Source organism: Lutra lutra, chromosome 3 (assembly GCF_902655055.1).
Source record: "Lutra lutra chromosome 3, mLutLut1.2, whole genome shotgun sequence".
Classification (NCBI taxonomy): Eukaryota; Metazoa; Chordata; class Mammalia; order Carnivora; family Mustelidae; genus Lutra; species Lutra lutra.
The window spans coordinates 99,785,105-99,929,283 of NC_062280.1; the positions used below are offsets into that span (position 1 = coordinate 99,785,105).

At 37.9% G+C, this 144,179-nt stretch overlaps 1 protein-coding gene and 1 long non-coding RNA gene across 2 annotated transcripts; one reads left to right on the forward strand and one right to left on the reverse strand.

The window, feature by feature from the left end:
- Nucleotides 1-1,731: 1,731 nt before the first annotated feature.
- On the reverse strand, nucleotides 1,732-59,299 carry LOC125095959 (uncharacterized). Its single transcript, XR_007126017.1, has 3 exons — nucleotides 58,987-59,299; nucleotides 18,054-18,143; nucleotides 1,732-1,819 (listed from the first exon to the last, which is right to left on the reverse strand). It is a non-coding gene; the product is annotated as an uncharacterized LOC125095959 (long non-coding RNA).
- Nucleotides 59,300-59,407: 108 nt separating this feature from the next.
- ACTR3 (actin related protein 3) lies at nucleotides 59,408-119,166 on the forward strand. Its single transcript, XM_047722535.1, has 12 exons — nucleotides 59,408-59,738; nucleotides 84,861-84,916; nucleotides 87,979-88,103; nucleotides 90,599-90,709; nucleotides 93,669-93,764; nucleotides 95,453-95,560; nucleotides 101,450-101,593; nucleotides 103,466-103,639; nucleotides 112,540-112,632; nucleotides 112,834-112,959; nucleotides 116,898-116,981; nucleotides 118,272-119,166. The coding sequence occupies exons 1-12, from the start codon at nucleotides 59,695-59,697 to the stop codon at nucleotides 118,365-118,367; spliced, it is 1,257 nt and encodes a 418-aa protein (XP_047578491.1). The 5' UTR covers nucleotides 59,408-59,694; the 3' UTR covers nucleotides 118,368-119,166.
- Nucleotides 119,167-144,179: the final 25,013 nt, after the last annotated feature.

Below are 144,179 nucleotides of genomic sequence, written 5' to 3' on the forward strand. Positions count from 1 at the left end.
GTGCATTACATATATTTCTCCATTTAACAGTTCAAAGAGTCCTTCTTAGCACCTGCAACTAACAGAGAGGAACCTAAGGCCACAGAAGTTCAGTTACTAACTTCAAGTTCCACGGCTGATACATTTTAGAGTTAGGATTCAGGTTCAAGACTTCTGAATCCAGAGCCCTCCCTTCAACAGAGAAGTTGAAGGAGAACAGCCTTCTCCTCAGGATAATTTCTTCTCCCATGGAAGGATAATTCAAACCATCAGCCCTTCCTGCTTGATACAAGTGGCTTTTTCTAGGGTTTTTGGGATGAAGCCTGACATCAACAGTCCCTGAAAGAATACCAGCAGGGGAACTAAAAGAAGGATAGGCAGGTATTTTGCTCTGTCTACATCTCCAAGAAGATAAAATTGCTTAGGGGAGGTGTGGGAAGAATGTATAATAGTTCCTAACAACACATACTTACTTAGTATGGTCACCAGGAACAAAGATGGCTCTTGGTATCCATGCTTTGTCTTAAGAAGGCTTGTTTGACTTGATTTTCCTTGCAGCAAAGCTGCTCTGGGGAAAGGAACTTGTGCCAGAACTGCTTTACTAGATCTGACACTCTCTGAGAATCCCTACCTCTTCACTGTTGTTGCCTCATCCTCATATCAGCATCTAGGGTGTGCTGCGAGTGAATTGTAGAAGGGTGTTACTGGGTGTGTTGTAACCATCCACCAGTGTCTGTTTGGCTGGGTCATTCACAGGGGAGGACAATAACTGGATGCAGCCCCTGTACCTCTGTAAACATAGGGCTGGAATGACTCCCTAACTCTTTCTGAGAGTCATGGAGAGGGTCTGGGTTATGATGTGGAAAGAGGACAGGACAATTAGGACCACAAAATCATCACCAGCAAAACCTTGTTGACTTTTGGTATAGAAAGAAAACTTAAATTCAAAATTTAAATTCAAAATTCAAAATGAACTCTATTTTGAGACTATACTCTTGCAAGAGTCCCCACACTTTAGAGTGTTTTTGTTTTCCAACATTTTAAATCTCTATTTAAGAAATGATTATATTATAAAATACTTTATTTTTTCTTTTGATGTAAAGTTCTATGACTTTATTTAACACATGCACAGATTTGTCCAACTACCACCATTATTCAAATAAAGAATAATTCATCATACCCTATAACTCCACCCTATTGTTCCTTTACACTTATTCATGCCTCGCCCTTGAAAACCACTGATCTGTTCTTCTTCCCTACAGTGGTATTTTTGAGAATGTCATATAAATGGAATCTTACAGCATGTAACCTCATGAGACTGGCTTCTTTCAATTAGAAGCATGTCTTTATGACTCATTCAAGTTTTTTATGCATCAATACTTCCTTTTTTTTTTTTAATTGCTGAGTAGTATTCCATGGCATGGATGTGTCACCATCACTGACTTCTTGAAAATATATTTATTTTTTAATTGAGGTTTAATTCACATACCAATAAATTAGCCACTTTAAGTTTTGCAAAAAAGAAGAAATGGGCTGTATGATAATCTTCACCCCATACAAAGATAACATTTAATCTGGAAACAGATTTTTGAACATGCCATGTTTGTCTGACTTTCTCTGGTTTCCTGCTTCATTGTTCCTGTGCCTTTGGGGGGGGAAAGAACACTATTTCTATATTTGGAGTATTGTTCAGCATAAGATCCTTCTCCATCTGCTTGCACTCATGTTATTAACAAATGTTCACTCCTTTCAGCTGATTTCAGATTGGCTCTCCAACACTCCAAATTGTCCTTTCTCTTTGATTTTTTGGATGGGTAATGCCTGAATATTGCACAAAACACTAAAAACAGAAAATGGCATACGAACATCAATAAGTCTACCTCATTCTCTGTCTCTGAACAACTGCAGAGCTTTTCTATGCATTTATAAATATATGCATGTATAAATATATTTAAAATCTGTATATAAACACATATAGAAATATACAAATATATGTATTATTTACAGAGAATTATTATACACAGAGAATATAAACAGAAGCACATAAAATCAATGCACATACGCACATAAACACATATATTTTTCCCACATGCAGGGGGCAGATTCTGCCCAATTTTCTAAACTTTATTCTCTCAATTGCCCTTCTCTTGAACTCCTTTCCAAAAAGTACATTTAGAACAGTCTATTATGTTCATTTTACTCTGTGGTATGAATATATCATAATTCGTGTAAGGATTCCATTACTGATAGGCATGTATGCTCTTTTCAAACTCTCCAGTTGTAATGAATACCTACAATGAATATATCATTTAATTTTAATCCTTTCACACATATGAAACCATCTATGTAGGATAATTATTTAAAAATGGAATTTCTGGGTCAAAGGGTAGATGTGTTTCTGCATTTGAAGAGTATTGCCAAATTATCCTTCAGAAAAGTCATATTTATTTACATACTATTAGCAATGGATCACAGTGTTTTTACATCACCTGTACTTACTAACTAATTATTTTAACTAATTTCAGACTAATGTATATTTGATTATCAATATCAGAAAATTAACATTAGTAGTTCTTGATCTTTCTTTGTTTTCATGACATTAACACTTTTGAGGATCTGAGCCACGTATTTTGAAGAATGTCCTTCAGAATGTCATTGGGATTATCTTTCCTTTAAAACAAAGAAATAATTGCAAATAATTTGGGGCAAATAACAAGAAAAACTTTACAGGTATAAAAAAATAAGCAAAATAACATTTAAAAACATAGTAAGAATACCTACCATTTTTTTTCTTTTTGACTACTCACTATATTTTGAACAATTACTACATGCCACATATTGAGTTAGGCACTTTGCCTAGTGATGATACCTAATATTTATTGGATGCCAAATTTGTGTCAGGCAAAACACTAATTGCCTTATATGCATTATCTCATCTATTCCTGAAAATAATCCTTCCAAAAATAACATAATCCTCCCTGGATTGTATTAGTCTTCATACCACACAGTCATAAAATATAATTTGTAATTTTTTTAAGGGGCCCATGAGGACCAAAGAACCTTAGACCTCTGAAAGTCATAAAGTGGTCCTTGCTATAATCATCCCCACTTAACAGATGAAAATGAGGCTCAATAAGGTTATGAAATGAAACTTGCCACACAACCAGGAAGTGGCCAAGGTAATTTTTGGATATAAATCTCTGTGCAATTCCACCAATGATCCTTTTAACTGCCACATCATAAACTATATAACATTGCATGGCAGAAGCTCCTCCAAAGTTAGGAAAACAAGTTTGTTATACATTAACCAATTTAAAAATATTTCAAGGAAATATTAAATGCCTAAATGCAGGGGTAGATCCAGATTATGTGGGACCCAAGGTTTTTACAACTTGGAGAATCTTCTTTGAGAGAAAAATACAAAAAATACAAAAAAATACAAAATACAAAATTTTAATAAAAATCAGTTGCACAGTCTTGGAAGGGGTTGTCCAAGGAGAACGCCTTCAAATACAGCTTTAATTAGCTTCACGGTAAATCACCTCACCCAAATGCCGTTGGGCCTAAAGAAGGCCAGAGAAAGAAGGAATCTGTGTAAGGCAGGTATATCAGCAGAGGTCTGAAGGTGGCAATGGGTCTTTGAGGAATGGCTCCCATCTGGCCACCCTGTGTGAAATGCCTGGGGGGCAAGTATGAGAATAATCTGTTCAGGGCGGGGTGGAGAAGTTCACCTGACTGAAACCCACTGCTATACGTTTCAGCACTTTCAGGGAGAGAGCAAGCAAGCGGGGATTTGCTGATGAAAGTTGTGCTTCTTTTAAATACTAGGGTGGAAAGGCCACTGGGGATCTTTGTGTGCCTCTGGGTCTTACATCATTACCTAATGAAAGGTAACACCAGGATGAGGAATCTGGATGCATGGGCAGGATTCTCAGGAGGAGTGGAAAGAGGCAAAGAGATCTAACTGAAGGGTTAATCTGGCTGTGTTTTAGTGACCACCTGATAAATTATGGTTGGTAAGGAGGAGGCAAGAGTAAAAAAAGAGAGAGAAAAGGAAAGAGTCAGATCAATCAATCAAGTCAATATGAAGAATAAAGGTGAACAAGAGTCAGCAATGATTTTTATAATCTGAGCTTGGGTAGTTGAAGGAATAGTTAGTTGTAGGATTCTCAGAAATTTAGAGCTTGGTTAGATTGGGCTCTAGAAAAGTTAAATACTATAACAATAACAACAACAATTGCAAATAACTGGGAGATATCTTCCACCAGAAGAAGCTGAGCCCTTGGGACTGGAAGGCATCCGGAGCACAGCTTGACCGGGCACTGCAGGCATTATTAACTTGTGCAGTGTTTTCCTTACACCAGCTCCCCTTCTGATCAGCACATTCTTTCTCAATTATGTTAATAGTTGAAGAACCTTGCAGCCAGGTCTCCCTCTTACTGCTGACTAGGAAGCAGTTTGCCTTTAACATGGCTGTTGTTAAACACGGCTAGGGGATTCCTTGTCATTTAACTCTGTCTCGCCGCCTCTGGAGGTGACTGGTCAAGAAGACTAATCACAACCAAAATAGAAAGAGAATGGATTTCGGGGAGAATTACAGTTATAAAAAATGAAAATGATACGGAATTAGTGAGAGGGTGGAGTCTTCCAGTGATTCCGAAAATACTTAGCGCATACCTATTACATGTCAGGCTCTGCGCTTGGACCATAGGTCATGACTATGGAAGAGATGCGGGCCCTACCTCCAAAGATGTTTGACTTTTTAAGGATGGGTGTTTCAAGTGAGCGGGTAGGGCAGAGGATTAAGAACAGCAGATTCGGGGCGCCTGGGTGGCTCAGTGGGTTAAGCCACTGCCTTCGGCTCAGGTCATGATCTCAGGGTCCTGGATCGAGTCCTGCATTGGGCTCTCTGCTCAGCGGGGAGCCTGCTTCCCTCTCTCTCTCTCTCTCTGCCTGCCTCTCTGTCTACTTGTGATCTCTCTCTGTCAAATAAATAAATAAAATCTTTAAAAAAAAAAAAAAAGAACAGCAGATTCTGGGGTCGCGAGAGCAGGATGATGAAGTTAGCTTTAGCCATGTTAAATTTGGTATTCTCAAAATGTAAAGTGGAAATGACCTGTATACAACTATAAACACGGGAATGGAGTTCAGGAGAGGAGACAGGGCAAGGGATATAAATTCTAGAGTATACCAACCAGCAAAAAGTTAGTGCTTGCGGCAGGCATGGGGCATGAGAGTGTTGTTGTCAGGTATGTCTATCACATTTGTTTGGTTGATTGTATTATCTACACAATAAAGAGACATCTCTATCCATAGGACTATTTCGACTGCATGGAATCTATTTTTGAAAGAAGTTTGTTAAAAATCTCTTATCGTGATTGCGGATTTATCAGATTCACCCATTGGCTACATGGACAATAGTCTATAAGTAACACGAACAGAACTAGTTAGAAGGCTGGTTCTGGTGAGAAAAGGTGGTAATCTGGCCTAAGATAGTAATAAGGTAGAGAGAAAGGAAAAGAGATAAATTAATGAAGAACCTTCAGTTTCTGGCTTGGGTAACTAGACGGATGGAAGTACCATTCACATACATGGATACACATGTATCCATACATGCAGGCCATTGGCCAGCATTTTTCTTTTAGCAAATTACAGAACTCTCCAGACTCAGTTATCATATTTTAAAATTGGGTATTTTGCCTCTCCTCCGTGGCTCAGTCGGTGAAGTCTCTGCCTTCAGCTCTGGTCATGATCTCAGGGTCCTGGAATCCAGCCCTGCGTTGGGCTCCCTGTTTGCTGAGGAGAGGGCTTCTCCCTCTCCCTCTGCAGCTCCCCCTGCTTGTGCGCTCTATTACCCTCTCTCCCAAATAAATAAAATATTTTTAATTGGTTTAATAATAATAGATTGTATTTCCTCGGGCTATTATGATGGTAAAAAGAGCATATGCAAAGTACTTAGCACAGTATCTAAATAACTGGTCAATGAAAGCTTTTATTATCACCAGCTGAGTTATGGTTAAAAAAGGAAAGGTTTAGGTTTGAAGTGGGAAATCAAGATTTCCTATTAAGGCTCAAGTCCTTTGTTTGAGTTGTTACATAAGTTATCTTGCAATAGAGAGGGTCAGAGTGTTCTTGACAAATACTGCTCAGGAATGAAAGAGGATGGAAGTAAAAGGAGAAAAAAAAAAAAAGACCTCTGGAAGGTCAAAGGCAGCTTTCCAGAGGTGGCAAAATCAAGGGAAGATTTTCCTAAGGTGGGGAGAGTGGATCATGGTTTCAGCTAGGGAATAAGGAAGCATTTCCAAGGGAGAAGGAGTAACTGTCTACATGTACCTTCTTGTTTATTTTTATTGTACAGTGTTACAGTATGTTGTTGTCTGACTTGACTCTGCGTAAGGAAGCCAGCCATCCCCCAAAGGCTGCTGAAGAGCAGACGTCTGGGAAAAATGACTACAATTAACAGAGCAACATTTACTTACGGAATGACATTAACTGACCTTGTGTGTGATTTATCATATGATTAGTAAGCAGATTACTCTAGTGACAGGTTGTGAGGAAGGCTGTGTTAACCTTTTGATGCAGCAGGGTAAAGTGATTAACCTGACAAAGATTCATGAGCACATATGTTTCCAGCTTTGAGCTAATGTGTGGAATGAAACCTAAAATTATAACTTTCATAGTACGCGCTGTCTTGGCAGATTTTAGTGGGAGATTATGCATGACTACACCTCTCGTACAAGTTAGCACAAGCTTAGGAATTTTTTTATTAAGGTGATTATGCAATATGCATTTTAGCAGGGGCATACAAATGCATGAAAAGAATATTCCCAGGCATATTAATCTTGATTTATAATTATGTGTCCCCCTTCACTGGGTTAGTGAATTACTTTTTCTCTTCTGTTTTGTTAAGGAGGAGAGCATTGCTTTAAGCTTATTGTAATTGGAGCCATCTTTCAGAAACCAGTGTTTGATCTATCACAAATAAATTATAAGTTAGATTCAATTATGAAGCCGTTAACATACTTCACATGACTAGAAAATGAAAAGCAAGCTCTACAGGAAGACAGGAGATTTAACTTGCATCTTGACTTGCTCCCCTATCTAAAACCCCACTAACACAACCAGTGAAGGGATATTTTAAGACTTACGTTCAATGCATGGAGAGAACTGGAGAAGAGATCATTTTGGAAGCCGGAAGCAGATGAATACAGAGTGATAGAATAAACAGCTGAGAAACTGAATCTAGTCACTCAACAGAGAAAACTAACAACTAATCTGATTGACAGACTATCCGAAGACCTAGAAACTAATGGCAGCAGGTCCTTGTGGATGTGAGGGTAAAAGTATGGCCTTAATAAGGAGGATGGTTACAAAGTGTGCTTTACAAGGGATTGGATCCCTAGATGTCAATGATCTGTGCAGCATCCCAGAAACTGCCCCTCGCTCTCTGGCAAAGAGTGATGGTTTGTTTTCAGAAAGAAGGAAAGTAGGTGGTTCGAGTGGAAGAATACCAGTGCATACAGTTGAGGGTGAGAGCTGGACTAACGATAGGGGATGAAGGGAATGTATGCAGATTAGCTTCAGAGGCAGAACAGGTCACATCTGTCTTTCTCTGCCCTGAGCCCAACACATGGGAAGCTAGACTTTCACCCTTCTGGCAGGACATTGAAAAAGCCTTCTCCAGGAAATACAGCTAGCCCATGAGGAGAGACATGACATTGGAAAGATACTGACATTGGAAGTTTCTTCATTCAGGAAACCCACCCTGATGCTCCTACAGTAAATCTCACACCCGACCAGGCCCCCTCTCATATATTCAAGCTTCCAGCCGGTGTTATAGAATCTCAGTCTTCAATATCATCAGGTACAAAAACTGTGAGAGGTCCAAGAAAAGCCTTTAACCTAGGAGCTAGAAGATAAAATAGAGATAGAAAAGGGTTTTTGAAAAAAAATCAAATAAATGTCAAAAACCTCACAAAGAAAAGCTACCATAACTCTGAAACAAGAATGGATTTCTACCCCAATATAAACAAATAGGTAAATAAATAGAATGTTCCAAAAACATAAGGAAGGCCTTAGAAATTAACTATAAGAGGAGAAATGAAAATTTTCAATAGAAATATTGGAATGTAAAGCTGAGGAATTTTACCAAAAAAAAAAAAAAAAAAAAAAAAGAAAGAAAGAAAAGGAAAGGAAAGAAACAGAAAATGGAAAATAGGAGATAAAAACTAGGACAATTAGGAACTTGATGAAGGAATATTGGCATTTTTTTAAAAAGACCAGAAAGAGAGAACGGAGAGGAGATAGTTAATGATCTGAGTTTCTAGACTGAAACATTCACCAAGAACAGAGCAGTCTAGTGCAATGTTTTCAAATACTGAAGGTGAGGAGAAAATCCTGCACTATTATAAAGAGGAAAGAAAATGTCTAGATCATATACATAAGATCAGGAATTAGTAAGAATAAAAATGTTTCTAAAAACTTAGGTAAAGGCTATTGTTCTGTAGTCAAGGTAACAAGTACCCATTAAAACTGTTTTTAAACTCATTTAATTGATCGAAGTCCCCTCTCTCTAGTAAATATGCCTTTGTCAGTCAAAGAATCAGATGAATCCTTCACTTTTGACCTTTGACCACTCAGGGATGGATTTGTTCCAACAAACACACCCAAGGAAGTATGAGAATCTCTACGTATGATAGCAACCCACTGAAGCTTTCAAAGTCCACCAGTCCCTGAACTCCATGCTTCCCCCAAACCCTAGACAAGCTGGGCAGTCTGCTCTGCTTAGAGAGACTGTGCTAGCTACAGTAGCTCTTTCTTCCCATAGCAAGCAGTAACCTCAGCCGTGTCTTTTTATTTCAGATATTGAGTCTCATCAGCCTTTGACATAGTTTGAATTTTAACTTCTGAACGGGAGCACTGAAAGCTACAAAGAGGGGTGCCTGGGTGGCTCAGTCAGTTTGGTTCGGTTCAGGACATGGTCTTGTAGTCATGGGATTGAGCCCCACATTGGGCTCTGGGCTCATCGCAGAGTCTGCTTCAAATTCTCTCTCCCTCTGTCCCTTCCCAACTCATGTTCTCTTTCTCTCAAATAAATAAATAATCTTTAAAAAGAAGAAGAAGAGGAAGAGGAAGAAGGAGAGCTACAAAGCAATGAATAATGGTTTTGAAAATTCTAAGGAAAATAACAACCTAGAATGGTATACCCAAACTATCATTTAAATGCAAGAATTTTTAAAAGGGCATGCAAGAGGGCGCCTGGGTGGCTCAGTGGGTTAAGCCGCTGCCTTCGGCTCAGGTCATGATCTCAGGGTCCTGGGATCGAGTCCCACATCGGGTTCTCTGCTCAGCCGAGATCCTGCTTCCCTCTCTCTCTCTCTGCCTGCCTCTCCATCTACTTGTGATCTCTCTCTGTCAAATAAATAAATAAATAATCTTTAAAAAAATTAAAAAAAAAATAAAAGGGCATGCAAGATCTTTTCTAAACTTATTTTATTAAATTCAGTTAGTTAACATATAGTGTATCATTAGTTTCAGATGTAGAGTTCAGTTATTCATTCATTGCCCATAACACCCAGTGCTCACTACATCATGTGCCCTCCTTAATGTCCATCACCCAGTAACCCCATTTCCCTAACCCCCCTCCATCAACCTCAGTTTGTTTCCTATAGTTAAGAATCTCTTAATAGTTTGTCTCCCTCTCAGATTTCGTCTTATTTTACTTTTCCCTCCCTTCCCCTATCATCCTGTTTTGTTTCTTAAATTCTACATATGAGTGAAACGATCTGATAATTGTCTTTCTCTGACTGACTTATTTCGCTCAGCATAATGCCCTCCAGTTCCATCCATGTCAATATAAATGGTAAGATTTCATCCTTTTTGATGGCTGAGTCATATTCCATTACATGTACACACACATCTTTATCCATTCATCTGTTGTAGATATCTGGGCTCTTTCCATAGTTTGGCTCTTAAGGACATTGCTGCCATAAACGTTGGGGTGCAGGTGGCCCTTCATATTACTACATTTGTATCCTTTGGGTAAATACCTATAGTATTTAGTAGTAGTGCAATTGCTGGGTTGTAGGGTAACTTTGTTTTCAACTTTTTGAGGAATCTCCATATTGTTTTCCAGAGTGGCTGCACCAGCTTGCATTCCCACCAAAAGTATAGGAGGGTTTCCCTTTCTCTGCAACCTCACCAACATTTGTCATTTCCTGACTTGTTAATTTTAGCCATTCTGACTAGTGGGAGTTGGTATTTCACTGTGTTTTTTATTTGTATTTCCCTGATTCCGTGTGGTGTTAAGCATTTTTTCATGTGTCTGTTGGCCATTTGTATGTCCTCTTTGGAGAAATGTCTGTTCATGTCTTCTGCCCATTTCTTGACTGGATTTTTTTGTTTTTTGGGTGTTGAGTTTGGTAAGTTCTTCCTGGATCTCGAATATTAGCTCTTTTTCTCATAAGACATTTGCAAATACCTTCTCCCATTCTGTTGGTTGTCTTTTGGTATTGATGACTATTTTCTTTGCTGTGCAAAAGCTTTTTATCTTGAGGAGTTTCCAATAGCTCATTTTTGCTTTTAATTCCCTTGCCTCTGGAGACATGTCTAGCAAGAAGTTGCACCTCCAAGGCTGAAGAGGTTGCTGCCTGTGTTCTCCTCCAGGATTTTGATGGACTCCCCTCACATTAGGTCTTTCATCCATTTTGAATTTATTTTTATGTATAGTGTAAGAAAATGGTCCAGTTTCATTCTTCTACATGTGGCTGTCCAATTTTCCCAACACCATTTATTGAAGAGACTATCTTTTCTCCATTTGGACATTCTTTCCTGTTTTGTCAAAGATTAGTTGACCATAGAGTTGGGGTCCATTTCTGGATTCTCTTTTTTGTTGCATTGATCTACATGTCTGTTTTTTTGTGCTGGTACCATACTGTCTTGATTTTAGCTTTGTAATAGAGCTTGAAGTCTGTAATTGTGATGCCACCAGATTTGGTTTTCTTTTTCAGTATTTCTGTGGCTATTCGAGGTCTTTTCTGGTTCCATACAAATTTTAGGATTATTTGTTCCAGCTCTGTGAAAAATGTCAATGATATTTTGACTGAGATTGCATTGAAGGTGTAGATTGCTCTGGATAGCAAAGACATTTTAACAATATTTGTTTTTCCAATCCATGAGCATGGAATGTTTTTCCATTTCTTTGTGTCTTCTATTTAAGGTGTAGATTGCTCTGGATAGCAACGACATTTTAAAAATATTTGTTTTTCCAATCCATGAGCATAAATTGTTTTTCCATTTCTTTGTGTCTTCCTCAATGTCTTTCATAAGGGTTCTATAGTACTCGGTATACAGGTATTTTACCTCTTTGGTTAGGTCTATTCCTAGGTTTCTTATGACTTTTGGTGCAATTGTAAATGGAATCAATTCCTTAATTCCTCTTTCTTCTGTCTTGTTTTAGTGTATAGAATGCAACTAACTTCTGTGCATTGATTTTATATCCTGCCACGTTGCTGAATTCTTGTATGAGATCTATCAATTTTTTTACTGGAGTCTTGGTTTTCAACATAACATATCATGTCATCTACAAAGAATGAAAGTTTGACTTCTTTGTTGTCAATTTGGATGCCTTTTATATCTTTTTGTTCTCTGATTGCTGAAGGTAGGACTTCTAGCAATACGTTGAACAACAGTAGTGAGTGTGTACATTCCTGTTGTGTCCCTGACCTTAGGGGAAAAGCTCTCAGTTTTTCCCCATTGAGAATGGTATTTGCTGTGGGCTTTTTGTAGCTGGCTTTTATGATATTGTGGTATGTCCTCTCTATCCCTATACTGTGGAGAGTTTTAATGAAGAAAGGATGCTGTATTTTGTTAAATGCTTTTTCTGCATCATTTGAGAGGAACATATTGTTCTTGTCTTTTCTTTTATTGATGAAATATATCACGTTGATTGATTTGCAAATATTGAACACCCTTTCAGCCCAGGAATAAGTCCCACTTGATCATGGTGAATAATGTGGTGAATAATCCTTTCAATGTACTGTTGGATCCTATTGGCTACTATCTTGGTGAGAATTTTAGCATCAATGTTTATCAGATATTAGTCTGTAATTGGTCTGTAATTGTTAGCAATTTTGGTAGGTTGTTTGTCAAGTTTTGAGATCAAGGTAATGCTGGCCTCATAGAACAAGTTTGGAAGTTTTCCTTCCCTTTCTATTTTTTGAAACAGCTTTAGAAGAATAGGTATTAATTCTTTAAATATTTGGTAGAATTCCGCTGGGAAGCCATCAGGCTCTGGACTCTTGTTTGTTGGGAGGTTTTTGATTACTGCTTCAGTTTCCTTGCTGTAAATTATGGGACTGTTCAGGTTTTCTGTTTCTTCCTGTTTCAGTTTTGGTAGTTTATATGTTTCTAGGAATGCATCCATTTCTTCCAGATTGCCTAATTTGTTGGCATATGGTGGCTCATAATATGTTCTTATAATTGTTTGCATTTCTTTGGTGTTGGTTGTGATCTCTCCTCTTTCATTCATTATTTTATTTATTTGGGTCCTTTCTCTTTTCTTCACTATAAGTCTGGCTAGGAGTTTATCAACCATATTAATTCTTTCAAAAAACAGCTCCTAGTCTCATTCCAACTGTTCCTTTGGTTTCTATTCCACTGATTTCTGCTCTAATCTTTATTATTTCTAATCTTTATTTATTTCTCTTCTCCCACAGAGTTTAGGCTTTATTTGCTGTTCTTTTCCCTGACCCTTTAGGTGTAAGGTTAGTTTGTGTATTTGAGACTTTTCTTGTTTCTTCACAAAGGTCTGTATTGCTATAAACCATTCTCTTAAGACTGCCTTTGTTGCATCCCAAAGGTTCTGAATTGTTGGGTTTTCATTTTCATTTGCTTCCATGAATTTTAAAAAATTCTTCTTTAATTTCCTGGTTGACTGGTTCATTCTTTAGTAGGATGCTCTTTAACCCCAAGTATTTGAGTTCATTCTAAATTTTCTCTTGGAATTGAGTTCAAGTTTCAAACCACTGTGGTCTAAGAATATAAAGGGAATAATCCCAATTTTGGGGGACTGGTTAAGACCTGATTTGTGACGTAATATGTGATCTATTCTGGAGAATGTTCCATGTGCACTTGAGAAGAATGTGTATTCTGTTGCTCTGAATATATCTGTGAGGTCCATCTGGCCCAGTGTATCATTCAAAGTCCTTGTTTCCTGGTTGATCTTCTGCTTGGATGATCTGTCTATTGCAGTGACGGGGATGTTAAAGTCTCCTACTATTATTGTATTATTACCAATGTGTTTTTTTAAATTTTGCTCTTAATTGGTTTATATAATTGCTTGCAAGTTAGAGGCATAAATATTTAGAATTATTAGATCTTCTTGTTGCATAGACAAGTATGATATAGTGTCCCTCTTCATCTCTCATCACAATCTTTGGTTTAAAATCTAATTTGTCTGTTATAAGGATTGCTACCCTAGCTGCTCTTTGATGTCCATTAGCATGATAAATGGTTTTCTGCCCCCTCACTTTCACCTGGAGATGTTTTTGGGTCTAAAATGAGTCTTGGGATGCCTGGGTGGCTCAGTGGGTTAAGCCTCTGCCTTCAGCTCAGGTCACGATCTCAGGGTCCTGGGATTGAGTCTTGCATCGGGCTCTCTGTTCAGCAGGGAGCCTGCTTCCCCCGTTCTCTCTCTCTCTGCCTTCCTCTCTGCCTACTTGTGGTCTCTCTCTGTCAAATGAATAAATAAAAATCTTTAAAAAAATTAATTTAAAAATTTTTTTAAAAATAAAATAAAACACATCTCTTGGGGCACCTGGGTGGCTCAGTGGGTTAAAACCTCTGCCTTCAGCTCAGGTCATGATCTCAGGGTCCTGGGATCGAGCCCCGCATCAGGCTCTCTGCTCAGCAGGGAGTCTGCTTCCCTCGCTCTCTCTGCCTGCCTCTCTGCCTACTTGCAATCTGTCAAATAAATAAATAAATAAAATCTTTTTAAAAAATATAAATAAAATAAAATGAGTCTCTTGTAGACCACATATCAATGGGTCTTGCTTTTTTATCCAATCTGATACCCTGTATCTTTTGTTTGGAGCATTTAAATCATTATATTCAGAATAACTATTGAAATATGTGACTTTAGTGCCACTGTATAACCTCTAAAGTCACTGTTTCTGTAGACTGTCTCTGTTCCTTTCTTGTCTGTTACTTTTGGGTTCTCTCTTTGCTTAAACAATATTCCTTAATATTTCTTGTAGCATTGGTTTAGTGATCACAAATTCTTTTAGTTTCTGTTTGTCCTGGAAGCTCTTTATCTCTCCTTCCATTCTGAATGACAGCCTTGCTGAATATAGTACTTTTGGCTGCATATTTTTCTCATTTAGCCCCTTGAATATATCATGCTAGTCCTTTCAGGCTTGCCAGGTCTCTGTGGATAGGTCTGCTGCCAGCCTTATGTCTCCACACTTGTAGGTTCAAGTTCTCCTATCTCAAGCTACTTTCAGAATTTTCTCTTTATCTCTAAAATTTTCAAACTTCATTGTTATATATCAGAGTGTTGATCTATTTTTATTGATTTTGAGGGGGGTTCTCTGTGTCTCCTGGGCTTGAATGCTTGTTTCCTTTTCCAGATTAGGGAAGTTCTCAGCTACAGTTTGTTCAAATACACCTTCTGTTTCTTTCTCTCTCTCTTTCCCCATTTTCCAGGACCTCTATTACTCTAGTATTATTGCCCTGTAATGGTATCACTGATTTCTTAAAGCCTCTCCTAATGATCCAGTAGTTGTTTTTCTCTTTTTCTCAGCTTCCTTACTTTCCATCATTTTGTCTTCTATATCACAATCTCTTCTTCCTCATTTGCCCTAGCAGTTACAGCCTCCATTTTTTACTGCATCTCAGTAATAACATTTTTATTTTCAGTCTGATTAGATTTTAATCATTTTTATTTCCACACTAATGGATTCTCTAGTGTCTTTTATTTTTTTTTCCAATCCCAGCTACTATCTTTATAGTTGTTTTGAATTCTAGTTCCAACATTTTACTTATATCCATATTGATTATATCTATGGCAGAGTGTATTTCCTCTGGTTATTTCTTTTGTTATGAATTTCTCCTTCTAGTCATTTTGTCCAGAAAAGAAAGGAGGAAAGAAAGAGAAAGAAAAAAAAAAAAAGGTGGGGGTGGGGGAAGGCAGCAAAACCAGCAGTAATAATATCAACATCAACAACAAAAACTTCAGCAAGTGTTTCTGGTATATACTGTGTGTACTTTGTTGTTGTGTTTTGGCTGCTCTTTCCCACTGTTTCTTTCTTCTACAGAGTTCCTCCTTGCTTGTAGTGGGAAGTGTTTGTTCCTTTAAGTAGGTATGCTTTTATTTATTTGTGAAGTTAAGCCAGAAGCTGATGTTTTAGAGCTTTCTTTAACCAGTAGACTTGGTATATGCTGGGGTTTGTGTTGGTCTTTGAGGGAGAGGCCTGCTGTGCTGGCTCAAACACTAACTTGAAGGGCATGCAAGATCTTAAGCAATTTACTTCTCATATACCCATTCTGTGGAACTCACTGGAAGAAACCAACTAAGAGGAAGATATGGGTTACTGGAAATAGGAAATCCAGTTTGGAGGGGTGGTGGAGTAAAAGACAATGATGAAGATGGTGAAGAGTCCAGGATGTTAGTTATACCCCCAAGAAAACCAGTCCACACTGCAGATTGTACCAGTTATCTAGTATTTCATAACCAATCAACCCAACATGCAGTGGCTTAAAACAACCATCTTTAACTCACATTTTACTGGAAAGTTCATCTTACTGATCTTAGCTAGGCTGACTTATGCATTTGTGGTTAGTTGGCAGTTCAGCTAGAATTGATTGGTTCCAGATGGCTGCACTCGCATGTCTGACAGCTGACTGAGTAGTGGCTAGGGCCATGAGGGTGGATTGCCTATGTTTCTTTCTTTATCCAGCAGGTGAATCTTGCTCTTCACATGGCAGTAGGGTTCTAAAAGCCCAAAGCACAAGGACTTTTCAAACCTCTATTATGTCACATTTGTTAACATTTCATTGGCCCAAACAAATCTCATTGGCCCAAACAAATCTCAAAGTGGAAATTGTACTCAAAGTATACAGCAAGGGAGCAGGGATATATAAGAAAGGGAATCTTTGTTGGCCTTTTTTTTTTTTAGCAATCTTCCACTGAGCTTATCAAAAGATTCCAGGAGAAAATTCTTTAAGAAGACAAAATTGGCAAAATATTCTCAGTGTGTCTGAACATGTTGAGAGAAGATTAAGACAATTGTTAAAGAGTTTGATGTTCAACTTATGAGAAAGAAAACTAAGCAAAAGTGAAAAATGGGTAATTAGTAACTCTGAGGATAACAGAACATTGTTCAGCAAATAAAAATAACCATAGTTTATAACAAACTTATTGGTAATTAGTGTTTACTTAGTCACATGACAGTCAGCACTGAATATTGAACTAACCAAAATTATAGTTTGACCATATTAGGAGAAAAAAATGGGGTGTAAAAAGTGGGTACATAATAGGGCAGGAAAGATAAAAGAATGGAGTTCTACTCTCTGGTCCTCTTCCTGAAGGAAAATCAAGACATTATATTTAAAACTAGAAAGTCCAGAAATAACAATGCAAGAATGCTACCTAGAGAAATGGGTACTAATACCAAAACAATTAGGTAAAAGATGAGAAGCTGTTGTGTTTCACAATCAGCCATACAGAAATATTTGTATTCAACATTATGTGCATGTTAACTTAAATACAAATAAAAGAGAGACAGAAAATAAAGTGATTAATGTCTTTCATACCGACTGATATGTAATAGTCTCTCATATCAAGCAACAAAAGGCAAGATGCAGAAGAGCTTGTATATTAAACAATTATTTATGTTTTAAAAATGGAGTGGCAGGGTACCTGAGTGGCTCAGTTGGTTAATGGACTGCCTTCAGCTCAGGTCATGATCCTGGAGTCCCGGGATTGAGTCCCCCGATGGTCTCCCTGCTCAGCAGGGAGTCTGCTCCTTCCTCTGACCCTCCCTGTTCTCGTGCTCTCACTCTCTCTCTCTCTCATTTTTTTTTCTCTCTCTCTCAAATAAATAAATAAAAATCTTTTAAAAAATGGAGTGGCAGATACAAATATTTATTTTTGTGTGCCTAGAATAATTCATCAGCAAGCTCTGTTGAGTCTACCTTTAAAATAAATCCCAATTCCAGCCATATCTCTCCCGCATCACTCTCATCCTACAGAAAGCCATCATCTCATGCCTCTGCTAGGTTAGCAGCTTCTCATTGCTTGACTGGCCTCCCTGCTTCCTTCCTTAAGTCTTGTCTCCATAGAGCAGCCCAAGGAATCCAGTTAAAAGAAAAATTAAATCACATCATCCCCCTGTTCAAAACTTTTATTTTTTCAATCAACCAAATAAAACCAGACTCCTCACCAGAGTTCTACAGCCTGACATGATCTGGTTCTGACCTCATGCTTTTCTCGTTCTACTTCATTCTTACACCACTGTCTTTGTAACTCATAGCCCCTCTGCCCTAGAGTGCTTTTCTCAGACACAGTGAGGCTGACCTCTCAATCAGATCTGTGTTCAAATGTCATCTCCCCAGAGAGACCTTTCCTAGTTCCTCTCTCTGCACCCTCCCTCCTTACATACAACTTACCTATCATTGTCTATCACCCCACCCTCATTTATTTTTCTTCATAGCACTTAGCACCACTTGACATTTAATTATATATTTAATATTTAGTTGTTTATTAGCTGTCTCCCCCAACAGAATGTAATTAGTGTCCCATGAGGAACAATAAAATCTAAAGTCCCATGATGGAAGCCATATTTGTCTGTTTTGTTTATTGCATTTATCCCCAAGCACCTAAAACAGGGTCTAGTGCATAGGAGCTATTAATACATTTCTTTTGAATAAATTAATAAACAAAAATACACACATACAGACACAAACACACATACACACACACAAAAAAAAAACCCCTCCAACTATTTAAAGTAGTTGCTTGGGGGAAGGAAATTGGGAACTTGGGTGTCAGGCATGAGAATGCAAGAGAAACTTACTTTTCACTTCTCTATGTCCCATGACCTTCAAACTCCTCCAGCCGCTGGAGTCCTGGCAGTGGTCTCCACGTTACCACATGCCACAGCATACTAGGGTAAAACCGGGAAAGGTGAGAACATTTATTTAGATTTACTTTTTTCCTAAAAGAAAGAAGACATTATTCACATTGAATTCATAGATTTTTGAGTACATGTAAATAATTTATAAATTACATTCTGAATTGCATGTTCAATTTTTTTTTTAAACTGACAAGGATATAAAATCAATCGAGTTTAGGTCTGTAAATTCGGTCACAAACTGGCATGTTTGATTTATCTCACACTGTTTTAAAATTGTTTGAATCAACATTTAAGTCCAAAAATTTCACCTAAGATTCCAGATAACTGGGGTTTTTTGAAACACCAGGATTGCTGTCGATACCAGTCCTGTAATTCCTACAGCCATGTGAGCACAGCCCAATTCAGAAGGTATGTAGTTCTGTGCACTATGGTTTTCCCCAATGGCTTTCTGTGGGTTCTCCTGTTCAGCTCACCTCACTTCCTACAGGCATTTCAGTTTATGACCCTTTTCTGACTGTTTCTCAACCTTAGCCAAATAATTTGTACCTCATAGCTCAAAGGAGCTCAAAGGATTGAGTTCAGAACTATCCCTATCTCTGCACTGCATTTACTCATTCAGTCCTGTTGAGCAAGAGTAATAGCAGACAGAGCAGATGTTGAGACAACCATGATTAACTGGAGAGTGTGAATCATAGTCCCTCAGTTGTACCCTGGCTGAGAGCAGCCAGAGAACCACTGATCTGCAATGCTGTGCCTTGATATCCTAATTATATGTAGTCCTTCTTTGTTATATTTGCATCTATAGCCTCATAGAAACTTCTCGTAAGGAGTGCTTTGTGTATAGCATTTCTGAGCTCCTTAGAGTATGGAGTATTGAGAACATTTAATAGAGACTTGGTTACATGAGTAACATAAAAAAGCATGGATACACCTCAAACTAATATCCTATTGTATGTTAATGATATTTCAATTAAAAAAATGCTTACTGCCAGCACTTATAACTTATGTCACCATTGTTTGCATAAATATAAGGAGATAGTAAAAGACACGCATGGACTCACACACACACACACGTATACTCATTTAGTAAAAGCAAGAAGAATATCTTGGTCATTTTTCTTTCCCTGTCTGCCTAGGGAAATGGCTTCACTATAAAACAGGTGCATTCTAATAACTGGATGAGTGGATGAATAAATGAGTGAATAAAGTCCACGATGTCCACCTGGATAATAATCGTTAAGTACAATTTATCAAGCATTATCTGTGGACTGGCTACTGAGCTAAGTCTGTAATGTCATTTTCTCATTTAATACTCTGAATAATTACATATGGGCAGTATTTTTTTTTCTTTTATTATTACAAACAAGGAAATAAGACTTAGAAAAGTGAAATAAGTAATCCACAGCCACACAACTACTAAATGGCAGACCCAGGATTCAAACCCAGGACTTCCCAAAGCTAGCAGTCCTTACTAAGAAAAACCAAAAACCAACCAAACAAACAAAAAAACCCTCTGGATGAGAAGATGTTGAAATTTCTCCAATATTCACATCCAGTGACATAGTTGTCACAAAAAAATAAGCTATAAAATCAGTATATTCTGCAAGAACAGAACAGAAGTTAAGACTGTCTTTAGCCAAATTAATAGGGTGGAAAAATGAGGGCATTCAGAATAAAACCGAGGATGAATTTAAGTATATGACCAATAGAAGTTACAACATCCACATTTTAAAAACCTGACTGGAAGTTAGAGATGACCTTGAAAATAATAGACAGTTGGAAATTACCCGTTATAAAAAGGGGAAGTTGCCCCTTGGGCACAACTTCTATTTATTGTAGATAAAAAGTAGTGACCAGACAAATTAAAAAAAAAAAATTACAAGATTAAAACTCCAGTTTCTTAATAGATTTTTTTTTTTAAGATTTTATTTATATATTTGACAGACAGAGATCACAAGTAGATGGAGAGGCAGGCAGAGAGAGAGAGGGAAGCAGGCTCCCTGCTGAGCAGAGAGCCCGATGTGGGACTCGATCCCAGGACCCTGAGATCATGACCTGAGCCGAAGGCAGCGGCTTAACCCACTGAGCCACCCAGGCGCCCTAAAACTCCAGTTTCATTCATCCAACAGGAGCACTTCCTCCATGACTAAGGGACTGTTGGGCAAAAGAGATTAAACAGGTTGATGGCTTAGGCTCCACTCCCAAGGAATTCATCATCCCCTAGAAGAGTTGAGAGGTTTACACTAGAAAAGAGACCACTAGGTGAAGTGAGACCAAACCTGATGGTCCTGCCAGGCAAGCAAAGAATTTTGGACTAATGGCTGTCAAATGGAGAACTTTCGAGGGCAGCAAAAGGTTAAGAGAAGTTGGTTCAACGGTTAAGCTCTGCCTTTAGGTCATGATCTTAGGGTCCTGGGATTGATGCCCACATCAGGCTACCTGCTCCCTGGGGAGTCTGCTTCTCCCTCTCTCTGCCTGCCACTTCCCCTGCTTGTAGTCTCTCTCTCTCTCTCTCTCAAATAAATAAATAAAATCTTAAAAAAAAAAAGAGAGAGAGAGAGACCACTCTCAGCCCAGGCTGCATACAATAGCACACACCACTAAGAGAGAGATGCTGTAACTGGAGTACTTCTCAAGATAAAAGACTTAAATAAATTAATCAGAATTGTTCTGAACATGATAAGGGGCTCAGATGGCAGAGGGTGAGGCAACTGTTGAATAAAAAGAAATATACATATTTCTCCAGTAGAAGAGCTTGAAGCAATTTGTTTAATGAAAAGGAAAATACGCTAATTAGATGGAAAGCTGAGGGTCTGGTGTGTGTGTGGTGTGTGTGTGTGTGTGTGTGTGTGTGTGTGTGTGTGTGTTTGTGCGCACATGCAGGACTGTGAGTAAAAGATCCAAGAAGAACCCCTAAGCTGGCTGACAGACCATTTATGGGGTAATGGGAGGGAGACTTTTACTTTTACAATCTTTCTATTTCTTTCCTTATTTGAACAAATAATACATAAATTTGTCTTCCTTTCCAAAATTACAAAAGTTATAGGTCAAAATAAATTCCCCTCTGGCCACATCTCAACTGTACCACATCCAAATCTCCACATCTCCTCAAATGATTTTTTTTCTGAAATGGGAAGTAAGGCACATGTCGTATTTGAGCACGAGTCCAAAAAAAAGAGGGGTTTGGGGTTGCTTGCTGTAATAACACCAACTCCCCTTTAGTAGGCAGGTGCTGTGCTACTGTCTACATATAAATAATAAGCTCATTCAGCAAATGTTTTTTTGTGTGTGCCAAGAGCTAGGAATACATCAGTGACCTCAAAGAGTTCAGAACCACCACCAAGCTTGGCCTATTTTTCTCCACGTACTGATAAGATAAGACTCAGAGAGATGCAGCAACTCCCCCAAGGTTACCCAGAGAGAAGTGGCAGTGCTGGGATTCAAACCTGGGCTGTGTGTCTTCAAAGACTGGCATTCCTTCCTCCTCTACGCCCCAGTTGTTTTCAAACCATTCCTTTTAAAAGAAGAAGTCTTTTTCTATGCAAATAAAATTATCCCCTCACAGCTCAATGCAGAAGAAAAAAAGTTAAAGTAGAAGCACTTTGGTTTCCTTCCATTCAGTGGTCCACTTGTAAAAATAAGTGTGTTCTCAGCAAGAGGACCCGATGGAATTGTTAAGGACTAATAACTCACAGGGCCAAGCCTACTGCTGTGAAAGAGCTTCAGGGACAACTAGCAAATGTTAATGTTGATGGCAATCATCAGGGCTGGCAAATTACAAACCTGAAGATGGTTGAGAATGGCGGCTTCCTGTCTCTCGCCTACCGCATGGTACCCTCCACTGTTGATCCTAAACTCACCGGGACTCTGAGATCTTGTTAAAAGTTCCCCTTGGTGACTGATGACCAGCTGGACTTGAGGAACAATTCTGGCACAACTCTGTTCTGTGCAGTGATTGCTCTGTACCACCCAATCTTCCACCTGTGGTCCCGAACTGGAAATATTTGACTAGGCCTGTACAATAGAGCCACTGGGTGGGATGCCCAGCATTTGTGGATTTTCATTCTGAAATGCCTTGTTTCCCTTCTTCTACTTTGATTTTTCATTGCTACCTACCCTTCATTATGTGCTGCATAAGCCTTTCTACAATATTGTAGGTTTGGTAGTCCTTGCTTGGTCTAATATTTGCTCTCTAGTGACTGCTTCAATTTCTCATTCTTTTTTTTTTTTTTTTTTAATTTCTCATTCTTGTTGGTGAGTTAAAATGCTCTTCCAGTTAGTACCAAGCTCATTTGATACAGCACCTAGGCTTCTCTTTCTGATGCTGTGTCCTAGCAAAATCCCATATCCCATTTCTGCCTGCCTCTGCCTTATCAATGCCCCCCAGGTCATTCCCAGCTTCATGGATTGGACCCAGGACACCATTCCTTATTGCAGTGATCAGTTTTACCATTTCCCCTCTGAACAATCATCCAATGTCTGCTTATTTCTTTTTTTTTCTTTAAGATTTTATTTATTTATTTGAAAGAGAGAGAGACAGTGAGAGAGAGCAAAAAGCACGGAAGAGAGAGAGGGAGAAGCAGGCTTCCGGCCAAGCAGGGAGCCCGATGCAGGACTCAATCCCAGGACCCTGGGATCATGACCTGAGCCGAAGACAGAGGCTTAACCCACTGAGCCACCCAGGCGCCCAGTCTGCTTATTTCTACTCATGGAAAGTTCCCTTCCTAAGGAAAGAGCCTGCCTTTTGTTGGAGTGTAACAACGGCTTTTTTTTTTTTATTGACTTTTTTTTTAAAGATATTATTTATTTATTTGACAGAGAGAGATAACAAGTAGGCAGAAAGATAGGCAGAGAGAGGCAGAGAGGGGAAGCAGACTCCCTGCTGAGCAGAGAGCCTGATGTGGGGTTCGGTCCCAGGACCCTGAGATCATGACCCTATTCGAAGGCAGCGGCTTAAACTGCTGAGCCACCCAGGCGCCCCGTAAAAATGGCTTTTAAAAAGATTCCTCTAAATCTTCAGCTAAAACTAGCTATTCTATAGTTTCTGCCTATTTGTTCTCCCCTCCAGAATAATTTTTCTCAGTGTAGTCCCCAGACCCAACTGGTAACTTGTTAGGAACTCAAATCCTCAGGCCCCTCTACTGACCTGCTAAGCAGAAACTCTGTGGAGGGGGCCCAGCAATCTGTGTTTTACTAAGCCTTCAGGTAATTCTGATGTACTCAAATTTGAGAACCACTGCATTAGAAAAAAAGACTCTTGGACCAACTTTCCTGGACACATTTAGCCTGAATTAGAGTTTTTAGTTGCATTGATACTGCAACATATTGGTCCAAGTCCCAGAAGACACTTGACTTTCTCTAATATGGGTTATCTCTTAGGTGAAGGGCATATCATTTGTTGTATCTTTTTTTGAGGGGGTGGAAACAAATCTTTTACTTTAAAAAAATTTTTTTAACTGTGCCTAGGGATAAAGTGTTCTTTAGGCTAAGTTTGATAACCACTGGTCAGTTATAGAAAACAATCAATATGTTGCTAACACAAACACAGAACATTAGTTCTTGATACTTTGTGTGTCCTGTCAATATTTAACTGACAGATGGTTTTGAAAACAAATGAGAGACGTGATGGTAAGTTTTGGCCAACATCAAGCTTGGTTAATCAAAAAGACTTTATGAGGGACATGTGAATGATGTTGGCCGTGAACAGAACAAAGGCCATTTTACAGGGAGAAGTAGGGGTAAGGACAATGTTACAGGCAGAAGTTGAACTAATAAAAGTGGTCTCATACGTGGGTTTAGAACAGTGGCTTGGGAATCTAAATGCCTGGAATTTTACTACAGTTCTGCCACCCACAAGCTGTGTGACTATGCTTTGCACCTGTTATCTGGGGTGTCACAGTGGTACCTCCACGTGGTGGGCAGCATTCTAAGACAGCCTCAAGATTTCTGCCCCATGCTCATGCTGTGCATGCCCCTCCCCCACAAGTATTGGGTAGCACCAGTGAATATGATGAAATACCACTTCTGAGAGTAGGTTATTAATCAGTTGTCTTAGAGTTAATCAAAGAAAGATAATCTTAGGTGAGCCTGACCTAATCAGATAAGCTTTTTAGAAGAAGGTAAAGCCTCAGAGAGACTCTCCCACTGCCATGGAAGAAATTGAGCAACCCATGGGAAGAGAAGCCACAAGGCAAGAATCTGAAGGTGACCACTTGGAGCTGAAAGTGGTCCCCTGCTTGGAGCTAACAAGAAAACCAGGACCCTTGTCATCTTCCTGCAAGGAGTGAACTTTGCTAAAAGCCAGTGAACTTGGAAAAGGACCAGAGCCCCAGATGAGATCACAGCCTCAGCGGCCACCTTGTTTTAACCTGTGAGACCCTCAACAGAGGACCCAGCTAACTTGTACCTGGACTCCTGACCCACAGAAACTGTGAGAGTATAAATTATACTCATTTAAGCCACTAAATTTGGGATGATTTGTTAAAAAATATCAGCAATAGAAAACTAATATACTATCTCAGGGGGTTGTAATGAAAAGATGCTTCTAAAATATTTACCATAGTGCTTAACATTTAGTAAATGCTTAATAAACTTAAAAACATTACAAATGATTTTGAATGACCACATTTAAGAAAGAAAGGACACAAGGGGCAAGGGTTCTGTAGGGAAAGAAGCTACATGTTGCTTGGGGCAGGGGGCCATGGTTAGTGATGCATATGTGGCCTGATGGGAGAAGACCGCAAGTCCTCTGGTCTTTGGGAGCCATTGGGGAAAACTGGAGAGATGTATCAAGGCCTGGTGGGAGGGAAAGTGAGGCACCAGTAGAACAAGACTCCACGAGATAGAAACTGAGGGTCTCTGCAAGGCCACACTCATTGGGCCCTCTAGAAAAATGAAATCTTATACATGGGTCATTGTTCCAACTGTGCACCATCAGTGAAGGGATTCTTGACCACCTGAGCATTGAGACAGTGTTTCTTTCTCAAACCTACACTGGGTGCTGTTCCCTTAGCAATGCTTTCTCCCTGCTTCTCCAACAAAAGCCTGACTTGCTACTTGGGCATGTCTTTTGTTCCATACTCACCTTGCCGATCAAACAGACCCCCATCACCCACCCTAGGACCACAGTCTTATTAGGTCTTATCAAGGACCTTGCCCTGGACTGACCCCATCCGAACCTTTCCAGTAATCTCAGTTGTTTTTGACCCCTATAGAATCAGCCTCAACCATGTTCCTTATCTGCCTTGTTCATACCTGATGGGGTTCTGACTAACTTGGGCCAAAAGGGCCCTTTTTCTTTTTCTTTTTTTCTTTTTCTTTTTTAAAGATTTTATTTATTTATTTGACAGACAGAGATCACAAGTAGGCAGAGAGGCAGGCAGAGAGAGAGGAAGAAGCAGGCTCCCTGCAGAGCAGAGAGCCCGATGCGGGACTCGATCCCAGGACCCTGAGATCACGACCTGAGCCGAAGGCAGCGGCTTAACCCACTGAGCCACCCAGGCACCCCAAAAGGGCCCTTTTTCAAGGAAAACATATTTTCAGTTGACTGAAAACAAGTAATTAATGACAAGTGTTAAGGTGGTTCGAATTTAGAAGAATCTAAAGTAGGAGAACATTGACTAAAATTGTCAAAATTGGGGCGCCTGGGTGGCTCAGTGGGTTAAGCCGCTGCCTTCGGCTCAGGTCATGATCTCGGAGTCCTGGGATCGAGTCCCGCATCGGGCTCTCTGCTCAGCAGGGAGCCTGCTTCCTCCTGCCTCTCTGCCTGCTTGTGATCTCTCTCTGTCAAATTAAAAAAAAAAAAAAATCTTAAAAAAAATAAATAAAAATAAAATTGTCAAAATTACTGAGAACAAAAGACATGCAAAGTACTGGCCCTGATATGGTGATTCAGAGAGTGAGAGGTATCATTTGCCCTATTTGGGAAATTAAACAGAAGAAATTATCAACACAAATCATACATAATAACTTAATATGGCAAAACAAGAGATGTTACAATAGAGCTCATTACTGATTACCAGATATATGGTAGGGATAATAACTCCCACACATGTTCTAGAAGGACCGTGTCACTGTGGGCTTTTGGGATCAGAAGACAGAATGGAGGAGGAGAAAAATGTCAGTCTGTATTTTAAAGAATAGTCAGCGTTAAGGGCTGAATTATGGCCTCCCTCCATCAAATGCATATGTTGAAGTGCTAACCCTCCAGTACCTCAGAATATCATAGTATTTGAAGACAGGGTCTTTAAAAGGATAATTTTCAGGGGTGCGTGGGTGACTCAATGGATTAAGCCTCTGCCTTTGGCTCCTGTCATGATCTCAGGGTCCTGGAATCAAGCCTCGCATCGGGGTCTCTGTTCAGCAGGGAGCCTCCTTCCCCCGCCCCCTCTGCCTGCCTCTATTCCTATTTGTGACCTGTGTCTATCAAATAAATAAGTAAAATCTTTTAAAAAAGTACTTTTCAAATGAGGTTGTTAGGATGGGCCATAATCCAATATAACTGTTGTCCTATTAGAAAAGAAAAAAAGGAAATTAAGACATAGACACAGAGGGAAGCCCATGTGAGGACACGGGGAGAGAGAGGTCATCTGCAAGACAAGGAGAGGTCTTAGAAGAAACCAATCTTATTAGTAGACTTCCAACCTCCAGAAATATGAGAAAATAAATTTCTGTTGTTCAACTCACCCAGTCATGGTACTTTATTACAGAAGCCCTGGAAAATTAATGCAGGCAATGTCTGGTATCACTTGCCCTTTGAATGGCAAGGAATTAAATGATTCCATTAGAGAAATAGGAGATAAAGGGGCAATAGAAGTGCGTAGATAAAAACAAGATGAATTTCAGGAAATGGTGGAGATAAAATTAAATGAATAAACAAAAGTGGACAGTGATTGCCAACATGAACCTTGTTGAGGAAATTATAGCAAGATTATGTACAGAGATAAGCAGAGATACCTTTGTTTTGAGTCAATGGAGGAGAAAACTTCATGAACTCAATGACAGAGGCAGGAAGAAGTGGGAGAAAAGGGGTTCCAGAGAAATCCATAGAGGTAAAGCCCAAAGGAGATGAGAAGCACCATGGAGGGAGCCTGAGCTATTGAAGACAGAAGGATAGAAGGAGAAGTAGTAACGTGAGTCCTGAAACTAAAGGAAGTAAAAAATTAAGAATCTAAGGAAGTAAAAGGAGTTCAAAGTAAGCCTAGAGGAGCTAAAAATAAACCATACACATATGGGCCAAGCATTATATAAACCAGAAACAGGTCATTGAGATAGCATTAGATCCCTCAAATTTAGAGTTACTGTCTATGGAGGTCAGAGAGGAAAGAAGCAGAGAATAATTTTATTTTTTTTTTAAGATTTATTTGTTTATTTTGAGAGAGAATGTGTGAGAGAAAGAGAGAATGTGAGTACATGGAAGGCAGAGGCAGAGAATCCCAAGCAGACTCCATGCTCAGCACAGAGTCCAATGTGGGGTTTGATCCCTGGACCCTGAGATCATGACCTGAGCTGAAATCAAAAGTCAGCCATTTAACCGAGCCACCCAGGTGTACCCAGGGAATAATTTTAAAATAGGAAACAAGATAATATAGGAAGAAAAACAGGGTTTGTGCATGTAGTTTTTAATCCTTGACTGGATCCTCTGAGCCAAAAACTTCCCCATTTTACACCAAGTTGGAAACCAGCCTAAATAATAAAATAACTAACGGTGAAGGGAAATTACTTACTTCCTTCAGATAGAAGGAAGAAGACTGATAGATTCCTTTATGGCTATGTTGAAAAGATTAGATATAATGTACTCAAATATAGCTATGGGCCGACAAGTCACCACCCAGCCTCTTGGGGGAACCACAAAGCCTGTGACTTCTACTAAAAGGTTAGGCTTGTTCCATACCACATGACCAATCTAACTCCCGCCTAACCTCTCAAGCCCCTGTTCTCCCACCTCAGTGTTAGCCCCCAAACAATTTTTAGACGTGTTTAAGGGCTATGAGATGGTTTGGCATAGAATATCTGTGCAGGGCACTGGCTCAGTTGGTTAAACGTCAGCCTTTGTGTCAGGTCATGATCCTGGAGTCCTGCAATCGAATCCCGCATCAGGGTCCCAGCTCCATGGGGAGTCTGCTTCTCCCTCTGACCTTCTCCCCTCTCATACTCTCTCTTTCTAATAAAAAAATAAAATCTTAAAAAAAAAAATCAGTGCAAGAGGGATATCATCAGGTCAAGCAGACTCTATCTCCCAGAAATGTGACATGGAACTGACAAATTGTGAATAAGTCGAAGCTTTGCATTATTAGAGAAGGTGAGCAAGCCCTTATGAACAAGCAGAACCTCTGGTAAGCTGAAATCAAAAGGTATTCACAGGGGAGTTGAGAAATTGATGAGAAGGAGTAGAAACGGAGCGGCGCAGATGGAGGGCTGCTGAGTCACAGTGGTTATGGGATCCCTAAGCTCCCCAAGATGACTCAGGTCAGTGACTCTTCCAGGGATGCCTCTAGTGGCCTGGATGACTGCCAATATCCATAGGGCCTAACCTCCCCTGAGTCCCCAGGAGGTTCTTAGAGCCCTTCATTCCATGAATATCCTCAAGATACCCGTGCTTCTATCACCCAAATGAACCACTGGTTTTTGTAGTGTAAGGATATTGACGACGATCTCAATAAAAATATTGGCTAACACTTATTTAACACATGTCATGTGAAAAGCACTGGCTGTTAAACTTTATATATTCAGCCTATTTAATTTTCTCAGCAAACTATGGAGCACTGTTATTATTTCACCAATTTATAGATGGAGAAATCTAACTTAGAGAGCTTACCTCACTTGCCCAAGGTCACACAGTGATTCTGAGACAAAGCTGATTCTGAATCCAGATCTCTACAACTTCAGGACCCAAATATATAACTATATTTAACTATTGTCAAGTGACTTTCTTTAGTGTCATTTTGGAACTACAGAGTGGGAGTCAACTAATCCAAGTGATAAAATTTAAAATGTAGGGATCAAAACTAAAAGGGATAATACTCATCATGAATGTCATGAGCTATAAATAGTCATGCATTCTTGCTGAAATTTCATAAAAGAGAAGTTCTGGAAAGTTCCCCAAAAGCAATAAATGGTTAAGGAAAATTAATTACTAACTTCGGATGCATAATACATGCTAGATGTATTATTTTATTTCAATATATGTTTAAGGAAAATATGTATTTTTTTCTAGTTTAATTATGACCTGATTTCCCTAAACTAGTTTTCTTCACAAAGCCTTAAGCTCCTTAACAATGAATTCTCTACAAAGAGGTTTTTAGAAACGAAATTAGGATATAGAAGAGATACTACTTTGCATTAAAAAAAAAAGGAAATGAAACTGTAGAATTTGAAAATTTTATATGCAAGAAAAAGAGGCTGTGAAATATAAAGTACAAGACTAACTTCTTTAATAATGCTGAAATAATAACTAGGATGTATTTCGCAAAAATTGGGAAACTTAGCAGAGGTATAAGGAGGCTGTATCTATTTGAGAACAAATAATAATATTGAATATGCATTAACTGCATGAGGGCATAGGGTTTTTTGTTTGTTTGTTTGTTTCCCTGCTGGCTTCTCAGACGCTACCACAACTTGTAGCATATGGTTTGTGCTCAGAAACATGTGTTAAATAAATGGATAAATGACTCAAGCTCCAGACACAGAGTGCTCTCTGAACTCTCTCTCTAAATGATACATGCATTTGAGCAAGTCATTTAGCATCTTTGGGTGCAGTACTTATTTGTTTACTTACTTATTTACTTATTCATGTGATTTTGGGGGGCTTCTTTATTATTTTAAAAGATATTGTAAGAAGATAAGATTTTTTTCTACTGAATTTCAAAATTAACAGCATGCTACTTGTTTAAGAATAGGCAGGAAATCAATAGAATGGGCTAGAAAATTTAGAGACAGACTTGTGTGTGTGTATCTCAATTTGGTCTCTGTAAGCCTTTAGAATTCCACAAAGGGGGCATACAAATTCAGTATATAAAGTTAAATGAATTGGTTTGGGATACCTGATTATTGTTCAGGACAGAGATTATGTTCATTTCCTCTCATATCATATGCTTAATTCCAGATAGCTTAAGGACCTACATTTTTTTAATAAAAAAATTATAAAACTACTAAAAACAAAATTCACAGAAATGTTTTTATAACCTTAAGGTAGTAAAGTCATTTTTTTGGAGTAACATTAAACATGTAACTACGAAGAAAACCAGGTAAAATGAGAACAATTATATATTTTATAATTTATATTTAAAAGCACTATAAACAAAATTGGGAAGCAAATGTCAATCTAGGAAATCACAGTTATAACACGAAAATAAAGAATCCTTCTCCATGATAGAGATCAAATGCGATAAATCAATAGGAATTATAAATAATGTATAATACGGTAGGAGAACAGGAAAAGGGAATAAGGAGGAAATTCAGAGAAGAAATTATATAAATGGGTAACACACATCAGAAAATCTACTGACCGTAAATATATACATGGCCAATAAACATGAAAATTCACTAATCATTAGCATAAGTTGGTACAACCTTTGGAGGCTATATTGACAATATGTTTCAATAAAATTGACCTAGCTAAACATGAAGGTGTAGGGCAAGAGAGTGTTGGTTTTGAAGTGAGACAGAACCGGGTCTGACACTTACCTCTGCAATTTACCAGCTGTACGACCTTGAGCAATTGCTTAAGTCACAGAGCCTGCATTTAAAACAAGAGGGTGGGGGCACCTGGGTGGCCTAATCAGTTAAGTCTCTGCCTTTGGCTCAGGTTATGATCCCAGGGTTCAGGGATCGAGTCCCACATCAGGCTTTTGCTCAGCAGGAAGCCTGCTGCTCTGCTTGCTTGTTCTCTCTCTCTCTCTGAGAAATAAATAAATAAAATCTTTAAAAAAAAATAAAGAAAAAGAAAAGGAGAGGGTAACAGTGCTTCTTCAGCTTGAGGGAATATTGAGAAAATGCAGGTACAGAACCTGGCAGTTGGAAGGGGCTCAGTAAATACATTTCTCCTCCTCTTATTCTTCTTGTTCTCCTCCTCCCCCCACCCCCCCCACCCCGCCCCTTCTCCAGATTGCCTGCCAGCTTTGATTGGACTGAGGAATGATTCAAGGCAGGAAAGTCTATGTCCTCCTACTCCGAGTCACCGTTTGGTTAAAGCATCTGTATGTATTTCAGGGAGAGCGCTCAAGAAAAGCAGCAAAGCAACGTGGTATAGTGAATGAAGAAAACAGAGCAAAAGAAGCAAATTACAAGTAAAGATTTGGTAGCATCGAGGTGACAGAAAGAAAAAGAAATAGTCAAACAAGAATAAGAGTAACACCAAATCCCAAGCTATGAAGAAAATAGGTTAAAATTCAAATAAATACGCACATAAGAAGGCATTGGAAAATAAAAAGTGTCATGGAATTGGGAGGAAAAGTTAGATACATGGAGATGATACTACACACTGATGTTAATGATGTTACTTTAAAATACATCCAGAATTATAAAGGTGATATCACATTACTAAAGCTTAAGGGAAGTGAAAGAAAAAATACTCCCTGAATATTACATGACTATCATTTTAGTTTTTTCCCTGATAGTATTTTTTCATAGGCATATTTTTTGAGATATATTTCACGTATCATAAAATTAACTCCTATAACATGTGCAGCTCAGTCCTTTAAGTATATTTGCAAAGACGTGCAGCCATCATCACTCTCTAAGTCTAAAATATTTTCGTCACCCCACCCTCCTCCAAAGCTCATTAGCGGTTACTCTCTTATCCCCATGCCTCCCTCTCAGAGCTCCACTTTCTACCTCTCCCTGTTTGTCATAGGCATGTTTTAAGCAATTTGAATTGGAGGAGACTTCCTTGTTTCACTTAATAGTCTATCAGAAACAAACTTTCCTTAAGTGGATAAATAGTTTTAAAATTTTTATATAAAGAAACCATTGCTAAAATGTTTGCAGAGGGTACAAATTAAAAGAAAAAAGAAACAGAGAAAAATGAAGGATCATCCTAGGATACCAATTAATGGGTGAAGATGTAAATAATTTATCAGCAAGCAGGCAACATAGCTTAAGAAGTAAATACTAACTTGATCAGATGATTGAAGGGAGGGACATTTTCTTGGGTTCCATGATCTTACCACTTTGCTATCTTTTAAATCAAAGCAGTGTATACGCACATTTGCAAAAAAATCAATGGTGTTGTAGCACTTACTGCAAAAGGTCAGAATGCTTTGTTGCTACATCTCACCCCTACCCCACCCCTTAGCTTTCCACTCAAACCCTAGACCCACACTTGAGAAGCAACCAAGTTTAACTTTGTAACAATGTTCTTAATTTCTTTGCACCATTACTTCCCTATCTCTCAGTAATACAGTCAAAGAGCCACTTCTTCATTTATCAGACAGACTTTATCTGTGGGCTTCCTTCCTATTCTGATAGATGAGTACTTAGTTCACTTACACCCTCCCCCACAGTATGACCGCCTCGCTATTCTTAATTCCTCTAGTGTAATTATAGGTATTGCACTTACTTTACTTCCTTTTTATGCCTTTCTCAACATCTGTACCTTTGTTTCCTGTTCCATTACCTATAACCTACATCTCTCAATTCTCTGTTTTGCATAGGCCCCTTTGTCTTCCAAAATTCTCTTACTGATGTTTTCTGTAACATATCAATAAAGAAGTTTAAATGGCCAGCACCATGGAATAAAAAGTCTTAACAATGATGTTTTTTAAATTGTGAAATATTTCATGCATATAGGCAATAATAGAGACTAATGTTGGAACACACCCATAGATACAGAGAATATAGATTCACTTTCAACTTGATCAGATCTTAACACTGTGACAGAATTTCTTTCGGCTCAGGTTATGATCGGGGGTCCTGGGATTGAGCTGGGCAGGAAGCCTGCTTCTCCCTCTCCTACTCCCCCTGCTTGTGTTCCCTCTCTCACTGTGTCTCTCTCTGTCAAATAAAAAATAAATCTTAGGGTGCCTGGGTGGCTCAGTGGATTAAAGTCTCTGCCTTTGGCTCGGGTCATGATCCCAGAGTCCTGGGATGGAGCCTCTCATCGGGCTCTCTGCTCAGTGGGGAGCCTGCTTCCTCCTCTCTCTTTCTCCGCCAGTCTCTCTGCTTACTTGTAATCTCTGTCAAATAAATAAAATTAAAAATCTTAAAAAAAAATAAATCTTAAAAAAAAAAAAAAGAAAGAAAACATTACCAGTCTATTGAGGGCCTCTATGCTAATGACCTCCCCTATTTCTCTTCCACATCAGTGTTTATCATTATATCAAAGTGTCCCTCATTAATTCAGTGTGTATCCTTCTAGTACATGACTTTATATTTTTGACACACACTTTGACATCCATATATATTATACACACATATAGATTGTATATTAACAGTGACATTTGCAAAAGTGACATGGAAGCTACTGGGAATTGGGAATCACTAGTAATTCTAAATTCTCAGATTTGGGGTCAAATCTTATTGCTAAGCAAGCAGAAAGTTCCCAGAGCATGACTCACAAGGGACAAAGTATATCATAAAAGAGTAAAAAGTAGGGGCGCCCCAGTGGCTCAGTGGGTTGAGGCCTCTGCCTTCGGCTCAGGTCATGGTCCCAGGGTCCTGGGATTGAGCCCCACATCGGGCTCTCTGCTCAGCAGGGAGCCTGCTTCCCCCTCTCTCTCTGCCTGCCTCTCTGCCTACTTGTGACCTCTGTCTGTCAAATAAATAAATAAAATCTTAAAAAAAAAAAAAGAGTAAAAAGTAATAGCTTGATGACTTAAAAGGGATTATGGGATATGCCAAAGGAAAGAATTAGGAAAGTTATTTTTAATCTTGCACCAATACAGATTTAAGATTGGGCCACCCATGGGTGGAATTAAAGAGGCTGGAATTAAAGAGGACATTCCTTAGCAGGGTCTCCTCACTGTGCACACAGGGTGGATAGCAAGAGAGTGTCAGGGAACATGAGGCAAGGCTGATCTTTGTGGTGCTTAACAGTGCACGCCACACATCAGAGAAATGAAATTTAAGAAAGGGCTGGAGATCTGTGAACTGACCCATTTTCAGCTTAGGCAGAAGAAGTCATCCATGAGAGCTAGAATGTATAACAGAGGAAGCATACCATCTAGCATTTGAACACTTGAGCACATGCCAGAGAAGCAGAAGCAACGGTCACAAAAGAAAGTTCAAACTTAAAAGAAGGGGAGGCGAAGGAAAACTCAATGCCACAAAGATATAAATGTAAGGGCATTCATTTTTCTTTATTACTAAACGGACTTAAAATTTTTATGAGGAATTTTAAAAAAAAGATTTATATATTTATGTTAAGGGGGAGGGACAGAGGGAGAGAGAAACTTAAGCAGGCTCCTCTCTGGCTGGCTGGGTGGCTGCGTGGCCAGGTGGCTGGCTGGGGAGGAGCCCAACAAGAAGCTTAATGCAGGGCTCTACAGGGGGCTCCCTGGGGGGCATTATCCCACATGGGGCTCTATCTCAGGACTCTGAGATCATGACCTGAGCCCAAATCAAGAGTCAGATGCTTAACCGACTGAGCCATCCAGGTGCCCCTACAAGGGATTTTTTTTAAAGCTACCCATAATTCCCATAATACTATACAATAATCTTTTGTTCTTTCAGATTCCTTCATAATTTTATCCATCCCCTCTACACACACACACACACACACACAATATGTATATAATATTTACCTGGCTTTAATCATAGTATAATATACAATTTGGCATGCCACTATTAACATTTCATGTTTACATTAACACAGTTTTTAAGACTTACTCTTCTTTTTTTAACATGTATTTGATACTTTATTTTATTTTACTTTATGTTTTAATTTATTTTGTAAGTAGGCTCTAGGCCAGTATGGGGCAGGAGCTCACAACCTCAAGATCAAGAGTATGCTCCTGTGACTGAGCCAGCCAGGCACCCCAGTTTAGTCTTCTCAATGTCTGCAGCTGGCACCCATTATTTCCAGTTGACTGTTATAAATATGCTCCTATAAGCATATTTTTCCTCACCAGGAATAGGGGAGGAGACACTAAGGAAAATTAAGAAAAGAGCAATTTTTAGAAGGAAGAAGACAAATGTGGAAAAGTTAGAAGCCAGTGAATTCAGCAGAATTGGGTTCTTGCTTCTTGGACATTAATTGTGTATGTTTTTGCACATATGCAGTTCTGCTTGGGCATTTTAAATTTGAAGGTATTTATAAGTGCAGGGGGAAAAAACCCCACGGATAATAGGAAAACAGTGTATTCAAAATTAATGTTCATCATTTTTTTTTTTTTTTTAATAAAGAAACACAGGGAGTCTGGGTGGCTCAGTGGGTTAAGCCACTGCCTTTAGCTCAGGTCATGGTCTCAGGGTCCTGGGATAGAGCCCCACGTTGGGCTCTCTGCTTGGCAGGGAGCCTGCTTCCCCCTCTGTCTCTGCCTGCCTTTCTGCCTCCTTGTGATCTCCCTCTTTCTGTCAAATAAATAAATAAAAAATCTTAAAAAAAAAAAAAGAAAAAGAAAAAGAAAAGAAACACTCCTGAAAAACTGTGTTCTTCTTTGGGCCCTCTGCAGTCACAGGGGCAGCCTCGTAATGAACCCAGGGGACAACAAGGCAACTTAGTTCCAAAGCAGTTCACGTAAACGGTGATAAAGGAATGCCAGGTGGGTGTGATCTCCGAAGAAAGCCTTTAGTCTTGAATGGGCTGCTGTTTCTAACATAACTGCAATCATACTCTATGTCTGCGCAATGCATTAGCGTCTGCAAAGTGCTTTTGTGGCCTAAAGAATCCGGAGATGGAGGTAAGCTTCAGCCCAGGCTGCCCCACTCTCGGGGTGGGTGGAGGGAAGTACGGCTGCTAAGGACTAGTGATCAGGTTACGCCCCTTCAAGCTCCCTTCCTATTAAAAGGTGAACGGGACACATGCCTTCTCCTTGGATCAGCGTGACTCAGAGAGAGCTCAAGGAGGAACGGCTTTCCACAGTTCAAAGCTGAGAGCTCCGGCAACTCTTCCGTTAACAGGAAACGCTCCTGAGAGTGACCAAGAGAGCAATGTGGGCCACAGGGCGTCTCCTCGCAACAAAGACAGCTGCAGCGCTTTCCAAAGTGCACACCTATTTGGAAATGGCTGCGTCCGTGGGAGGCGTGAAAGCTGGGACAGAGAATGCGTGCGAAGACCACAGTCCTGAGCCTCTCCAGATGTTTCTGTTAAGGAATCCTGAGGCATGTTGCTGAGTTACAGGCTGTATGATGCTGGCAAGAAACACGGTGAAGAAAACACGGAGCAGGGTGCCTCGGTGGCTCAGTGGGTAAAGCCTCTGCCTTCGGCTCAGGTCATGATCTCAAGGTCCTGGAATCGAGCCCCACATCCGGCCCTCTGCTTAGCAGGGAGCCTGCTTCCCCCACCCCCCTGGCCTGTTTCTCTGCCTGCTTGTGATCTCAGTCTGTCAAATAAATAAAAATAAGAAAAAAAGAAAGAAAACACAGAACAGACAACAAAGATGCCAAGTTTTAGAAAAGAAGGGGATTTTCTTTGGGGGGCGTTAGTGTTAATAGGGGTACTTGTATATATATGCATACCAACTCCAATTTCGACTTATTTAGAAGAAATCACTATTAATATCTACCATGGAGAAACATAGCTTCAAGCATATTTAAACCCTTTTAACACAAGCTGGAGAAATAGAAGCGAGCCATAAAAGAAAGCACGGTATTTCTAACATATATCTGTGTACAAACACATATATACATATCCATACAACCACACACATATATGTAATGCACACACATACACATACATGTATTTGTAAAATATAAAAGTATGTATTTGTAACATATCCACTTTATGGACAAAGTGAAAAGATCATTAAGAAAAGGTATAAGAATTAGGACAGACCAGAAATGTCAATAAGCTGTAATTTTCTTTTTCATTTTCACAAAAATAACAGTTGGCTAGAACCAATATGGTGATCCTAATTAATATCAGTATTACCCTTTGTATGAGGTGTCCTGCTCTCCCCTCTCCCCATCACAGTTGACTGCTCCCCTCTATGACCCAGAATACTCTCACTTTGAGTCTTTCCTAGAACCAGTTGCAATCATGATGTCTGGTACTCTGTGCTTCAGTTGTCCCACGAGGCTCTGAAGTTCTTAGGACAAAGACCATGTTCTATTCATCTTCACACCTCTGGCAGCTAGTGCGGTATTTGGCCAATATACGTACACTGTGTCCTCATGGAAACCAAGCCACTGTCTGCCCCAGAGATCAGTTGTGAGGTCGAAGGAACTTCTTCCTACCTTCCAGTCCAGTTCTGCCAGCTTCGTTCTCTTCTCTATGCAGAGAATCAACATCTGTCCTATTATGTTCACAGGGGCTTTCTTTTACTTTCTTATCTAGGGGAAGAAAGGCCAAGTCTTTTCCACAAAGGCTGACACTAATTTTTCTTATGTGCTGTTTAAAAAAAACATAAATAATAAGACAATTAGAGACCTAAGATTAAGTGCTGAAGTGGAAAAGCAGGGAACATGTACCAGACAGAGACGGAGGTCTAGGAGTTCCTCACAGATGAGATTTAGGGAAGGAGAAAGCAGGTAGGTCTTTTTTTTGTTTTTTAAGATGTTATTTATTTATTCGAGAGAGACAGAATGAGAGAGAGAGCCTGAGCGGGGTCCGGGGCAGAGGGAGAAGCAGACTCCTCGCTGAGCAGCAAGCCTGATGCAGGTTGTGATTCCAGGACTCCTGACTGAGCCACCCAGGTGCCCCAGGCGCTAAGTCTTTTAAAGCCCAAACACTTAAACCTTGTCTGTCCCACATTAACAAATTAAAAGTTCTGAGTGATATTGTTTGGCTGGGAATATCTGCATTTGTTGTTCTGTAATTATGGGGCTAATTAGGGTTGTCTTCTTTGAAATTACAGTATGCATTACAATATGCATTACCGTACATACATTACAGTATGCATTTGGGCTATTTTGGGATTATGGGCTGCAGGGGCCTCATGACCTGCCCCAGGGAGATTATGTCATCCACTTGGGTGTCAGCTGATGCCCTGGTTTCAGCAGACTTGGTGGGCTGGTCAGAGTTCAGCAACACGCACAATTACCCTGGGGCTTGAGGGTAGAGTTTCCACCTCTATTTCTGTCAGGAAGATCTAACCCCAGGCCTTGTCACGGAACCTGTGAGTGACTCAACACTTCAACAGTCTGCTATGGGTAAGGGAGAGGAATGAATATTCATTCAATGCCTATTCTACGGCAGGAACTGTAGTGCCCTTAGAAACTTTATAAATGGTATCAAGTGGATATCACTACTTCGTGTAGGATGCCACATAGCTGAGTGATATATCCAGTCAGGTCTAGCCTGGCAGTAAATCGTTGGTTGATAGCCCCTGATGCCCTTTGACTACCTCAAAAGGCCACAGTGGCTCCCATGGTACCAATGTAGGGCCTGGCAACAGTTGACTTCAGTATTAGGGGCCAAACATTTACCCCGTTGTGAACTTTTTCTCGGTCTTCTAGGTTTTGTGTTACTTTGCCAAGTGAAAGACTAGAGATTTAGAACGTCAACAGAACTGACCAGGGGCATAAAAAGCTCTCTAGTCAGAAGGAAAGAAAAAGACAAAACTGAGGGAAAACAGAGAAAGGTTGAGAGTAATTAGGATATAAGAAATTAATGAATTAACCACGTCTAATATTTTATTGGTTTTGATAGTGGAAAAGCAGTATGTGAACACACATGATGTAGAAAATGCCCTTTATGGGGTGCCTGGGTGGCTCAGTGGGTTAAGCTGCTGCCTTCGGCTCAGGTCATGATCTCAGGGTCCTGGGATCGAGTCCCACATCGGGCTCTCTGCTCAGCAAGAAGCCTGCTTCCCTCTCTCTCTCTCTCTCTCTGCCTTCCTCTCCGTCTACTTGTGATCTCTCTCTGTCAAATAAATAAATAAAATCTTTAAAAAAAAAAAAAAGAAAATGCCCTTTATGATAGAATTTGCCAAATGCCAACGAAGTAAGTCATCTGAAACTGCTCTGAGAGCATAAAGTGTCCCACAACTGTGAGAGATCCTTTGTGCAAGGAGAAACCTTTATTTATTTATTTAGTTTTCAAAGATTGTATTTATTTATTTGAGAGAGAGAGTGAGCATGAGTGGGGTAAGAGGCAGAGAGAGAAGCTGAGTCCCCGATGAGCAGGGAGCCTGATGTGGGACTCAATCCCAGGACTCCGGGATTATGACCCAAACAAACCGAAGGCCACTTAACCAAGCCACCCAGGTGTCCGCAGGAGAAACCATCATAAGAGAAACTTAAAACATCCTTACGTTTGCCTCTCCTTCAAGAACTAGAGCACGTTTAACGATTGCTCCTTGGTGAAGAAATAACTCGTGCTTCTTTTCTCAGTTTGGCAGGTAGAGAACAAAATTAGCCTTCAGGAGAAGAAACTATCTGGGATTATATGAGACTCCATAACTGTATTCTGAACTGTGGCCAAGAAGGTTGGGTAGCACTCTTCAAACTATTTTTAGAAAAATACATAGTAAGTGTGATAAAGTTGTATAATCTAAATTAAACATTAGTGACTGACCAAGGGACTTTGTACCTTGAAAATATTTTTACTTCAAAAAAATCAATTTTTATTTTTTCTCTTACAAACATTCACTCTTCTTCCATTAAATTTGTTAGTGTCAAACCCTCCCCCACCACCTCTCATTCTTTTCCTCTCCAACCTTGTATCTCTTACTGTACTTAGGAGAAATGTTGTTTTTTTTTTTTGCTGTTCCTTCTCTGATTCTTAGAGGTGTCTAATCAAATACTTTTCTGAGTCTGAGCACACATTGTGCCTTTTCACTTTTATTCTACCCTTCTCCTTGTTCTCTTATTCTTATTCCCATCTCCTTAGAACTTTAAGTTCCCACCATAATTTTAAATATAGTATATTTTGCTGTTCCTTCTACAAGAGAGTTCAAATGCTTCTAATTACACTGTTTTCCCCATCCTTCCTCACTTTTACAATTTAGACGCAGCATAGCAGTACCGTTTGCTTGACTCTCCTCTCTGATTTGTCATGTCATGTTGATAGATTTCTTTTTATGTGAGTCTTGCTAAATAGTGGCCCAGCACCCCATCTGTGTCTAAAAGAACTGCTTCACAAGCAAAGCAAAAGGGCCACAGAGCTGCAGCCACAATAAGCTTTCCTATTCAATCAGTGCCAGGTTGCTATTCAACTCTTGGTTGGAAATTAAGTTTCAGTTTCATTTGCCTAAAAAGATCCCTTCTATTTAGTAAGATTGGCAACTTCTTGTTTTAATCTAGACATGGTCACAAATGAAAATCACTGTAACCATATTTCCATGGGTCTAGACCTGTATTCTTGAAATAAAGCAGGTTCTGTGCAACTTCTTGTTCATCTCTATTTATTTATTTATATATTTAGAGAGCGAGCTGGGGAGAGGGGCAGAGGGTGAGGGAGAGAGACAATCTTAAGCAGGTTCCATGGCCAGTACAGAGCCCGATGCAGGGCTCTGTCTCAGGACCCTGAGATCAGGACCTGAGCCAGAATCAAGAGTTGGATGCTTAACTGACTGAGCCACCCAGGCACCCCTTCTCCTTATGCATGACGACTACCTGAGAAGTCATGTTGAGATAAGAATAGCACATGGATGTGGCAGGACAGTATTTTGAACATTAACTTATGTTTTCCTCTTTTCCCATCCATTCTTTCCTTCTTTCCTGTTACCCCTATACCTTCCTGGACACTAACCTTTCAGGCTACTAATTCTTTTGCCTTTATTGCCTTAAGAAAAGAATGAAAGCAAACATAGATTCTTGATTTGTTGTTGTTGTTGTTAGTTAGAAAAATGGGCTTTGAAACTCTAAGCAGGAAAGAGTTTAAGAGAAGAGTCTATGAAGGTAGAAGATTAAGCTTTTGAAATTTCAAAACCAATGCCTTAAAGGACTCAAGCCTTGGATTGTGGACAATATGTCAAAGCCTGATGTTTCTGCCTTTTGAAACTAGTTTAAGGGTCTGCATCCAGGAGACCCAGTGAGGAAGCCAGTGTTGGTTTCAGAGAAAGTAGTCTGTGATGTCTACTTCCTCCCTGAGAGCAGAGGGAACATGTGGCACTCCCCCAAAGGCTAAGGAAAAGGGAGTGGGATCCCAGAGTTCCCTTCCCCTGCCAAAAAGGAGCAGAAAGCAGAAGGAAATGACTGGGAGACCCCAGGGCCCCTGCGCCTGAGGCACCTCCGTAGCACTTCTAGAGAGTAAGTGTGAAATGGTGAGAGGAGACAATCCTGACTTAACGGATGTCACATCTCTACCACTTGGTGGCATTTAAGGTCACATATAGGAAAAGAAAAATAGTTCTTGTACATTTATTTTCATGGCCTGAAATTCATACACACGACTCTGGGAACAGATCTCAGTTCAGGTCAGGTGTCTTTTGAATCTGTGTGTGCTGCTGGGCAGTTACTCAGCTTTTGGGAACCTTGGGTTCCTCATCATTGAAATTAGGATGTTAACATTAGGTTAAATGTAAGCAACAGACATTTTTGTAGGTCAAAAATCGTTAAAAATCAGCAATTTCATGTGATTCAACCTAGTAAGTACTTCACAGGCCTAAGAAAAAATTAAATAGAATAAATAATGTCTAGTACTGTCCCCGGTGTTCAGTAAGTCTTTAATAAATATATGACTTATAAAAAGATATGTAAAAAAAGAAAACCCTGTGACCTAATGGTCATAATGTAATCTGAGCTTAAAATATCTGCTCCCTACTACATAGAATATGAAATGCCCATTAGGAATTCTCTTTCTTCTCCTTTGCTCCTCTCGCCCTTCTTCTTCCCCCTTTCTTCCTCCCCCTCCTCCTTTTGCTTCTCCTCCTCTTCTTCTCCCTCCTCCTTTTTTTGCCTTTTCCTCCTCCTTCTCCTGCTCTTCTTCCTCCTTTCCCCTTCCTTCTTCTTAAAGTCTAATTCTTTTTTTTTTTTTTTTAAGATTTTATTTATTTATTTGACAGAGAGATCACAAGCAGGCAGAGAGGCAGGCAGAGAGAGAGGAGGAAGCAGGCTCCCCACTGAGCAGAGAGCCCAATGCGGGGCTCGATCCCAGGATTCTGAGATCATGACCCGAGCCGAAGGCAGCGGCTTAACCCACTGAGCCACCCAGGTGCCCCTTAAAATCTAATTCTTATTCTCTTCCTTCTTTATACAGTTTAATTTTTTTAAATAGTTAATATGTTTTCATTGTTCAAACACCAAAAGAAATACAGTGAAACATCTCCCATCACATCACTGCCCTCCATCTATCTAGGGTATTATTTCTTATATGTTTTCCTGATGGTAAACACATTTAAAGGTGAGCATTGTTGTGTGTTAGAATTCTAAGATAGCTTGAAAAGTATATATATATGTATGTGAATGTGTATACACACACACACACACACACACACAGGTTTTAGCTGTAGTCCAAGCCTTCTAATGAATAAGAAGCTGAGGCCCACAGAGATCTTGCCTTTTTGCCCAAGGTCACTCAGATAATCAGTAGAAGGATTTGAACATTGTACTTATCCACCACTCTACAAGGTCTCAGCTTACAAATATGAACCGTAAATGTAAATAACTGATTTTGTGAGACAAATAGAGCCTTTTTTTTTCTTTCAACTTATGGGTCATGGAAGCCACATTAAAGTTCCTCAGTATTCATGGCTTCCATGTTTGAGAATTCTCCTACTCAATAAAAATGTTATTTGTAACCCCAAAATCAATACCCATGCCACTTTCATGGTCATTCCCAGATATGCACAGAATGGCAAAATTTGAGTTGCTGATTGTGCATGTTCCCAGCTAAGGTCCAACAAGGGGATTCTTTGCCTTCTTGATTTGGCTCTGATACTGTAAACAAATATCCCTCTTTTGGTCTATCTAGTGCTAATTTTTCACATTTTTGTGCTTTTTGCGGTTGATTTTGCTATTTAAAATGGCCCCCAGGCAGAGTCCTGACACGCTGTTTAATGTTCCTAAGTGCAAGAAGACTGTGATGTGCCCGAAGGGGAAAACAGACAAGCTTCATTCAGGCATGAGTTACGATGTTGCTGGCCACGGGTTCACTATTCATGAATCAGCAATGTATATTAAGGAACGTGCCTTTAAAAAGAAGCACATACAAAATAAGATGATGCATTTGGTTGACAAAAAAGTTGTGACCAGAGCCTCGCACCCTGTCCTTCCCATAGGAATGATGGCCTAGTATTTGCTAATTCCAGGTTGGCAGAGACTCTAGAAAATTGATTCCGTGAATATTAAGAATCAGTTGTATTTTAGAGCATGAAGTTGTTCTATCTTACCTTTGAGTTCTTAGTGTCACTTTATTTTTAAGTTTTTCTTAAATGTGATATTGGTGCCATCATATCCCACATTTTTTAGCTTGAAAAAGATAAATCTTTCCTTGGGTGCAAACATGGCTTTTAAATGCTATGGGTAGGGGTGCCTGGGTGGCTCAGTGGGTTAAAGGCTATGTGTAGAGGCGTTTTAGGAGGGCATGGACTTAAAAAAAAGCCATTGCTCCTTTGAGTGGCTCAAATATCTTGCCAATTTTTTGTACCACTTATGAAATAAATAATGTTTCAGTAGCTACTACCATGTTTACAGTTCCTTCAGCAGTGTTTATGTTTTTAGCTAGTGTTAAAGAAGTTTACAGTAAACTTCAGTAAGAAATTATGAGTGCAAAAAAAAAATAAATTATGAGTGCAAACCATTGTATCAACAACATGGAATCTAACCTTATTCTGCCATTAATAGAAAATGCAGTTTTTATGTTAATTACAATGAAAACCAAGGGCTTCTTAGCAACTTTTTAAAGTAAAAAGTGTTGCTACTATTCACAATACAGTGAGGAATGGGTATATTCTTGTGATTTGATAAAAGGTACATATTTCCAGAAGGGACAGTATATTAAACTTTATTGTTTTCTTATTGCTGCTTCATATCCTTTTGAACTATTATACTTTATAAATAGACAAAGACAATTCTAGTGAATTATGCTTCAGTGTGAATGAGTTTACCAAATGGGCTCCTGACCTAAGTTCTGCCAGAAGGCTGTGGTGGAAAGAAATGGGTAGGTGGGTGTGGGAAGAAAAGTTCAGCAAGAAACAATGAGCTAATCTGTATAAATGGCCAGTTAGAGGTTGAATGGTGCTCCTCTTAATAAGATTTGCTGAAGTCTTAACCCTTAGGACCTCAGAATGTGACTTTATTTATAGATAGGGTCTGTGCAGAGGTGATTAAGTTAAACTGAGATCATCAGGGTAAGCACTAATCCAAAATGACTGCTGTCCTGATGAGAGGGAATTTGGGGTAGATGATGCACACGCGTGAGACAGACATGCACACACAAGTTGAATGCTAGGACAAGATCAGGATGATGCTTCTGGAAGCCAAGGAACACAGAAAATTGCCAGCAAAACACCAAAAGTGAGGAGAGACGCCTGGAACACATTTTCCCCCACAACCCTCACAAGGGAGCCCCCCTGCCCACAGCTTGGTCTTGGACTTTCAGCCTCCAGAGCTGTGAGACAGTAAATTTCTGTTGCTTAAGTGCCCCCCACCTAGTTTGTGTACTTTGTTACAGCAGTCCCAGGAAACCAACACATGGTCCATCACTCCTTGGAGAATAAAACTGGTCCCTTATGGGACTTCAACGAAATCAGAAACGGATTTGCTTGGGAGCTAGACATGATGAACCAAACCCTGCCCAAGATCATGAAACCACATCGTCCACTTTGCATAGAGCACCAAATCTGATTTCAAAGCCTATCTCAAAGGATGGCTCATCCCCAGGCCCTTTAGGTCACTGACAACTGTCTTAGACTCTCCCATCCAATGAAGCTTGACTGCTTTTGTATATTGGGAAGGTCAGATTAATGCAGAGAAAGAAAGAGTGTCTGGGGAGTTAGCTGCGGGGGACTTCAGAGAGGTCTTCATTGTTATTTAACAGTAACCATGTAAATGCATCTTGTTTCCTACCCTGAGTGCTGATTACATCTCTCTTTCTTTTGTACAGGCAATTCTGCTTGGAACTATTTCGGGCTCAGCGTGGGCATGATTCTTTGTTCGCTCTGCTCCATTCCCCACAGTTTCCCTATTGATGGGAGATTACTAATGAATGAAGATAAGAACTAAGTGAAAGTGGCTTTAAAAAGTTAAATAACTGTTTCCATTGTATTATATATTTTCAACAACACGTTCATTAGTTATTTTATATCTCACATTTTTGGATGTGAGCCTTGCAGTACCTACATAAATTCTTCTGTGATGATAACCATTTTGCTCTTTGCCTAACCACTTTCCAGGTATTGTGACTTCAATGTATGAGATGGGGAGCCAACCAGAAGTCAGAACCCAAGTGAGGTAGTTCAGTTGAGGGAATTTAACACCAGGAACTAGGTGCAAATGTGTTGGAAGGACCGAAAAGCCAAACTGGGGAAGAATGGGCACCCCAGCCAGTAGCCATAGCAGGAAGCCTCTCCTCTCCATCCTAGGGTCAACGGAGTCCTAGAACCATTGATCCTGGCTGGACCTGGAATAGGAATCATAGAGAAGCAGCCATTGTGGGGGAGGCTCCCTGAGTCAGAGAGGAGGAGAAATACCTTGGTTTCTCCTCTTCTTCTGCCAGTGTTCCTACTTTGTCATTTTATCTTTCATTGTGCTAATTTCTTTGTGGCATAGGCAAAGGAACCTAGCAAATGGAGTTGGCAAGACCCAACTTCCTTCAATATAGATAGAGCAAGAGAAGGGCAATGAACTAGCACATATATATTGTAAATTTTAAGTTGAGAAGCATAAAACAACCTCCTGGAGATCAGGGGAAACAGGAAGTTACAAATTTTCACAGTAATTAGGCTATATCAAATACATTTACACACACTGGGAAATAACAGAGTTAAAGAGGGATAGAGAGGTATCATTTGGTATCCATATGTAAAAATTAAGTACAAATAACCAGTTTGAAATGTAGGCACTAGAATCCAAAAATTACTTTTTTTTTTTAAGATTTTATTTATTCATTTGAGAGAGAGAAGGAGAAAACATGAGCAGGGGGGAAATACAGAGAGAGAGGGAGAAGTAGATTCCCTGTTGAGCTGGGTGTCCAACCTGGGGCTTGATCTCAGGACCTGGAGATCATAATCTGAGCAGAAGGCAGATGCTTAACCATGTGAGCCACTCAGGTACCCCCCAGAATACTTCTCTTAATTTTTGCTGATATCTTTGCTATTTTACATTTTTTGGTTCTCTGATGTAATTCCCACATCTGTTTGGAAATTGTACTTTGTAATTGCTGATATTAACTTGCTTAATTGTCATTGCTTTTTCTCATGAGGGTAGATTATAAAGGAAGTTGTAAGTATTTGAGTTTTCTGTTGATTTGAAACCCTGTAAATAAGATGTTCCGGTTCAGTACTCCGTGGGCACTCATCTGCAATAAGGAAGGCAAAAATAATAGGGAATTTAAAAAAAAAAAGGAATGATCCAATCAGTGAAGAAAGTGAAAACATATCCTTTCAGTTAGCCTTACATTTTCTGTCCTATTATTTATTGTGCATGGTAGTGACTCCTTGGGGCTTTAGCCTCTCTTATTTATTCCATGTACTACCAATGAGAAAAAGATTGATACCTTGAAGTGATCAGACCACTCTACTTAAAAATAATCTCTGTAGATCCATATGCACTTATTTGGATAATTGAATTGAAAATTACTCCTTGTCTTTAATTAATTAGCTTAAAAGTTTTAGAAAGTAATTTTTTATTAATCAAGCTCTTTTTGGTAGAATTTAAATATCTGTGGCAGATGCCTGGTTCATTAATTACACATGCATCTTGCAATAATTAGTGTTTGGAAGTAAGCCCTGTATCTGGCATACTCTTATTCTTCATAAAAATGTGCATTTTGGAAAGTCATAAAGGAAGCATGTACAATTATAGAAATATAAGTTTATATAACCCCCCCCACACGCACACACGAAGCCCTAGCCTGTACAGATATAATGAGGCTGTAGCTGTATCTAGGTAATTAATAAAATTCATTTACCTAGAAACATAAGCATCAAGTAAGTGCAGGCACTAGACTAGGCTCTGAGAACATAGAGTCACATAATTCCTGGCTTCAGTTTATATGCCAGAGAAAAAGCCCAAGTAGCTACTATAGGTACTGTGAGAGATGACTACTGGCAGGGACCCCACGTGGCACAAAGAAGGGAGGTATCCCCAGGTGAAGATCGTCAGCAAGTTTTCAAGCTCAGAACCGAGCCTCTGGATCTTGCGTAGCCCAGTCCCAAGCCTTGGCTTCCTGCCCCTGGCAAGCTCCAGCTTGGTCTCCCACCTTGAGCTAACATCCCCCTGCAGTACACACAGCCACACCTCCTGCTTGCCTCTTACTTCCTGTTCTCAAGGGCACCCTTCACAAAGTAGATTCCCCCCCACCCCCCTGCCCCCCCTCCCGCCCACACACACCACTTCCCACATCAAACAGATCATTTAGTCCTGTGGGTTACATTTCTCAGAAATATATCTGAGCGTTCACCTCCTCTGCACCCCCACTGCCTCGGCTGCCGTGTGGGTGTTAGCCATTTCTCAATTTGTTCTATCACAATGGTCTCCTATCAGGTCTCTCCATCTCCTGTTTTGACCTGCTCTACTGCAACTTTCCACTGGCAAGGAGCTATCTTTCCAAAAGCTATTCTCTTTCCCAGTACCCTCTGAAGGATCCCCGTTGTCTATACACAGTGGTTCTCTAAACTTGCATATGTTCCCGAATCACATAGGGAAATTTCTTAAAACACAGTCTTCCTTAACCCAAATTTCCGGAAGTGGTGCCTGAGCAATCTGTCTTTTTAACAAGCTCTCCAGATGGCTCTTTGCTGTCAGCTGGGTCCCAGTTTGGGAACCAGGATTTTGGAACTGCAAGATCAAGTCCAAACTTAGCGCAAGGAGTCATTCACCTTGACTCTGACCCTGTACACAGCTTATACCACAGCCACAATTATATCCCTTTTCTGAAACTCCCACGGTTCCTTTTAAGCTTTTGTGTTGCCGCACATGTCATTCTCTCCAGAATTGCCTGTCACCTGCTTTGCCCTGGAAAGAATGCCCTACACCTTCTTTTTTGAAGCCTTGCCTGGTCTCTCAGCTGTGTAAGTTACGGGTCCTCCTCTGCTTCTAAAGACCCGTGCAAGTCCCTTGCCATAGTGTTCTTTAACTTTTACTTGTGTGTTTCCGTCATTGCACTTTGACTTCTTCAAGGGGTGAGGCTGCAGATTACTCACCTCTCTAATCTTATGTCCAGCCTTGTTCCTGGTTCGTAACTGGCCCATGAGTAAATGAACAAATGGATAAATGAATGAGCAGAGCTCTAGTTACACTGTGATAAAAATTAGCTATGTATGAGGCCATTACTCTTTATGAACTGAATAATTATATGCCTTCCAATGGAATACGATTAAGTGAAGTTAGCACAAGCTCATCAGCATTAGAGATGAAATGGAAACCAAAATAAACAAATGCTACTGCAAAAACATATTGCTTTCCCAGTACAGGATTGAGGGAATAATTAAGCATTTAAATTAATGTAATATTTGGCAGATGTCCAACATCTTAATTTTTCTTTTGCCTTTGTGTTCATTTATGGACTGTCAATATACACATACACATACCATGCATCTTTTTTCTTTTTCCAAACTCAACAATATTTTTCAGCATATTTCAGTTTTTCCTGGTATTACAGTATCCTCGTCTAGAGGGTTCATAGTATTTGTTTTTTTAAATGAAAATACCAGGAGCTCCCAACCACTAAGCAAGAACTTAGCACTTAATTGTATATCAGTTTATGATTCAATGTAAATTTAATAGACTTTGTTTTTGCTTGCCTTATATTCATTACTTCTATTTGGGTAATAAGCACTTTTTCCCCTGTGTGACTATGCCTCCTCCACTTCCTATACAGGTACTTCTTTTTGATGGAATTTGTTGGGAAGAGGTAGAGTATGTGACTCAGGCTTAGCCAACTAGCTCCAGTGAAGTGGCCAGGAAGGACACCCAATCCATACCAGCCAATGAGAGCTACTCCCAGTTCCTTTGTTCAGGCCATTGAGAAAGATGTGCTCTCTGCCCCGCTGCGGATGAACTGTTAGAACATAGGCCACTTTTGCCACTGTGTGAGTAAAGCTGCCTGAGAATGACCACAGTGGCAGGCAAAGCCAAAAAGAGAGAGGCAGATTCTACTATTTTTGAGCTTTGCATCCAGCGACGCTTGAACCCAGTTGCCTCTCGGAATTTACACTTATTTGAAATCACTCATTCTAAAGAAAACATTTTTTTTTTTTTTTAAATTTCTGAGCTGATTTGAGTTCGGCTTCTCTTATTTACCACCTACTAGAAATTATGCCAAGATTTTATAACATCATTGAATTTGTTATAGTTCACAAGAATTGCTTGGATTTTCTTTCTTTTAAAAAAATATTTTATGTATTTATTTGAGAGAGAGAGAGAACAAGCAGGGGGAGAGGCAGGCAGAGGAAGAGGGAGAATCAGGCTCACCACTGAGCTGGATCTCAGAACCCTGGCCCAAGGCAGATGCTTAACCAACTGAGCCACCCAGGCACCCCCATCGTTTGGATTTTCAATATAGCTTTTTATCATCTATGAACCTCTAGAGACATATTTAATTAGAGATACACTGTACTAGTCTGTTGTGAGATCTTAAATAAGTTACTTAGTTCTGTGGTCCAGTTTACTCATTTGTTAAACTGGGGAGGTATACCAAGACTCTCATGTGCAATTATTATTCTATGAGAAAAACACTGACTCGATGTTAGAGCAGTTGACTACTATTTAAGGATCACAATTCCCTAGGCATATATGCTGTTGTGGTACATGGTGCATGTCGGGGTGGTTTGGGGTTGGGGGGAACAAGCACACGGAGGAAGTTCAATGACTTCATTTTGGATAATTCCAAACAGTTAAGTAATTTATTATTTATCATATTGTTATTATTAGTTTCTTCTATAATTAGTGGACTTGTTCCAGAAATGTGAGAACTGTTACAGGTTGTCAAATCTACCAAAGGATGAAAATAAATGTGTCTGAACAAATGTATTCACAATTTAGTTTCTTCTCCTCAAACTGGAACCAAATGCAGTTTTAAATTGCAATGAGAAGCCAGGACATTTTTGAAATATGTGTTTTTAAGAGCATTGCAATGCCTGAAAGGCAAGCAGGGGAAAAAAAAGCAATAAATATTGAAAAATCTGAGGTACTCCAAAACTATTTTAATAGAATAGCATAATGTGTTAAACTAAATGCAATGCACACATTGAGCCACAATGTAATTTTAGAGAACTAAGAACGTACTTCTTTTTATCTTTCATTGAAAAAATAATGAGGGTACCATTTCCTGGAGCATTTTTTTCTGTAATTGACAGGCATATATATGTGAACTCCAGTTCATCTACACCTAACAAAAGTCACTGTAACCTATAATATATGTATGCTTTCCCTCTCAAATCTGTATTTTCTAGTTTTAGGTATTAATACTTAAATTAATGACTTGCTCCTAAACAAATTGAACTTCCTCTGACTGGGTTATCCTAAAAGCTTTCTATGGTTATATTGTGGCATTTGCATTGGAGTTTCAGTCTGGCTAACTTCAGCAATTTTCCTCTTATCTTATTAGACTTTTTAAATTACAAAATTAATATGCATTCATTGTAACAAGACAGGAAATTCAGAGTTAAAGGAAAAAGTCAATAACCTCCCCCTTCAATCTCATCTCCTTTTAGGTTTCCATTGTTTTCTGTGCAATCTTCCATAATGTCTCTATGTTTATACCACATATAAGTAGGTACCGTGGTCCCCCTTGATCCTTGGACAATATATTCCGAGTCTCTCAGTGGATTCCTGAAACCGTGGGTAATACTGATCCCTATATATGTTTGTCCTGTATGTACATGCCTATAATCAAGTTTAATTTATAAATTAGGCACAGTCAGAGGTTAACAATAACTTCCAGTAAAACAGAGCAATTATAACAACATACTGTAATGAAGGTTATGTGATTGTGGTCTCTCTCACTCTCTCTCAAGATGTCTTATTGCCCTTGTTGTGATGATGAAAGATGATAAAATGCCTACGTGATGTGATGAAGTAGGCAAACGACACAAGTGTTGTGACATAGTGTTAGGCTACCATTGACCTTTGAGGCTACTTCAGGAGTGTCATCTGCTTGCAGACTATGGCTGTCCCTAGGTGACTGAAACCACAGAAAGCAAGACTGTGGGAAGGGGAGGGTAAGGTACATATATAGTGATAAAAAAAACCTCTTTAAAGGCCTGATATACAGAGGAAGCCATTGTAGCTTTCATTCTAAATCAGCATGACTATACATAAACTTTGTTCAAACCCAGAGCCTGATTTATGGCCCGTCATGCACGCATTGTACATCTGCTTTGTGAATGAGTAGCCTAATGGGGAACTGTCTTATCCTTGAGATATCCATCAGTGCTCCCAATGCCTGCAATCCTTTACGATAAAATTCATGATTTCTCTCTATATGTGACTCTATAAGTTGTTGAGCTTTGATAAGATGTAGAAAGTACTTAACTCTGTTAAAGACTGTTCATTCTCTGGAGCACTTTCTTCCCTGTAAAGAACGTGTTCCCCAGGCAACGGTCTTCACTTGGGCTCGAATTAAACTCTCCTTCTTACTTTTAGAGATTCTAAAAGGTTTGTTCATTTTGTGTCAACCAAAAGGCCTTCCTTCCTTTCTCCCTTTCTTACTCCCTGTTTTTGTGCGTCTTTCCAAATATTAGATCACACTACAAATCCAAGGTCACAAACTGGTGGCCTTTGGTCTAGATACAGCAAAGAAAACATTTTGTTCGCAAAATATTGGGGAAAATTTAATATGAAAAACTGGAAAATCTGGCTCCACATGCCTATGTGGAGATAATATTACTGATGCTACATGGGCTTTCCAATTTAACACGGTCTCTCAGTCCCTATTGATCACCCACTTATCACCTGTAAGCATTTGAGTTTATATCCTTCTGATACAAAGCAATACTGGTTGCTCAGTAGCAACTTGCTTTTTGTATTTAGTGTAATATCACGGCATTATCAATCAGGATGAGATTCAGCAGCATATAACTAAAAACACCCAATTATGGTGGCTTAACCACTAAGGGTTTATTTTTCTCTTATGTAAAATAAGCCTAAACGTGAGTGGTCAAGGGTTAATATGGCACTTCAGGGCCATATGGAACCTGAGTTCCTTCCATTTTTCTGCCCCATCTTCCTTTGGACATGGCTCCTAGTCTCAAGGTCAGTTAATCATTCATAGTGGCTGAAGAGCTCCAGGTACTTTATCCATGATGTAGGCAGAAGAAAAGTGAAGGGGAAAAAAATTGGTATTCTGAGTAAACCTTTTTTAAAGTTATTTTCTAGAAACTCCACTTAACTACTTCTACTTGTATCTCACTGGCCATAACTTAATTGCACTGCCACAATCAGCTGCAAATGCAATTGAGAAATGTTGCCTTTTGGTGGGGCACATAGACTCATTAGTAAAATCCAGGTGTTGTTACTAAGAAGAAAACATAAATATCAGTCTCTGCTACTTTGCCCTGCAGGTTATTACTGACATATGGAAGAGATTGTGAATGCCTCTTAAGACCCAAGCTCCCCTTCTTCTATGTTAGAAGAAACCTGAGATTTACCTGGTCAGAGAGGCACTTGAAGAATGTATCTCTAGGGCACCTGGGTGGTTCAGTCCTGTAAGTGTCTGCCTTTGGCTCAGGTCATGATCCCAGGGTCCTGGGATCAAGTTCCACGTTGGGCTCCTTGTTCAGCAGGGAGTCTGCTTCTCCCTCTCCCTTTGCCTACTGCTCTGCTTGCTTGTGCTCTCTCTCTGTGTCAAATAGATAAATAAAATCTTTAAAAAAGAAGAATGTATTTCTAAAACTCCAAAATTTTAAAAATAATTCTTCATGATCATAATCTTCTCTCCCTCCTATTATAGTACTTTAATTTTTTTAGGATTCACCAAGATGGGATTCCTAAGACTAATATGTACTAATACATATAAATAAAAAAATTGAGATCAATGGCTAAATTCATAGGAAGTCACGTCCTCAGAACGGTGTACAGTGCAAGTGCATGTACACTTATCAGCTCTGCATATTTTTCTCATTTTATCGTATTTTTTAAAGATTGTATGTATTTATTTGAGAGAGGATGAGTGAGAGGGAGTGTGCATAAGCAGGGGGGGGACAAAGAGAGAGGGAGAAACAGACTCCCTGCTGAGAAGGGAGCCCAGCTTCATCATCCCAGGACCCCCGGATCATGACCTGAGCCCAAGGTACCCACTTAACCAACGGAACCACCCAGGTGCCCCTTTTTTCTCATTTTAAATGTTGTGAAGTGTGGGTTAAAAATGTTATCATTGTTTAATTTGTATTTCCCTTACTATCAGCAATGAAAAGCCTCTTTTTCTATGACAGTTGTCTATTTTAATTATCTTACTCCTCTGTAGGGAGTTTATGTTAATAGCCTTTGCCAATGTTTCTGTTGGATTATTTGCACTTTAATTATTGTTTTTAACTCTTAGAATATTAACCTTTGTTATATGTAATATAAATTATTTTAATCTATAATTTCTAGAAAAAGCTTTCGCCAATGAAGATCCAATTGTTTATATAACCAAGTCTTTCCGTTAATAGCTATGGGTCTCTACTTAAGAAAGTCTCTCCCACTTTGAGATTATACAAATATTTTCCTAAGTTTTATTCTAATATATTTAGAGTCTTATTTTTGCTCTTCAACTCATTCATTCCATTGATATTTGTTGTGCATTTGTTATCAGCCGATTCCTTTTCAGATTTTAGAGGGCATGTTTTTCTGGTTGAGATAGATAGATAATAAGCAAATAAACCAGTATATAAAAAGGCATTTCATTAGAAGATTAAAACATGGTGACATGGGGGAGTGAGAAAGTCTCCTTGAGAATAGGTGGTCAGGAAAGGCTGTCCTGAGCAAATGAAATTTAAATGGATTCTGGAATAACTAATGATAGGACAGAAGTCCAGGGAAAAGACACAGGTAGAAACAGCCTCAGTGTATGTGAGGAAGAGCAAGAAGGCTTATGTGGCTAACTCATGAGGGACAGGAGAATTTGGAAAGGGAGGCAGGCACCCAGATACAATGGGCTTAGCAGACCACAATGAGGAATATGGATTTTACTCTATATTGAAGATTTACGTAGTCTATCTGCAACTTGTGTTTATATGTAATATGATGTATGTGGGAGGGGGTGAGGGAGTCTAACTTGTTTTTTCTTTCCAACTGATTTATATATTAAATAAATTGTTCATTTTTTGCAGTGGTGAGGGAAACCAGATAGTGATAGATCCCATAGATTCTCACCTCCTTTCAAACACTGTACAGATATTATTACTATATGAAATATATTTTCAATTGAAATGAAGCATATAATGAGTATGAGATTTTTTATCCCAGGGATGTGGCCATGGAGTAAAATCATTCCAGAACTTCATTTTAGAAGTTTGTGGGCAGCAGCAGTTGAGAAAGTCACTTATGAAAACCAATTTTATTACTTTATAGTCACACGAAGCAGTTCATCAAAAAACATAGCTCTAGTTGATCAGCCATTTTATTCACTGAACTTGAGCTCTGACACAGATGACTTTTGACCAATTCCAAAATCAAATCTAACCACAAAAGGCCAAGACCAGACACCAAGGGAGACATTTAAGAGAATGTGCCATGGGCTCTGAAGGCAAGTCTGTAGGAGATCTTCTAAAAATATTCTGCACAGCGGTAGCATGAAAAGAGTAAGCACGTAGGCCACAAGATAACCTCTGTGATGAGGAGGACACATTTTTGGATGTTTAAGTCTGTATGTCTAGGTAGTAAGTAAAAGAGTCATTACTTTATAATTACACCGCAGTCCTCCTGATTTGTCCATATAAGATCATTCTATAATTTATAATATCCTTTCTTAAAATTCAAGCTTTACAACAACCCCATAGGTTATTTCTGCAAATTTATAGATGAAAATAGATTAAAGAATTCATTCTCAAGTCTCTTTCTCTTTTTTTAAGATTTTATTTATTTATTTATTTATTTGAGAGACAGAGCTTGAGTGCATGAGCCAGAAGGGCAGAAAGAAGGGAAGAGAGAATCTTAAGCTGACGCTGTGTTGCACTCTGAGATTGACACAGGGCTCCATTTCACGACCCTGAGATCATGACCTGAGCCAAAACCAACAGTCAGACGCTTAACCATCTGAGCCACCCAGGAACCCCCAGCCCTCAAGTCTCTTGATTCTAAGTTCAGTGCTGTCTCTACACATTAAGTTAGCTGACTAAGATCACACAACGGGACTAGGGAGAAGCCAAGGTTCACAGTCACTTCCTCTCACCATTAGGCTGTATGGACAGCTTGACCATTTATTTATCTGCCCTTAATCAATATTCTTTATGGATTTGATTGGTCTGCTAATTTGCAAATAGTCATCCTTGCAGCAAGTACTTATGTTGATTTAAAAATAATAACAACATTTAGAGCCTGGGTGGCTCAGTGGGTTAAAGCCTCTGTCTTTGGCTCAGGTCATGATCCCAGGGTCCTGGGATGGAGTCCGGCATCAGACTCTCTGCTTAGCAGGGAGCCTGCTTCCTCCTCTCTCTCTGCCTGCCTCTCTGCCTACTTTTGATCTGTCAAATAAATAAATAAAATCTTTAAAAAAAATAACATTTCTCATTTTAAAATAATGGAGATTGAGTGATACGTGAGTTCCTTGGACATTTAAGATCCAGAGACATTTGCTAAGCTGGCCTTAAAACACAAATTACCTAGGAAATCTCACAGTAACTGGTTAACTAGTGTATCAGTCAAAATTAAACAATGCTGTGGCATTACAACTAAAGAGCCCTGAAAAGAGCTGGGCTTTTGTCCGGGTCCTGGTCCCTAGTTTCTCTGAGATACTGGGAAAGTCACTTACATTCTGTTGTCCTCTGCATCACTTAGTATTAAATTTGATGTAAGCAATGAAAGATGATTACTACCAACTTAAGCAAAAGGGGCTTTCTTGGAAGGATATTACAAGACTCACAAATGCTTGAAATGTTGGGTACCGGGCTTAGAAAGTGACAAGTTCATCTGAACTAAAAGGAAATTGGGGTGCTATTAGGGATGAATGGGTATGGGGCAAACAAACCCCATCCATCTACCACTGCTTTCCTTTTCTTGTCTAAAGATGATCTCTGTGAGCCCTTCTAGCTCTGACATCCTCTGCTTCTCTGTATTTGGAGGAGGAAGGGTATATATGCAAACAGGGTGGTCAGATGCACTCTTGCTAGATGTGCATCTGAAGGCTGCGTGCCGCTGAGGAAGGCTGAACCACAGCAGCACTCCAGAGGCTCACCAATTCTGGCACTAGGAAGTAGGAAGTAGGAGGGGTCTCAAGCAAGCGAAGTGTTTGGGTAGACAAATGATGAGGAACAAGCATAAATAATGCCACCAGTGAGTGTTAGAAGCTTCCAAAGGTTTCTAACAGTTGCATCTTTTACAAAGGGCAGACTTGACTCCATGAAAGAGACTATCCTAGAAGGTTCCCTCATGCTGATGAGATACAGTACCTAGCACTGACCTGAACTGCATATTTGAATGCAATCTCTATGTAAATGTTAAAGAGCTTCCCAAATCAAAAGTTGAAAACTTTTCAAACAGTTGAAATCTGGTAGCCTGCAGGTCAGATATAGCCTGCAGAGAATTAGTTACCAACAGATAACAAATATAGATTATCCCCCCACAAAGGGAAGTTTGGGCAACAGTTTTCTACTGCCTATGGTGGGGATGTGGACTCTCCATATCGCCAAACCTCCTCAGGGTCCTCTTTACACATAATGCACCTGTTTGGACCCTGGGAGCATTCCAGTTCCTGACCCTTGATGTAACTATTTCTGTGACAACCCACACAAGGCCTGTATGTGAGCAGCCATCTTGAGGATCCACCAGCGTGTTTCCCTGATGGACCTGTTTAAGTTCCTAACCTCTGTTCTCGGGCACCATTTGGTAAGATCCTTTTGCTCCTGACTTACTACCGGTATTGCTGGAAACAACTGTTTACCCCAACCAACCCACATGTCCCTTTTCTGACACAGCTGATCTTCAGGCATATTTTCTCAAAGATGAAATGACCTTAAATGACCTTAAATATCTGATGTTGTGAAAGGCAGCAAAGAATCTTCACTTAGCGTCTTCTAAAATGTAGGGAGAAAAGCAACTATGCATCTGAACAGAGAACCACTTCTGCATGACTTCTTGGAAGACAATCACTGAGGAAAGCCTCCCCGGAGGATTATTTATCTGTTTTCTGTGAGTAGCTGTGGATGTGCTGGGCACTAGTTGGTGATGACGATTCCTCTAAGTTGTCTCTCTGCATGTTTGGTCCCATCTGGATGTTACTGCTCACATAATTCCTATCCCTGGTTTATAGCACACAATGTATTATAAGACCATTCACTTCAATCTTTAATTTGTGGGGTCCATTCTCTATCAAGCAGCCACATTTCCTTGCTTAAATCTCTTTGATGGCTTCCAGGCTGCTTTTAGGCTAAACTCTAAGATTCATGGAGAAGTCTACAAATCCTTGCATTTTGATTCTTCTTATCTCCCTGGCTCCATCTCCCACTGCAAGTTCCCTGACTCACTTCACTTTGACCATTTGGGTCTTCTTTGAATTTGTGAAAGGATACAAGCTCTTTCCCACCTCAGGTCCTTGACTTTTGCCATTTCCTGTTCCTGTTCTTCCTCCTCACCCTTTTCCCTATCTCCTGCCTCATCTTTAAAATGTCACTTTGTCAGAGAAGCCTTCCCTATATTCCACTTCCCTCCCATTCTCCCACCCTTATTTTTCATTTCTCATAGCCCCCTGCTCTCTGGTATTGCTTTTAACACAATTTATGTTTTCCCACTAAACTGTGAACTCTTGAGAGCAAGGACCTTATCTACTTTGTGCCCAATGACTACTCATGGGCAGTAGGGTCCCTGCCATAATTGAGTAGGTGAGCAATATTTATCTGTCAGATGAGTGAAAAGTCCACTTTCCATCCCGCAGCCCAGTCTAGCAACTTACTCTTCTGATGTAAGACATTCTTTCTTAGGGAAAAAAAAAATTTATTTCAGCTACGTAAACAAATTGATGATTTACCGGAAGATAAGCCGGGTGGAAAACTGTTAAACTTCTAGGTTCCCCAGGTGGGGTCCCACGCCATCACCCGAGAACTTGTTGGAAATGCACATTACCAGGCCCTTCTCCGGACCGCCTAAACAGAAAACTCCGGGGATGTGGCCCAGCAATCCGTTTCAGCAAGCCTTCCAGGTAACTCTGATGCACATTTAAGTTTGAAAACCATTGTTCTAGGCTCTCCAGTTTTTAACCTTTTTCCCTATTTTTTGGGGGGTCCTTAACTTTGGTATAATCCTATTGGTAAAACAGTAAAATCCTAAACTACCGCAGAGGCAATCTTTGCCGTCATCCAAAAGCCTTGAAAAACGGACCGTTCGTTTATAGAGTACATTATGTAGAACGCACTCCCAGGAGGTTTGTCTTCCTCGTGGGTACAGGCCTGCCCCTGGCGTGGCCTACAATCTAGACAATGTTGTAACACTTGTCATGTGCAATGTAACAATGCACAGGTGTAAATGACTAAAAACTCCGCACGAAGGCAGAAGGGCTACGGAGCAAGCCTTTGTTTACCCATCCCTCCCGAGTGCTCACCCTCGGTCTGATATCGCTCATTTCCACCCAGAAAAGCAGACTCTCCAAGTTACAAGAAGGTTGTGTGTAGAACGTTTTCTATTAAGCCAGTTTTCCCCGGGGAAATGGAGAAGATATTCGCGGCTGCGGATTGCAGTCCCTCCACCCTAGCACAGAAGTAAATGAAACTAAAGAACCCTTTCAGCTTCAGGAGAATCAGAGGCTCCAGCCGACTTCCCCGCCCCTACCCTCTGGGAAAACCCGAAGTGGACTTCATTAACGTCGGGACGCGAGCGGCAGCTGGCGGCAGCACGTCATTGCGCATGTTCTCTCGCCCCTCCCGCTCAGAGCCGGAAGGGGGAGCGCTCGCGGCCTGGGCCTGGCCTGGCCGGGGCGGCTGCACCGGCGGCCATCTTGGCTTCCCGGGGCAAGGCGGCGTGGGGGGAAGAAGTTGTAGGGTGGGGGCAGGAGGGAGGAGGAGGGGAGAGAGGGGGAGGAGGCCGCGGCGGGGCAGGGCGGGGACTGTCTGCCCGCCTGGGTTGCGGAAGTGGTAGCCGCTGACCGAGCCTGCTGCTTTCTCGCTACTGCTTCGGCTTCCCGGCTCCCCCCCGGACGGAGAGGGCGGCCCGGCTGTGGATGGTCAGATAACTCCGATCTCCTGCCGCCAATCCCTGGCCTCAATCAGCACGGAGCAGACGGCGGCAGCGGCAGTAGCAGGCGAGGAGGAAGATGGCGGGACGGCTGCCGGCCTGTGTGGTGGACTGTGGCACGGGGTAAGGGGGCTGACGGGCGGGGGAGGGGTGGGGAAACTGAGGCGGAGGTGGGAAAATGGCGGGGGAGGGTGGAGGTCGGCAGATGTGTGCTGCGGCAAGGTGCTGCTGCCGACCGTGTCAGTCTTAGCCGCGCGGTGTTGCCAGGGGTGGGGCCCGGAGCCAGGGCCTCCCTTGTTGCCTGGCTTCACGCGCTGGGACCGGACCGGGGCAGGGGCGCGGGGCCGAGAAACCCCTTGGGAGCGGCTTGCTCCGCGCGACCCCTCCCAGCCCTTCCCCCATCGCGGTGGGCAGCACCGCCCAAGGAGACGTGGGGCTGGTCGCCCCTCCAGGGCCCGCGGTGCGGTCGGGGTGGTCTCAGACCCCGTGCACCCGGCTCTCCTTTGCCTCCACGTCCCTTCCTCCCCGTGGATTTGGGGACCGAGTGAATCGAGCGCGGGGACAGCCTGGCAGAGGAGCGAGAAAAGAGAAGCACTGCTTGTAGGTTTTGCAAGATTGCTGTGACAACACTCTGCCCAGGGGTGTGGGTGGGGAAAGGGAAGAATCAGACTCTGAAAATGGGAACCTAGGTCGGTGCTTTTATTTGACCACCCACCTCCTCTCCTATTCCGACTCCGGTCTTTTCCATCTCTTACTGCGCTTATACCGGTGAACCAAGTCACATTTTAATTTGAGAGAGAAAGATGTCATGTGTTACTTCTCTTGCCTCAAAAAAGTCCCCCAGTGAGCAAGCGCGCTGCAACTTCCTTAGTTTTGTCAAAGCCGCTTCCTGCTTTCAGTCTTTTATACCCTTATAAGGTAGTTTTTCGCTTCCAACCTGAACACATCTTATTAGAACTTTCAAAATTAAGCGTATTCCAAACATTGAATTTCTGGTGCCAGTTATCAGTTTATGTGAATTTAAAAATATATATGTATTGATGTTTCGTGGGGCGGGAGGAAGGGAAGCACCAAAGAAAATAAGTTGTGTGCGTTCGTTTTGTGAAGGTATCTCAAAATCGAGAAGGAAGGTATAGAGCTATAAAGGGACATGGTTGCTTTTCATGGAGTTACCAGATCTGTAGAATAGCCTTTTTACCTGTAGACTGGCGTTAAAGTGTATATACAGGCATTTTAGAGTTTTGGCACACTTTGTATTTTCATTAGAAATACTGTCTATATTTTAATGTGGAATGACTTCTTAATGTTGCAGTGTTGGGAGTGTGTGTCCTGTGTCGATATATGGTTATATTTCTAATAACCAAAATAATCCAATGGGCGGGGGGTTATGAGAGGTAAGAGTATTAGCCTAGTTTCCCTCCTTTCATTATTCACCAAACTTTTGTTGTTTAAGGGATTGTATACACAAACTCCTCATTCCGTTTGTTCACTGTAAAACAGCTCTAGCTCTAATCTTCATGCTCTGAACTTTGGTAGTGTGACTTTCTAAAATCCCAGCCGTGCATGTGGAAACACCGATTTATTAACATTTTCCTTTGGGAAACACCAGCCTACTTTAGCCTTGGAACTTCTAAATGTATTGTTTTGATGGACAGCTTATTAAAGTTACTATTTTTTTTTAATCCCGCCTAATGTTCTTGAGCCAGTATATATATACATATATATATATCCCCCCCCAGTCAAATTGGTGAGTAGTTTCATGCTTAGGGTCAGTTTTAAAATTAGATTTGGCCGAAGTGAGAAGGAATTTTCAGGTGTGTTTTGTTAAAGTGAAAAATACTGCTACATAATTAATAATTTATGCTTTAGAAATTATTGGGTTGTTAATAAAATTAGTGTAGATAATTGTAGTCCTAACAACTAACATGGTAACAAGTAAGATGTTACTTTTTCTCACTGTTTTTCCCCTTTTGAAATCAGTTCTGGTTATTTTTGAGTTAGTATACTAGGTATTTCATTGAGGTTAACTGTCCTTAAGTGACCTCCTTCTGATAGGGCAACCCTGAATTTGAAACACATGCTGAGTGACCAGGAGATGTGGGAGGGGTTCAATCCATACTTAGGGTTATTTTTGTTTTAATATTTCAGTTATTACTACATTGTTACATTTTACTTTATTGCATTAATTTTAGCTCACAAGGTGAGGTAGTTAACTAGACACTCATGATTTAAATGGAACTAATTAGGATTCCCCATTGCCTCTCACCTTTTTTTTTTTTAACCATCTGTCAGAGCTCCATTTATTTTGGTCTTCAAAAGGTTTTTTGGTCTTTTGTGTTGCCTATTAATGCAACTCCTGGAAAGTCACACCTGCAGCTTTATTAGCAGGAAGAGGATAGCTCTTTGAGATTGGGACTGCGATAAGCATATTTAAGTAAGGCCTTCATAGGGAGTTTTATGTTCCAGAGCAGTGTGGTCCCCAGATGAAAATTGTGTGCCTGTAATTTGTGCTTTAGAGAATGCATTCATCTATTTGGTCTATAATTACAATTACCCACTTAATATAAGTGAAAAATTAAAAAAAAATAAGTGAAAAGTTATAACCTGAATCTGGTTGCTTGTTCCGTTTCATCATATAAGTTAGGAAAAAGATGCCTGGAAAAAGTGGCCATCTATGAAACTTGGTGTTCTCCAATAAGAAAAGCTATTTAAGAGTTAGGAAACATGAAGTTTAAACCCCAGACCAAAGTTCGAGATCCTCCAGCAAAGATCCTTTATCTCAACATAAGATAAAAAATCACCTAAGCTGAGATCATAAAAGAAAATAACTCCTTTGGAAAATTATTTAGAAATAACTGTTTCTTTCATATTGATGTCATCTATGCACACTTTCTTGGTCTGTGTTGGAATAGTGCTGTAGGAAAAATATTTGCGTAGAGATTTTCATTGATAGAACTGGTTGCTTAAGAACTAAATTATAGAACTATCAGTTGTGAGGGAAACTTTTTTCAAAAGCATTTTTATGACATTGTAACACTTGCAAAGTTTAAGAGGATCTTAAGTTATTTTTTGTATGTTTTCACTCACTTCTTCAACATTCAAGCCAAATAAAGGAACTGCTTATATACTTTTTTAAATGCTGTAGCTCAATTATAGAGCTCTGCATTGTCAAATTTCCTTTTCCCCTTTATGTCTTTTTTTTTTAATTTTAATGTATTTATTTATTTATTGTACAGAGAGAGACACAGTGAGAGAGGGAACACAAGCAGGGGGAGTGAGAGAGGGAGGTGCAGGCTTCTGGCCAAGCAGGGAGCACGATGTGGGGCTCAAACCCAGGACCCTGGGATCATGACCTGAGCTGAAGGCAGACACTTAACCAACTGAGCCACCCAGGTGCCCCTGTGTCTCTTTTTTTTATCTAATCAGTACTGCTGTGGTAAATTATTTCCATTATGATAGCAGAGGTTAATATGGCCCTGCTAGAGAGCTATATATTGGTATCTAGATGTATTCAGATTTAGAACTAGTTCAGAATTTCCATAATTGACATAAGCTTCCAAGTATAATTTTAAAATGTAAGCATAAATATTTTGTTTGGAGTCAGTGGATGAGGAGCTTATATAATTCATACTGTGGCCACATTCTAGAAATTAGTACAGATAGGATGATCTTCTTTGAGAACCAATGGGGAAGAGCTGAGTGGGTGGGGAAAAACAAGTGGGAAGTTCATGTTTCCTATGTGAATTCTGTACATAATATTTAATAACAACACTATTTCTCCAGCCGTCTTCAAGGGCAGAAACATTTGCGGTATCTTGTTGTTACCAAAAAACACAGAAATTCTTATTCTTTCTCAGGGGTCATGTTTTGTATGCCCTTTGAAGTAAGTGTAACAGGCTCCTGTTGAGAAGTCACTTTTTTTGGGGGGGCATTTTTAAAAAAATTTAAATTTAATTTGCCAAGGTATAGTACATCATTAGTTTTTAATATTATTTTCAATTATTCATTAGTTTAATATGATACCCAGTGAGGGTTGCAGAAAGGGAGGTGGGTGGGGAGATGGGGTAAATGGGTGATGGGAATGAAGGAGAAGTCACTTTCTTACTTAGACTTACCTAAAATCTTTCTCCTTTCCTTCCCCACCAGTCTCTTTCCCTGCATGCACATTCTGTGTTGAAATAGAGACTTGGGGTTGTGTGTATATATATATTGTATCTAATGAACTTTCCAGCCTAATTGTAAGACACAGTTCAGAAATTTATTTTTAAGCACAGATTGGGAAGCTCCACTACTGGAGGACATGCTGGCCAGGATTTATATTTATCTTATTAGTTTTGTGACAGTCATTTTTATCTCATTTTACAAGTGAGCAAACAGGATTGGAGAAATATAAATTACTTTTTTAGTGGCATGTAGGTAGCAGGTGGTAAGAGTTGCTATTTGGACTTAAGCTTTTCTGTATTGAAGCCTGTGTTCTTTCTGTTACACTGTGGGGATTCCTGAGCCCTTATCAGAATTATGTACGTTTCTTTGTTTTTATTAGTAAGGCTAATTCTCTTCTTGTTTAAAATATTATAAATCTTAGCCTTATGCATTAGATTTAATGAATTAGAGAATTCTTGTGGAAATCTTTCAGATTTTTATTTATGTAAGTATATATGTATATATATCATATATATATAAAATTATATGTATGTAAAAAATACATATATAGTATATGTGAATTCCTAGCTTATTTCCATGTCACTTTGCTTACATTGAAATTCTGGAAAAAATTACTCTGTTTTATCAGGAAATACTAATAGCTGATATTTATTAAGAATTACATGTCAGACCCAATGCTTTATATCATCTCATTTACTTTTCACATCAACCTAAGAATTATCTCTGTTTTAAAGACAGAAAAAATTAGGGTTTAAAGAGGTTAAACTATTTGCCCAAGGTATTGTAGAAAATAAATGTGGTATAGTCCCTACTCTATATAATAGTCTCCTTACATAGAGGATGGGCTTTTAACAGTAATCATTTAGATATTTTTTAAAGAAAATTCATTTATGATGTTGTAAAGGCAGAAAGCAGTGTTAGTAACTTAAGGATTAGTTGCACAGGTAGAAGTGGTATTGCCAAATCAAGGCTGACTGTAGACTTGGCAGCAGGTCAGACACTCTTGGGATTGTAATGAAAATGTATAATACAGTCTGATTTCAAGAATCTTAATGAGATAAGAGCTAAAAATTATTTTAAAAAATTAGGATGATAAAAGATCGCACTTTGTCAAATGTTAAGATATTTACTTTTGTGATAGTAATAGCTGCTCTATAGGTTGTATGAGAGATTATTGTGGTCAGGAAGAGTCAGGGAAGTTGCAGTGAAGGTAGGATATATGCTCTCCTTTTAAGGACAGATACAGGAAAAGGAAGTTCATATGCATCAGAGAGCAGCTGCTTTTTGTATTTAGCCCTGTTAGCATACATTGCACCGCCCTCTTCCGTTGGAATTGAGGACCACGTAACAATGCAAATCTAGATTACATAATGTGAAGGGTAACTAACATTTATTGAGCACTTACTGTACCAGGTTTTCATTGTGTCAGCAGAACTTTGATTCAAAATATTTTTACTTGATAGGAAATAAAAATCCTTTACAAGAGGTGTTAAACCTTGTAAAAAGGGCTTTTAGAATATTTGCAGAATGGAATGCAGTTGAATCGGATGTAGAGGAGCTATTTGGGATGAAGTTATGGGACTTGACACATAATATGAACTCACATCTTTGTTGAATGAACAAGCAAATAAATGAAGGAACGAGAATTAGGGTATGGTTTAAAAAAACTGCCTGGGAAACACCCCATACCCAGTGACTCAGAATCTCAGGGGTTGGACCTAGGAATATAAATTTAGATGATCTTCCTAGATAATTTTTAAGCAGTCCTCTCAGCACCAGCTTTGCAGAAATTCTGAAATAGGATATTGGTAGTAGGAGTAGAGCAGAAGAGATAAATTTGGGAAACATTGCTTTTTTTGTTTGTTTGTACTTCCTAGTTATATTGTTTTGTGTTATGGTTAGCAAGGGCTTTGTAGTCATAGCTGTTTTTGAGTTCAAGCTTTTCTAGCTATATGACTTTGTACACTTCAAACTCTGCATGTCGCATGTTTCCCATGTGTAATTTGGAGATCATAGTATCTATCTTATGAGTGGGGTTTTTTCATTTATTTGTTTCTTTTTTTTCTTTAAAGATTTTACTTACTTATTTGACAGAGATAGACAACACCAAGAGAAAGCACAAGCAGGGGGAGAGGCTGAGGGAGGAAAGAAGTAGGCTTCTTGCTGAGCTGGGGGCTCTATCCCAGGACCCTAGGATCATGATCTGAGGAGAAGGCAGATGCTTAAGGACTGAGCCACCCAGGCGCCCCTGTTTCTTGTTTTTTAAGATAATGCATGAAAATGGTTAGTCACAGTGCTTGACACATAGTAAAAACTTGATACATCATAATTATTATAGTTATCAATTAGCTCTCTTTTTTATTGAATTGTTATTTTTTAAGGAAAGGAACACTGTCTTATGGATATTTATTTTTCTTCTGCAGTGCTTGGCTTAACAGTTCTTTGCACAGTCAAAATGTTTTTGCTGATTTGAGAGATGAAGGTATAGCTGGGGCTTGACAGTTGATTGTGGTGGATTGTAGTCATCAATGGAGATGTCAGGATTTGAGTTTGAGTGGGACAGTTAAGGTTGGTTTTAAGAGGTTGAGTGAAATTGTTATTTTTACTGAATTTGGATGATGATCATAATTGGAAATACTCTAAAGGAAGTTAAAAATACGGGAACTTCAGGAATGAAGATAGAGATGTGGCAGTCATCATTGCGATTTATAAACTGAAGCTAATAAAATAATAGCAAGAAGATTGAATATTAATGTTCCTTCTTTTAAAAACCTTCGATATGTAATCTGGCTTCTTGAGCATAACAATGAGAAGAATGAGTGAGCACACATGGCTTGAAATGAGTGATCAGCTATGCTGGCAGCTGGTCTTTTGCTTCATCCTTTTGCTTTACATCTTTAAAGCAGAATCTTTTTAGATTTTAGCTCAGCATAGGACTAAATTTCCCTCCACAGTGTTCCTCCTTATCCAGTGTGCTTTCCCACCTCCAGCAGGTGAAAACAGCTGAATGATTGGAGTAGGGACAGGAGTTTGGAATGGTTAAAATGTAGCTTCAAGCAGTATGTTTTCTGAAACAAAATTCCTGTATTATAAAGGCATTTGAATGCTCCTCTGTAATTCTCTTGGAACTTGAAGGCTCTTTTATGACATTACTGATTTGTAATAGCCACTGGCATAGAGGCAAGAGCAAAGCAGTTAAGTAATAATAACACTACATTAACATGCTTTATAGTTTACCAAGCACTTATAAATTCATGTATTATTAAGTAACAGCACAAGATAAGGTGGTATTATTGGATTAATGTTTAAATTTGGTTCTCCAAAATATGATAGTGACTAATATTACTTTGTGTGCTGGTGGTTTTATTATCTTTATATGGACCTTTATATTATACAATAATATATGAAAGATACATCCATAGTGGATTGATACCAGAACAAAAAAGACAAATAGTATTTTAATTTTTCCAAAGGACCATTCGTGTAATTTTATTTTCTTTCAAGATTTTTTTCAAAACTTTTCAAAACTGTTGCCTTAAACTCAATGTCATTCTTACATACTCTTTATAACCAGTAAAGGGACAGCCTTGAATTTGTGTGGCCTGATATATTTTCCTTTCTAACTCCTCTCTACCTCTAACACATCCTCACAAAAATATTTTATCTGGTCTGATGCTGAACATTACATCTTTAAATATTCTCTCCTTCAAGTCATCTTGCCCATTGTGAAAATGCAATTCCCTTGATAAGGGTTTCTTTAAGATTTTTTCAGTTACAGTACTTAGTGTGAATGAGGGATTACTACAAGGAAATTGAAAGTCTTAAGATGGGGAATTAGGGTGCAAAATGCCTTACAGTTTAGGGTTGGTTTTGGAACTATGTAAAATTACTATGTTTTTAGTATTGGTCTGTGATAAAAGTCTGTTTTTTGCTTACTTAAAGTCTTAGAGCTTAGTATAAGTTTGATGCGTTTTTCTTGAAGTATTTTTAACTTCAGTTATTTCGGGGCTACAAAAATAGCATTTAATATGTATTTGTGAAACTTACTTTAGTGAATTAATAAGGGAAGTGCCTAAATGACTTACATAGAATTATGGAGATCAAAAGGACTTTGAGAAATAATTTAACTTGCTCTTTATTTATAAATGAGACAGAGGTCCAGAGTTGAGAAATGTTTTTCAGGATTACTCCTAGTTATCATTTGATAGTGTTGTTGAATTCTCTTCAATTTTCTTAGGAGTTCATATTTTTGAGTTACAGAGTTACAGTTGAAGTTTCTTCTTGCCGGTTGAAATAACAATATATGTTTTTTTAATGGTTAAAGTAGTTTGGTTGAGGCCTGGTTCAGTACATTCTTCAGAAATCTTTAAGTGTTTTTATTGTAATACAAATTCATAGTAGATGGTACAGTTTCAAAACTAATTTTGTTTCCCGTCATAACTTTTTAACACAAATTCAGAAATTATTCATAAAATGAATGCCTTTTTTTAAGGAAATACGCTTTTTTATTGTTTCAGGCATTTAAATTTTAGAAGTACTTAATTTAGTTTTTGGTTATCACTGATTTTAAAGACATTACGTGGGATGTGTACAGGTCAGCCTTTCAAAGTCCTTTAGGAATTATGTTTTTGAGATAATTCTGCATAACCTTTTCAGAAGCTCTATGATGTGTAGGTGATATAATAACTATTTTAAAGATGAGGAAACTGAGGTATAGAGAATTTAAGTAACTTGCTCAATTAAATAGTAGGTACGGTTAAGTATTAGATCTAGCATTGAGCCTTCAGGCAGTCTGGTTCCAGAACCCACTGTTAATACTGTGTTCAGTTGGGATATATTCAGTATCAGTGGTTAAATTGTTAACCAAGTCTTTGAAGAGTATTAAAATTTAAACATACTTTTTTTTAACAAAATACATTTTTAGGGGTGCCTGGGTGGCTCAGTGGGTTAAGCCTCTGCCTTCGGCTCAGGTCATGATCTCAGGGTCCTGGGATCGGGTCCTGGGATCGAGTCCCGCATCGGGCGCTCTGCTTGGCAGGGAGCCTGCTTCCTCCCCTCCCTCTCACTCTCTGCTTGTCTCTCTGCCTACTTGTGATCTCTCTCTGTCAAATAAATAAATAAAATCTTAAAAAAAAATATATATATATATATTTTTAGAACTGTTTTTAGTACAAATATGAGATATATAGGAGAGTCTTAGTGACTAATTCATTGATTTGATTAACCCAAAACACAAGCAAGTTAATTGACATAGAATTGTTTATTAACTGTTTGAATATTTTAAGAACAGACATTGTATGAAACATGATAAAGCTGACGGTTGCTGGTTAATTCAAGATAGCTCACTTAAGGAAATGATGTTTAATTACATATAACTTCAGAATAAAGGTATACATATTTCTGAAGCTGCAGTTTGAATAATTGATCCATTACAAAGTTATTTCTCTCATTAATGTCTGCATTAAAAAAAACCAAAAATGAAATAGTTAAATTTAAGAATAAGGATTTAAGACTATAGGATTACAAAAAAGAAACTTCTTTTATTAGACTCAGAATACTTAATATTAGGTATTTGATCTGAAAGTAGTGAATATATAGATTAAGAGAAACACATGGGTTACCAGAAAGTAGCTCCCCCCCCAAAATAGAATTAAAGAGATTGTTATCTCTGGAGTTTAGGATGAATTTTGATACATTTCATCTAAAAAGTACACAGTTGTAGTAGAAGCTTATGTTTCCTTTTTGAAAGTATTTATTTTAAAATTTTGCTTCATATAAATCAAAAGGATAGAGGTAACAAAGCAAAGGAAACCTATTTGGGCTTGGCTTTTTTTCTTTTCGTGATTAATTTGTTATTCAGATAATAGACTAGTTGAGAATTTTATTGCTTCCAAAATACATTTTGAAGGGACCTGCTTTACTTGTTTCAAGTTGCCTTGTCAGGATTTGAAAGTAAAACAAAACTTTTTTATTTTTAATAGTGAAGCAGGATTTAAATTGATAGGAAGATTCTGAGAAGTAGAAACGAAGGAAATGTAATGTGATTATATGAGTGAGAAATCATGGATGCAAACAACAAAATATCTAGCTAATACAAGCCAAAAACTAATTATTGATAGGATATGGTTTAGATCACAAAATTGATGGGAAGGCTGGAGAACCAGGCTCAGAAAAGCAGAGAAAACAGAGACCAGGCAGTGAGAGTCTGCTATCGAAGTCATGTTGCAGGAAGTTGGCAGGATGCTACAACTAGATACTAGCAATATAAATTCTAAAACATCTCTTCATCTTATACTTAATCAAGATTCAAAGTTCTGACCTGAGCTCAGATTGGTTTGATATCGATCATGTTATGTGTAGTAGGTGGCAGAAATGGAATGTACCAGTATCAGGTCCCTCCTTCAATAAAGGGATGTGAGGTTTCATGTCCTGCAAAGACTTAATCCTTGGTGGATTGATCAAAATAGTAATGGGAATTTGATGCTGGCAGAAAAAGTGAGTGTCCACTGTCATTAGAAAGATGAGGATGGGGAAGTTTTTTGTCCGTTTATCTTTATGTTGCCTTAAATTCCTTCATTTTGAAAACTGCTTAATCCTTTTTCATAACTAGCAGTTTGAATTAACATGTTTTTTCCAAAAGTGCAAAAACCCTGTGTTTCACACTCCGTCCATTCTAAATGTGTGAATCAAGGACAGTTTATTAAAGGAATAATTAATGATGTTGTGACGGGATTTTTCATTAGAACAGAGGTGTAACAGTCAAGTAATTTTGGGATTATGGAATATTTTGGAAAATAGGACCAACTTGATAAATTCAGTGATATGATAGACCATTTCTTTAAACTTTTTTTAAATGGTAAACCTGAATTATAACTATGAGAATTGGAGCTGTGCTAATTTTTTTCTTTTTCAGAGATAATGGGCCGTATATATTTATTCATATATGACAAAATCCTAGAAAGTAGGAAATAGCTTTTGCATCAGTTGGAAAAACTGCTTTTCAGTAACTCTAGTGAGCATCTGAGCAAATGCATACTTTTGCAGTACTTCTGTTGTAGGGAATATAAAGATGATTAGGAAATGGTGCCTGCCCTCTAGGAAGCTCACATCACATAATACCAGTATGGTAACTGCTCTGGCAAGTGTAAATGAAACTTCTTGGAATCATAGGTGAAGGAAAATTTACTTTTTCCAGGGAGGATGAAAAAAGACTTCCTGGTAGAGATAATAATTGAAGTAGGCCTTTAAGGTTGAATAAAGTATTGATAGGCAGAAATAAGACTAGCGTACGAGGTGAGAGAACAGTGGTAGGAAACTGAGGTGGAAGAGTATAGGTTGAAATTTGGGTATGTTAGGTTTGGTATGGTACAAGGAAATAGTGATATACAATATGGTACAGAAAAGTAGTGGAATACTTGATATAGTACAGCAAAGTAGTGAAAGACTCTGATGTATGATAGTAAGTGCTTCTTGAGTTGAATTCAAAAGATATGTTGGAACTTGGATTATGGAGATCTGTAGTCAAATGCTCTACCACTGAGCTATACCCCCAGGATTATGGAGATCTGAAAGACCTTGAATTCTGCACTGCTTTGGTATTTACGCCATAGGTAGTATGAAGCCATAATCTATCATAAACCAAGTTTATGAGAATAGGAAGTGACTTCATTATGGTGATTTATGGTGATGAAAATAAAAATAATAACCAGCAGTTATACAGTGCATACTGTGTGCCAGGCACTGTTATCTGTTAATGCGTTTGATACCTAATCCTGTAACATAGATACTGTTACTCTCTTAAAGATGAAACTGATGCAGAAATTATAAGTGAGGAAGATCTCCATAGCTAGCAGGACAAACTATACTGTTAGTCCTTTCTCTGGTTTTATTTTGGAAGTAACCCCCTCATATTTAAAGGAGACCGTATAAAAGTCATTGATTTTGATAGATACCTTGAGTTCATATCTAGCTTTAATATTTCTTTGCAGTGGTTTCTTCTTCTGTGAGGTGCAGTTTCCCCAATATGGAAAAAGATCCATTTTGCATGGTTTTGGTAACAGGGATAATATAAAGCACATAGCAAAATAATTGATATACAGTAACAACGGCAATTATTGTTAAAATTGCTATAAAAAGGTATTGCAGATCAGTGAGATCGTATGATGATTGTCTTTCTCTGATTGACTTATTTCACTTAGCATAATACCCTCTAGTTCCATCCATGTTGTTGCAAGTGGCAAGATTTCATTTTTTTCTTTTTTTTTTTTTGATGGCTGGGCAATATTCCATTGAATGTATATACACCACACTGATATGTGGAATTTAAGAAACACGGCAGAGGATCATAGGGGAAGAGAGGAAAACATGAAATGAGGAAACTAGAGAGAGAGACAAACTGTAAAAGACTCTTAATCTTAGGAGACAAACTGTGGGTTGCCGTAGGGGAGGAGGTTGGGGAGATGGGGTGGCTGGATGATGGACATTAGGAGGGTATGTGTTGTGGTGAGTGCTGCTGGGTGTTGTGTAAGACTTATGAATCACAGACCTTATCCCTGAAACAAATAATAACATTGTATGTTAATTAAAAAAAAAATCCCCAAGTAAAGCCATTAAAAGGCTAAAAAAACAAAAAACAAAAAACCAACCAAAAACCAAAAAAAGAAAAAAAAAAACACAACCCAAACTAGAAAAACTAGAAACAACCCACATGTCCTTTAATTTGTGAATGGTTAAACAGACTGGTACGTACCATGGAATAATATTCGGCAATAAAAAGGAATGAACTATTGATATATGTTAAAAAAAAAAAAAAGGTATTGCAGGTAATCGACTTCTTATTTCATCACTGGAATTCTCAGTTCTATGCTGAATATTTTGGTACATACAGAAAGTTATGACATGATTTTATTCTTTAGGCTTATGTTTAGTTTCAGAGATGAAACTAATGTATGTGAAATAACTGAAGATGGTATATAATTATTTAATTGGAGATTAATAAAGGCTGTAGTATTTGGGAGGATGGTTTATGAAGGAGCTGAACTTGCTCAAATTCTTGGAAAAGCATAAATAGGTTATGATAGATGGAAGGGAGGGAAAGCTTTGTTAATAGAAGCTAAATTGGAAGCTTTATGATGGTAGGATAACTTTTTTGTTCACTCTCTCCAAGTTATGACCTTGTGCATAGTATTTAATAATGCTCAGTAAATATTTTATTGATGAAGTTAAGTCAGGCAGGAATTTCAAAATATTTGAGGGAGGGATCAGTTAGGAGATTGGCCTGCTTGGAATTGACCCTGTTTGGAGTTGTGGGACAGTAGGTAGTTAATTTTACTTATCTTGCCTTGTTTGGGAAGGATTTTAAATGGGAAACAATGGTTTAGAATTGATTTGATTGGCAATAGATTGTGTTGATCATTAAGCAGAAGACTGATAAAAGTTAAACTTATGCAGTATCAGTCTGAATCTTGTACTTTATTTTAAGCAGCTCTATAGAGATATGATTAACATACCTAAAATTTACCCTTTTAAAGTGTATAGTTGAGTTATTCACAAATTTGTGCAACCATCTCCACAGTCAACTTTAGAATATTTCATCCCCCCAAAAAGAACATCATACACATTTAATAGTCAAACTCTATTCTCCCTGCCTTCAACCCTTGGGAGTTACTAATTTATTTCCTGTCTTCATGGATTTGCCTGTTGTGGTCGTTTCATATAAGTGGAATAATACCTCTTTAAGTGGTGGATAGTTGGACTGGTGTACTAGCAAAGAGGTTGGGAAAACATTGCTGTCTTTGAAAGAAAAATTATAGGGATGGGTAGAGAAATAAAAGAAGGCTCATGGGTAAAGGAAAATGATCTGGGTGTGGGTCGAGTTTACTGAATATTTAGTGCCATCTACTGTTATCTTTTTTAATCCTCATGACAGTGAATTCAGTTTTATTCCTTATGAATTAGGAATAGTCTATGATCATGGGAGAGTTAGTAAATGGTGGAACAGACATTTCACTCATGACTTTTTGAATCTAAGGTCCATATTCTTTCTTCCTCACTAGTGAAAAGGAGTTAGATTTTATGTTTTAGACCTAAAAGGACTGGGAGAGTATCATTTCTTTTTACACAGAGGAGTACACTCCTTTCTTACACTTAAGAGTTCTATCAGTTTTTTTGTGTGTGTCACGTTAAACATTTACTTTAATATAGTGAGAAAAACATTGGAGGGCATTGGAAATTCTTTTCAAATAATTGCTAATTATCTTTATAGCCAATATTCCCTGTGAATTAGCCACTGTATTCTTGTTCTAAAAATTCCTAACACTAGAAGTACAAAGAAAACTATAGCTAAGTAGAGAATTGAGATATTACAGAAGTTAAGCAGTGGGATTCATTTGTAGACCTCCATTTTCATTTAAAATTTGATATTTATACATAATACATACTTTGTTTTTATGATAAGGTAAAGGTGAAAGCTGGTCATATTGAGATAGAATTCTTTCAACTTTAAATTAGTGGTTGTTCATACCCAGAAGTTTTGGAAAACTGGGTTGCACTAGATCATTAAGGTTCTTTCTATCCTAAAGTTTGAGAGTCTTATATTCATTTTGTTATATGGTTTAAGACTGGAAACATGGAAGGTTAAAATTCTAGTGCTGTTTCTCCCTTACATAGGCTGTAGGTTATTAACTGGATTTACTGTGATAGCGTCAATACATGTTTGTTCTTTTCTGTAATGATTTTTTATTCTGGTTCATTTCGAACTGTTTTTTTTTTTTTTTTTTTTTTTAAGATTTTGTTCCCATTTAGTGGTTCAGTATTAGTAGCGTATTAGAATCTTCAAATAGCTTTTTGCTTTGAGATAGTTTTTAAAGCAAAAAGAAATATGAACCATTGTATTAAGTAAAAGTACTCTTTGTCAACTACATGCTTTTAATAAGGAAGATTTGAATTTGTAGAATCAAAACTAATATCCAACATAAGGGTTGCTAATGTTTTTAACAAGCATAACTCGTTTTACTACTTGAAAATATTCTTTCCTTAAATGAATTATTTTCTTTTAGAGAAGTACAGTGAATAATAGGACAGATACTCCTATTTATTGGAATTATTGTCTGCTAGCATTTTATCATATTTGTTTCATTTTTTTTAAGAGCGAGAGTGAGTTATTGATAACTATTCTCATTCCCAGATCTACTTTTCCCTACCCCAGAGGCAGGACCATGATAGACCAACCATTTCTTACATAAAACTTGTTTGTGTTTTGCCATTCATTACTCCCAGTGCGGGTCATCCCTCTTTTATAATTTCGTTCTATTTCCACTACCATTCTTCTAGTCACTAAGTCTTTGATAACTTCAAAAGTGTTTTTTGAATTCTCTGTTTCCTTCTCTAAGCCATTTCCAATTCCTTTTCCTTCCTTGATGGCCCAGATCAACATCGGAGATTTTTTTTTCATTGCTGTATACTTCAGGGAGTTTTTGTAAATTTAGCTTGCTGCCTTGGGTCACAAAGGAAAATTTTGGTTTAGTTTTCCAAAATATTGTATTGTGCTTATGCATTTCAGAAACCTTAGGTAGGATAGCTTTGCCTTTTTCATTTTATGGTCTCTTTAAAAACCATTTGGGAAATTACACTTTCTTTTTAAATACGGGAGAGTGTAAAGAAAGTGTACTCATAGTTTGCCCAGTAACATGTTTTAAATCAAAGTAATACATATGCAAGTTCATGTATGAATGATCTTTGGGATATGTAAGAGATTTACGCTTGGGATGGCACCTGGGTGGCTAGGGGATATAGGCATGGTTGGGAAACTTAACATTTTTTCAGTATTATTAAATTTTAATGATGGGCAAATGTAGTCAGTTCACAGTGCTTTTACTTAAAAAAAAAAAAAAAGTAACGTGTATCGTTAGATCGGTTAAGACAGTGTAAATTTAGAAAACAATATTTTCCCTTCTCTCCATCGTGCTGCCTGGAGACAATTACAATTTACTGTTTCTTTTGTAGAGTTCCTGAAGAAAAAAATGTATGCATATTCTAGCATTCTGTAATAGAATTTTTGATGTGTAATTTTATTTCTACTCTGTATGTAAATGTAAATCTCTGTTTACAGTTGACATCAAAAAAAGATACCACTTTTGAAAGTATCTTTGAGATTTCAGGGTATTCACAAAATGTAATTCTCCTGTTTAGAATTGGCATTAAAAAAGGATTGGTTTGAAAGTATTCTTAAGGTAGTGCAGGGTAACAAGTGCAAGGTAATAAGCATTAATAAAAGTATACACACGAATACACATAAGTACACACCATTTATTTAAAAATGGCAAGTTGGAAGGCATTAGGACTCTACTAATTTTGATTAGGAATCATGCTATGAAAATTGAATGTGTCCAAAAGGAATGATGAAAATGAGAGATTTGAAAAGGGCCTGTGAGGAAACGAAGGATTGGGGTGAAATAAAACAAAAACAGTGATGGAAAGAAGAATGAGCATTTATGTCATGTAAGTGCTAGGATTTATGTGTGCTATTCCTAACCAGTTATCAAGACTTTTTATAAGAGTATAACTGTGCGTTTCGGATATAACTGTGTTTTGCAGGGGTTGAGGGTTATGAAAGTGAAGTGGGTATTTAGAGGAGTCTGGGGAGGTAAGTAGGGATCAGACCATAGCATGTTGAGGAGTTGTCTTCATACTAGTGAAATTAATTGAGATGTTCTAAAAAAGCAGAGGCTTGATTTTTTAACTATTAAACCAAGTTTGGATTCTTGGGCTAAGTCTTCCATAGTTACTGTATACGTATATCTTTTTTGCATATTGTTGTATTTGTTTTGTTAAGGATTTTTGCGTCTGTATTCATGATGGATATTGTCCTGCCATTTTCTCTATTTGAAATGTCTGTCTCTGATTTTGTTATTAGAATTACGCTGTCCTCATAAAAGGGTTTGGGATGAGTTTTTTCCTTTTTCCTGAAAGAATTTATATAAAATGATTGTTATTTCTTCCTTAAATGAGTGATAGAATTTACCAGTGAAACCTGGGCCTGCAGTTTGCTTTTTGGAAAGGTTACTGATAATTTCTTTAATAACTATGGGCTTATTCAAATAGATCTTTTGTTTCATCTTGTGTTGATTTCAGTAAATTGTATCTTTGAAGTAATTTTGTCCATTACATCTTGAGTTTAATATGATGGCATGATTGTTTATATATATATATATATTTTACCATTTTCATGTCTATTATTTGTAGTGTTAACCAGCTTTCCACTCTTTTTGCTGGCAATTTCCATACTATTTTTTCTTGATCACCCTTTTTCCTGGTACCATCTTTTTGTTAATTTTCTCTATTTCTTTCCTATGAACTTGATTTTCCCATCTTATTTATTGTTTATTTCTATTTTTTTTTTTTCCCAGGTTTACTTTGCTTTCTTTCCTTTCTCTAACTTTTTAAGGTGGAATTTTAGGTCTCTGATTTTAGACCTTTCTGTTTTTTCCAGCTTAGCACTGAAAATTGGAATTTTCCTTTTAAGCACTGTTTTAGCTGCATCCCACACATTTTGATGTTAAAATTTTTATTTTCATTGCTAATCAATTTAAAATAATTTCCCTTGTGATTTTTTTCCTTGAATCATGGATTATAGTCAGAAGTGTTTAATTTCCAAATGTTTGGGGTTCATTTAGGTACCTTATTGCTATTGGTTTCTGACTTAATTCCTTTTTGGTCAGAGAACGTTGTATTTATGATTTTAATCTTTTACATTTATTGAGATTTGTTTTATGGCTTAGCATATGGTTGAGGTCAGAGATTGGCAGACTTCTCTGTAAAAGACCAAATAGTAAATATTTTAGGCTTTGTGGGCCACATATCATCTTTGTCTTAAGTTAGTGGACCAGGCATGGTTTATACTGCTGCTTTCCTCTCCTACCTTTTCTCTTCGCTTCTCTTCCTTCTCCCAAAATGCAAAAAAAAAAAAAAAAAAAAAGTAAAATCTATTTTAAATTCACTAGTGATACAACAGAGCACAGGTAGAATTTTATTTTTGGGCCATAGTTTACTCATCCATGGTCCAAATGAATGTACCATGTGTACTTAGTAAGAATTCATAATTTGTATTTCTTGAGTATATTCTGTAAAGATTAGTTAGATCAAAATGGTTATTAATGTTGATCTTCTATGCTTGTACTGATTTTTGGGGGTGTGTGTGTATCATTTTATCCATTAACTAAGAGATAGGTGACAAAAGTTCCTACTGTAAGAGTTGAATTATCTCAGCATTCAATTATGATAACATTTGAAGTATGTTGAAACTTATGTTAATAGGCACATAGACATTTAAGACTGTTATGTCTTGATGAATTTATCCTTTTATTATTATAAAATTACTCTATCTCTCGTATTTACTCTTTTTCTTAAAGATCAGTTTTATTTGATATCCATATAGCCACTCCAGCTTTCTAAGGCTTTTTGCTTTCCATCCATTTTCATTCTCCATCTTTGTATTTAAAGTGCATATCATGCAGACAGCATAGTTGGGGCTTACTTTATTATTTTTAAATCAACTCTTTTTGGAGGGTTTTGTCTCTTTTAATGTAATAATGGTTGTGGTAGACTTAGGTGTACTGTTTTGTATATTTATTTTAAAGAATTTATTGTCCCTGTTTGATGTTCTTTCCTTTTTCCTTCCTTTTTTTAGATTATTTGAATATTTTTTGGAATGCCATTTTAATTTACCTGTGGCTTTTTAACTATACCTCTTGGCATTTTTTACTGATTGCTGTAGGGACTACTATATACATCTTTAAGAAAAGTTACTACTCACTGTTTCTTTAGAGTTAATTTAAAACTTCATGCCAAGAGTAGAGACCCCACATCTCAGGAAGTCTATTAACTCCCCTGCCTGCTGCTTCCCATGCCAGAGCTTCCCACTGTCCTTTTATGCTGTGTTTGTCATAGATACTTCTACATACAGTATAATTCTCTATAAGATAGTACGGTTTTTGCTTTAGTTATACGTATGTTCAAAAAGCTAAATGTAAAAAAAAAAAATCTTTTACCTTTACCTCTTTACTATTTCTGATGTTCTTTATTAATGCCTCACTGTCCCACTGGTATCATTTTCCCTCAGTGTGGAAAAACTTTTTTAGTCCAGGTTTCAGGGCAGTGAGTTTCTTTTGTTTGAAAATGTCTTTATTTCACTTTCATTTTTGAAGGATATTTTGGTTCCTATAGATATTTGGGTTGTCTGTTTCCCTATGTCCTTCAGACTTCAAAAATGTTTTTCCACTGTCTTCTGGGCTTCATAGTTTCTCAGAAGGAGGTAGTAATTTGAATTTTTGTTTCCTGTTCATGGGCCTTTTCCTCTGGCTGCTTTCAGTATTTTTTCTTTATCTTTGATTTTTAGTTTAGTTTGTCTGTGATGTGCCTAGGTATGGTTTCTTTGTATTTATTCTGCTCTGTTGTTGTTTGAGCCTTCTAGATTATAAATTGATGTCTTTCACTAAATTGGTTAAATTTTCTGTCATTTATTCCTTCAGAAAGTGTTTACTACCCTGTGTCTTCTCTGGGACTTCAGTATATCATACCTTTTTCATACTGTCTCCCAAGTTTCAGAGGCTCTGTTCTTTTTTTCTTCATGTTTCTTCTTTCAATTTTTTTCTCATGTCTCTTTTTCAGATTAGGTAATTTCTACTGATCTGCTTTCAGGTTCACTGATTATTTCCTCTTTTACCCTCTTTAACCTGTGTTCTGTTTAGCTCATTCGTTGATTTTTGTATATCTGGTATTGCATTGTTCAGTTCTAGAATTCCATTTGTTCTTTATGTAGTTTTAGAGTTTCTGGTGATGTTTACTATATTATTAATAATTATAAGTGCACTTCCCTAAAAAAAAAGTGCACTTTTCTTTATTTCATTGTCATAACTTCTTTCCAGTCTTTATCTGATAATTCCAACATTTGGGTCATTTTGTCTTATGTTGAATACTTTTCCTTGGAGAATGGGTTACATTTTTAAATTCTTCATGTGTAGAGTAATTTTGGTTTATATGAAGATATTACTCTTGTTTATCTTCTCGTTGATGAACATATGTTTTGCTTACAGTTTTGGGCCATATGAATAATGCTGTTTTGAACAAGCGTGTTCACATCTTTGTGTGGATATGTGTTTTTATTTTGGGGGGGTATGTACTAGAAGTAGAATTGCTGGGTCATATGGTAAGTGAATGTTCAGATGTTTTCCAAAATAACCGTGTTATCTTGCATTCCATCTATGAATATATGAACGTTATCTCAGTGTATTTTTAATCTGCATTGTTTTAAGCCCAAAGAGTTGAGCCCCTTTTCATTTATAGCTGTTTCTATTTCTTTTTCCTCAAGTGGCTACTGTCTTTTGCCTTTCCTTCTTCTTTTCTTCCCTCCTTTTCTCTTTATTTCCCTTTTTCCCTTATCATCACCTTCTGGGTTTCCTATATATATGTTAAGGAGATTAATTCTTTGTCTTTGAGTACAGTTTTTCTCTGTTGGTCATTTTTCTTTTGACTACTTTTGGTATGTTTTGTGAAGACGTATTTAATTCTTATGTAGTTGAAATATCTTTTTTAGTGTCTGGATTTTAAATTTTAGTTAGAAAGTCTACATTTTATTCTATATTTTAGGGCTTATGGTTTAATTTTTCTTCCCTTTTAATCTTTGATGCACTTAGATTTATATTACTTAAGCATGTATGGTATGGCATGTACCCAATTTAATTCTTTTTCAGGTAGCTACAAAGTTTAGGGTTTTTTTTTTTAATTATGGTAAAATATACACATCAGAACATTGTTAAGTGTGCAGTTTAGTGGCATTGTGTATATTCACATTGTTATGCAACTATCACCTCCATCTTAGGAACTTTTTCATCTTCTCAAACTGGAACTTCCAAACTGACTGGTATGTCCTACTTTCTGTCTATAAATTTGACTACTCTTGGTACTTCATATAAGTAGAAACATAAAATATTTGACCTTTTGTGATTGGCTTATTTCACTTAGCATGATGTTCTCAAGGTTCACCCATGTTGTAACATGTGCCAGGTTTTCCTTCCTTTTTAAGGCTAATATTCTATGTATGATGTATTTACCACATTTTGTTTATCCTTTCACCTGACAGTGGACATTTAAGTTGCTTCCACCTTTTGGCTTATATACATAATATTGCTATGGACATTGGTCTTCACGCCACTGCTTTTTATTTTGGGTATATACCCAGAAATGGCATCGCTGGATCCCATAGTAATTATGTGAAGAATTGTCACATTGTTTTCTACAGCAGCTGTACCATTTACCTTATTATCAACTATCGGGAATGTGCAATGGTTCCAATATCTCTACAGTCTCACCAACATTTGTCCTTTTCTTCTCTTTTCTTTTCTCTTTCATCCCTCACTCCCTCCCTCCCTCCATTCCTTCCTTTCTGTAATAGCCAATCTAATGGGTATGAACTGGCATTTAATTTGGTTTTGATTTATATTTCCTTAGTTATTAATGATGTTGAGCATCTTTCCTGTGTGTATTGGCTTTTTGTATCTCTCTTTTTTGGAGAAATGTCTATTCAAGTGCTTTGCTCATTTTTTAATTGTATTGTTTATTTTGTGGTTGAGTTATAGGAGTACTTTGTATATTCTGGATATTAACTCTTTATCAAATAAAGATCTTCCTTCACTTAAAATTGAGCTCACATCTGGATAAACCTATTGTAAGTTGGAAATACCCTACGTTGAAATGTATTTAGTACATCTAAAGTAGCAAACATCATAACTTAGCCTACTTTAAATATGTTCAAAAGCTTAAATTAGTCTGGATTTGGGTAAAATAATCTAACAGAAAGTCTGTTTTATAATAAGGTAACATGTAATTTGTTGACTACTTTTCTCAAGTAAAAAACAGAATAGTTGTATGGGTACAGAGTGATTGTAAGTGTAGTCATTGTTTATTATGATCAGGTGGCTGACTGGGAGCTGAGGCTCACCGCTGTTGTCCAGCATCACCAGATGTATCATACCGTATATTGCTAGCCCAGGAAAAGATCAAAATTAAAAAATCAAAGTACAGTTTCTGAGTGCATATCACTTTTGCACCATTGTAAAGTCAAAAAATTTTGAAGTGAATCATTCTAAGTTGGGAACTGTGTGTATATGATTTGTAGGTGTAGGTGGGGTTTTTTGGTTTTTGTTTTTGTTTTACATTCCATGGGTGTCTTTGCACTCTGTTGATGGTGTCCTGTGGTGTAGAAAAGTTACAAATTTTGATGATGTCTAGTTTATTTTTTTGTTATTGCCTGTGCTTTTAGTATCAGATTCAAGAAATCATTGCTAAATCCAGTGTCATGAAGTTATATGGCTATGGTATTATAAATGTAGTAGAAATGATTAAATGTTGTGTTATATCCATATGGTTGATATAGGTAGCTAATTTTGTCTTTTGGGGAAGAGCACACTTATTTTGGTTATGTATTGACTGTTCTATATTACCTTCATTAGATTCTTCTTTTAGTGTTTGTTCTGAAAGTAATTTATTGCTGAATATGCTCAGCCTAGGGGATTTGATTTTGACCAGGGATGGAATATTGATTAATCTGGTGAACTTGATAAATGGAGGTTTCCTTAAGGGAATTTCTACTATAAATGGTTTTTACTTCAAATATCTTACTGCCATATTTAGGAGATGGTATTTACGCACATGAAAATAACAATATAGGCCTGTATAGTGAGTGGTTGTTAAAATAGAGTTTATTGAATTACTGATAGTTAAAATGGTCAGGAAGGACTTCATGGAGGAGTCCTAAGTTGTGGTGGGAGCATTTTGAGAGGGTGCAGTGTAAGCACAGATCACATGTGATGGGGAAATTGCAAGTCATGTAGGGGAAAATGAGTAATAAAGTGCAGTGTATTTTGAGCTGAATTCATGGAAGCAAATGATGGGAGACACTTAAAAAGTTTAATTGTGGCTTATTGTGAAGTACTGTAATATTCAGCTGAAGGAATCAGAATCATGTAAATTTTTTTTTTTTATCTGAAAGGGACATTAGGAATTACTTTCAATGAATCATTTTATAGAAATGGGAACAAGTTTTGTAGGCAGTACAGCTTCATTTGAGGATTTTTGAGTTAGGCAGTGATTTTTAGGGAGATTATTCTTTGTAGGGGTCATAAAATTGGAAGTAAGGTATTCTGTAAGGGTATTGTGTATAATGACTTGAACTACTTGGTGACTAATGGCAAAAAAAGTGGAGGGATTAGATGAAGGAATAATTAGGTGTTAAGAGAGTAGACTTTTAGGGTGTTGTGGCTCAGACAGTTTTAGACTATCTTGTTTTTTAAGTATTGTAATAAGACATAAGTCAGTTCCATTTGTCTACTGTAGGGGCAAAGTATACTGTTGGAAGATTAGGGAAGTTTTCATATAGAGGCAGTGATACTTAACTTGAATTTTGTAGGATGGGTAAGAATTTAGCTGCATTCAGCATCGAAAGGGGAGCATCTCTTGTAGTTGGAACAGTGTTGGTAATGGCTTTGTGCCATGCAAATGAGTTGGTTTGTCCAGAGACTGTTAGCCGTTTTATGGCTAGGGAGACTGGTATAGTGTGTCGGGGCTGCTGGAAGAGGTGATAAAGAACCAGATATTAAGGGAGCTCTTCTGTATGCCTTGCAAAGAAGTTTTGCATATTGATTTTTCAAACGTGAACAGTGGGGCATCTTGGAAGAGGTTTAGTCGGAGCATATCCCATTTGGATCAGTTTATGTTGTCTACTTTTTTTTAGTGATTTAGCATATTTGGCACTCTTAGTTCTTGAACTTAGTTTTGGGACTAAAATATCCCCCAAAGAGAGCTTTTTTTTCCTTCTTCTTATATTAGGGGAAAAAATTATGCAGATATTATTAGAATTCAAGAATTTCACAGCAATTTACCTGTCTGCTCTTTAGCAGTGAATTTGAATATGGAATAATGTAAAATGCTATCCCTTTCTCTTTAAAGCCTAGTTCATTAATAGGTTTTCATGCATGGCCACAGAAGTCCAGCTGTCTCCTATGTAGCCCACAACATGCAGCTTATCAAAGCTCAGCTTTTATAGTTCCTAATCATCATTGTTATTATTTTCCTGTTGTAAGATTATAGGCTGAATCCACTGTGGCAAGACATTTATTTATTTTTTAATTTTTTTAAAGATTTTATTTATTTATTTGACAGAGAGAAATCACAAGTAGGCAGAGAGGCAGGCAGAGAGAGAGGAGGAAGCAGGCTCCCTGCTGAGCAGAAAGCCCGATGTGGGGCTCTGTGGGGCTCGAACCCAGGACCTGGGATCATGACCTGAGCCGAAGGCAGCGGCTTAACCCACTGAGCCACCTAGGCGCTCCAACTGTGGCAAGACATTTAAAATTTACAGTTATTTTGAATAGTAATGCATTCAAATGGTATGAAAAATATTTAATAAAAAAATATCACTCCTGCCTGTCACCTATCCAGGTTCTTTCCTAGAGACAAGCGAAATTAGTGATTGCTTTATATTTTTTCAGAGATATTCTATGCCCGTACAATCAAATTATTTTATATGCTCTTACTCCTCTCCCTTACTTTTGTACAACTATAGCATACTTAAAACATTGTTCAGTCCCTTGCTTTGTTCAATTAACAATACATTTTGGAGATTGTTCCTTATTAGTCCATAAAAAGCTTCTTCAATCTTTTTAAATAGCTGCATAACGTAACAGTATAAATTTAGCATATTTAACTAGTTTCTCACTTCATGTTTAAGTTATTTGCTGTCTTTTGCTGTTATTAGCAAGATTATAGCAAATGGTCTTGTTGCATATTATTTCACATATGTATGAAAGTCCCTGTAGGATCTGTTCTAGAAGTAGAATTTATTAAAAGCTGTGGGTATAATTTTGGTACAGCTTTGGAAAGTAGGGATGCTTAAATACATTGAAGCTATAGAATTTTGTATATTTACCCACAGTGGAATCGCACTTTAATAACAAATGGAAATCTAAGAAATAAATTTGTAATCGCTAAGATATTAGTGAAATCCTTATAATTTCCTTTTTTGTTTTGCAGGTATACAAAGCTAGGATATGCTGGAAATACAGAACCACAGTTTATCATCCCTTCCTGTAAGTATTTTTTTTAAGTCACAAATAAGCTGATTTAAAGATCTTTTTCTGTAGTAGTTAAAGTAAAAGATAATTGTTTCTGACACTGTATAAGATTTAGTTCTTTAAAAACATGGTTTGCGTGAAGTGTGTAAACCTGGCGATTCACAGACCTGTACCCCGGAGCTAATAATACATTATATGTTTATAAAAAAATAAAATTATGAAAAAGAAAAACAAAAAAAAACAACAAAAAAAACATGGTTTGCTGAATGTGACCTCGTTTCCAAACCTCTCACCATTCATTTTAGCTGTTTAGTTCTTCGTTTACCAAATCTACCAAATCTCTCCTTTTAAAGACAAAAATAAATGAGCTGCTAATTAAATATTTTTTGCTTTGAGGGTATTGCTGTTAACAATGCATGGATTTAAATATTAAGTAGTGCATCCTCCATCACATGTATGTGAAGACTGTTCTTCGGTGTGTGGACATGATTACCGTTTGCCAGGCCTGGGCTTATTGACATCCCAGATGACATCCCTGAGTCCATGTTTTTAAAGAAGGATGACATCTTATTTTTAGAGATGCTGATTGACTTAAGCTATTTTCCTTGTTTTTGTTCTGTCCTATTGTTAACTTCATACTGGGCTGGCCATCAACTTTTAGTAGTTTGTTAGTAGTTTTAAGAAATACTCTCACACTTGGTTTGTTAGTGTTCTTATTTGTTAGTATAGATCATGTATCTGGTTCTTGATAGACATACTTTTGTACTTTTGACTTTCAGATAGTTTTCCTTTTGTACATTATATGGGAATACCTCTGATCTACTTGTGCTACTGCTATATGAAGACTTGAATGTATCAGATGAAAAACCTTTGGAGCCATTGCTTGGTGATGCTGGCTTCTAGAGTGTCACCAGTTTTACACAGGAGTTTATGTGAATAAATATTTTTGTGTATTGTATTCTTCTTAATTTATGAAAATAAGGAAATAGAAAAATAAACATGTAGGATAGTAGTGAAAGAAACTTAGGTTTCAATCAGTGAAATTGAGAGTAAGGTAGAAATTATTGGGCTTATCAAAAACTGCCAATCTTTAGTTTCAAATGGGCACTCATTGGACATGAATAGGTCAGTAGTTTTGTAATTAATATAGCAAGGACAAAATTAAACGTGAAATACGAGAAATGCATTATCAAAATTGTATTTAAAAGGGAAGCTTATATAATATATACACACATATATACATACCTATATATACAGACACACACATATACAATACACACACATAAATAATATACGTATGCATATGTAATATGCACACATTATGTATGTTATATATATGTTTTATACACACACACACACACACATACATACATACGCATATTAAGGCCACCATAACAAAGTACCAAAAACTGGGTGGCTTAAAACATTAGGAACTTATGGTCTGGAGGCTAGAAGTCCAAAATCAGGGTGTTGTCAGCAGGGCCATAATCTTGCTGACAGCTCTAGGGGAGAAACCCTCCTTGCCTCTTCTAGCTTCCCGTGTTTGCTGACAGTGCTTGGTCTTACCTTGCTTGTGTTTGTACTACTCCAGTCACATGGCTGTCTTCTCCTTGTCTTCACATTGTCTGTCTTCTCTTGTGTGGCTGAGTCCAAATTTCCTTTTCTATAAGGACAGCAGTCATAATGGATTAGGGCCCACCCTAATAATCTCATTTTAACTCACACGACTCTATTTCCAAATAAGGTCACATTCTGAGGTACTGGGGGTTTGGACTTGAGCATAATCTTTGGGAAGATAATTCAACCCATAAAATGCCAAATTTGTTATTTCATAATTTATAATCTATCATAAGGTTTATGTTGTGGTTACACATTTATTTCATGAGATTACTGATGTTTTATGTTCTTAAGTGGTTGTGTTGTCTTTGAGGAGACCCATATATTGATCTTTTGAACCTTGGGATCTTATCACCATTGTATCCAGTCTCTGTTTTCATCTCTTTGCCAAAATATGCAGTTTTAGTTTTCATTGTCTTATGAGAAGTTGCAGCATGTTAAAAATCCATTTTCCTATTGAAAGAAGGTTTCTGATTTGGGTTTTTTTTTTTTTTTCCACCAATTTTAATGGTGCAAGTCCAGTGTTTATAACCAGTTTAGATACAGTTGATTGCCACTGATGAGCATGGATATTTGATCTGGAAAGCCTGTTTATATGGTTCAAGGTTATTTGCATATATCTTTGTTTTTCAGGGAACTTAGAGTGAGCTGTCTTGATGTCTGTGTACATTATAAATACTAGAGAAGCTTTCTAAAATTTTGAAGGAGTAAACTGGATTTAGAATGTCATTCAGTATTTTCTGTCCATCTTATTAGGGATATAATTGTTAGTAAATAAAAGTGTAGTATTTAAGTGCATGCAGGTAACTATTTTGAATGAATGACTACTTGACAGATTCAGAAATTTATAACTTAATTTAAAATATGTCACAACTTTTAGGTCAAAAACAGTATGCTGGATTTCTGAAATTATTTGAGGGAATTATTTTGATTTTTACCTAAATGATTCAAAATTTCCCTTTGTATATGTGATTAGAGTTTAACAGAACCCAATGCCAGTGTTATTTTTAAATTGCAAGTCTGTAATAGTGCAAATAGGAAGACAGCTTTTTTTTTTTTTAAATTCCCCTTGCAATTTTCCTATTTTCATTTGTTCGTGTTTTTTAGTTTTTTCTTTGTGATTGTCCAAGTATATATTGATTGACTTTGTAGGATTATAATTTTACTTAACTTGAAATAGAGCTTACATAGTTTTTAAAAATGCAGCTGAAACATTCCCACAACAGTACTTTTTTTTGGGCTTTTTACGCTTGAAGCCTTGGCTGGAAGTTGAGATTTCATTGTATTAAATGAATTTTGTTGTCAATTTCTTAAATGACCTCTGTGCTTTAACTTTAACAGATTAAGTTTGTTAGATCATGTTTTGTTTAATAATACTTTATGATGAAAGAACCAGAAATTAAAATTCTGTCTCATTTGAAAACAAACTTTGACATGTATAAATAACTTTTATTATTAAGGTATTGCTATTAAGGAGTCTGCAAAAGTGGGTGATCAAGCTCAAAGGAGGGTGATGAAAGGTGTTGATGACCTAGACTTCTTTATTGGTGATGAAGCAATAGAAAAACCTACGTATGCAACAAAGGTATATTTTTATGATTTATAAAAATAATATTTTCTTTTAAAAATTAATTTGGGATGCCTGGGTGGCTAAGTCAGTTAAGCGTCTGCCTTTGGCTCAGGTTATGGGATCGAGTACCACATTGGACTCCTTACTTGGCCGGGAACCTGCTTCTCCCTCTGCCTGCTTCTCTCCCAGCTAGTGCTCACTCTCTCTCACAAATGAATAAATAAAATCATCAAAAATAATTAGTTCAGTGATTGTGCAATCTGGAATTTTACTCAGTTACAGGCCTCAACTTCTTCACCATAGAAATTTCTTTTTCCCTGTGGCTTTTCCCAGTCTCGCTTTTACATTTTTTTTTTTTTTTTAATCCTGGGAGGAAAATTTTCACCCAAATGAGTGGTATTTACTTTTCCATGCTCATTAGATCTCAAAAGCCATTGATGTGAATGGCTTTCTTTTTCCTCCACATTGCCACATCTAGATACATGTTTAGTTTTGAATGTTGTGTTTGAAGTACGTGAGAGACATCTTACACATTGGCTGTCAAATAATGTGGCTCTTGGAGCTCTGAAATAAGACAGCTGGAGACAAATATTTGGAAGGTATCAGTTAACCTCTAGAAAGGATGAGATTATTTAGAGGGGTGTACTTGGGAAGAGGCCCAAGATGGAGCCTGTTCAGTGTACCATTTAGGTTGGTAGAAGACGAAAAGCCTATGAAGGAGACTGAGAAGCCGTGGTTAGAGAGACTGCGCTAGATGGGAGGGAATGTAAACTGTGTAATGCTGCTGCACTATCAAGTAAGCTAGAGCCCATACATTATTTATGTCTTTAGCTACAAGGATGTCATTTGTAACCTTAATAAGAATAGTTTTAGAAGAGTGAGAACCCAGTGAGGCTGGCTTCAGATAGGTCGGATTGTGAATGTTAGGCCAGGAAAAAATGATAGTAATATTCAATGAGGTTTGGGTGTGATTGGGAGGCAGAGATAGTTGCATAGACAAGTTGTGGAGTTAAGATGGAAGAGATGTTTAAATAATAACGTGAAAGAGCCATTAGATTTAAGTAACAGGAAAGATGGAGTTCAATCCCCAGGTCTCTGAGAAAGCTAGAGGGATGGGATCCACAGCACAGATGATCTAATTGAAATGTGGAGGGTCTCATATTATAAAAAAGTGAATGGATAAGTACAGAATCAGTTTTATAGATTTGGTGAAGGGACGTTGACTCCTGACTTTTGGCCTCTGTTTTCCCTGTGAAATACATGGTGACATCATCTCTGCTGCCCAAGGAGTCGGAGGAGAAGGTGAAATAATGAGTGATAGGGGGAACATTTAAAATTATTATTGTGAAGAGTGAAGATGAACAGAGTAGGGAAACAAAGACTTGCCATGCAAAGTTAGGTTCATTTGAGAATAGCAACTACGAATTCTTAATTTTATCCACCTAGTTAGTTATCAGCATTGTGGGAATAGGCAAGTTTAGTGAAGGGTCATGCTAGGTTGGGTTTTGATAGGTGGAATGACAAAAGGAAATAAGAATACTCAAAGTGATGGAGCATAAAATCTAAACTCTATGTATGTGTTTGTGTGTGTTTGGGCAAGTTTGATGGCTAGGGAATAATCACAAGAGCCAGTGGACTGCAAGTGTAATTGTGATCAGAAGTATAGCGGGCTGTGAGTGTGGTAGGGGGAGAAGGACTTGTGGTCAGAGAGAGATGTATTTGGATTTTAGGAATTTAGAGATGTGATAGTGATACAAAGATCGAAACAGCGAAAAGAAATCTTTGAAGGTGATGAAGTCAGTGAGCTAAGAGGCCAGAGTTTTTTGCACTGATTCTGTTCTGTTAAATACATTTTTAAGTCTTCCATATGCTACAAACAAACCAAAACAATAAAAACTTCTCTCAGTCTTTTTTCTTGTTCTTTTTCCTCAGGAGCCTTTTAGCTATTGCTTTCCTCTTTTAAAACCGAGCCTTGGAGGCTTAGTCAGTTAAGCATCTGCTCTTGGTTTATGTTCACTTCATGTTCTCAGGGTCCTGAGGTTGGGTTCAGTGGGGAGTCTGCTTGAAAATCTCTTCTCCCTCTCTTGCTCCCCCTGCTCACTTGCATGCTCTCTCTCCCTCTCTCTCAAATAAATAAAAATCTTAAAAAAAAAAAAAGCATCAAACTTACTTAGTTTTAGATTCTTTGTGCTCAGATTATTATTAAGTTCTTTGTTAAAGCCCATTGTATATAATAATCTTTAATCCTTCTTGGTTTGTTTATCACAGAATTTCTCTAACGATTCTCTTCCTAATATTTACATTATGTATTTTAATTGAACCATCTTAAAATATGTTGGGGGAACATGCCATTGCTCTCTAAATAGTAAAGTATGTGTCTCCTAAGGGTGATCTACAGTATCATTAAATCACACCTGAAAAATGCTGTCCTGATTTAATAATCTCCTTTTTTGGTAGTTTTATTTACTTTTGACATTAAAGGATTTCATTTGTGTTTTGTGTTTTAATAGTGGCCAATTCGCCATGGTATAGTTGAAGATTGGGACTTGATGGAAAGGTTTATGGAACAAGTGATCTTTAAATATTTAAGAGCAGAACCAGAAGACCATTATTTTCTTTTGGTAAGTACCAATTGTAATTTCACCAAGGACATTTTCAAAGAAACTTAATGAGAATGTTTTTATCACATTTATCTACTCACTAGGGCATATTTTATTGTTTATTAAATTGTCCTATGTCTAAAAGACTTTGTTATAATGCTGTACTGTCTTTAAGATCGTCCAGTTCTAGGTTTCAGTAGGGTTGTAATATGTTGAAGTACTGAGGCTTAGGCACTTAGAAAAAGTTCTTTTCATAATTAATACGTAATCTTTATGATAGGAACAGTAAGGTTCAAAAAAAGTTGGAAATATGGCACTTTGCCTTTTTTTAATAACTGGCCTGATTATTATTTCTTTAGTAATTCTCAGCAGCAAAAATACAATGTAATTTTTAAACTTACTTTTATCAAAGCAGTGCATGTTTATAGCTTACAAAAATCAAATGCTCTGAGATTTAAAACAAAAAAACTGACTTCCTAAGTGGGAAGGATGAGGGTTTTATTTTACCCTCCTTCTCTTAACACAGAATCCCTGTCTTCTCCCCCTCTTTACAATATAGTTATATGAAATCAGTGTTCTATATTTTATTATAATTTGTAAATATTGTTTATGGGTAGACCATAAACATAAAGTTGAAAGAACTTTAAATACCTGCATGTACACAACCTAGACCCAAGTATTTTATTATAATTGCTTTATGATATCTATCAGGTTATCTATCACTCCATCTTATATTTTTAATTACTTCAAAATGAGTTGCAGGTGGAGTAGTTTCACCCCTAAATACATTAGCATGCATATCATCACCTAGAGTACATTATTTGGTTATGGTTCTCTTATATATATAAAATTCACATGCTATAAAACGTATAAATCTTAACTCTGCAATTCTGTGGATATTGATCATGCATTGGCAGATTTTCTCTGAAGGTCCAGATAGTAAATATTTTTGGCTTTGAGTGCCATCTGGTCTCTGCAGCTCTGCTGTTATAGCAGGAAAGCAGCCTTAGATGATACCTAAATGTGTTCCAGTAAAGTCGTGTTTACAAAAACAAATGGTGAGATGGATTTATCTTATAGAATGCATGATACAGTTTGCCCAGCTTCTGTTTTTAACAGATGCATACATCTGTGTAACCTAAACTGTTACCAAGATATAGAACATTACTATCAGCCTGGAAAGATTTCCGCTGCCCTTTCCTGATTAATTCCTGCCCTGTGTCCTAGAGGCAACCACTGTTCTCATTTTCCCAGCACGGATTGGTTTGGTCTATGTTTGAGGTTTATATAAATAGAATTATACAAGTTATGCTCTTTGGTAAGATTTCATTCAGCATAATCTTTGAGACTCATTCACATTGTTGCATATATTGGTAATTTGTTGCTGGATCATATTCTGTTGTATGAATGTGCCTCACTATCTGTTTTTTTGTTGATGATTACCTGGGCTGTTTCTAGTTTTTGACTGTTATGAACAATTTGGTTATTGTGAACATTCTTATACAAGTCTTTTTGTGGACATGTTTTCATTTGTCTTACATAAATACCTACATACCGAATTACTGTGTTGTAGGGTAGGTCCATGATTGGTTTTATAGGAAACTCTCAGAGCTCTTTCCAAGGGGTTGTACCTTTGTGCACACCAACCAGCAATGTGTTAGCAATCTGGTTGCTCTATCCAGCGTTTGGTGTGTCAGTCTTTTTAAATTTAGCCATTCTGGTGGGTGTGTAAAATTTCTCATTTTGGTTCTAATTTGCATTTTCCTGATGACTAATGATGTTTAGCACTTTTTTATGTGCTTATTAGCTATTAGTATATTTTCCTTGGGAGGTCTTCTGATTATGTTTTATTTTATATAGAACTTGTGTTTTTCTTAGAGTTTATAATTTAACTTGATTTTTTCAGTTTGCTTAGTATGTATCTATCACTAAATTATCTCCAAAGCCTTGAAAAATAGTCCCAAAACTCCTTTCAATAAGTTTAAACACATCAGGTAGTTTTAGCTATTAAAGATTTTAGGTAGGCACAAAGTCTACTCCTAGTTGACCATTTTTTTAAAAAGCCTTACAGTGTTTTCTTAAATTAACAAAAAGATTTAATTTGCAATGAATTCAAGTTTTATTCCTGTTTCTCTGTAATTTGTGTTCTTGACATTTAAGGAGTTCTTCTTACCTCAAGGTCAAAAACATCATTCCTCTGCGTTTCTGAAGTTTGAAAGTTTTGCCTTTCATTTTAGATATTTGAGAAAACAAGGATTGTCAGATCAGATTCATAAGAATCAGGTCTTATCCAGTTTCAAGCTTTAATAATTTAAATGATTTAAGTAATCACGAGGCATATGGGAAACATGAAGTACAGGATTGCAGGTACTGTTTCCTTAGTCCTCTCTTGCCTCATTAGAACGTGTTTTGGCCCAGACTTAAATCTGCAGGTTTCTAAGTGATGTATATGGTCATATAAATGGAAGAGAACTGTGTAAATATCTCCATTTTAATACTCTTAACAGTTACATCACTTAAATAACAGTTTCCAAGAAGCATGGCATAAATTTGTAGAATCTTGGCTTATTTATTGTGGTTATAAACAGACCTGGTACATCCTGCCGAAAACATTACATAGGTGAGAATTCTGCCACTAGAAACACCATTGTTATGTCTCCCTGGAGGTCTGTCATTACCCTTTTAGAAGATGATTTGACCAGGTCTCCTTTTTCCCTCTCATTCCTTTTATAAGTGTTTAATGGTGTAATGTAGAAATTTGTTTTTTTGTGTGTGTGTGTGAGTGATTATATTCTTTTCATATATGCATAGATCTGTTTGAATTCTTTATAAAATTTTTCTTTTTTTGGTCTATCTTTGTATCTCTAAATTTAAGATTTTTAAATAAAAATTCTAACAAATTATTTTTTATTTAAAAATTGCTTAAAAGTTGTCAAAATAATCTGGTTTTGTCTGTTTGAAATGTTATTCAATTTAATAGACTGAACCTCCACTGAATACTCCAGAAAACAGGGAATATACTGCTGAAATAATGTTTGAATCCTTCAATGTTCCAGGCTTGTACATTGCTGTGCAGGTAAGAAAGTTAACAAGTCAAGATAAGCTTGACTCTTGAATTTTTATCTGGTTAATTCACTCTTAAATATATATTTTTTATGACCTCAGAGCATATCATTCTTCTCTCCTCAATCAGTAATTTAGAAATCATAGTAAATAGGAGTTTGTAAAAGAGAAATGTTGAAGGAAGTAAGTTATTGATCTGTAGATAATTTAAGGCTTTTCATGGGACAGAAATAAGGGTATTAATATTTACCAAGCGTTTATTTCAGGTCAAGAACTTTATATACATATTCATTTATCTTTGAAACATTTGTTGTGTCCTTTTTTCATTGTTTTGATTCACTTACTGCTAGATATATTTGACCACTTTCTCTTTTGTGCCCCTCTGTATTCTGTGTGTCATAAATTCCTGTAATAATTTATTAATATAAATTTCAATAATATTGAGCTTACTTTGTAAATGTATCTTCATGGAATGGCTTCTCTCCCACCTCTCAGAATCACAGCTCACCTCTTACCCTGTAGCAAATGTGATGCCTGGCATATCACAAATGCTTAATAGGTATATAAACTATTGTATAGTTCTCTTAGGTAACAGTGATTATGATGTGTGATTCTGTGTTAAAATAGGAGGATGTCCTGGATAACTTTCTAGGTCCCTTACAGCTATTATATTGCAAGTAGGTGAAAGTTTAGCTCTGTTTTTAATTATTGGACATATATCTTGTTGGAGGCTTGGATTGTATGAAATTCGGTTTTTAAAAACTGAATTAGCTGTGTTAATTTCTTAATTTGTAAACTTAAAAAGAATTATACTCCATTGTCCATTCCAGTCTTTTTCATAGAAAAATATAATTTCATCAACTTTTGTTTCCTAATTAACTCATGTATTTAGAAGTGTATAATGGCTTTTCCTGTGGTTAACTAACTTGTTATATATTCCTAAATGCATGTTGCAGTTAAAAATTTGGAGCTTATTTTGATAGAGATACTTGTTTATATGTATGGAATAACTAGTGATTGGGTGTTTGTGTATTTCTTTACCTTACTTACACTTTGTGGTTTGTATACAGGCTAGCCCATATAAACATAATTTTAAGTCCTAGCAGTCTTAGTGCTGTGATACTTGATGTTAGTCTTCCCCATTTTGGCCTGCATAAAAACATGGGAAATTTACAAATATGCCCCTAGAAGGAAATACAAGCTTGTTACATTTTTCTTAAATTGTAGTATGTGAATAATTTTATTGCATAATATAAATTAATTTTATATATTTTCTTGTCAGAGATGACTGTAGGTAACACTTGAACAGTACGGGTTTGAACTGCATAGGTCCACTTACATGCAGATTTTTTTCAGTAGAGTACTATAAATGTTTGTCTCCCTTATGATTTTCTTAACATTTTTTTCTCTAACTTATTTTATTATAAGAATACAGTATATGATATAACATACAAAATCTGTGTTAATCTACTGTTTATGTGTTCTGGTCAACAGTAGACACTTGGTAGTTCAGTTTTTGGAAAGTGAGAAGTTATACTTGGATTTTCGACTGCTTGTGTTGGAGGGATCAGCGCACCTAATCCTGGTGTTGCTCCAGAGTCAACTGTACATTTAAAATTGAAGTACTCCATGAAATATGTTTTTCTGTTAACTCTTTGTGCTTGTTTTTATTTTCTTGCCTGTCATATTTTTTGGTCTAAGGCTGTTCTTGCCTTAGCTGCCTCTTGGACCTCAAGACAAGTAGGAGAACGGACATTGACTGGTACAGTAATAGACAGTGGAGATGGTGTCACCCATGTCATTCCAGTGGTAAGGATATTTTAAAATTACCAAATAGTCCTATCAGATAACATATCTGGCAGAGTTAAATGATATGAATTAATACTACTTTTAAAAAATTTTAAACATTTGAAAAATTTGCACTGATTTGGCCATTTGTTCATCTAGGGCTGTGTTTTGCTCAAGTTAATATTAAAATTCTATAAAGAAATTCCAAAATCTTTCTTCTGCTCTGTAGGTTTGTACTATAATTAGGATATGATTTAAAAATAGTAGAAATGGTTTCTGATTCATAATTAGAAGATGTAACGGGAATGGTAAAAGATATCGTGCATTTTTTTTTTAAGATTATATTTATTTTGTAGAGTGCGAGTGAGATCATGAGTGGTGGTAGGGAGGAAGAGGCAGAGGGAGAGGTAGGAGCCAACTCTCTGCTCAGCAGGGAGCCTGAAGTGGGGGCAAGATCCCAGGACCCTGGGATCAGATCCTGAGCCGAAGGCAGATGCTTAACGAACTGCGCCACCCAGGTGCCACTATGCCTTTTTCTTTTCTTAAACATGGAATTCTGTCTTCTAGTTTGGATGTCTGTGTTACATGGATTAGCCAGTTGGTAGTCTCTCTTATCCTTAATTAACAGATTTCAGTTTGGTGCGTAGGTTAACTAACAATTTGTTATAAGCACGTGGCCATTAATGACTTTTGGGAATTATTTTTATTTATTTATTGTAATTAAGCTCTGTGCCCTGTGTGGGGCTTGAACTCAAAACCCCAAGATCAAGAGTCACATGTTCTACTGACTCAGCCAGACAGGTGCCCCTGGGAAATTTTTTTTTTTTTTTTTAATAAAAAGGTCAAGTTACAATTGTGCTTTTTATGGTTTGTATTTAGTAAAGTATATTAAAAAAAATGCATCAGATTGGATAATTTGTCAGAGATGGCATTTTTTCTGCCAAGGCCTTTGTGCTTCCAATTCTTAATGGCAAATTAGGTTTTTTTTTTTTTTTTTTTTTTTTTAAAGATTTTATTTATTTATTTGACAGGCAGAGAGAGAGGAGGAAGCAGGCTCTCCGAGGAGCACAGAGCCCAATGTGGGGCTCGATCCCAGGACCCTGGGATCATGACCTGAGCCAAAGGCAGAGGCTTTAACCCACTGAGCCACCCAGGCGCCCCAACAAATTAGGGTTTTTAATGGTGCCTAATACATTAAAAATGACTACTTAGAATCATACTGATAGATAGATGTATAGAAAGGTATATCTTTAAAATTTATTATATTATTATATTGACCGTCCTGTAAGAAATGAAATTATTTTGAACTTTTCTTCATTATTAGTCATTCCTATTTTTAATGCATCAGGCAACTTCTGTTATGGATTACATCCTCAGGGTTACTATTTTTTGATGTCATAATCTACCCTCCCAGTGTTATAATAGTTTTAGTAATGATTCTTCCTTTTTTAGTAACAGCTTTCTTGAGATAAATTTTACACACCATATAGTTCACCTATTAAGTAGTGTATACTTGTGGATTTTTTTTTTTTTCACCAAGTACATCCATTACCACAGTCAATTTTAGAATACTTTTATTGCTCTAAAAAGAAACCTGTTAGCAGTCAGTCCCCCCGATAACCTTAGCCCCAGGCAACCACTTATACATGTTCTGTATCAATAGATTTGCCCTTTCTGGACATTTCATGTAAATGGAATCATACAGTTATGGCCTTTTATGACTGCCTTCTTTCATGAAGCCTAAGGTTTTCAAGATTTATCTAAGATATAGCATGTATAGCACTTCATTTCTTATTATTCCCAAATAATGTTTCATTCTTTGGTTATACCAGATTTTATTTTGCCATTGGGGATACTTTAATATCTTGGAAATTGGGATGTGTCCAATATTTTATGGTTTTTTTTTTTTTAATCGTTCAGTTGGCAACATATTTTTCTTTATTAGTGGTACATAGAGATTCTTTTTTATTTTTTAAGATTTTATTTATTTATTTGACATACACACACAGAGATCACAAGCAGGCAGAGAGGCAGGCAGAGAGCGAGGAGGAGGCAGGCTCCCTGCTGAGCAGAGAACCCGATGCGGGCCTCCATCCCAGGAGGGATTATGACCTGAGCTGAAGGCAGAGGCTTAACTCACTTAAGATTTTCATTTAAACCTCAGAATCTATAATGTAAGTTACATTGAAGACCTCAGTTTACTCATTAAAAATGCAAATAAAAGAATTGTCTTAGATCACCAAATAATACGTTGGGGAGCTAGGATTCAAACTGGTTTCATCTCACCCCAGTCTTAACATCTGCACAGCTAATCAGTAATATCAGTATCTTGATAATATTCAAATAAGGTAATTTTCAGATACATGCTATCAAGTGAATAAGAATGAATTTTCATAAGGGTATTAAGAATTGGATATTCCTGTGTTTTGTTCTCTTTTCCTTCTTTTTTGCTTTCTTTTGAACTAATGGAGTAGTTTTTTATAATTCCATTTTATCTTTATTGACTTATTAGCTATGTTCTACTTCTTTGTTATTGTCACTTGCTTATTTTTTGGTGGTTGCTCTAGGGCTTATAATAAACATCTTTAATTTATAATCACAAATAATCTGTTTTATAAATAGTAGTATACAATAGTGTACTTCCCTTCTACACTATAATAGTCACTCATTTTACTTCTTCATGTTATAAACTTATAGTATATTATTAATTTATTTCACTGTAGGTAGTGTATTAGTTTTGTTAGGGCTGCTGTAACAAAGTACCGCAGACTGAGTGGCTCTCAAACAATAGAAAATTAATTTTTTCCACAGATGGAGGCAACAAAGAGATCAAGATATTGGCAGGGTTAATTTCTTCTGAGGCTTCTCTGTGTCTTCTCTCTAGGTGGCCCAATTTTCTCCATTTGTTTGCACATGGTCTCCTTGTGTGTCTGTGTCCTGATTTCTTCTTTTAAGAATATTAATCGTATCAGATTAGGATCCACCGTAATTACCTCATTTTAACTTAATTATCTCTTTAAAGTTCCCATCTCTAAATACAGTCACATTGTTGAGGTATCCGAAGATAGCTCTTAAACATACGAATTTTGGAAGGGGTAGGCCATATCAGCTGAGAACAAATCACCATCTTTATTATTATTTATTTTTTATTTTTTAAAAGATTTTATTTATTTATTTGACACAGAGAGATCACAAGTATGCAGAGAGGCAGAGAGGGAGAGGGCGAAGCAGGCTCCCTGCCAAGCAGAGAGCCTGATGTGGGGCTCAATTGATCCCAGGACCCTGAGATCATGACCTAAGCCAAAGGCAGAGGCTTAACCCACTGAGCCACCCAGGTACTCCCAAATCTCCATCTTTAAAAGAGAATTTGAAAAAGATAAATTTCTTTTATATTTATGGACTTAGCATTTCCAGTGCTTGTTTAGTTTGTGAAGGTCCAGATTTCCATCTAACATTATTTTCTTTCTTCCAAGAATGATGGCCTTTAGCATTGATTTTTTTTTTTTTTTTTAAGATTTTATTTATTTATTTTAGAGAGCATGCATGCATGTAGGGGTAGGGAGGAGGGAGGGGCAAAGGGGAGGGGAGAGGAAGAGAAGAGGGACAAGCAGACTCACATTGAGGTGAGAATCCCTACGGGACCAATCCCACAACGCTGAGACCATGACCTGAGTTGAAATAGAGTCGAATGCTCAACCAACTGAGCCATCCAGGCACTCCTGGCCTTTAGTATATTTTACCATGCTGGTCTACTGATTAGGAACTCTTTCATTACGTACATCCTTTGAAAAAGTTATTTTGCCTGCATTTTTTTGAAAGATTTTTACTTGGTGTAGAATTTTAGGCTGATAGTTTTTTCCTTTGAATATTTTATAGTAGATCTAATTGTGGTTCTAATTGTCATTCTATTGTAGTTCTAATGTCTTTTGGCTTAAATTGTTTATGAAAATAAGTCTGCTGTCATTCATTTGCTTGTTTCTCTGTGATATTACTTGTCTGGCTGCCTTCAAGATTGTGATGTACCTAAATGTGTTGTCCCCTCCCCCCATTTCTTCTCCTTAGGGTTTGGGTTTGTTGAGCTTCTTGAATGTAGATTTGTAGTTTGTTTTTTTTTAAATCATACCTGAGAAGTTCTTTATTTCTCGACATTTTTTCGTATCCCCTCTTTTCCTCCGTATCTTTGGGGAATCCAGTTATGTGTCTCTTAGGCTACTTAAAGTTGTCTTACAGGTTACTAACACTCCGTTCATTTTTTTCCTGATCTTTTTTTATCTCTGTCATTTTGAGTAGTGCATTTTTTGTCTTTAAGTTCACATTTTTCTTTATTGTTTAGTTTGCTGTAATCACATTTAGGGTATTTTTTAATTTTAGATTTTTTATTTTTCTCCATAGCAGTTCTCTTTGGATCTTTTTACATCTTTCTTTCTCTCTCATTCATGTTTCCATTCATGATTCCATTCTTGATTATGAGGAATGTATAGTAGTTGTTTTAATGTCTTTTTCTATGAATGCTATTATCTTTGATATTTCTGTTTCTTTCTCTTGATTTTTTTCCCCAGTCAGGGGTTGTATTTTCCAGCTTTCTTGCTTGGGTATAATTTTTCATTGGGTACTGTATGTTCACATTGTTATGTCCTGGATTTGGGGACTTTTAAAGATACTTTGAGGTATTTTTCCTGGGATACAGTTAAATTACTAGGAATCAGTTGGATTCTTTCAGGGGTTCCTTTTAAACATTATTGAGCAAGTCCAGAACAATCTTTTGTCTGGTCCTACTTTGTCTCCACTCTTGAGGCACTCTTCTGAGGATTCTACTTAGTGTCCTGTGTTTGAGGTCTTGTTACACTGGCTAATGGGAATGCAGACTATTCCCAGCTACAATAAGCTTTGAGGATTGTTTTGTTCCCACTTTCCAGAGGTTCTTTCTCTGGCTTTGATGGTTTCCTAACATGAATGTGATGATTACTAGTCAGCCAAGGTGTTACTTTTCACATCTCAGAGATCTGTGTCACTGTAGCTATTTCAGCTTTAGTAGTTTGACATGTAAGCTGTAGCAGTAGACTTCCCTGAAATCTAAATTTTGTATCCTCAACTTAATGAGACTTTCTGACTCTGCTTGAGTTCTTCCTCCCATTATTGCTGCCTAACAACTCTTCCTAGGCAGTGAGATGGGCTGTTTATAGCCCTCATCTTGTTTGCTTTCCCTTCTCATTGGGAGCACTGCCCTATTCTGCCTGTTTAGTGTCGGGAAACGTTTATTTAATTTGTCCTTTTTTTTCCCTTTAGTGTGAGAGGTTAAATTCAATCCCTAATACTCTGTCATGGCCAGATGATATTCTTTGTTAATGAAATTTAATTTTGTTACATTATTTTTTGTACTTCTGACTCATATCTGTAAATTTATGAATTGTGTAGAATTTAATTATTTGACACTATAATAATGCATAGAATGCCTCTGCCTTGTGAAATTGGTACCTGCTTCATTAGGAAAAATGAGTTTGTGGATTAATGATCAGATTTCCTACAATGCTATCTAAATTGTTTACTGAAATTATTAAAGATTTTAAAATAATTTCCTATCTGGTTTGCTATCAAAACATTTAAACTTCTGAAATTTGTCATTTCTGTGTTGTTAAGTCATTTCAGTCTTAGTTATAAACTCTTACCAGTAAAAGAATAATCTAAGTTGCTGGCCATTCTTGTTCATAATATCTGTACAGTATTATAAATTATACAGTATTGTGAGGAATATGGTTGAAGAATAAAGACTAGAAGAACTCTCCTGGGATAAAGCAGTACTTGGGAATATAAACACACTAACTTGAGAAATTGATCTTTGATGATTATTTAGGTTATTTTATTTTTGAAATCACTGAAAGTAAATTTGCCACTTTTTTTTCCCCTGTATAGGCTGAAGGGTATGTGATTGGCAGCTGTATTAAGCACATTCCAATCGCAGGACGAGATATAACATATTTTATTCAGCAGTTGTTGAGAGACCGAGAAGTAGGAATCCCTCCAGAGCAATCCTTGGAAACTGCTAAGGCAGTAAAGGTAAAAAAGTAATGATGAAAATGTAATTCGGCTAGAAATTAAAATCAGATTTACAATATTAACATGAAAACTCTCAGGTGAAGAATGGTACTTTAAAAAAAAAACAAAAACCTTTTTACTTAGCCAGTTGTAAATTATTACCCTTAATTAAAATGTTTTCTCTTTATTTCTTGTAAGGAGATTTTGTGGGATGATTAGCTCCGTGCCTTGTCTCCACATTTCACATTTGAGTCAAGAACATTTGTACCAACTGACTTTAGCATACATTTTTTGTGATTATTCCCCATAGTAAAAGTAATTAGTTCGTTTCATAGTTCTTGTATCTCAATTTTTTCACTGAATTTTTTATTTTTTATTTTTTTTAAGATTTTGTTTATTTATTTGACAGACAAAGATCCCAAGTAGGCAGAGAGGCAGGCAGAGAGAGGAGGAAGCCTGCCCAAGCCGAAAGCAGAGGCTTTAACCCATTAAGCCATCTGGGCGCCCCTGAGTTCTTTATTTATTTCTTTATTTTAATCCTAACAATTTTCTGCTGAAAAAAATTTTTTTGATGTAATTGTTTCATTTCACTAGAATAGAGGTGGTGTTTGGCTCACGTGATACGGCAAATAAAAGAAAAACGTGAAGACTATTTAAGGTGTTTTAATAATTTGTATGTTATATAAGTCTTTGTTAGATCAGTGTTTTTATGTAAACTGTCAAAATACTTAGCATCGCTTTTTAAATTTATCATTTGCCAACATACCTACAAAAATTTTAGTAGGTTTCTCATATGTTTTCAGTATGTGAAAGCAAAAATCCCCCAGCAAAAATAACTTTAAGGAATTTACTGCTTCCTAGTAGTAAAGAAATTATGAAATGGCTGCCAAAACTAACTCAAAGGATGGCAGCAAAATTAAATATGTAAAAAATTAACATGAATACTGCTTCAGCATCTTTGGGAAGCCTGTGGGGTTTAAAAAAATAACAAAAGCACCAAGGATTAAAATCTATTTTAGAGAATACTGATGCTCAGTCTGAATGTATTTTAAGAATTATCATTTCCATGTAATTCCTACTTCTGATGTTGGAAAAAGAAGACCTACAATAACATCAAATTGTTCTTTTCCATATTCTTTCCTTATATGTCTTTATATTATTAGTAATAGTATTTGCATCTATTGTGGCTTAGAATTCTTCATGAACAAAAATATGTGAAGTGTGTGTTTTTCTTTTAAAAAAAATGAAACGTGGATTCAGGAGTCCATAAATTGCAAATAGAATATTACAACCCATAACATTTTTGAATTGTATTTTTGATGAAAACTTTTACTTAGGACTTACAATCAGATAAGCGGCAATTTGGCATTGTAGGTGATACAGTAAAAAAGAATAGTTTTTGTTTTCAGCCTTTTTTATTTTGCTCATTTACTTAGATCATATTGAGTTTTATTCCAGTAAGGTATTAAGAATTAAGGGTCTATATTAATTTGTGGGTTATATCAACTGTTACTTATTCTCTAGTTCTGCATTTATTTTTTGTTTTCTCCTCTTCATAATGCAGACTCCATTAATTATTGGAACTGCATAAAATGTTGAAGACAATAATGAATGTTTTCATAAAATAACCTTGAGATAGTAGAGGTTGTCTCTTCAGTTGATCAAATCTTATTCAATATGTATGAAGCTAGAAATTATGTATAGGAAATGAGAGATGAGTTATTTGTACTAAACATAAACTAATGTCCTAACATGAAATTATCTTCAGCTTAATTTGTTAATTTTATTTTCCAAAGATATTTGTTCATTTGATTCTGGTTTGCCAAAAATATGTCATCCTTTTCTACTGTTCTTAAAATGAGGAAATAATTACTCATTTCTTTGTTTTCCTAGGAGCGCTATAGTTATGTCTGCCCAGATTTAGTAAAAGAATTTAACAAGTATGACACAGATGGATCAAAATGGATTAAGCAATATACTGGAATCAATGCTATCTCAAAGAAAGAATTTTCTATTGATGTTGGTTATGAAAGATTCTTGGGACCTGAAATCTTTTTTCATCCGGAGGTAAGTTTTTTGTTTTTTGTTTTTCTTCTTAGATGGGATTGTTTTGAGAAATTCAGGGAAGAGTTAATCTCAGGAATTTTTCCTTTGTATACTAAAATGCTATTGTGAGTTATTTTCAAGAGGAATAGTTTCCTATGTTGAAATAGGCTAAACGAGTTACTATTTTTTGTATATTTAGAAAACTAAAACTTGTCTTTTTAATATTTGTGGCTTATGTGGGATCATGGAAAGAGGGGAGCCCTTAAAATTTATGACCATTTAAATAAAGTATTTTGGAAAAGTTCTAGAACTACCAGTGCCCCATATAAAATAACCATTAAACCAAGAACCGTTAGTCGACTATCATAACAAAATATTTATTAGCAAAATAGTTGTCTGTCTCTATGAAATGTTAGCAACATGGAGGGTTTTATTAAGTAAATAAAAGGTGTGTTTTTAATATGAAAAATTCTTCCAGTAACTTAATAGAAGAAATTTATTAATAGAATTACATTAAATGCCAAGTGTGCTTACTTGGCATTAAAAAGTTATTTTTTAATATTGTTTATTCACTTAGCAAATAGTGAATATGATTTTCATGGTCTCAGTTGAAGTATGGGATATTTAAAGATGAAAAAGTATTTTATGTTGCCCTTACTGAACTCAGAGAGTAAGGAAGATGAATATCTAAACAGGCATAGTTGTTTCAATAAATGCATGGATTTGGGGAGGGCATAGGAACAAAGACAATCTAAGTCTGCTTGGGAGAACTAAGGAAGCTTCTTATGAACTGAGACTTCAAGGGTGAATACATATTTGTCAGGCAAGTATGTTAGGGAAGTATCTTTCTGGCAGAAGAGATAGGTTGGGTAGAAGTTTGGGATAGGAGATTGCTAGGTAATAAAATTATAAAGGAAGGGATTGGTAGGAGATGGGCCCAGATGGGTATTTATGAGGGACTAATATGCTATCGAAAGTAGTTCTGGATTCTGTGCAGAGATCTTTAGTGCAAATGACATAGATTAGAAAGATCACTCTGACAGCACTGGTTTGGATGGATTTGAAACAGGGGTGTGAATTGTGTTGGAAACAGGTAAGTTTATTGCAGTTTTCCAGATGAAGGATAAGTAGTCAGGCCACTCAGATTGAGAAGGAGGTAAGAAAAAGCAATAGAATGAACGTGACTTACTGATTACTTAGATGTGAGGGGAGTAAATATGAAAAATCTGTGATTCCCATATGTGTAACTTGAACAGCTGGATGCGAAGGAGATATGGGCAGGAATCAGAGATCATGATGAATTGGCATATAGCTGTAAATTGGGAGCAAAGGAGTGAGCGAGCACCTGGGATAAGGCATTGTGGTCAGACAAGTATATGGGTGTTTTAAGGCTTTAGACAGTACATTTTCTTTGCAGTCTTTAAAATAAAAATTCATAAAAGGACATATGTACATAGTTTTAAAAGTTTTATAAGAACACTGACAGGCTTAAATAAAAATAGCAGCTCCTCATCCTCCACCCCTACTCTCACTCTTTCTGTGTTCCGCAGAGCATTCACTAGCTCTCACTTAGCCTGCACTCTTGGCAATTACCTGCACATCTCCAAATATTTGTCCTCTTATTTCTTGACATAGCAACATAAGTAATTTATCTACCAGCTTCCTTTTAGGTTAGTTGATATTTCCTTAGACCCTCTTCCTTTAGCCTGTCTGTATGTTATGTTATAGTTACTAGCTAAATCAGTAGTTTTACAGTATATAAATATTATTATACCTGTTAATATTTTTTGCTTTTGAGGCAAAATTGTAATGTAAATTTTTTCTCTTAAAATTGAGCTTCTCCTAAATTTTTACCTCATTTCTTCGTGTCATTTTCTCTCTGTTCATTTATTTTATTTATTCATTGAGGTTGTGTAATTAACTGTAATCTGAAGGGATCTTGGGGGTCTATTTCTATATAGAGAAATTTAACAGTGTTTTTAAAACCTTGTTTTACTTTTTTCTTTGTGGTTTGTTATCCTTTGAATTTTGGGGACTTCCAAGGTTCTGCAGGGTGAATGGATTGACTTCTTAGCAGTATGCCCTCTGGAGGCACTTAGGATGTAACATTCTTTTTTTGTCTTCCAAACAGGATTGAAGTATTTTATTTATGTTTACTCACCTTCTCTTTTCATCCTTGGGCATTTATCCTTTCTTATAGTTTTCTTCTGTCATATTAGTAGTAATTTAAGAAGATCAAAAGATAACTGTGTATCTGGCAGTCAGGTCACATTTTCTTTTGGGGTCATGTATATGTGAACTGCTGAAGTTGAACGTATTAAAGGTCACAGGTTAAAGAACATCAGTTGAAGTTGAAATACTGGAGAGATGTACTAAACCTCCATGTGGAGGACAGGAATTAGAGAATTGCAGAAGATTCAGAACCAAAGTCCTAGATGAATAGGATCATATAAGATAGATAATAGCGTGGGAGGTAAGAGGTATCTTGGATTTTAAAGGAGGAAGCATTTGAGTGGAATACTTAACACCCTCAGCAAGGTCCTGACAGTCTTAATTTTTGACATATTAGATACATAAATAAACTGTTGTTTTGGTTGTGTTGTGTTGCTTAGGAAAGGGATAGTTGTCAGGATGTCAGTTTACCTTGCTGCTAATGTTTTATATGTAATATTTTTCCTTTAATTTAATCTTTATCATTTGATAAGCTAAGTTTTCTTTATTAAGTTTTTTAAAACTTTGAGACATCTTTTACTCTCTGTAGCATTTTTTCTTTGTAAATAATTTCTTCTGTAGAAATCCATATTTTTCTCTTCTTCTGAGTTCTTTTTTAAAACCAGTTATGCATATGCACATTGTTTAAAAGTCTTGATTATTGAACTTCTAACAAAAACTAGGAGTGTCCTGCATACTTCTCTATTTTTTTTCCTAGAGGTAAGCACTTCAACCTTTTTTAGTTGATTGTTTTGGTGATTGCCTCCTTGCTACACATTGCTTTGGTTGCATTTTTCAGTTTTAGGCATTTTCTGTCAGTTTCCAGATAGAGAGGAAGAGGATTGCCTTTTCTCCCTTTCTTTTTTTGCCATGACAAGCAATACCTTTCCATACCTTTTTGTCCCAGTAATTACATTATGATTTTAGTTAGGTAAAAATGCAGTTCCTACATTTTTGTGAACACAAATTTTAATCAGATCTTGTGAACACAAATTCTGATCAAATCTGAGTTATGCAGTTTACCATGAAATATTTTTCTGTCCTATATTTTGTTTTCCATGGGAAATAGTAACTTGTTTGCTTAGTTTTAAAATACTGGATCCTTAATTCACCTCTGAATTCTACCTACCAGTTTTAAAACTGTCTTCTCAGGATATTCAGATGCATAGGGTTTTATAATCAATTTAATTTTCCAGAGCATGTGTTATGTCCCAATCAGAACCTGTTTCCTTCTGCACCTGGTAAAGAGTTGTCATCTTCCTTCACCATCATTGTGGAGATTCCTTTTGCCTCTCACTTAAATCCCTCTTCCCTCTATCCCATATCTTTATCTTTATTTTGGTGGAAATCATTTCCATTTGGGATTCCTGATATAAAGGGCACATGAAGAATGAAAATTTCAAAATCTTGCATGTTTGAAAATGTATTCATTTTACCTTTATGGTTGTCTGATAATTGGGTATAGAATTCTAGATTGTAAATCATTTTTCCTCAGCATTTTGAAGCCTCAGCTCAGTTGCTTCCTGTTATAGCTTGAAGTGAAAAGTTGTTCTGATTCCTAAACCTTTTATAGGGCCTGCTTTTTTTCTTTCCAGATACTTGTATATTGTCCCTTTGTTCCCTGACATTCTGATGTACTCTCTTTTTCTCTTCTAGTTGTACTTTTTGTTCCACTCTCTAGGTTATTTCTTCAGTTTTATCTTCTGAACATTTAACTGAATTTATTTCTGGTAACATACCTAATTTTCAAGGGCTCCCCTATGTCTGCTCTTGAATATTCCTTTTTTATGCTGCTCTGTTCTTGTTTCATGTTTGCGTATCTTCTGGCTCTCTCAGGATATTAGTCTAGGTTTTTTTAAGTTTTCTTCTTTCTGCCTAGTCTTTTTCTCCAGGTTGCTTTTTCTCTTTGTTTTCTTTGTTTTGATTCTTGTATTTTTCATGCTAGAGGTTTTTGAGAACCACTCATTTAAGAAGGGAACACTAAAAATCTGATTGGAAATCTGAGCTTTGTGGATGGGGCTTGTAGAGTATGTCCTTTTCTTTGGGAGAGTGCCCTATGTATGTTTCTTTAGGTCATTTCACATAGTCCCAGGAAGATTGCTGCCTGGAAGGTAGAGGTTGGCAGCCAAATGGGAAGAGGGTCAGCCATTGTGTGTCAGCAGTAGGCTGCATACGTTCACTTAAAAGCCCCCAGCTTTCATTCTTTTCAGCCATTTATAAGAGTCCCCGGGCTCTAATTTATTCCTTTAGAGAATAGGTAAGTCACCTTTCTCCTTGGATGAGGAGGCATTTCATAGATTATTTGGTTGGGGTTTGTGATTTAATTGCTTTTCCACAGAGACTTTCAACCAGTGTTCCTTCCTGTCCTTCTACCTCACTTTCAGTGCTGACAGGTACAGCCAGTTCTTGGGGGAGAGGGGTGGTAATAGAAAATAGCCTTATTCTTGGCTTTCCCAACTGACGACTTACTAAGTGTTTTGGAGGGAGTGCATGTCTTGTCCATCTGCTTTCCAGATTCTAGTTTGCCAGATTTTGTTGCTGTTTCTTCTTGTTCTGTTCTCTCCATACATTTGGGATTATTCCTTTTAAAAAAAATTTCTTTTTTGTTGCTTTTAGTAGGGAGAACAAGTTGAGATATGTGTGCTTAGTTCACCATGTTTTTCCAGAATAGACTTTTTTTTTTTGGTATCCTATGAACTGTGTCACTTCCCAAGTGAATTTTAAGATTCTGTCTTTTGTAGTTCTAGATATTTCTGTGCCAGAGTTCCTCTGTCATTTGAAATAGTCACTCTGTTTTTTGTTTTGTCTAGATGAAAGTGTAGGTATCTAAACTTGGAACCGAACATAAACTGTATGAAAGAGTAGGGGTATTTATTTTTTGAATAGCTAAATTCATCACAGATGCTTGAAAGAACTGTTTTTAGAAGGAACAGGCTTGGCTTGGCACTCTGAATTTTTTTTTTTTTTCTCTGAAGGAAATTTAAGTTTTTTTTTTGACAAAGCTATTTGGACTGTTTTGTTTGCTTGGGTGTATTCTCTATAAATTTTCCAGAAGAGAGAAAAGATACTCCTTTGATAGCCACTTACAGTAGTATTAAGACCTGATCAGAGAGCATTTAGAGGCAAGACTAACCCTTTTGCTGAAAATGAAAACAAAAGGCCTAAAGATAGTCTTATTGGAGACCCTAGGTTGAGCATAGTCAAGTATTAAGTAACCTACAACAATTTATTGTTAATTTTTACTCTTTTCCTTTGTTTATTTACTAAGTATCCATGTTTGCTGCTTTATTGCATATTCTTCTTCTTATCTGGGATTCTGTATAGCATAATGGTCCATGAGCTTTTTGTGAAGATGTATTCAAATCAGACTTCATGTCTTTTTAAATCAAAATATCTGTGGATAGATCCAAAATATGTGAATATTTAAAGAATGTATAAATTCTTTCTTTTGTATGTTCTTGATTAAAAATTGCTATGAGAAGGGCCCAGCATAGGAATGAATTACTCCATTCCTGTCTTACTTGCTTATGTTAAAGCAGATCACTGTCTTAAAGGTTAAGGAAAGAATTACGGGAGGGTTAGTCTCATGAGCACATGTGCTCCTCTGTGAGGGTGTGTGTGTATGTGTATGTGTTGTTTAGGTAGATATTAAGGGAATATAGCTAATAAAGATAATGTAGAGAATTTGTAAGTTCTGTATTAATAAGTCGGTATTATATTAAGATATCCTGGAACATATTTTCCATCAAATTGGTCTCTGTCCACATTTTGGGGATTAAATCTCATATCAAGGTCTCAGGTTGAGGTATCTTTATGGGATCATAAAAGCATGTTTTGAGAACTTAGTTTCCTTAGAAATTTTGTAGTCAGAACCTAGAGAGTTTCTACAGATGACAAAATAAAATTTTCAGGATGCCAGTTCTTTTGCTCATTCTAGTTAGTTATGGATTGAGCCATTCCCTGCCAGTAAACTAAGCTTGTCTATACATGGCATACAGAGCCACCTGAGTTGAGTTATGTTCTCCTATTTTTCCACAGAATACAGTATGGATTACTTCTGACAGAACAAATAGTCTATAGGTTGGGTTCTCAAGGTTCAGATTAAGCCACATTTCTCTATATGATTTTGGAGGGTCATAAGCATGCATATAAAAATAAATAACAGGGAAGAAAGGAAGACCTCCTTAATCTTATTTCTCCTTTTATAAGGCCTGTTTGCTGTATATAAAAAAAGTTTTTTTCTGTTGCTAAGCTTTATTTATTTATTTATTATTAACATATAATGTATTATTTGCTTCAGGGGTACAGGTCTGTGAATCATCAGTCTTAACACAATTAACAGCACTCACCAAAGCGCATACCCTCCCCAATGTCCATAACCCAGCCACCCTATCCCTACCCCCAGCTCCCCAGGAACCCTCAGTTTGTTTTGTGAGATTAAGATTCTCTTATGGTTTGTCCCCCTCCCTGGTCCCATCTTGTTTCATTTTTTCCCACTCTACCCTCATGACCCCCCGCCCTGCCTCTCAAATTCCTCATGTCAGAGAGAGCATATGATAATTGTCTTTCTCTGATTGACTTATTTTGCTTAGCATAATACCTTCTAGTTCCATCCACATTGTTGCAGATGGCAAGATTTCATTTTTGATGGCTGCATAGTATTCCATTGTATGTGTATATACCACATATTCTTTATCCATTCATCTGTTGATGAATATCTAGGTTCTTTCCATAGTTTGGCTATTGTGGACATTGCTGCTATAAACACTGGGGTGCACGTGCCCCTTTGGATCACTAAATTTGTATGTTTAGGGTAAATACCCAGTAGTGTGATTGCTGGATCTTAGGGTAGCTCTATTTTCAGCTTTTTGAGGAACCTCCATACTGTTTTCCAGAGTGGCTGCACCACCATGCATTCCCACCAACAGTGTAAGTTCCCCTTTCTCCGCATCCTCGCCAACATCTGTCCTATCCTAACTTATTCATTTCAGCCATTCTGACTGGTGTGAGGTGGTATCGCACTGTGGTTTTGATTTGTATTTCCCTGATGCCGGTGATGTTGAGCACTTTTTCATGTGTCTGTTGGCCATTTGGATGTCTTCTTTGCAGAAATGTCTGTTCATGTCTTCTGTCCATTTCTTGATTGGATTATTTGTTCTTTGGGTGTTGAGTTTGATAAGTTCTTTATGGAATTTGGGTACTAGCCCTTTATCTCGTAAGGCCTGTTTGTTATATATAAACATTTTTAAAAAATTATTATTTTTAACCTCATTCTATTTCCATAATAATTGAAGTTGTCAAATTGCTTTCTGCCTCACACCTTATCCAGTCTGTTAAAGAATTCTGAAGAGTTTTGTGTAATACATGTACCTTCCATTCCAAATAAATACATATTAATATTTTAATATTTACCATATTGAGATCTTATTTTAAAAAGTAAAATATTACGAAAAGAGTATCTTATCTTCCTTAGACCTTTTTCTTTCTGTATTTGGTTTCCATCCTTTCTTTTTTCCTCTGGAGGGCAGTTGCTGTTATAAATTTAGTGTATATCCAGTTCATGTGTTTAACTGTGCATATATTCAGAAAAACACATTTTTAAAAGATTTACATATATGGAATCACTGAAGTTTTTTTGAAGTCAGCTTTTTAAAAAATGAGTTTTGCTTTTGAGTGTCAGCTGTTGGTAATGGTTCAACTGTGTTATATCATCATGTGAGGATATAGTTTATTCTCATTATTCACAGTAGATACTCCAAAAAGTTGCTGTGAACACTGAATTAGTGAATACTGAATTATTGCTCATAGAGGGAAATAGGGTTAGGTTCTTGGAGCTTTAGGTTACAACACTTTTGTCAGGTGAACATAGAGCTATTATTTGTGTTTCTGTTTAAAGATGCACTATTTAGTATATGTCATTGATTTATTAGCCTTGATCCCATGGCCAACAGCAAAACTGTGACTCATGCCTGAATGAACCTTATCCAAAACTGTGTTTTCTCCATGACATATACCATAGCCTTAAGCTTAGGAATAGTAGATATCACTTTGGCACTACTATGGTTGGGGAACCTTTTATTTATTTATTTTAGATATTTTATTTATTTGAGAGAAAGAGAGTAAGTGAGAGCATAAAAGCAGGGTGAAGGAGAAAGCAGACTCCCTGTGGAGCAGGGAGCTCGACTCAGGGCTTAATTCCAGGACCCTCAGATCATGACCTGAGCCAGAGGCAGACCCCCAACCAACTGAGCCATCCACGTGCCCCAGAGACCCTTTTAAATAGCGAAAGTACCCACAATAATGTGGAAACTGTGGCACTAAATAGATCATGAAAAGGACACTTACAGTATAAAAGCTGAAATGAGAAGACTGGGCATTTCCTTTTTTGACCTCAAATATGAATGTGCTCTTCAGCTCAGATTTTCAGAGTGCTGTTCATGTGCATGCCTACGGAATTTTACCAGTTCATGGTATACGTGTGCTTTTACATTTTTGCTATTCTGATGATTATGAAATGGTATATATCATCATTACTATAATTTGATTTCTTCTGAAATCTCTGATTTCAGAGTCTTTAATTTTGAGTTAGTGACCAGAATTTATGTTTGTAAAAAGTCCTTTTTTTTAAAAACTCAAAACTTTCTTAATTTTTTATTGTGATATTTAAGTAGGGATCTAATTTCTATCATATATCCACCTTTACTTTTCAGTTTGCTAATCCAGACTTTACTCAACCTATCTCAGAAGTTGTAGATGAAGTAATTCAGAATTGCCCTATTGATGTCAGGCGTCCACTCTATAAGGTCAGTATTTACAGCAAAATTGTTCAAGGTTTTCTTTTAAAAAATTTCTTTATTTTTCTGTCTATTGTTGAATATTAAATTTAAAAATCCTCTCTTCAAAAGCCTATGATAGGATTTTAGTACTGTTTCATATGTCTTAAAATTTTTTGTTTTTCTTTCTAAATAAAAATCATACTTATATATTTTTCTCCAATGATACAGAATATTGTCCTCTCTGGAGGTTCAACCATGTTCAGGGACTTTGGACGTCGCTTGCAAAGAGATTTGAAAAGAACTGTAGATGCCAGGCTGAAATTAAGTGAGGAATTGAGTGGTGGCAGATTGAAGGTTGGTTTTTTCAGATATTGGTGGGAGGGTTGAGGGTGCCTTGATAATTGTAGTGGGGATGGGAAATGTCTGCCAACTTCTGCTTTTATTTCGGGAAATAAGAGGATTTCTGTCAGGTTTTCTAATGGAAAGTGGTTAATCATATTGAGATCTTATTTTAAGAAATAAAATATTACAAAAAGAGTATCTTACCTTCCTTAGACCTTTTCCTTTCACTGTTTGGTTTCCATCCTTTCTTTTTCCTCCTGAGGGTAGTTGCTATCATGAGTTTAGGTTACCCGGGTCATGTTTTTAACTGTGCATGTATTCAGAAAAACATATAGTTTTAAAAGATTTACATACATGGAATCGTTCAAGAATATCATGTCCTTGATTGGTCATTTGATTCCTCTAGGATGGTATCAACATTTATGGAAAATTTTGTTAGCCTGTGTGAGTGACAATAATTCATACGTATCTCACGGATAACTTACATAGAGAAGAATTCCTTGCATATTTTAGGGATAATACTCCTTAAGGACCCACACAATTTTAAAGAGTACTATAGCAGTACAACAAAGCCTAGTTGATAGAGAACCTGATGTTGTGAGGTTTATCCTGCTTGCACAGACTCATTCTAGCTTCCCCACAGCAGCCTCATAGTGTGAAATCCAGTTGGTGGTTTAGCAGAAATAACTTCTTTTACATGTCCTGGACTTTGGGTTTGCTGTCGAAATCAAAATGAATTTAAATTCTCAGATGCTTGCTTTCTATATTTATGAGACAGTTTTTCAGTAAATGTTATGTTTCATCCTTGCTCAGTGCAGAATATTGAAGCAAAATATTGACTTAGAGGATACATTGCTAAATAAAAACAAGCTTTATTCAACTTGGAAAATGATCAAGAATTAGGGCTTCATCTGAGACTACTAGTCATTCAAAATTATTTAAAACTAAAACATAATCTTCTAGGGTTTACTGCTTATTTAGAAATTGGATGACAGCTGACTGTTTTCAGTCCCTAAATTTTGATTATCTTAAACTTATGCTTGGAGCACAGTAAAAAAAGTTTGTTTCAAAGTAGTTGTTTAGTTTGTAATGGGCTCACTATAGATAAATGAAACAAATGCCGTTTATTAGTATAGTATTTTAGTAAAGTAAAAATTTAACATTTTTAGGCTTTTTGTACATTTCAAAATAAGAAATGAGGACTTTTTTTTTTCCTCCTCAGTGATATTAGCACTCTACTGACATTAATGATAAAGGAGAAATCCAGTTTACTGGAGGACTCTGCCTTCTTTTTTATTTTACTTTATATTTTTATGGATTTTCATCACGTTTTTATATATCTGTATCTAAATCTGACTTTATTGCCTTTCAATTTGTAATTTTTAAAGACAAGTAAATAACTTTTCTTAACCAAAAAAAAAAAAAATGCCATTTTTTATGACATGTAAATATTTTTAAACTTTTTATTTTGAAATAATTTCATACTTATAGAAAACATACAAAACCTAATAGGAATTTCTGTATATCGTTCACCTAGATTTTCCAAATGTTAGCATTTTATATTTGCTTTATTCTGTATCTACAAAGATACCTACATACACAAATAAACACACATACCTATATGTGCAAATATTTTTTCTGAACTATTTGAGAATGAATTGGAAGTATAATGTCCCATCATGCCTAAATACTTAAGTGTGTATGCCCTAAAACAGGACATTGCAAATGTCACAAAACTAATCTGATAAAGTAAAAAATCTAGTTATAGACCTGATTCACATTTCACCACTTCTTCCATTATTGTCCTTTATAGCAAAAGGGAGAAAAAATACATACCTTTTTTTGGTCTAGAATCCAATCTTAGGATTGCATGTTTCAATTCATTAATTCGCTATCATGTCCCTTCAATCTGAAGTACTCAGTCTTCTTTTATATTCATTCATCCTTCCTTCCTTCCTTTCTTTCTTCCATTTATTTATTCATTTTAGAGAGCAAGCGAGAGTGTGTGCGTAAGTGCTCTTGAGTGGAGAGGGTTTGAGGGAGAGGGAGAAGGAGAAAGAATCTGAAGCAGACTCCACACTGACTGAGCCACCCAAAACCCCTTTTTTGTCTTTCTTATTTAACCTTAACTTTTTTTTTTTTTAAGAATACAGGCCATTTATTTTACAGAATGTTTCTCAATTTGGGATTGTCTGGTATTTCCTCATGATTAGTTAGGTTTAGATTATGTACTTTTGGCAGTAATACCACAGAAATGATGTTGTATCCTTTTTAAGTTGGTTGTATCACTAGACACATGGTGTAATTTGTCCCAGATGTTAATTTTGATCAGTTGGTTAAAGTTGTGTCTGCTGGGTTTCTCTATAAAGTTATTATTTTTTCTTTATGTGTAGTAAGAATACTACGGGAAGATACTTTCAGACTATGTAGCTATCATGTTTCTTATCAGACTTTGAACCACTGGTTTTAACATCCATTTCTCTTTTCTAAAATAGTTACCACTATGTGGTAGTTGCCAACTGGTATTTTGCAAATTCTGTTATTCCTTCTGTGGTTTTTAGTCTCATTTTACTGTAAGGAAGAGTTTTCCCCTCTCATTCATTCATTCAGTAATACCTCTATAAAAACGTGATTTCTTATATTTTTCTTTAGGCTGTATCACTAATATCATTGCAATAAAATATTAACATATCAATACTATTAATATCTTTAATTTTGATGCTCAAATTTTCTCAGATTTGGCCAGTGGGAACCATTAAAGGTGGCTTTTTGTCCTTTTGATGTGGCCCTAGTATTTAGGCTCTTGCTACTCCTTGACACAGCAGAACAATTCAGATTCATCTTGTACTTTCTGTTCTCCAATATTGGAATCAGCCTTTTTTTTTTTTTTTTTTTCCCCCTTTCTGGAGACACCCTTGTTCGTTTTAGTGGAGAATGCTATTTAGGAAACACATTTTGGGGATTGCCTGGGTGGCTCAGTCCGTTGTGTCTGCCTTCAGCTCAGGTCATGATCTCAGTGACCTGGGATGGAGCCCTGCATTGGGCTGCTTCCTCACCAGGGAGCCTGCTCCTCCCTCTTCCTGCCACTCCTCCTGCTTGTGCTCTCTCTTTCTCTGACAAATAAATAAATAAAATCTTAAAAAAAAAAAAAAAAAAAAAAAGAACCAAATACTCATTGTTACTGAGGGTCACTGCCTTAGGCCTTCTTGGGAGTCAGAACTGGGAGGTGTTTGTGCACATGCATATACACACTCCTCTGTATCCAGTTTTATATTTATATAAATTAAAAACTTAATTCATAGTGATACTGCTAGCTCCAGAATACCAGAAGTTCATTGTAGCCTTCCACTTTTCCGTATTTGTAATGCTATATACTCTGACAGAAACAGTATATTTATGTTTTTGCTCAAACTGTAATACATATTATAGTGCTTTCAGAATTATTAATCCATACCACAGTGATAAAAAAACTAACTGGAGTTCAATATTTACCTCATTTTTATCTTTTTAAACAAAAAGATAGGAAGAGGGAGGGAGAGTCCTAAGCAGACTCTGCCCTGAGCATGCCGGCCAAGGTGGGGCTAGGTCTCTTGACCCTGAGATCATGACCTTAGCTAAAACCCAAGAGTCAGAGGCTTAACCCACAGTGCTACCCAGTCACCCTACTTCGTTTTTCTCTTAAGACAGAGGGCTAGTCATAATCCCGTGTTCAAAAGTTACTGGGGTTAGTCTATTTCCCCACTTCAGTGTGGCTATTATTACTTTTAAAAAATAAAATTAGCTTAATTTGTTTCTGTTGTATTCTATTTTGCTTTATATGCATCCTGCCTCTTTTGAAGTTTTATTTACTTTTCAGTACACAGTTTTGTGTTACATACATTTACAGTTAAATGATACAGAAATTGTTACTTGAATTTACTATTGAACTGCTCTTGCTATGTCATTTTTAGCCAAAACCTATTGATGTACAAGTCATTACACACCACATGCAGCGATATGCAGTTTGGTTTGGAGGATCCATGCTGGCTTCCACGGTGAGATAAAGCTTCTATTTCAAATTTGATTTTTTTTTCCCAGAGAGAAGAAATTGCCAGTGTATATGCAGTGTAGAATAACAAGGGAAATTTCTTTAAATTTATCTGCATATAGCTGTAGATTGCATGAGAAAGTTTTAAAATTAGAAACGTCTGTATGTACATAGTATTTTAAAATGTAGGTATTTGGATTTTAGTTTTTGCTTGCTTAGACAGTTTTTTAGGTGAACACTTAAGAGTTTTAAAACTAATCTGTAGGTAAAGTTCTTTTAATCTTGTGATGATACAGATATCAGAAGGTCATTGCTTTTTCTGTGCAAATATTTAAAAACATCAAGATCACTGCATAGGAAGTATGATGTTCAAAAGTTAGTAAAGGGAATTATTCTAAGGGCCATTTCCCCAAAACAAAACATCTTAAAACCTCTTTAAAAGATAATTTAACATCATTTGCCTATTAAATATCAGTGCTTTATCTTGTAGTACAGAGTATTAAATAAGATAAAGAAATTTTATCTGAATTATTGAAAATTACATAAACTTGGATTTTTAAAACCATTGAAAAATAAGAGGTAGTTACTTTCTTATTTTAGTTATCTTCCATTTGTTCCATATAACCTAATGAGTTTGTAAATTTGCCCTTTGAAGAAGTTAAGGGAGAGAGCCTCTAACTATATCAGACCTTTATTGAGGAAACAATCTAGAAGTTTTTGTATATGACTAAGAGGAGTTTATATTTTATTTTACTTTAAAAATTGTATCTATTTTAGAGAGTGAGAGAGAGTGACAGTACGAGTGGGGAAGCAAGAGGGAGAGAGAGAGAATCTGAAGCAGACTCCTCAGCGCTCAGCATGGATCCCAATGCGGGCTTGATCCCATGGCCTTGAGATCATTGACCTGAGCCTAAAGAGTCAGACACTTAGCCAACTGCACCTCTTAGGTGCCCCTTATTTATATTTTAAATTAATGCTGCTTTTTTAGAATATTGATTTATTGTACAGTGTGGGGAAATCTCACCAGAATAGTTTGACCTTTTGAGAATCAGTCTTCCAGTCCTCAGAATGTCAGAATCATGTTGAGGTAGGAGGATGTGTCTTAGGACATGTGTTAAATCCTGCTTTTCATTTCTGATAACTGTTTGTAGCTGATTTTTAAGTCACGGTTTCTAGAATTTTTAAGCTTCATTTAAATACCCAGATGGACTAATAGTAAACATTTTGTTCTATTTTAAAGCATTTTGAGAGTTGGTACACTTTTGACATTTGTAAAAATACATGTTTTTATTTTCAGCCTGAGTTCTACCAAGTATGCCACACCAAAAAGGATTATGAAGAAATTGGACCTAGCATTTGTCGTCACAATCCAGTGTTTGGAGTCATGTCGTAAAATTGATTTCATAATTATTGGGGCTAGGGAGGTGGGGAAGAAATAATCTTTCTGATTACCTGTTTTGTCTGGATGGCTGGTTTTGAGGTTTTAAACCTGACTTGAAGTAAGAAGACCAAACATAATTATACAGGAATATTTTAATAAGTGTATCAACATGCGAATGTAGAGGAGAGCCAAAATGATTAAGTGTTTTTCTTTAGACTGAATATTTGAATCTTATGTGTAACAAAAAGAAGTGGGTTTTAGTTCTTTCTGTGCCCTGATATTTTGTATATTATTGAATTATCCAAGATTTGATGGGATTTATCGGTATGTAGATAGCTCTATAATGCTTGAGTTGTACACTTCTAAGTGTGCAATGCAAGAGCTTGTTTATATTTCATACTTTTTATACTTTGAGGAAAAAAGTCAAAGAAAAACTAGTATTTGAGGAGAAACAAGTGACCAAGTAAAGGATAAATTAAAAAAAAAAAAAGCCTCCTGAGACTTGGCGTACACACACACTCATGGGATTCCAGTTATTACAAATGGCTTCCACCCCCTTGTACCCCCCAATGGTTTTCTTTGCAAGTGCTTTTGGAACTAAGAAGCTAGTATCTTGGATTAACTGATGCCCGCTAATGCTTTCTGACTACTCGAATCCTGTTTCTTGCTTTAAAGGAAAAGTAAAGAGAAGACTGTTGGACCAGTACTGCAGTTCTGTAGTGTCATTTCTTATTAAAAGTAAATTTGATTACCAAAATTGGTATATTTAAAGCCTAACACCATTCTAATAAAGGCACAAATTTCTTTTTAATACTTGTTTCAAGCTCTTTAATCTCTTTATAAGTTAACTAATCTATTTTCTTCAAACCTCTGCTATAATTCTTTAAAATCACAATTGGTTAGCAAGCTGACTTTTTTATGTGCTCTAAACAAATAATTATGAACTTTTAATATGTTGAGTGCTTTCATTTTGATAACTGGATCTCCATTTGATATTTTCATTTGTATAACTCATTTGCAGTCTGAAAATTTTTTTAGTGCCAGTCCCTGACATATGGAAAGTTAATTTTCTTTGCATTTTAAAATATCTGGATCATGAAGAAAAAGTGATGAAAATAAATTAAAACTGAATTACCTTTTCTAAAGTTTTTTTTTTTTTTTTAGAAGCAGTGTCATTCTATTTTGTGTTTATGTATCTTATAGGATTTCTGTTTCTGTTGGAATAGTGGGATTCATTGAAATCTCTATAATGTGTATGGTAGAAAATACCTTGTGAACTTGAAATTTCACCAGTTATATTTATAGAAGAATAAAAATGGAAGATGTTTTTTAGGCATTAATGCCAGTGCACACTTGAACTTCATTATCCATGAAAACGCACGGAGAATTAGTATACGTCTATCTAAAAGTTAAAGAACAAGTAAAGGGTCTTTGTTATTTGTGTTTAATATAAAGACAGAATTGAGGAGTAAACTTTAGATTTTATTTAAAATGAAGCAGGGTACTTAAAATTATATTAATCATTTCTGTGAAACTTTGGGAGTAAAGAACAGAGTGTATATCCTCTAGTAGTGATAGTGTCAGAATCAAAGATCTTATTTCCCCCCGCCTCACTTAAAAAAAGTAGTTCATGAACATGTAAAGAAAAAAACTATTCAAACAGTACCAAAGAGTAGATAGTGAAAGTAGTTTTCTTTTTCACCCTAGTTTGTCCTGTTTTCTCATTTCAGTTAGAAATGTCTTTTGTGTTTTTGTAATTCTGTGTATATAGAAAGAAGTATAGCTCCCTTATTTTAGCACGAATTGGAGTTTGCTGCATATACTGTTCTTCATTCTGCTTTTCAAATCTTTTTTGATACAGAACTAAATGGATAAGCATTAAAGATTTCATCCTCCTGGTCCAATAAAGTATTATTAGCATTGCCTTAAATATGTCTTTTCCACCTAGTGTTATTGAATAGTGAGTAAGCTCAAAAGACATGTTTACAGAGCTACAGATTACAATCTCATGCATACTTATATAAAGATGTTAACTGATTCATTAAAAAAATGTGAATCAAGAAATTTCCTTTAAACTTATATATATTTTAGGGAAACAAGATTCAGACCTTTCCATATTTCTTGTTGGCCCTTTTGGTCTGCTTTTCTGGGACTGAGCTGTAGTATGAGAGAAACAGTGCTCTTCTTTACATCTTCCCTATTACTGTATATCATTTCTCAATTTACAGCACCTTTGGTTATATATGTGTAGATTCTGGCCAAGATGAATTCAGATCTGTAACACTGATTTGATACCAGACTGCATGAGTGTGGTACATTGGAAAAGAGACCAGTGACTGAAATTTTTATTCTAGTTCTACAAATTGATGCTAGAACTCCTTCAACTTTTATTTTTTGTTGTTATTATTAAAACATGGAAAATACAGTTGTATAATCCTCGACAAATTCTTTGAATTTTCTGGACCTTAATTCACTTTACATAGAAGGTGATATATGGATTAACAATGCAGTTTTTGTGTAATTTGTTAGAATTGATTCATTTGTGATAGTAAAGGTGTTTTCTGATGTCTCCATTTTAATAGGCAGAGCTTTGATCAATTGGGGAAATATTAATGGACAGAAATAAAGTAGATAATGGTTCTCTAGTTTGCCTACTCTTCAGTAAGCCGATTTTCACAACTTAATCTTTACCCATTAGTAAGTGGCATATACTGCAATTGATCACCTTCCTGTCTGCCTTCTTTTTTGGTAAAAAAGAACAATCCAGTATTGTTAAGGTCCACCAATATAATTTTTTGGTTTGTTTTCAAAGCTACTTGAACAAGTTGAAATAACTGTTCTTGCAGTTATTTGTAGAAATAGCTTCAGAAATAATATGAAGTATAGGGATAATAGGCTATTATATTGTTTATTTATTTATTTTCTACAGAGAAGTCCTAGAGAATATATCTACAAAATAGAAACTTTCTTCATTCAGATAACCATAAAGGTGGTACCAGGTAACATTGTTGATGAAATTATTTTTAGTGTCATATGGTATTTGTGCTGTTGTAAAGAGTTGTTGTTCCTCTAAATACTGGACTAATCAGTCCATGATAAAGTCCAGTGTATTTCTGCTTTTGTTACCAGCTCAGCTTTGACTCCTGTGACCCTCTACTCCCTTACCTTGTTCATATCACCGTGCCTGGGTATCTCCGGTAGCCTGGTGCAGTCTCTGAAGCTGTTAGCACGTAGATTCCCGACTGGGGTTAATGTCACTAAATATATTACCTAAAGTACACAGAAACCAACATACTTAAACTCTCAGAGTGAAACCTCTACTTCTCTATGCCCTAGAGCATATTTCAGTGTAATAGCATGTAGCCTATACACTTGGCCATGGGCAGGTTTTTTTGCCTTTTTTTTTTTTAAGATATAGTCTTTTTTTTTTTTGACACAGAGCAGGGGGAGGGATAGAAGGACAATCAGCTTCCCTGCTGAGCAGGACTCTGGGATCATGACCTGAGCCGAAGCAGATGCCTAATGGACTGAACCACCCAGGCACCCCGGCCATGGGCAGATTTGTCAGCAAGAAGTTATGTGAAACTCTCATAGCAAAACCTAAAAATAAGTACTTTGTTTTTGTAATTAGGCCCATATCACATTTAAGCTGACCTTAAGAATTTTTAGATCTGTAGAAAGGTCTGGAGACTTGAGTGAAAAAGGATTTCTGCTATTCTTTGTTGATGAGTCCTCAATATTGTTCATTCCTCTTCCATAGTATTTATTTGTCAGCATACTGGCACTTTATTGTAATGTGCTTGGTCTTAATAGAATCTTAACAGAAATAAATTAAAGTCTGTGGTTGTCTGTGGTACTCCCCATGCCATAACCCAGTTTAACTGATGCACTTGGAACTTGGAGCTGAATTAAATGAATTAAATAACACCTATTCAGTTTCAGAATTGTGTTAATCTTGCTCTAATGAATGCCACAGCAGTAAAAAAAAAAACAAAAAACAAAAAACAAAAATACAAATGACTGATTTAGTGAAAATGGCAACTGAAGGAAAAAACTGAGAAAATTAAAAATTAGAAAAAAATTACTCTTACTTTGATTTAACAAATGATCCTTACTGTTTTTCAGCATTCCATCACTTTTGGTAACTTTTATACATTACATTAAAATTAAGGTGCTGAGTTGAAATGGTTTCACATTTGTTCAAACACTACAACTCATTTATACCACCCATGTACTGCATCAGGGTTTGGGCTCCCAATCCGAAGAGACATTTCTTGACTGCATACTGTGTTTCAGGCACTGTGTCTCATTATGAATAAAACTTTCTGCTCTGAGCTCAGAGGTTAGTGTAGTGATAAATACACAGAGGAGTGAGATTTCAGAGATGTCTTAATAAGCCTGGGATTTTTCTTCATAAAGTTGATGGTTGTTGTTTTGAGGGGAAAAAACTACGGTAAAAGTTAAATGTGTGGCTGCAGTTTAAAATTAGTCTTTTATGTGTCCTTGGCATTCTTAAAACAATCAGAAATATTAAATCCAACAATAGTTGAAGAAAGTAATTACACAGTAGAGATCATTCTTAATTCATTTGGTATTTCTAGTACCTTACATATTACCTGGCACATAGTAATGGTTCAGTAAGTGTGTTTGATAAATGAATGGATGAGTGAATATAAAATCCATCCTTCATTTTGAAATTAAAACTTTGAATTGTGTATATAATTTTTGGTCCTTTAAAAGATAACCCATATTTATCAAGAAAGTAAAAATTACTATATTTTTCTGTTTCTCTAGATTTTATCTTAAAACAGTGATATTCTGTATAAAACAGTGGAGGATTATTAAGTGATCATAAATTTTCTGAAGTGAGTCTTCAGTAATTCTTCATCTAGTTTATGGTCATTTTTAAATCTTTGTAATATAATGTGCACTCTAAATCTGAGCATTGTACAGTGCTAACTGAAATGCTTTGAAATGTTTGGTACCATTCACTATCAGCAGTAGGAACTCTACTAATTTCTAGCTTTGCTTTTGTTGACCAGTTTTGATTCTCTCTTATCCAGATCGCATTTTGAGATATATTAGAGATGATGACTTAAATCAAAACTTTCTCCATTTTCTTTTCTTTTTTCTTTATTTGAGAGAGCATGAGAACGGGGAGGGGTAAAGGGTGAGGGAGAACAGGTTCCCCACTGAGTAGGGAAGAGATGCGGGCTCAATCCCCAGGATCCTGAAATCATGACCTTAACTGAAGGCATACGCTTAACCAACTGAGCCACCCAGGTGCCCCCAAATTTCCTCCCATTTTCAATGAATGAGAATCACTGGTACGGTGGATTGTTCCTCTTTCTTGGAGGTCTTATTAGAAAGTTGATACTGGAATTGAGAGTACATCCTTTATCTTACTAGGAGTACATAGTATCTTTTACAAACAAATTAAAAATGTTCAGAGGGTTGTGCAATAAGAAAATATGAGACTCCTGTTTTGGTGCAATAATGCTTAATTGGGATCTCTTGTACGTTTTTGGGATGACCAAAGTACTTTACAGAGCAGTTCTATTTGAATAGACTTTCCCAAGACATTGAACAGTGAGTAAGAATTTGGTAGATGGAAAGTAGGTAGGGAAGATATTTTAGTATGGGAGAAGCAGCCTGAATAACAATTAGTGATTATGGTCTGGGTGAGTGTGTTGTGACTTTAGTATGCAAGTTGGAAATAGTGGTGGGTTGCAATGGGGATGTCTGCTGTCCTCACACGTGGACTGAAAAAAGTGGATGTGGTTAAGATTGAGACCACTCATGCAAACAACTGACATCAGTAATGTGGAATTTTCAGAGTTTGGTCTAGTCCTAATCACATTTTACAGATGAGGGAAGACAACTGATACTGTAAGTGACTTGGCAAAGGCCATATTAGTAGTTAGGGGCAGAACAGGACTTATTAGTAATTTTTTTTTATGTTTTGTTTATATGGAATAGCATATGGTTTATTAAGTAGTTTTCTCAAAATTAGGCAGTGAGCCATTTCGTTGGGAGAGCTGATCTCATTGTTGTGGTAGATGCTGCTGATGCGAGGGAGCTATCAAATGACCTTAAATGTGTCTACCAAATCATGCATGATGTCCACAGTTAGCAGACTAAAGTGCTGAGCTAATAGCAGGAGGCAAAAACTCAGTAAATCTGTTGGAGACTGAACTGAATGTTACGAGGAAATGATCTCTTTTAAAAAAGGAGAAAGAAAAAGACCCCTCTTCATACAGAACAACCTCTGAAACATTGAACTGTCATGATCTAGGCCAAGTAGTGTATTCGAGCTCTTGCACATTTTGGCCGTGTCTCTCCAGATTAGCTAGACTAAGGTACCTAGTAGCAGATCTACTGAAAATTAAACTTGCCAGTGACATAACTGGATTTTTATTAATTAGAAAGTACCTGAATTGGTTTTAAAGACTGGGAAAGCATCTTTAGGCTACAGATAAAAGTGAACTTTGTGAAAATGTTATGAAATACAATTCTTGGCATGTGGCAAGTGCTCAAATATTTGTTGAAAAAAGTTCTGGATTAAAAAAACACTTGTGAAAATGGTGTTTTTGATCCTCTTACTGTTTTGATAGTAATTAAGAATACTTATGATATAGGCAGGGTGATAATCTATTTTTAAAGTAGGTCACATGTTTGGGGTACCTGGATGGCTTAGTTGGTTGAGCGTCCAACTCTGATTTCAGCTTGGGTTATGAACTCAGGGTTGAGGGATTGAGCCCTGTGTCAGGCTCCACACTGAGCAGAGGAACCTGCTTGGGATTCTCTTTCCCTCTCTTAAAATCACATTTGGCACAAATTAAAATTCTGTTTACATATCCATTTATAGCTATCTTTTAAAAATTCATCCCTTTCAAGATGGTCCATTGAAAAAATGGTTTAATCCTTATACGAATGTATGTTTTAATAAACTCAAGATCAGTAATCTGCTAATGAACTCATATTTGGATTACATTTGAATTGTATGTCTGTGGATTCACTTGCCTCTAATATTTCTCCCAAAAGAAATTGGGTTATTTGATCTGAACAGCACTAAATTTTTCTACCTATATTTTCCTTCACCATTATAAAAGTTGCAACTTTATGAACATTATTTTTTAGGGTGCTTGCAGCATGAACGGAAATGGTTTTAAGTACCCCCCACACCTCCTCCCAGGAGAGCGAAGTGACTTCTTAAACTCCCAGGTAGAAGAATTTTCACTCAGGCATTAGCATTCTAGTAGTAGTCTTGAAATTTTCACAAAGAAGACAACGATTTTTTTCAGAGACATTTAGCAAGAGAAGAATGGAAAGGCAGATGTGGCTTTTGAGTTTTGAATCTTTCAGTCCATCCACTAGATGTCTCTCTTTCCTCCCCTCATCTGTAAATGAATATATTCCAATTAAATTTGCTCCTGTCAAAAGCAAGTTGAATCTGAGTTATGGAAGTAACACATTTCATGTTCCCGTTTAAATGCTGTTTCATGCCATTTTCAGCAACATACCCATGATTTCAATAAAAACAAAGATGTTCCTTAGGTTGTGACAGTAAGTCAGTGTAATTTATTTATTGAGCAGTATCACTTTGGAACCTTTAATATGCTAAACACTTTTCAAGGTGTGTGGGGATATAATAGGCAAAGCAGACATGTTTTTGCCTCCTAGAACTTTAAAAGAATGTTCAGGCCACAGCAAAATATATTAAAACTGCAATATGACAACCATCATCATTTATATTCTTGTGTTAAGGAAAGCCAGAAAAGGAAAGGGGTTGGGTAACATTTTAAGCCTTTTTTTATGCTTTAAGTTTAGTTTTTAGTAGTACTTCCTAGGGGTACCTGGGTAGCTCATTCATTGTCTACCTTTGCTTCAGGTCATGATCCCAGGGTCCTGGGATCGAGCCCTGTGTTGGGCTCCCTGCACAAGACACCTGCTTCTCCCTCTCCCACTCCCCCTGCTTGTGTTCCCTCTCTCCCTGCCTCTCTGTCAAATAAATAAAATCTTAAAAAAAAAAATAGTCCTTACTAGTGTTCTCCATGTTTCTCTAAGGTTAGACTTTGTACAATTTCTCTTTAGTGATAGGGATCATTGAAAAGATGCAGAGTTTGATTGCAGAGTCAACAAAGAAATGGAAGGTGGATTTCCTTCCCTTACTATGAAGGTACATGGACATGATAATTGCCTTTAATTTATCATGCAGATATCAGGCAACAATCAGCTTAATGTCCCACATTTTCCTATTAATATATTCAGTGTAAATGAAGGTTCTTTTCTGGAAACAAAGTTTAAAACTATTACTGCTTTGCAACATGTGATGTCGAACTCCATTTGTTTTACATGTATTGAACTGAACCTTGGGTGACAGTATGAATTGGTTTAGTCAGTTGCTCTTACTGCTGTAGCAGAGAACTAACCACAGGCAGTCTGGTCCTGAGAAACTTGAACTTTGGGATGGGAGAGGATTGTGGTTTTGGTTCCAGGATATATTAACTCAGGATTCTCCCCTCCTCTATTATATATTCTAGTAATTTATTGTTTAGTGATTTCCCAAAGAAAATCTCAACTTTTTTTTGTCCTGATGAATGTCTTAACAATTGAAACAAAAACTGAGAATTTATGGTGTTCTGAGACCTAATAGTTGTGTCCTCTGGGTTGCTTGTTTTCTTGGCTAGATAATGGCCTATTCCCAAGAAGCTTTCCTGCTTGGGTCCGTTATGGTCTCAAAAGTGAGTGACATAACAATAGCAGAAGGAAGTGATTAAAGGTTAAGTGGATATGGGGCATTTTAGCCCAAGTAGTAAATTAACTGGTTATACTTTATCAAACAAGCATTTTTCTCTTTTCTATGTGCTATTATGTTCTTCTAGAGCATCCTCATAAACCTCAAAATGAACTGAACACAAGCCAAAGCTGACTCTTAACCGTGGACCCCCGCCCCCCCCTGCAATGTCCCTTGGCTGTTCTGAGTTTGGGGGATGGTGATTCAGATTGAGATCAAAGCTCCCTGAAGCTAAGTACAAATGTTTTGAGAAAATGGAATAAATGTCCCATGTATTGTTTTGTGCATAAGTATTTTAGGTGGCCTTGAGTTACTTTACAGTGGGAGAACTTGAAGATTACACCAGGCTAGAGACCCCCTGACTCTAAAACACAGCTATAGTAATACACATGTCATGTTGCTCCTTACCTCAAAAGGGGGCTCCACATGTTGAATGAAAACAAAGCAGTCTTTTTTTAGGGAGAGGCATTGCTGACATTTGTCATCATTGCTACCTCTGAACCTGTGTCTTAAGCACCCCAAGATGAATGTCGGTTCTCCCAGATGTGGCTGATCATCAGGACATGGAAGAACTCTTGGTAAGGAATGTTCTTTAAGAATGGTTTTCATGGGGCAGCTGGGTGGCTCAGTGGGTCAAAGCCTCTGCCTTCGGCTCAGGTCAGGATCCCAGGGTCCTGGGATCGAGCCCCACATCGGGCTCTCTGCTCAGCAGGGAGCCTGCTTCCTCCTCTCTCTCTCTGCCTGCCTCTCTGCCTACTTGTAATCTCTGTCTGTCAAATAAATAAGTAAAATCTTAAAAAAAATGGTTTTCATTTAGTAATCTCAATGTTGACGTGGACTCTTGCTTATAATTTGGTGCAAAGCAGAACTGCATTATGAGATGGGAATTGTGGCATTCACCAAATCCTCGTAAGTTTACCCTAGAATTATTAAATGCATAGGAAGATTATAGTGTCATTTCTTTAGGTCTTGTGAACAACAACTTTTTGTACTGCTTGCTCTCTGGTTTCCACCCACTAGGCCAATTTACAAACAAGTTGAACTGTGTTAACATTTCATGATGAGAGGAAGTGGAAAGTGTTCCTATGACACAAAAGCCCTTTACTTAAGGGGTACTTCGGGGTTAAGAACAGTTTTCCACTCCAAATAGTTTCATTGTGTTCTCCATAATGGGTGTGATTGTTTAATGATGACATATTTGAACTGAGATGATTGAACAGACATTACTTGAACAAATAAAAACTTGACAGGCTATGCCTTTTTAAGCAATTATGTATGCCTAGGGCAAGATAAGTTAGAAAAAGCTGATTACTGTCACCATTCATAAAAGAGCAAAATCTGAAGGATGCAGATTTGAAAGTACACTGTTCATGTGGCAGAAGGCTAACCCACGTGCCTAGCTCTCTATTTCTTTTGCAGGTTCTTTTTGTAGGTGCATCTTTGCTAAATGGATTCCTGTTGAAATCCTGTTAACTGTTTCTTCCAGCTGAGGAGGAATGGCCTGCCTTGTTTTGCAAGTGGGAGGTTTTTTTGTTGCTAGAAGAAATTCCTAACCTGCTACTTAATGTCCCCTGATCTTAGTTTTGCTTGGGCCTGATGTGCCCTCATTGATGAAGTTGAAATACTGCTATTTCTTGTTAATCAAATCCAGAAAATATTTTTGGGCACCCAGCGACCACATCAGAGACACCTGCTAGCCCTTGGTGGGCACACAACTCTTTGCATTTGTAGTCTAGCTTGGAGACCGCCCTGAAGGTTATTAATGAAAATGCGAGGCAATGTGTATTTTGAGTTGTCATGGAGGTGAGAAAGTAAAAATTAGCTCAGACTAAGAAAATCTAAATCTGCCTTGCTCTGCCATCAGACACAGATAAAGCCAACTGCAGTTAACAGGAAAACATAATTTTCCCAAGGACATGCTGCGGCTGTACCCTGTCATAACAACTCCCTTCCAGTGTCTACTGCTTTTTCACTCCGAGGAACTTTGTTCTTTAAAATCAGACTGTCAGAAATTTTGCTGTTTGAAATGACACTGGTAAGAATGAAACATCCACTTTTAATATAATTTACTTTGATCCAAAGAAGTTGCCTCGGTTTCCAACAAGGTACAGAGCTACAGATGAGAGGTTTTGGGACATAGCACTTCACATCTAAACTTTTAGTTTCCAAGGTTATGTTCCCCTTGGTCCACTTTGCAGTCTAGATCTGATGTCTAGCCCTCTATTTTCAGCCGTGCTTTACTCTGAGCCTATTGCAGAGCTAATTTATTTCATTTTTTTGTTTGAATCTTATAATTTCTTATAATTTCCACCTTTCCTCAATGTGCTGCATCCTTCATAGTAATGGGTCAATAAACTTGACTTTGTCAGAGGAAAAGTGTTGATTTTTCCCTGAAGTCTTAGGCTGATGGCCTCGGACAGAAGTGCATTAAAAGTGCAAAGCACAGTAAGATCCAGAAACTGATTTTAACTGAGTGTTCAGGAACACGTCAAGAAGGCAGTTGTATTAATGATTTACTAGGTGTCACTCTTTAACAGTTTATTTGGTATTACAGATTTGAGACCATGTAAACTTTTTTCTTTTTGACAATTCCAGTTTTGGGATTTTTTTTCCATTTTACAGTTCTCAATCTAGCATTAAATATATGTGTATGTATAATGTATTTACGTAAGATGTACATTACATATAGTCCAGTGTTGTGTTTTTCACTTTTATGATTTTATATGTAGATACTTTACTTCCACAAAAGTAGCATCTTTTTGGAGGGTAGTCTGGCTGCTTAAAATTTCACCTGAATTTTTTTCAGTGTTGGCTAGTGTTGTACATACAGTAGATGCTCAATAAATACTTAACACATTGAATCAAGGAAGCTTTGTGTCTTAGCTGTTTCTTTGATACTTTCACGAAGTTTGAAAGAAGCAGACTGTGGTATCTTCTTCACAATTCCGCCTCTACCTTACAACGTACAAATTATCCTTAGGCAATGAGGCGCTGAGCAGTTGAAGCTTTTTATGGCTCCGTTTGTCTGCAGCCACCTAAATGTCAATGGATAGATGTGTTTGTCATAATGTGTGGTAAGTGGAAATAAGCCCCCTGTTAGCAGCATCATTAGAGATAAATAGATGTGCAGGAACTCAAAGAGGTGATCAGCTGTCAGGTTCCACTCTGAGGAAATAACAATGTCATTTGCATTTGAAAATGTGCAGAAGTAAATGCACAATTCCTCACCTCAACCTGATTTGTTTTTCAGACCTCTGCGTATTTACTTTCGTTCATCCACTACTTCAGTTGAAGAAGAGTGAACTAAACCATCGATTAAAAATAGCTCAGGAAAACCACTGAAGACATTATTAGATTTGAATGTAGCAGCATTGAAAGCACAGTCTCAGTTACTCCAGTGCCTTCCCCCTGGGCCTTGCCCTTTATGTAGGGGACTGGTGGGGAATCGGAAATCTCTGCCTCTCAGAGCCTGGGAAGGGGTATGTGTCATTGATCTGCCAATACCCATACCTGTAACCCCTAGCATTTCCCCCCATCTTTCTGCCGTGCCCTTCGCAGTGGAGACCCTCTGTCCTCAGGAGGTCTCCTCCTGTAGTTGAAAGAGGACGTTGCTGTTGCAGGCTTTACATCCAGACATAATCAAATCCAGCATCAAAAGAGCCCCTCTCGTCCTGGGTGGTTGTTTAATTTTAAGAGAGGAAAATTTCCTGCAAGCTTTTCAGAAGAGCCCTCCTTATGTTTCAATGATCAGAGTTACCACGTATGTCTGTCCTAAGTGGGGTGGATTTCAGTGACTGGCTTAGTGGGAGACAAGCGGAGGAATGTGACTTACTGAAACAAATGTGGCGGTTTGGAAGGGGTGTGTGCGCCTGCGTGCTTGGTGGTTAGGTACACGTGCAACCCTGTCTGCTGCTCTCAGCAGAGCAGGGATTCGAACCCAGTCTGTCTCATCCCAAAGCCCGGGTGTGTCTCCCTCCCCAAGCTCACATGTGGATGAGGGTTTCCTGCGTGTGGCTCTTAAGAAAAACATGACTGGGGGGCACCTGGGTGCCTCAGTGGGTTAAGCCTCTGCCTTCGGCTCAGGTCATGATCTCAGGGTCCTGGGATTGAGCCCCTCATTGGGCTCTCTGCTCAGCAGGGAGCCTGCTTCCCTCTTTCTCTCTGCCTGTCTCTCTGCCTACTTGTGATGGATCAATCTCTGTCAAATAAAAATTAAAAAAAAAAACATGACTGGAACAAATCCTAATTTTTGAGAAGTTTGCACTTGTAATTATATTTGGGTTATGTAAGTATTAAAGTATTGAAGTGTTCACTTTCTCTCAACATTAGCCAAGTGGTGTGTGGAACAACAGTGGTCATGAATGTGACCCCCCACCCCCACCCCCCCAGCCACAGGGCAGCAGCATTTAAAACAATTCCTCCGACTGGTGTTAGTGTTTTATAGTGTCCCTCTTGCTCTGTCCTTACTGAGAAGTGCTGGCTACTGAGTTTGGGAAGGTAGACAGATTAAGGAGGCCCTTGAATTTCAGGTTAAGGGATATAGACTTTTTTTTTTTTCCTTCTCCAAGGAACATAGAGTCATTGAAGATTTTAGCCACAGGAAGACATGAACCTGACTGCAATTTAGGGAAACTAATCTGTCAAAGTAGGTAAGAATTGAGAGAAATATAAGAGGTTTTTACATTTGTAGGAGTCTTTCAGCCCAGTAAGTCTGATGTGCCAGAAATGCCTATTTCTTCATTTTCTTCATGTTTAATTTTCAGTTTCATTCTGCGGGGCTGGTAGGAAATTCAGTATCAGCCATTCTTTGGCACTTCTGCCTTCCCAAGCATGCTCTGAAATCTGGAAACATTACGACACACTCGGCCTGGAAAGGATCCCTGACCTTTATTCCATCATGGTCGCACCAACATCCACGAAGGCTGGTGGCCTCCTGCAGCTTAGAATGTGCGAAGCTTTATGAGACCCTTGTAGCCCAAGGTCCAGGTTCTCTACAGACATGAGGTGGTGTTTCCTTCTCAGGGTCCTGCCATCAGTACCGCTCCCATCTCTGTGCCCCAATCTCCGACCTTTTTTTAAGCTTTGAATTCAGTGAAATTTATAGACCTTTTTGTAGAGTTAGAAGGGCTTGGATAAGCCAAATACCCATATAACCACATCCCATTGAAGGTACAGGATATTTTTATCACTCCAGAAAGTTCCTTCATGCCCCCTTCCAAACAATCCTCTCCTTACCCTGAGGCAGTAACTCCTGTCGGTTCTTTTCCCCATAGATGAGTGGGCCTGTTCTAGAATTTCATATAAGTAAAATCCTACTCCAGCTTCTTTTCCCCTCAACATTTTATCTGTGAGACTCATCATATTGTTGTGTTTGACAACAGTCATTCCTTTTTTGTTGCCTAGTATTTTTTTGTTGTGGAATAGTATTTTCCTTCCTTCCTTCCTTCTTTCCTTCCTTCCTTCGTCTTTCTTTCTTCTTTCTGTCTTTCCCTTCTTTCTTTCTCTTTCCATAACAGCATTTCCTTCTCCTTGTTGATTTCAGAGGGATTAAGTATGTTTTCTCCAGTAAAAGCCATAAAGAACTTCACTAGAGGCAAGGATGCACAAAGTATTCAATGTTTCCATGGGATAGAGGAGGGAAAGGTAACATGAAAACAAATTGATAACTCAACAAATAAACCTGCTCTACGGTCCCCCTGGGAAGAGGTGATGAGGGCCTGAGTTAGAGTGGAACATGGAAACAAGGTAGAGAGAGCTGGTGCAGGGGCAGCACCCATGAAGTTTGGTACCTCATCAGTCCTAGAAGGACAAGGCTGAGCAGTTTAGCCTGGATGGTGACCGACATGATCAGGTTGGGAGTAAGGATGAGTGTTGGTGCCAATGGCAGAACTAGGAGTAGACTAGGCCGAAGATGGAAAAGGATGAGTGAGTTTGGTACCTGTTGATTTTGAGGGGGGTATGGAAGGTAACACTGGAAAAGTCCACTGGGTTGGTAAAAGAGCTCTCCAGTTCAATACCATCTTCGAACTGAGGGTGAGGTCAAGAGTTATACACAGGAGGTGAATGTTGAAATCATGAGAAAGGAAAGTTAAAGGAGATAAATAGGCAGGGATGGAGCTTTGAAGAAGGCCATGCAGAGGGCTCAAGGAAGAAGAGAAGTCAAAGGGGGAAGGATGGGTGGTGACAGCATTAGGATGAGAATAGCAGGGCATGGAGTATCTTGAGAACTGGGAGAGCAAAGGATAGGGAAGTAGTTAGCAGAAATGCCAAAGTTTCAGAGAGCTGACCAAGGTGGAACAATGACAGGTCATTAAATGTGCCGACTGGAAGCTTACTGCTGGCTTTTGAAGGATCAATTACAGAAGAGAAATGGGAGTTGAAGCAGGTTGCAAGGAGCTGTGGAGTAAGAGGATACTGAGATAGAGCCAATAACTAAACAGCTTTTATTCAAGAAATGTGCACTTAGAGGAATGAAAGAAGGGCTCTGGGTAGCAGGAGGATGGGAGGAAAGGCTGGAGGACAGGTTGCGAGGTTTGTTTCCTTGGGAAGCACTGAGCATGCCCCTGGCCTGGGCAGAGGAGGCAGAGAGTATTTCTGACTCAGCTTCCCAGAAGAGTTGTAAGAGACAGTGGGATGGAAAGTGCCGGGGCTGGGGGTGGGTGAGTGAACTGTAGAGAAGAGTCAGTCTTCTCTTAAAGCAGTAGAGGAGGAGACAATAGGTGAGCCCTTCCTGGGTGTGGATGGAGCGTGCTGGTTGTAATCACTTGTTCTCGGCATGACACGCTCCTTAAGAAATTTTCTGTTTTATCTACTCTAAATATATGAAGTTTATAAAATGGCCTCCTTTTGGGTTCAGGAAATTGGATTTCAAAGCAGTGCATATAGAGGAAGCCTCTTCTAACTGCTCAGGCTAGCTGGTAGAGATCCCTTTCCCAGATCCCTCCTCCCAGGAGACAATCTGTAATGTCTATCCCATTGTGGCAGATGGCAACAAGCCCTGGGGTAGGAACCCAACTATGATGTGTTAGCAAGAGACACTGGCCACATGTCCTTTGGTCAAATTAATCAGGGATGGAACTACTGCTCAAACAGGTGAGATTAACATCGACTGGAAGGCTGGCAAAGCAAACCTGGGACACACTGGACTTTGAATTCAGAAACACTGCTTATTTGCATTCATTTTCAAAATTATATCTGCAGCACAAAAGGGGCTCCCAGAAGATTAGATGGGCTTCACAATGGATATGATGCTTGGGAGCGTGTGTTGCTCAGTCTAAGATGATCCTATAACTCCTTGAATGCACGCCAGTGGACAGCAAGACAGAAATGCTGTGGCTTTTTACTTGGGATCCCATTTGTGTTCTGGATGTTGAAGTTGCTACAGATCTGGCTACCTCTTTTTTTTTTTTTTGGATTAACATATAATGCAATACATATAATGTATTATTTGCTTCAGGGGTACAGGTCTGTAAATCATCAGTCTTACATAATTAACAGCACTCACCATAGCACATACCCTCCCCAATGTCCATAACGCGGCCACCCTATCCCCCGCAACTCCCCAGGAACCCTCAGTTTGTTTCCTGATATTAAGAGTCTCTCATGGTTTGTCTCCCTCCCTGGTCCCATCTTTTTTCATTTTTTCCCTCCCGTCCCACCCATCCCCCCACCCCCCACACCCTGCCTTTCAAGTTCCTCATATTAGAGAGATCATATGATAATTGTCTTTCTCTCATTGACTTATTTCGCTTAGCATAACACCCTCTAGTTCCATCCACATCATTGCAAATGGCAAGATTTCTTTTTTTGATAACTGCATAGTATTCTATTGTATATACATATACCACATCTTCTTGATCCATTCATCTGTTGATGGACATTTGGTTTCTTTCCATAGTTTGGCTATTGTGGATATTGCTGCTATAAACATTGGAGTACATGTGTCCCTTCAGCTCACTACATTTGTATTTTTAGAGTAATACCCAGTAGTGCGATTGCTGGGTCATAGGGTAGCTCTATTTTCAACTTTTTGAGGAACCTCCATGCTGTTTTCCAGAGTGGTTGCACCAGCTTGCATTCCCACCAACAGTGTAGGAGGGTTCCCCTTTCTCCGCATCTTCACCCACATCTGTCATTTCCTGACTTGTTAATTTTAGCCATTCTGACTGGTGTGAGGTGGTATCTCACTGTGGTTTTGATTTGCATTTCCCTGAATCCGAGTGAAGTGAAGCACTTTTTCATGTGCCTGTTGGCCATCTGGATGTCTTCTTTGCAGAAATGTCTGTTCATGTCTTCTGTCCATTTCTTGATTGGATTATTTGTTCTTTGGGTATTGAGTCTGATAAGGTGTTTAGAGATTTTGGATACTGCTGGCTACCTCTTAAAAAGGATATATTTTTTGAAACCTCTAGCAAGTGTTCTCAGTGTGGCTGCCATAAAAGGCCCAAATATACACAGGTTGAAACATACGTGAATATATTTGTTGACCTTCTAGGCAGAAGACACTGGTGCAAGGCTGCTGCACTCATTCACATTGTGGTGGCTTCTTCATCTGATATCACACATTTATCACTGTTTCCTTGAGAAATAAAGGGCACCTTCTATCTCCCTTCTCACACCTGTGGATCTTGAGACTTTTTGTCAGTCCTTCTCTTATCGTGGCCTAACCTCAACCTACTTATGGTTGGTGCTATAAGTGGCAACATACAAAAGAATAAATGGTGTGTTGGAGGTTATCTTTCTGGAATATTCCTGTATTTAAGGACACTGGTTTTTCTAAATGTTTAGATATCAATTCCTAAATTGCATCAGTGCTCCCTGAGTGAGTGTAGTTCCAGAAGTGGAGGCCATAACTGCGTGTTGCTTTCTAGCTTCCACCTTCCTTCTCCCCTCCCACCACCATAATGGGCTTCTTGCATGTAAACTCGCTCTGCGTGGTTGGACTCTGCACAGCACTGAGCCCCTGGAAGATGTGCTCCAGGCCTCTAGGAACACATACTCTATGACAGATGGCAGCAAATTAAACTGGCAATTGAAAAAGCCAGAGCATTTCCAGAACCTCTGTTAGAGGAGCCGTTCCAGAGGGGGAGAGGCAGGGAAGACAAATCGCTGGAATGTGGCCAGAACCATTTGGTACTTGACATCAATTTGATCAATAAACACTTCCTGAACACCCAGATAGAAGAAGCTATTCCAGAGTCCATAGGCGCACACACAGATCAGAGAGACCAACATTCAGACCTACGTTTAGGAAGATAGACAGCACAAGGAGAGGCGCATGGACAATTCTAGGCTGGCAGAAGTCTGAACAGAGGCTTATGTAAGGGTAAGCCAAAAATTATAGCCACCACACAATAATATAATGCATGTTGATGGCTAGGTCCTAGATGATATGCAGAGGGTGGGAGAAACAAAATTCTGGGGCTGGAAGGAACACTGGCAATCCCCTCAATTTGAAGATGAGGGAACTGAAGTCCCTTCTCCACAAGATGAAGTGATTTGTTCAACGTCAAGGTCATTTGGTTTTGGGAACCCCCTGATTAATAGTACTACAACTGGTAGTACTAATAGTAGTACTAATGATGGTACTAACAGTGCTATTAATAGCTAAGACTACAGAGAACTTATGTGTACCAGCCACTATCCTAAGTGCTTTAAGTGTATCAACGAATCTAATATAGGTTATGTTCTTTTCACCTCTGAAATAGTATTTTGCACATGGAGAAACTGAGGCAGAAGAGTACTGGTACCTTGCCCAAACTCCAGCCAGTAAGTGGTAGAACTGAGACTCCAATGCCACAGTTGGGCTCCAGAGCTTGTGATCTTAATTTCTCAGTTCCTCACAGTCCCTCAGACCTCTGACTCCTGGTCCAGTGCTCTTGTCCTTGGACTGGGCATGTCATTGAGGTGAGGTTACACTGAATGAGGGAGTGACATGACAAAACTGAAATTTAAGGTTGCTGGTACGGCTTCAGTAGTCAAGGTAGACTAGAGAAGTGGAGAAGGGAGAGCAGGTAGAGGAGCGTCTAAATACACTTGTGTTGAATGTTTGGTCCACAGCAGGAATAGAGAAGATTACATTGGATGGGAATGGTTGGTTAGCAGTCATTCATTCCGTAGTATAAATCAGTCTATCCTGTTGCTTATCCTTCAGAAATCAGAACTCTGACCATAGAAGGAAGGAATGGAGAGAGGGTACAGCAAAAGGAAAGGCAAAGGAACAAGAATAGAAATGGAACAGATATTGATGACTTCCCAGTATTCCTCACAGAGGTCCCGATCTTTTGGGAATGGTTTGATCTACTTTAGGTAAATGTCCATTGCTCATGGAGTGACGTAAAGAAGGAAGAGAACAAAAACAAATGAAACAAAGCAAAAAAAAAAAAAGAGAGAGAACAAGAAAGATGCCATCTCTTAGTAGGAACGAGACCTTAGCAAGTGGGTAAAGATTACATTAAGAGCCCAGTGTGTTTTCACAGATTGGGGTCTCCCTCAGGGAAAGACTTGTCTCATCATTCCTAGTGGTCAACAGACAGCCTTCAGCTGAAGACAGCCTCCTTGTCCAAGGTCCTGGCCTTTCCCACATGACCACATCCAGTGACTGGCTGATGCAAGGTATAAAGGCCAGGCCAGGCAGAGTCTCGGCAGAAGGGGCCATGGGAAGCCCCCCGACAAAGGGTCGCTGACTGTGTGAGCGTGTTCATGGAATGAGGTGTAACTAGATTTCTCAAGATAAAATGCTCATCGATAAATGTGATAAAGAGAAGGAAGAACTCTACTTTGAGAGGAAGCGAACAGACAACAAGTAGCTGTTTGAATTCATGGTACACTGGACAGTGGAGGCCAGAACATGGAGAAGACTCTTGTGGATGCTTCAGACTGGTTCTAAGAATAACCGTCTGCAAGTGGAGTCCAGCATTTAAGGGGCTCAGCCCCTATACGGATGCAGAGCTGTCCTTCTGTCTCCAAGTAACATTTCCATTGGCATGCGGCTGCACAGACTGCCCTCAGACGCTCATTTTCAAATGTAGGATGTGAGCAGTTTCCCAACTATCCACCAGATGGTACCTTCCTACCAGAAATTAGGTTTCAGGCTGCGGAACTCCATCATTTTTTCCACCCCGCAGACCAGCTACAGAATCAGACACCTGCCCCGGTTACTGCTAAAAGGAAAGGAAGCTGATGAGAGCACCTCTCCGGGTGGGAGCACTGGAGGGCCTGGTGGGGGCGGCGGCATTGTGTTCACTTTCAGGAATATGGGACTGAAGCCGAAGGGTCCTTTCTGTAATGAGGAGAGGCACATGCAGATGTGTGGAATCAAGTCATAGAGAAGTCTCCCAGGGAGGGTAGGACTTTGAGGTTAGCCCCCAGGAGGTCTGGTCATAAAAGTCCTTGGTGCTGCCTCCGTGCTATTCCCTGGGGTCTGCCCAAGGCTGCTGAGTGCTCTGAAATGTAGCTAGATGTCCCACAAAAGAAAGCCTCTGTTGGAAAGACTTGCTCATCGTTGAACAGTTTGGGTTCTGAGGCCTGAGCAGCAGTCTCCCCAGGTTGCTTGGTGTTCTTGGAATGGGAGGATAACTGGTTTTTACTGCAGGGGGCCCACTATCTGGTACTTTCCCGCTTCTGGCCCGGGGTGGTTGGTCATCCTGGCTGCCTGGGATGTACACACCAGGGATGAGGCTAGACCTTCACACACATGAAGTGAGCTGGGCGATTTGGGGCAGTGCAGTACTATTTTGAAATTATGAATCATTTTGTTGCTGTTGTTTTCCTACCAGATTCCCAGGTTCCCTTTCGCCAGTGAGACTTATGTCAGGGAAAGCAATGTTCTGGAGGAAAGAGGTCTTCTCTTGGCTTCTGAATTTCAGAAGTTTAGGCCTTAGCTGATAGATTTGGGAGAAGAGGTGGTAAATAAATATTTTCTCAGGTTGGGGAGAGAGGAGAGAGTGGCTGGGGTGATGAGACGCGGGCCTCTGAGCAGGGAAGCATGTTGGCTCTCATCTGCCTTCTGCCAGCTCGCCGGCAAGGATGAGAAGTGTTTGCTCTCTGGGCGAGGACCCTGGCCCCCTTGGCTTGGGGGGGAGCACAGGAGAGGTGTGCAGACCTCAGAGAGGAGAGGGTTGTTTTCTTACCCCACAGCAGAGGGCCAGAGAGCTTCGGGTGCCTCAGAGAGGTGCCGAACCAGCAGGGGAAATCCGTGGGCTTGCAAGCACTTCTCGGAGAGGGGACCACGGCACAGTGCCCCTCCAGACTTGTGTCCACCTAGGGCTTTACCATGTGGCGGTATTTGGAAATGGCCTTTGCAGATATCAAGTTAAGACGAGGTGTTACTGGATCAGGGTGGGTCCTAATCCAATGCTTTAGTGTCCTTGTAAGAAAAGGGAACCGTGGACCCAGAGGGGCACACAGAGAGGGCAGGTGCCCTGTGAAGATGATGGCACAGCCAAGGAACGCCCAAGAAAAGGGAACCGTGGACCCAGAGGGGCACACAGAGAGGGCAGGTGCCCTGTGAAGATGACGGCACAGCCAAGGAACGCCCAGAACTACCAGCTGCCACCACCAGGAGTGACAAAGAGGCAAGGAAGGATCCTGTCCCAAAGCCTTTGGAAGGAGCCCGGCCCTGGTGACACCTCAATTTCAGACTTCCAGCATCCACAACTGTGGGAGGATATGTGTCTGCTATTTTAAGCCACCCAGGTTGTAGTGCTTTGTTCTAGCAGCCCCGGGCAATAACCCTGACCTGAACCAGGGTGCAGGAGAGGCTCTTAGCATGGTCCCAGCTGGCGAGCCTGGAGGTGGAGAGGCCAGCACTGAGACCAGCACTGAGTACCGGGTGGGCCCACTGTGGCAGGGAACACCTACAGTGGGAGCCTGGACTGTAGGCAGTGACATCTCTGACATGAGGAAGAATGAGGCCTTACACAGAAAGTGCGTAAGAAATGGAGTGATTACTATTAAACTTGTCTTATTGCTTGGGTTTGTGGGCTAAGATTTGCTGCTCTAGGAGCTGAGGTTTAGGGCATCGACCAGCAAGTCAATCACTGCCACCAAGTCGTCCGCTCTAGCAGGGGGATTCAGGCCCGCTTCTGCCAGCTTACCAAGCTGTCCTGTCCTTCATTATTATCTCTAGTTTTCCCTGCTGCATGCCTGACACTATGCCAAATGGCACTGGGCCCTGTGCTCCAAGTACAACCGTGTACTCTCTACTCCAGCCCTTTGATCAGGCTGTATCTTTGCTGTTTCCTGTCATAATCCTACCTTTGATGCCGGGTCTGGCACAGGAGGGCTTTCCAAGTCTTCCAAACACATTGTCATCTCCTTTGCAACTCTGGCAATTGTTTTGGAGTATTTTTGATGGCAGCCCCTGCTGTGTCTCATACCCTTTGTATCCCTCATAACACTAGCAAGGGGTATAATCATAGTATGGACCATATGTCTTGGTTTGTGACCAAAGCAGCCCCTTTATGAGCTGGGACATGGCCTCTTGCCTGGGCTTGCCTGGGCTCATGGAAATGAGAGATCCAGGCCTTGCTCTCAAGGAGCTTTCCTATAACACTGATGTACCAAATAAAAGTTGGCAACATGTTTGGCTTTGGGGGTTGAAATGTTGGCTCCCCACCACCATCCCCCCTGCCTGCCAGAGGCTGCATCATGGAACGCAGTCAGTCTCTCAGCGTCAGATCAGGCCTGTGGCTTGGGTCCAGGTGGCCACCTAGAGCTTTATCTCCAGCCCTGCCCCAAAGCCAAGGCCCATGTGCAATGTCCAATGGACAGAAGGCTCTGTCACCTGGATCGAAACATCATAAGCACTTAACGGGTGTGACTTATGATTTTCCAAAAAGGTGAGGGAAGAATAAACATTTGGAGCCACTCTGTCTGAGAAACTGGTCCACATGCGTTGGGGTGGCTCTCGTAGCCTCCCTAATAAAGCAGAGTAGGATCTGCAAGTCCTTTGGGTGCCCTGATTTTATGACTTTCCTGACTGCCTTTCACTGTCATATCGTCCTCTGCAGATGCCTGAAGTCCCTTGAACTGGCCACACATACCTGCGTTCTGGAATCAGAGAGAAGACAATGGGAGGCAAGGTTTATGGGAGGGAAAGGGAGCAATTTACATTCTCACGGAGGTCCGAGCTGCTGATAGCTGCTACTTTCCCCAGAACAGGTTTTAGCTTGGGTGAGGAGTCTGGACAGGGAGAGAGCAGGAGGACCCTGAGCTGGCTCACTGGCCATGGCAGGGGTGAGCAGAAAGGAAGGAGCAATGGTGGCAGGAAAGAGGGCCTGGGGGACCCAAAGGTAAAGTTCATCTACATCTTCTTCTTCTTCTTTTTTTTTTTTTTTTGATATTATGGGCCTTGTGTGATTCTGACATTCAACTCTGAGGGATCTCCCGACTGTTGATTTCACAAACCTTAAAAGTCATCTACTGATGGGTGCCTGGGTGGCTCAGTGGGTTAAGCCACTGCCTTCAGCTCAGATCATGATCTCAGGGTCCTGGGATCGAGTCCCGCATCGGGTGTTTTGCTCGGCGGGGATCCTGCTTCCCTTTCTCTCTCTCTGCCTGCCTCTCCATCTACTTGTGATCTCTCTCTGTCAAATAAATAAATAAAATCTTTAAAAAAAAAAAAGTCATCTACTGAAAACATTCTGGAACATCAGAAGGTTGCCATTACTTATTTGGTTAAATAAAGATATAAAAAGCAAACAAAACAAAAACTCTACCACATAAAAGAAAGGATGTTTCAATGGTTTAAAAAAAAAATTAAGAAAAATCTCAGAAAAAAGGACAGTCTTTTTAAAGTGGGTGAATGTAGCTTTATAGGAAAAGAAAAAAACAGCTGTCTATGTCCTTTTCAGTGGTCCCAGGAAAATTTTGGTAGAGACCGGCCTCCCAATAGGAATCACGTGCACCCTGATTCTGAAGGCCCCACCAGTTTATAGTTCATGACACTATGCTTCCCCCTGCTGGCCAAAAGGAGTTGCGAAAGGGGTCTCAAAATAAACTCCTGGGACTCCTCCCAGCAATTACTCCTATGTTTATTTAACACCCACCACGTGCCAAGAGAGGGCCATGTGGGGTGAGGACACATGGAAATGAGAGATCCAGGCCTTGCTCTCAAGGAGCTTTCCTATAACACTGATGCACCAAATAAAAGTTGGCAACATGTTTGGCTTTGGGGGTTGAAATGTTGGCTCCCCACCACCATCCCCCCTGCCTGCCAGAGGCTGCATCATGGAATGCAGTCAGTCTCTCAGCGTCAGATCAGACCTGTGGCTTGGGTCCAGGTGGCCACCTAGAGCTTTATCTCCAGCCCTGCCCCGAAGCCAGGGCCCACCTGCACTGATGAAGCTGAAAGGTCGCCAGTCCCCGACGGGGCATTTCTTCTCTCAGCTAGCTCTTCAGTAGTCTCACTCCTATTTATGCGGCCATCCCTGGGGCAGGCAAGCCTGTGCTTTCCATGGAGTCCTTCCATGCTCACTCCAAACCCAGGATGACTTCTATGACCTCAAGGCTCCTCTCTACCATTGTTTCCTCTTACTTGATTTTTCAAGTAGACAAGAAAGTCCCTGATGGTTGAGCCTCTGTTTTAACAGTTTTCTCTCCATCTTCTCTTCTCCAAGGATGTACTAGGAGTTCTCAGTTTTTCATTTTTTTATGCAGAGAAGCTTCCTATCTCCTTTACATATTAGGGCTACACTTAGACCTCATCAAAATATTTTTGTATCAAAAATGGGAAATTGTTAAGTCAGTTTAGGCTAAGTTATTTGGCTGTGACAGACAATCCCCAAGTCTCTACAGCTTAGAATAACAAAGGTTTATTTCTTAATGCTACATGGCCCGTGTGGATCACTTGGGGATAGGGTTACCAGAATTAGCAAGGGAAAATACAGGATACCCTCAAATAATTGGTAATTTTTTTTTGCAGTGAGTAGGTCCCCCAAAATGCATACTAACAATTATTGTAATATTTTGAACTTCAAATTTAACCGGAAATTGTGTAATTTATCCGCCAGTGCTATTTGGGGGCTCCATTTCACATCCCCTTTCTAGACCCAGGCTAATGGTACCTCTACTATCTAAACATCACAGAAAGAAAAGGGATATGGCCATTGGCACACTGGCTCTTGAAGTTTTCTTCTGGAATATATAGCATTGCCAATCAATTTTTTTTTTTTTTGGGTCAAAGTGGGTCATTTAGTCATGCTTAAACTCAAAGGGGTGAGGAACCCCTTTGTCCATTTGTCATGTACTCAGAAGGAGAGAACATAGGCTATTTGTCAAAAGCCCAAATCCCTGCCCTAGTTACATATTCTGGTAATGGCTGCTAAGAAAATACTACTTTCTTCATCTTATTACAATAAATTATATCAAGTGTAATCTTTATCCTTGTGATTTCTATCTAATGGCTTACTATTGATTTCTAGTAAGCAGAGAAAGCTTTCCTTAACCATTTAAATACGTGGAGACAACTCAACGCTCCCTTTCAGCTTTTCTTCTCTGCATTAAACACCTCCCCGTGCCTCCTGTACTTTCTTCCTGTGATGTAGTTTCCAACCCTTTGCCATCTGGTCACTGTCTACTTGGTTGAATCTGACTGTGAAATGAATGTGATAGGGGAGAAAATGAAACAAAACAAGAAAACGTGGTTCCTTGTAGGACTAAGCCAAAGATGATGTTTTGTGTAACCCTTTGTTTTGGTTCCCTGTATGGCCTACAGAAGATCAGCAGGGTTTCAGCTCTCAGCAGCAGCAGAATCATCCCGAGAAACAAATTGGTGAGGTACAGGCTTCTCTGCCAGAGATTCTGGTTCAGCTGGCCTGGCCTGGGCCTGGGTGTCTGTATTTTGTAGCTGTTTTGTTCTGCTTATCCTCAGCTACATAACAGACCAATCCCAAATGGAGGAGCTTAAGACAGAAGTAGTCATTTTAATATTATCTTTCTTGGTCCTTGGGGCTGACTAGAATGAAACATATAAGAAACCAACTAACATTTTAAGAGAATTGTATGGGCAAAAACACCACCAGCTT

What these genes read in the sequence shown, in the direction of transcription:
- ACTR3 (XM_047722535.1), top strand. Translation starts at nt 59,695, where the DNA reads ATGGCGGGACGGCTGCCGGCCTGTGTGGTGGACTGTGGCACGGG. An exon ending in AACCTACGTATGCAACAAAG is followed by an intron (nt 88,104 to 90,598) that starts GTATATTTTTAT and finishes GTGTTTTAATAG; the next exon opens with TGGCCAATTCGCCATGGTAT. An exon ending in GCTTGTACATTGCTGTGCAG is followed by an intron (nt 93,765 to 95,452) that starts GTAAGAAAGTTA and finishes TTTTGGTCTAAG; the next exon opens with GCTGTTCTTGCCTTAGCTGC.